General features: G+C 42.3%; 5 protein-coding genes and 2 long non-coding RNA genes across 16 annotated transcripts in view; 1 reads left to right on the forward strand and 6 right to left on the reverse strand.

Annotated features, from left to right (window-relative positions):
• Positions 1–971: 971 nt before the first annotated feature.
• LOC109630774 (protein FAM110A) lies at positions 972–25,043 on the reverse strand. 2 transcript variants are annotated; one of them, XM_020089153.2, is made up of 4 exons: positions 24,733–25,043; positions 23,938–24,084; positions 4,285–4,709; positions 972–3,914 (listed from the first exon to the last, which is right to left on the reverse strand). In XM_020089153.2, the coding sequence occupies exon 4, from the start codon at positions 3,902–3,904 to the stop codon at positions 2,492–2,494; it is 1,413 nt and encodes a 470-aa protein (XP_019944712.1). In that variant the 5' UTR covers positions 3,905–3,914; positions 4,285–4,709; positions 23,938–24,084; positions 24,733–25,043; the 3' UTR covers positions 972–2,491. The 2 variants fall into 2 exon arrangements, with proteins under 2 accessions (XP_019944712.1, XP_069383063.1); XM_069526962.1 differs by lacking the exons at positions 23,938–24,084; positions 24,733–25,043 and adding an exon at positions 13,937–14,076.
• A 15,695-nt stretch (positions 25,044–40,738) lies between these two features.
• On the reverse strand, positions 40,739–47,396 carry LOC138410531 (uncharacterized). The gene is made up of 2 exons (XR_011243240.1): positions 46,738–47,396; positions 40,739–44,281 (listed from the first exon to the last, which is right to left on the reverse strand). It is a non-coding gene; the product is annotated as an uncharacterized lncRNA (long non-coding RNA).
• Positions 47,397–50,361: 2,965 nt separating this feature from the next.
• Positions 50,362–56,171, forward strand: cox4i2 (cytochrome c oxidase subunit 4I2). The gene is made up of 5 exons (XM_020088787.2): positions 50,362–50,872; positions 52,766–52,865; positions 54,158–54,322; positions 55,463–55,594; positions 55,757–56,171. The coding sequence occupies exons 2-5, from the start codon at positions 52,766–52,768 to the stop codon at positions 55,888–55,890; spliced, it is 531 nt and encodes a 176-aa protein (XP_019944346.1). The 5' UTR covers positions 50,362–50,872; the 3' UTR covers positions 55,891–56,171.
• A 5,498-nt stretch (positions 56,172–61,669) lies between these two features.
• Positions 61,670–91,663, reverse strand: bcl2l1 (BCL2 like 1). 6 transcript variants are annotated; one of them, XM_020089326.2, is made up of 3 exons: positions 91,509–91,663; positions 86,326–87,089; positions 61,670–62,980 (listed from the first exon to the last, which is right to left on the reverse strand). In XM_020089326.2, the coding sequence occupies exons 2-3, from the start codon at positions 86,878–86,880 to the stop codon at positions 62,837–62,839; spliced, it is 699 nt and encodes a 232-aa protein (XP_019944885.1). In that variant the 5' UTR covers positions 86,881–87,089; positions 91,509–91,663; the 3' UTR covers positions 61,670–62,836. The 6 variants fall into 6 exon arrangements, with proteins under 6 accessions (XP_019944885.1, XP_019944882.1, XP_019944881.1 ...); XM_020089323.2 differs by having other exon boundaries at positions 91,073–91,647; XM_020089322.2 differs by lacking the exon at positions 91,509–91,663 and adding an exon at positions 89,189–90,939.
• A 939-nt stretch (positions 91,664–92,602) lies between these two features.
• On the reverse strand, positions 92,603–120,378 carry arfgef2 (ADP-ribosylation factor guanine nucleotide-exchange factor 2 (brefeldin A-inhibited)). 4 transcript variants are annotated; one of them, XM_020089169.2, is made up of 39 exons: positions 119,994–120,378; positions 117,299–117,329; positions 116,724–116,847; positions 115,762–115,908; positions 114,565–114,744; positions 113,507–113,819; positions 113,190–113,342; positions 112,966–113,093; positions 111,357–111,490; positions 110,133–110,367; positions 109,902–110,001; positions 109,096–109,235; positions 108,736–108,844; positions 108,469–108,658; positions 108,209–108,320; positions 107,904–108,109; positions 107,658–107,742; positions 106,121–106,292; positions 105,821–105,972; positions 105,589–105,717; positions 105,279–105,437; positions 104,512–104,659; positions 103,689–103,785; positions 103,511–103,551; positions 103,251–103,420; positions 102,502–102,653; positions 102,184–102,356; positions 101,105–101,265; positions 100,842–100,972; positions 99,303–99,432; positions 99,013–99,148; positions 97,661–97,799; positions 97,438–97,495; positions 97,190–97,298; positions 96,911–97,041; positions 96,366–96,537; positions 96,079–96,217; positions 95,022–95,139; positions 92,603–94,322 (listed from the first exon to the last, which is right to left on the reverse strand). In XM_020089169.2, the coding sequence occupies exons 1-39, from the start codon at positions 120,196–120,198 to the stop codon at positions 94,158–94,160; spliced, it is 5,574 nt and encodes a 1,857-aa protein (XP_019944728.2). In that variant the 5' UTR covers positions 120,199–120,378; the 3' UTR covers positions 92,603–94,157. The 4 variants fall into 4 exon arrangements, with proteins under 4 accessions (XP_019944728.2, XP_019944725.2, XP_019944727.2 ...); XM_020089166.2 differs by having other exon boundaries at positions 96,911–97,047; XM_020089168.2 differs by having other exon boundaries at positions 108,469–108,661.
• A 394-nt stretch (positions 120,379–120,772) lies between these two features.
• LOC138410556 (uncharacterized) lies at positions 120,773–121,231 on the reverse strand. Its single transcript, XR_011243266.1, has 4 exons — positions 121,135–121,231; positions 121,049–121,104; positions 120,846–120,922; positions 120,773–120,811 (listed from the first exon to the last, which is right to left on the reverse strand). It is a non-coding gene; the product is annotated as an uncharacterized lncRNA (long non-coding RNA).
• Positions 121,232–122,255: 1,024 nt separating this feature from the next.
• Positions 122,256–144,179, reverse strand: part of pard6b (par-6 partitioning defective 6 homolog beta (C. elegans)) — a 22,293-nt gene continuing 369 nt past the window's right edge. The window contains exons 1-3 of the mRNA XM_020089452.2: positions 144,098–144,179; positions 141,429–141,651; positions 122,256–126,529 (exon numbers count right to left, since the gene is read on the reverse strand). The exon at positions 144,098–144,179 is cut by the window's right edge and continues 369 nt beyond it. Of these exons, the coding sequence (XP_019945011.1) occupies positions 125,604–126,529; positions 141,429–141,651; positions 144,098–144,160 (1,212 nt within the window). The 5' untranslated portion in view covers positions 144,161–144,179 and the 3' untranslated portion in view covers positions 122,256–125,603. The remainder of the gene's footprint in view (positions 126,530–141,428; positions 141,652–144,097) is intronic.

The following is a 144,179-nucleotide window of genomic DNA, read 5'->3' on the forward strand; positions in this document are numbered from 1 at the left end:
CCCACACACCTAACAAATGCATTAGGACAGATATGTATGTATCTGGTGGAGTCTGAAATAACAAACAGCCATATTGGGCTCTGTGTTCATCATCATGATCACATGGGCATCCAGAAATGAGCTCGTAAGGTCATGTGAGGGGGGCAGCTCTTTCCCCTAGCTTTGTCTGAGGGGAGTCCCACAGTCTCAGACCTCTAGATCTAGACTCTTCTATTTCTTTATTTTAACAATAGCTGGCGTATCACGTTAAAGACACTTGGAAAATATAAAATGAAATACCAGATAGATAAAAAAAGAAGGGTCCACTCCTGCGGCACCATCAACTTCATAACCTGTATCTGTGGATCTGTGTAAGCTGCAAAACTCCTTGTGCACAATATTTAGATACTGCGTTGAGTGGAGTATATTCTTCTAGGCACCTATATATTTTCATGATTGTGCTAACACATAGTGCTGTGAATGGATACATTTATAGTGCAGACCCCTTCACACTCACTCATTTTACACTGCGTCCCTCCTACAGAGCATTTTATTGGGCGGCTGCTCTCTTAAAAGAGGGTCCAGAGCTCTGCAACAGGGTGGGGTCATCACAACAGCCCACCAGACTGCAGTCTGTGGCACACAATAACACATTTCCTTGTGAAAGACTTAATGAAAGAGTGCGAGTGCAAGACTGGATCGAGAGATCGTGTGCGTGTCCACGGTTTCCCGTCTGAGATGATGTGGAACGCGGTCAGAGTAAACAATCACCACCCAGGAGAGCATGGGGAAAAGTGCTCTGCTTCAATTATTGATGCTGAAATGAGATCAGATGGGCCGAACACCTGCCAGTGCAGAACTGGACCTGCACCAGATTTCAGATTATCAACCAAGGTCTTGGCAGCAGCACTTCACATGATCCCAGAACACTGAGGAAACCAGAGGAGCAGCATATCGTGTTCACAGTCATCGTCAAAGAAGGAAAACAGTGATCATACTTGAACATTTTTTATTAACTGTTTAGAATACAACCATGGTAAAGCATTTTCTTCACTTGTAGACTCTTTGGGCATCCAGTGCCAGATTCAACAGCACACTTCATCACTGCTGTCGCTGTTCTCCACCGCTCTGATCCGGCTGCCCCTGTACGCTGCAGGTACGGAGAAGGAAAAGCTCAAAGCAGCTGGATGCAGAGGGTGGAGAGCTTGCGCAGGGAGAACAGGCCTCTTCTCTTGCTCCCACCACGACAAACAGGAAGTCAAATAAGCACTACAGTCTCACTTTCTGTAGTGCTCCCCACGGAGCAGCAGGGAACTTGTTACACGTAGCATTCCCCCATTTACAACATTCACACTTGTGACTGGTGCCTGTATTAGCTTGTGTTTCAATGTGACCCTACATATACTGCACTGTAGATTTTATCGGATTGCACTTAAGAGCACAAAAAAGACTGTACACAGTCGTCCAATATTAAAAAATACGTTAAATTACATTTTTCAAATAAATATTGGTCCATTTTCATTAGTATGCCAAGTACATCTTCCTGAGACACTTTCAGAACAACAGACATGTTTATACACCATCGATATCTTTTTCTTTTTAATCCATGAGTATATTCTTCAGCCTTCCTTTTAGCCATCCTTTGATTATTTCTCTGGAGGCAAAATAACTTTTCATGCTACACTTACTTCAACCATCCACTTATGAGTTCATCCCTCATCATATGACTTGCTCTCTCATCCGTGCTAAGACATACAGTACGCAGTAAACAGATTTCTCTCGCTGCACCAGCGCAGCTTCATCCAAAACACAAAACCATGTTTCAGATGCAAACACACATCTAGAGAAATGTTACGGTCAGATATACAGATTCCACGAACTGCAGCTGCTCACGTTTACTGTAAATGACCTGAATGTACATCTGTGCCGTGAGGTGACAACCTGTGTGAGAGCAATACATGTGCTTTGTTTGAGATGATGGACCCTAAAGTAAATTGTGTACAAATGTTTCACTCACATGCGGACAAAAATGTGTATAATAATAACAGTCTAACAGCCAAAAGGGTTTTTAAAAAATACAAATGTGTTTATGGAAGCTTTTCTTGTGACGTTTCACAGTATCAACGTGGTTCTCTTCCTGGCTCCCTGGACAGTCACCACACTGTGTGTGGCTAATTTCCAGTTTGTCTTTGTGCTGCCAAGCTCTCTGTTACACACACACACACACGCACACGCACACATACACACACGCATTAAGTACCTTTACATGAGGAACAATTGCAAACATCACCTGGCTTAATCCTCACCATCGTCTTTTATACCAGTCTATTATTGCTTTCGTATACCAGTATTGCTATACAAGATCAAGTGAAGGAAAAAGGAAATGTACGGTCCATCGAGTCTTGCAGGGAGGCAGTCCTGACTTGCAGCCCAGATAAAAAGACGTGTGTATACATACAAAAAGTTCTGCTTCCCTGTTTGCTTATTTCAGTTCCTTCAAGTCCTCGTTAGTCTATACGTTAGAGACGGCGTTGTTAGTGTCTCGGGCCTGACGGATGCCATATAGCCACTTGATGACTCGAGCGTTCCTCTCAATGACAGAGATGCCGTAGGGGACCCGTTCATTGGCTCTGGCGGGTCCATCCTCATCGCCCTCGCCTCTCTCGTCCTCCCTCGCCCGGTCAGCCTCATCTCCGCACTCCGAGCTGGGCGTGCTGACGCTGCGGAGCTTGGAGATGGAAACAATGTCTGAGTTGGCTCTTGTGAAGCGCTCCACTCCGCCCATCACCTCCACCTCTTCCGGGTCCAGCCCGCAGTAGTTGAAGAATCGCTCTAGGTCGGCTGTTGCGCGAGAATAACGGTCACTCAGGTCTGATTTGGAGCGGTGCAAGGATGGGTGCTTACGGGCTGACCCCTTGGAGCTGCTGTTTGATATACGGGTGAAAGCGGGGGAGGCTGGCGGGATCATGCCCGCTCGAACCAGCATGGGACTGGGTGGCAGATAGGCGGGAGGGGAGGGCAGAGTTTGTAGGGGGGTGCTCTGCTGTGTGTGAGGTTGGGGTTGGTTGTGAGTGGGTGGGGGCGGGGGTGGAACTTGGGGGTGTGCAACTTGACCTTGCGGAGTCTGTCTGGGCCTGATCTGCAGCTGGGCCCTCTGGGGCTTCCTTATCTCTGCCTGAGGCCGAACATCCACCCTGCGTACTGTCACTGAGTTTGGGGAGCTATAGGGCACTGGAACCCCAATGCGTGGCGCTCGTGCCGGAATCGGGGGTGGACGTCGGGTGAGTTCTGCTGGAGGGGCACGGAGGTTGTTACTGAGCGGTGAGGAAGTGCAGGAGGAGTTGGATGAAGAGTTGGTGTTGCCGTGATTCAAAGGTTTCAGGTTGTTGAGGAGCCTGTTGCTCCTCTCCTGTTCTGCTGACAGGCTGCTGCCGATGCTCTTAGCTCCTGATGAAGGAGATGATGATGAGGGGGAGGTAGAGGAAGAAGACTGGGAACTGGGCAATGGTCCATCACACACATCATTGATTAGATTATTCAGAATATCCAAGTTAAGAGCAGGTCCTCTTCTCCCTCCTGGTCCCTCTCTTCCTCCTCTGTTTTCCAAATCCACTGGGCAGCGGGGAAATTTGCGGGCTGGAGGGGTGCTGATCTGGCACTGAAACATCATTCCTGGAGGGACGAGGGGCTTGCGGATAATTGGTGGTTTGATAGGAGCCTGACGGGTGAGGGCCACCTGCTGGCTCTTAACGTACTTTGCCTTGTCGGCCTCCAGGCGCTCCACCGCACTCAGTTTACGGGCCCCGGGCTCAGCCTGGCGACGGAAGTAATCCGGGCCCTTGTTAAGTATCCTGAAGGGCATGGCAGAGGTGAAGGGAACTCCGGTTAAACGGCCGTCTGAAGGCCGCAGCGTTTCAACCGGCATGCTGGAGGATCTGACGGAGAGAAAGGAAAGATTTTCAGTCAAAATGTTTTTGATTCACAAGGAAAAGAAAGGCACAGTGAGCTAAGATTATGAGCTGTGGGAAGGAAAAAGATAAGGATTATTGTGTTAAATGTAAACTAAAGTGTTTTCTAGCTTGAATGTGACAACCAGAATGTAGTAAAAATGAGGTGTGATAAACTGGAGGAGAAGTGGGTGAGAGTGGGGCTTTAATGGTCCACGAACATCCTTTTAGAGCTCCCACATGTCCTCTCTGAGCTTAAGAAAAGAGCTCTTTTGTACTCTCCCTTTTCTTCCCACTCTCCTCCCCCTCCTCCCAGCCTTGCACCCTCACTCCCGGAGACCCCCTTTAACTTCCTTACCGGTCACTGTGCTGCTGCCGCTGCTGCTGCTCTCACTTCTCTCTCTTTCTTCCTCCTTTCTTCTCAGTCGCCCCTGTCTTTTATTCCTTTTTCCAAATCCGGGCTCAGTGAAAGGCTAGTTGTGGGACAGGGTCAGTCGGGGTCAAATTCCACATCAGGTCCGGCCAGACCACCTCTGTTAGCTCAGCGGTGACCCAGAAGGGGGTTAGGCTGTGGATCGGGGTCACCGGTCAGCCACAGTACAGCTGATCTGATGGGAGCTCTTTATCTAATATACAGGTCTGGTAGATCAGCCAGCAACGATCCCGGCAACACGACAGCCTTTATGATCCCCGACACGATGTCTGTTTAGCCTCCGTCTGTCTGTCCAGCTGTGGTCACACACAAAAAGCCAGCCGGTAACTCAGCAGCAGAGCCTCACAGTCCTGGAAAGAGTTCAAAACAGATGGAAGTCCAAGTAAGATAACGGTAGAACTCTCCTGTCGTCCGCCTCTCATGAATAAAAACATCCACTCACACTGAAACACACACACACTCCCTCTCTCACACACACTCACACACACACTGTCCTGTGGCTGACAGACGGACTCTCTTCAACACTGAAGTGGAGCAGACGGGACAGGCTTTAATATCGCGTCTGGCTCCTCCCAGCCGGCCAATCGCACGTCAGGCCAGGAGCCTCAGTGGGGCACGGGGGCGGGGTGGTAGGCGGGAGGTGTGCACGCATTGGTTCACCTCGAAAGGGATTCTGACCAATCGGACCCCTCCCCCCACTGAGCGGAACAAAACACTGAGGCAGGGTTTTCATTCAAATGAAAATTCTTTGAAAGGGAGAAAGGGGGGTGGAGAAAGGGAGGGGAGGGCAACGGGCAAAACAGCTGCAATATTTTACACTGACTTGCATCAAGCTCAGCAGTGAGCTGTGAAAACACAGTGAACAACACTGAAAGCCTGCACAACTGGTCACCCTGTGTAGCTCTTTGTCTCATCACAGTGGAGACAAAGTGTGGACAACCAGATTATTATATTCACAGTCCAACTCAGCTTTCATTTGGAAATTCAGCTTTCAGTTGGTGCTCGACATGAAATCATTGCATATTAAAAACTGGCCAAATACATTTAGCTCTACTTTATAGACTGAGAAACGAACAGGAAAGAGAGTTTTTTCCTCCCCTGTTTCTACAACTTCATGCTATTATGTTTTCAATTAAAACGATCTCTGTACAGAGAAGTGTTTTGGCTCCGTATCAGTTTAAATCCCCGTCCATACTAACACACTTAAAAATGCAATCACATGACCACTAAATAGGAAGCATTTGGTTGTTAGTTGCAGAATTGTCATAGCTCGTCTTGTAAAATCCTGAAATTCACAGCACAACAGCTGTTATGAAAGACAACAGGATCAGCAAAGCCTGTATTTGATTATCCAGTTGACAAATCAGCGAAGGCTACGTTGCGACCGAAAAAGACGCAATCAGCTGTAGCAAGTGTCATAATTTCCAAACATCTCTGTTTCTGTCCACTCAGATGAAAAACGCAGCCCAAGAATTTTAAAACTTCTCAGTTTTAACAGTTCTGAAACTCTGAAGTAGAGTTGATGTGTTTTCAAATGAAAATGTAAGAGTGTCGATGTAGCCTTAGCACCAAATGATTCAGTTTTAGGAGTTGAGAGCGCTGCCGACGCACACAACGTTTGTCTATATTCAAGCTCTGATCTCCAAGAAAAACAATCCTCTCCATTCGCTCCCAGCAGCCATCCACCTCCCTCCCCTCCTTCATCGTTTACAACATTACACTCCAGGGTTACATCACACCCAGCAGTCAGTGTGCCCCTTTTCTCTCCCTCCTCCTCCTCCTCACCTCCACCTCTAACGTATCTATCCACACATTTTTAATTAGTCTTTTTATAGCAATCTTCCTTCCCTGCCTCCCTCAACATGTGATCCTGTTTTCCCTACATCTCCTTCCCTCTCCCATCTCTGAACAGCAGACCAGCAGCAGACAGAGAAAAAGCAACCATGACAGCTTACGGTTGGACACACATACACACGCACGCTTTCAGGTACTTCAAGAGCCTGGAAACAATGCAGACATAGTCACACACTTACTTTCATCTTTAGCATGTGACAGACCAAAGGAGGGTTTAAAATAGTTCAGCTTAAATTAAAACACATTTGCATCACAGAAAATAATGATTCACAAACCTCATGCCACCTAGAGCCTTCAGGCAAAGCCCTGGGGAATACATTTAGGCAGAAGAGCAAAAAAAAGAAAAGAAAATACTATTATGGAAACAGAAGAAAGAGAATGCTCAGAGTGAGAAGAAATGTTCTCATCTTATGGGGAATTAAAGGAGCGTTTGTTTCATGAGTTTCGGTCAGAGGACGACAGAAACTCCAGAGGAGATGATGACGATCAAAGACTGAACTTTTGAGATAAGGCTGATGACACACACACACACACACACATGCACACACACGCACGCACAGTCTTTTTCTTTGTCACAACCTGGTGCCTTAATTACCCACTGACCAACTCGGCTGTCTGCATGGTATCCAGCCCAAAGAATATGTGAGCATAGGTAAAATATATTCATGAGTGGAGCATGCAGACAGCTTACTGGTTACATGCCACATAACCACCACATCATTAAACCTAATGGCACATATATATAGATATAGATATCTATATATATAAGCCATTATGATTAAATTATACTGTCATGAATCCTAGCCTTTCAGAAATATATTTTCATTTGTGTTTACATTTCTCATGCTTTTATTGAAAATCACAAGGCCCTTCTTGGGAATGAGGAAAAACGGGCTCACCAGGAAAAAGAGGCCTTGTGCCCAGCCACTCACATCACCAGCTTCAGTGCAGTAGCTAAAGGTAATTATAGAAATGGTTGTATACACTACGTGTCCATTCATAGAAACACATCCTAGAGAATGACTTTACCAGAAATGGTGAAGACAAACTGTCTGGTCTCAGAAACCTCAGCTACCTCAGGTTTCGTACGCTTTGGCCTTGTCATTACCCGTACAAAGGCCTCTCCTGAAAAAAACACATCTTTTTAGTCCAGATATAGAGTCTCTTCATGTCCACAAAAAGTCTCTAAGAACACCCAATGGCTGGACTTTGTTGTTTGTTTCCAGCTCTAACTTACACACAATCATCTATCTGGCTCAGTGCCTACCCCCACTGCTGCCTTAAAGATAGAATAACAATGCTCCCCTATTCTGTGTTCGTAATTTTTACACAGAGTGGCAAGTAGAATGAAGGTGCTGCTCACCAACTCTGAATGGGCCAAAAAACCAGACAAACATCTGACTTCAGACTGCAATGGGAGTGGATACAATCGTCATCCAGTCCCGGGTCAAATGACTCTGCAGCAGACACAGGTTTCATCGTCTTCGGCTCCTATCGGCAGCGATGGAAACATGATACCTGGGTGAACACACTAATGTGGCAATGAGGTGAGAGAGCTCCTCAGTTGTCGGTGCATTTGTGATATCAAACCGGGGAAAGAAAAACAGAAGGACAAGCTCCTGTACTGGCAATAGGGAAGTGGGTTTATCCACACACCCACTCGAATTTGGTGTAAAAGATGTGGTTTCCACTTAAAAGGGTCAATTCAAAGCTGCTAAATAAACTTGCTGCTTGAACTTTAGATTTGGAAGAATGTCAATGAAAACCCAGTCCTCCTTCAAAGCTCGACAATGAGAGGAGCCATCTACACATTGGTGGCCTAGATAGTCCCTGGTCCAAAAAGACAGCAGCTACTATCATTTATTTCCTCAGCGTACAGGGTCAGGCAGCTACAAGCAATGGCTGCTGTGGGGCTAATGTGTGTAGTACACCTCTGGCTGCCACAGAAAAACATGTAAATTGGTCAAGCATGGGTCCATTCATGTGTATGTTTGTGTTTGAATGAGTTTGCAGTAACTTCCCAGGGGAAAAAAAAACATCCCCTAATCCTGCCCTGTTGCTGTCTTGTTTTTGTAACTTTCCGTCTTTTATTTTCCATTCATGTTCTGTTCTGCTGCTACACAAACAGCTGATGTCTCCAAAAGCCACGAGATTACCGCAGGCACCGACCACAGCGACAGACCACGGAATGACATTTTCTATTGCATGATGGAAACTTGCTCGGTTCGATTATCATAAAACTATGCTAACCGCTGTGCTGTTATGAATCTCACTGCTTTTACATTTGATTTTCCAACCGCCATATTAGTGGGTAATGATGTCTGCAGCATGTGTGTGCGCGCGTGCGTGTGAATGAGAGATTAGGATTATAGTGATTGAGAGGGTGAGTAGTATAAGCAAGAGATAAAAAGAATAGAGTGGACGGTAGAAGTGTGTAAGTTTTCTATGTAAGAACGGACGGCGAGGGAAGCTCCAGATGTAAGGAAGAGATGACTAGCACTTAACCACAACTGAATGAACATGGTCATCTACCAACCAGCCTGCATAACACTAATTATAGGGAGAGCCCGTGACTGGGAGCAATTTGACTCGCCAATATTTTCTACCACTTAGTAACTGAGTGATGGAATAAATGGCAAACATCAGCACGTGAGGAAGTGGACTTTAGGAGAAGAGAGGAAGAAGAACCACAGGGACATGTCATGATCATTTTTATACACTTCTTCCTAGAAAATGCCCTGAAACATGACCCAAAAACAGGAAGACGCAGGAACATGGTGCATTTGTATGTGTTCTGTGACGCCAGCTGGCTTGTCCTATCACAGTGGCCTTGGTCTCAGCGGACGTTGACCCCAGACTGTACAGAAGACAAGAGAGACTCCGCCTGAAAAGATGTCACTGGAAATCTGCTCCTGTCCAACGTGAAACTTAGAAAGAAAAATGTGTAAGACGTGTAGATAAAATGGTTTCACTGCACTCTCTCCTCTGAGGTCTGGTTGAGCATCAAGAATATATAGTGATCATGCGCTTTTTTGTTGTTGTTGTTTTTTAAATAGCTGCTTGCTGCATTAGGAAGAGAAAAGTTTCTGAATGTGGCAATGGATGTTCTCTGGAGAGATGCATGCTTTCTCTTATGATGACACATGCTATCACATGACAGTGTAAACAGGGAGCAGATTGTCAATTGGTTGCTTAGTTGCAGGAAATACTATGAGGAACAGTAATGGTCAAAAGAAAGAGCAAGGATTTTTTTGCTTGGACTGACAATGAGGTTACTGAAAGTCAATGTCAGCAACACTTGTAGTACATAATCAATGTTGTATTCATCACTGGTAATCGGGTCATGACGGAGAATACACAATCATGAAGCCAATTTAGGCTAATACAACCCGGGAATGTTAAAATAAAAAGGGGAAGGATGTGTTTCCAAATATCTCTGTTTTCTGAGAAATAGGAATAGAAAACATCAATACAAAGGAAATTGACAAACAGTTAGAAAATGCATGCAGATATATCCGGCCTTCACAGGGTGAACAACAATCTTTGTAGTCCTGGAGAGGATTTAGTATGTTGCTCAGGAGAAGAACGCAGCTACATGCTAAAAAATAATATTCAAATCAGTCAATCTGTGAGGAAGATCTCTGTTTTATTAACACCTGGAAGAGTCACCTTCACCCCAAGCAGAGGGACAAAGACCAGTGGGGACTTTGTGGGGAGTTAGTCAGCGGTTTGTTGCCCACTGGAGGGATGAGCAGGAAGCAGTGACGCATTACACAACAGGAAACGTGTGAGAGCGACAGAAAAACAAACAAACATGCTCAGCTGGAGTGTTTGCCTCTGACTGTGTGTGTGTGTGTGTGTGTGTGTGTGTGTGTCTGTGTGACTAGCAGGCCGACGCTGTCTTGACGGTGACCTTTGCTCATTTATTTCTGGGCACTTGCTCTTGCCTCTTTGCCAAAGATCATAAGCTGTTTTCAAACATAAGATAATCTAAGCGCGATTGGTCCCAGACTATCTCCTACGTTTGCCTTCCAAATATGAAGAACGCAGCATATAATGTTTCAAATTTCGTGCATAATAGTATTCATGCTAGGAAAGGCATACTCATGGGCAAGTTTCAGACAAATTATGGACAAGGGGGTTGGACAGGGGTGTTAAATCTCTGCCTCCAAAGTCTCAAAATTCAACATGACAAGTGAGCAACTGTTGGGCAGTGTTGATCGGTGCGTCAGCAAGGGTGAATTCACACTAGTCGTAGCCCAGTGCTCATGGAACCACACTTGTGTACACAGAGCAGAAATGCCTTTGCACTCACAGATACTGTTTTGTATCTGAGGGTGTGATTAAAACATTTTTAAGACTACATAAACACCAAAACTGTCAGTCATCAGTAATCAGCCAAGGTGGTGTACCAACTGGCAAACCAGCAGAAACCAGCACTGCCATCCATAGAGCCGTGCTGCTACCTCTTAGCTCTCGTGCACTTTACCTGGACAGAAAAACATCAAGTCAAGAGAAGAAGGGCCCGGAGATTACAGTGCAATCACAACATAAGGAAGGACCTTTTCGTTTGAACGCGTCACGCTTGATTTGACTGAAGCATCTCCATTAAGGCTTCTGGTTGAATAATAGTCCAACCTCATTTACATGTATACCCAGTTTGTGTGAGTCAGATTATGTGTGTGGGACACAAGCCTTGGCCCATCACCCCACTGGAACACCCCGGCTTCAGTTTTTAAGTCAATAAAATAAAACAGAAGGGTTCAAAAGGTTATCAGCCACTCCCCCTCAGGACTGATTTAGGGAGCTCCAAAGACAGCTAATGAAGACAGAGAGACAAGCACCACAGCACCAGACGTCACACGAGTCAACCCTTAATGTTGTGGCTCCACCACACAGTTAAGGCTGAACAATAGATAGATGTATATTGTGTGGCAATTATTTTGTCATATTATGCTTAATCGATTATTTCAAAGTGGTGGAAATCATTCTCTACAGCAATATTTTTGCTTTGCGTTCCTCAATACAGAATGGATGCAGGCAGGAACGCAACATGAAGGCCATACAAACGATGGGATAGTGAACGTGACACAGAACGTTACAACTCTAAACAGGAGCAGCCAAGACAAAAGGACTGTCACATGGATGTGGTTTGGCTACTAAAGCTCTGACACTCACCACAAAACTGTAATTTGAAAATGATGCCACAGACCGGTCCTGACAACTGACTCACAACACTACTCTTTCTCCACCTACACAAGAATCATGTCAAACAATACAGGGACTCTATTGATCAGAGCCACAAAAGCACAGTTGAGTGCTGAAATAAACCTTGCAAGAGGGTTTTGCCCGCGGTACAACATATGGAAAAGAATTCCAGATGAATCTGGAAGGAGGTAACAGCTGCTGCAACAACTTAACATCTGGATATGAAATGACCTATATATGGATATGAGATGTTGGTTGTATTGCAGGGACCCACACAAAGTGCTGTGCACTTATCAGCTCTGGTCACGCTGCTCATTTCGTACAAAAAACAGCTCTTGGCCGGTGGAGAACTCGACTGACATGCATGAGTGAAGTGTCTGGACTAGAGGGGTTATGCAACCGTTATATGCACTAGGGTCTAGTCGACTGCAAAAACAACCATTGAACCATAAGCAGACAGTTATTATAGCATCTAGCTCCATCTTTGTGTGCCATCCCCCACCCTCAATCTTTTGCTGCACTCTTCAACCCCCTCCTCCAACTCGCTGCCCATCACTGTCTGTGTCTATGGCCCCAGGAAACACACACATCCATGCACAATTACACCAAGGGTGGGATGGGAGGGGGGCAAATTAAATCCTGTTTCATGTGCATGTGTATAGTGCATCTATGAATGTCAGTATCCTCTTTTTCTCTGTGTGTGAGGCATGAACAGAGTGATCTGAGGAGGGGATCATTGGAGAACAGGTGGCTGAGTCGTCCCTCTGGAAAACTAAGCCCAGCGGTTAAGGAAAAACATATTATAACATCTGCCATGTGCCCATGTCAGCCAAATAGAAAAAAGGACAAAATCCATTTGCAACATTGACAAGATTGTAAAAGTAGCACATCACCATCAGTGGATAATTTATTGATAGACAACCAGAGAACTTCCTACTCACTCCAGTGATGTGTAGATCCTTGAGCGTATTCGTTTTGCAAGACCCAGTAGAAAAGATTTCAAGTATATTTAAGTTTATTTTTCAAACTAAAGGATAGTTCTTATACAAAATATTTACAACATAGAGTTTTACTTTTGTATGGCTCATATTGATGGACAAAGGTTTTAGTTGAGGAAAACCGATTCTGGGCAAGTCTGTTTTATTTCACATATAATAAATAAAAGATGTTGGCTGGCTATTTTTCTCTCTGTGCCAGATAACTAGCATGACGCCTTACAAGCCTCAAGATTTACAGTGCCCGTAGAGGTTCTGACATTGCTGAGCCTCTCGAGGGAGAAACAACTCTGACCCAGCAAAGAATTTCTGCTGATTATGTGTAGTTATGTGACGATGCTCCCCAAAGTGATCTGCAGGTGTGAAAATCCCGATCTGCAAATCAATGTGTGTTCAAATGTGTTTGGATCAGTGGTTTGAGGCAACTGCTCTCATCTCACTCAACTGAAGCTAAACTGTTAGGTAGACATACACACACGCACGCACGCACCCACAATGCACCTATGCATAACAATTCAATCACATGGCAACTTCATACCAAAAGATCCACCACTGCATGACGCACACATATCCAGTCATATGAACACGTAAGCTGCTCTATGCTGCAACTAAAGCCTGAAGGCAAACAATCGTGTGTAGAGATAAAGGACCCCCCCTCCTTCATCGTGGTGATGAATACATTCCAGAGGCATGCAGGCGTGGATGCAATAACATACTCCTGCCCTCTGCCATGGCTGCTTTCCCCTGCCCACCCCCCCCAACCCACACACACACACACACACACACACACACACACACACACACACACACACACGACTCATTCTTCCACACTGAAAGAGGTGCGTACTTCTGGTGAGTTTCTGTTTGTTTTAGCCAAAAGCCTGAAGTGATATGAACTAACACATACAAGCTTAAAAAAATCACATGTCATCAGACTTTGTTAGATCTTTGACCCCCATCAACATGTGTCAGACAGATAGTGTAAAATGCTCCATATCGCTCCGAACACTTCTTGTGCTGGAAATAAAACATCAACCCTAAACCTATTAGAGGAATGATACATGAACTCTGCTGCTGCACAGCCTCTCAACCCTACGACAATAGTCCAGGAGCAGAGGTGGCAAATGTTAAAATCAAGACTAGTATTTTTATTTGGCATTTCATGTCAAGGGCAAAAAAGCACGGGCAGAGACACAGAAATGGACAATAGCTGCCTCTGTTATAATCTAACTTTTCAGTTGCTCTGTATCGATTCAACAAGTGTCACACAGAGGACCTAATGCTCGTCTTCTTGCCATCATCCTTAACCAACAATCTGGTGTAAAATGGCAACACAAGAAAACAAAAGAGTGAATCCCTATAGAATTACTGACAAAGATAATAAAGTCAAAACAATCCCTAATGTTGCTGTCAGAGCGTGGAGCCCTCCTGCCTTTTTAAGAACACAGACACAACCTGACATCTACACAGTGGAGACACGGTAATCTGTTCAAACAGGACTGAAGGTAACGTTTACTTACGTGTGCAGGCAGTAAGATTCCTAAACTGGGTGAGCTGGGCCCTGAAAGAAGCGGGCAGGAATCTGCGTGGTACAAGCCCCGGTGTGTCTGTATGTGTGTGGTGAGCTCCTGTGTTTGAGCGAGCCAAACAAACACTAACCTGAGCGTCTCCCTGCTCCTTAGTCTAATATGCTCCCCCTCCCTCTCCTCCCACTGCTGAGGAGGGCTCCACCCCCCTCTGCAGGAAGAGAGTTGGGAGAACAGGAAGCAGGAGTCTTTTCTAGATAATCACATGACCTTCTCAACCCTTTTATTATGCCGTCTTTCTTATGAAGTTCAATTTCCACAAGGTATGCCAGTAGGACTAGTAATGCAGGAAATGCCAGCAAGGATTTTTTAAAGCCTGCTGTTGCATGTGAAAAGAGAGGAAAGTATAGTAGAGTGATAATCATGATGAAAACAATCAATGTAGACACATATGAGAGATTATCAACCAAGGGTAGGGTTTAGTAAATTAGTTCTGAAACACTGAAATGTTTTTCACGTCCCGATCAATAAATAAAGTATTCTGGAAAAGAAAAATATGGTGCTTTCTGTGGACTGTAATAAACACAAACCAATCATTTAATTTGTCACTAACTGACTTGCCTGCCTGTGAGCACCCTGGCTGTGTTCTCATTGCACATGATCGGAAAGACATACACCACGGAAGCAGACACAATAGCCAGAAGTTAGCAAGCAAGTCATGGAAAAGTTGGCTCCTGGTAGTTGTCAGTCAGTGCACATGAATGTGTTTTGGGGGACGAAGCTTTGGTGAGAGGGCAGAGAGGGTGGGATGTATCAGTTGCATATTGTCAAAGTGGGGTGTGCCCTTGCTAACTTTTCCAGGATTACCAACCCTAACTTTAAACAGTGTTTATGGTAATCTGAGGATTTTTTCAGTGATTAAGTTCTATCAGTGTCTGTAATGCGCACTGCTGTGACTTTCCTCCCAGGGCTGAGTTTGAAAAACAAATATTACGTCTTAATCCAAATACACTGCGGATACAAATACTGAAAACATAAAAAGAATTCTTCCTCTTCCCATGTGGCCCTTTTCTGAGAAAGAACCATACATTCAAAAATGCTATTCGTCATGTGATCATGAGTTTGACACTACATACAGCATGACTAGACATATAGAGCAGCAATGACTGGAAGATTATGTTGATTGAACTGAAATTCTCAAGCTTCTAAAATGCAGCTTGCAGCAATTTGCAGCATTTCATTTTTTTCCTTGATAGATTGGTTACGTTTTAGACTGTTGATACTGAAAATTATTGTTACTCACACCCAAACAGATTTCCTTATGAGATATTAGAGCTCTGATTGATTGAATACACAATATAAGAAAGAAGAAAGACATAGTTTGACTATTTAGGTGGGTTTACTGATGGTTTTCTACAAACAAAAGATAGGGGTGCCAGTGCAGTAGGCTCCATAAAACAACACAAACAGTTTTTTTTTTAACTGAACTGAACTTTTGCCATAACACAGTGCAACATCATCCAGCAGCAGGAGAAAGCAGATAAACGCTGATAACTGTTCAGGTGGGTTCACCTTCTCCTATAAGACTATATCAGTAAATGCACCTCACTGCATTCCAATCAGTGGTTTACCTAACGTCCTGCACACAGAGGCTGGGCTACCCTTCCTCCTTGCAGTCCAAACACAGCCGTGCTTATTTAAAGCAGTCAGCAAGGGCGGAGTGCACCAAACCAACTTGTAGCGTGTGCACACACAATACACACGTGCGTAGACAGATCAGGAAACCTGCGGCCAAATTCTAAAGACTAACGCAAACACATGCAGTGGTCAGCAGCAGGGAGCGGACTTCCACTTAAGCTCCTCACTGTGGAGGAAAAGCAAGTGGCTGCTCTCAACTCCAAAACACACAGCAGGAGCCAATAGGATAAGACAATAAATAATTCAGCTGGGTCAACAAACTCCAACCCCTTCTCTACCTCCATTTACACCTTCTCCTCCCACCCCTCCCTTCTTCCAAAGACTAGGCCTGGCTCACAATCTGCTTTTTGTTCCTCCTCTCATATCTCTTTTTTCCCCACCTTTTGTGTCATTCCTCTCTTCAGCTACCTCCCGTCTGCTCAATCTTATGAAAGCTACACCATCGCTGTGCCAGGGGGAAATACTTTCAACATAATACCTTGTGAGCATCCCGGCCGCCCCTCTGGCAGCAGTAACGCACCCCCATGAGAACACGCACCTTCTCTCAGAGACACAGAGGAGACAGGTGGATTAAGAGAATAAGTGAATGTGGTGCTTTCTCATTTGGCCAAATACTCTGTGATCCATGATGCACAATCACATGTTTATTCACCCACACAATGATGAGTCTGTGCAGACACCCCCTGTTAAACACACACACACACACACACACACACACACACGCACACGCACACACACACAGACACACACACACACACACACACACACACACACACAGTCTCTTCAGACAGAGTTCTCATTTTTAATTCATCAGCTGGTAATGTCTTTTTATAGTGGCCTCTAAAAGAAGATGACAGGTGTAAAGTTACTGCAGCTCCAGCTCCTTTCTCTCACACCAAAAATCACAAGCTCTGTCACTTGTTGCAGCCCCACACACACAAGTGCACGCACACATTCCATAAATGCAGGGACTAAGATCTCACATTACTGCTCACATTATACCCTGGCATGCCCAAGCACGCCCTGTCTCTGTCACCCTGCATCCCGGTTTGGAGCAGATACTCAACGACAACGCACTGGGATCAGTCCCCTGAGAAATTCAGTGAGATCTGGAGAAGTGAGTATAAGATTAACAACTAATCAGACAGTAATGACACAGGTGACCAGCACAAGCTGTTGAGCTGTGGTCTTAACACTTATTTGCTCAAATTTGCAATTGGTGTCTTGGGATTATCTACCCAGAGATAACAGGTGGCCGTTGAAATTCAAATTTCTAGCGGGACTTGTTATCAGGCCTGGTTGCACTTACACTGACTCAGTGTATGTTGACATTTCAAGACTTAATCATGCTGCAAACAGACAGAGCAAATATTTTCGGCTTGTTTGAACTTTACTGGTTCTTTAGGGCTGCACGTGACACGTTTCAAAGGCTGCTGACCCAATTTAAAAAATAAATACAACATAAATAAACCAGATTGGAGAAAACTCTGGAATCAGGGCAAGCTGTGTTAATATTTTAAGAGAGACGTTATATTCATGTCCCCGCTGGTCCTCTGAATGAACTGGATACTGCCAGTACAGTGAAGGCATCATCTTCCAACATGTGTGCTCACAATGAGAGGTTATATGATGGGGGTCAGGTTATGTGATGAGAAATATAATGACAGAAGTAGAGGGAGCTGTTCTTTTGTGATTTCTGTGTGTCCTTGGCTACAACAGGTAATATTTCAAATTCAAAATCACATGTACATTAACCTTGAAAGAGTCTATTCATACTGCCCACGTTCACTCTGTATTGCAGGCGTACACAATTTAGCCGTGTTCAAAAGTTAACCATCCTGACTTTTAGTCTCTAGTAAAGCCCAAAACAACATTTGGTCCAACAACTCCCAGAAGTGGGGATGCAATTCAGCGTTAATCACTCTGGAAAAGATAAGTTATCAGGTCAGAGACAGAACCGCATGGAAATGTTATGGACCATGGGGCGAGCATCGGGTATTATTATCGATTAATCACTTGTTTTCCTATTGATCATTTGGTCTACATAAAGTCAGAAAAAAGTCAAAATGTCCCGTGACAAGTTGTTTCGCCCCACCAACAAATCTCATTTAGTGTCATATGACAAAGAAAAGCTGTAACTAACAATATTAGAAACACCCATGAAAAATGATAACCCTGATGAGATTATCAAGGTCATTTTTTTTATTTCAGAAAGTTCCCCCTAATGCTATGGATTTAACCATCACATCTGGTTAAAGGAGACATTCAAAAAGCTTGCAAGATCTTTTATTATCCCCCCCCCCCCACCACATGTTGCATTTCTGCTACACAAGAGCAAAGGTCACCAACAGTGACTTCCTGCCATGAGCTCATTCCACCAGTCTGTTTAGATAAGTAGAGTTGATGTATCCTACAAGTTTTTGTCTTTCTGCACTGGTTGCCACCATCAGTAGAAAGTGCCCTGAAACTCATCTGTGTGCTTCCTTCAGTGCAATTACATGATTGGCTTGCTAAGTTTCTTAGTTCAGGACATGTCTCATATAACCATTTGGCATTATGTTCTATTCAGGATTATTTGAGTAGTTTGAACTTAATAAGTAATAATTACAAATGTATTTTTTTAAATGTCTTTCTTAAGTTATTTATATGTTTAATCAAGTTAGAACTGAAGCAGTGACACAAAAACAGGGGTCGACAAGACAAGACATGTTAAAACCTGTTAGGATGAGCTCTTTGGTTAAAAGGTCAGAGGGTCAGATGTAGGGGAGCAGGGTAAATAATGGTTAACCAGAAGCATGTTGCTAAATAGCGACCTCTAAATAGCCAGAGGCGCTGACAACAGCCGAGGGCTAAAGTCTCTCTCACGTGTACTGAGGAGGCATGGGCCTAAGGGCAAAAAGAAAACAAGGAGGGAAAGATGAATAGCAGGTCGTCATCCAAACTAATGTCATTTGTCTTAGAGGGATAGAGCAGATGGTTGACATGGGAGATCCTCCAAAAATACACAAGCAAACACACCCATGTAAATGCTCTTCCCACTCACAGAATGGGTGTGTATAGGGATTTAGGAAAACCGATGAGCACACAGTTTATGACGTATCAAACACTCACATTCACAAACTCATCAAACCGGATACTGTATTTGTGTCAGCGTTGACTCAGTCTTAAGTGTCTGGTACCCAGCGTCTGTCCCGATTCCGATTACTACTGACTCAATCTGCACTTGATCATTGGCACATACAGCAGCAAACAGGCACTACTTCACCAGGCAGACACACAAATCAGATGATGCATTTATAAAAGTGTTTACTTCATGTGGAGGCCAGATCAGCTGTGAGCTGCATTAAAAACAGAAAGATCAAGTGCATCATGGTAGGTCCTCCTCTCTACACTACCTTCGACCGAGCACATCGCTGTCAGTCTGTCTCTGGCTCAGAACTTCACCCAGTCACACAAGACAAGCTATTCGCATGTGAGGAATCTGCATGTGCGTCCTCAGCTGCTGACCTCCAGTGGAGTTCAGTCGAAACAGAGCAAGGAGTCACACTGACCTCAGGGGAAGACATGTGACTGCCACTGTCTAGGTTATTTGGGTCAGAGGGTTTAAGCCACTGTTATAGTGTCTGCATCAGCACATATGCAAGGGTCCACAGGGGACCTCCTGATGAAATTTTGTACTGATACAAAAATGGATGCTGACTTTGATCAGGGACAGTATAAAGAGGTGTGCTGGTACCCTCTCCTGTACTGTTCATCTTTAAAAACAATACAAAGACAAAACCAAACAGAGCAGCTATAGAAAATGTCTGTGGTGTCTGCAGCTCTCCACACACAATAGCTGAGGCCTTAACCAGACAGAAGCTAGAGACGCAAAGGCCACTCTTTAAATGTGAGGAATCACACGATTGGTTCTTAGAAACGGGATGAAACACTGAAGAATGTATTGTATCTGTTCTGCATTTGGGTCAAACCTCATCTGCACAATTACTCTAACAGGCTGCAGTGTTGCAGTTATTTACAGCTGAAGACTCATATTAGCCTCAGATATTATCGCATATACTTTTACACAAAACAAGGCCTGTGAATTTTCATTACTTACACTGTGCAGAAGCAAGACTGTTACACCCCATGATTGAATTGCCCTGAGGGGCATATAGCATGTAAGATCACAGTGACCACCATTGTCATGAATCAGAAAGCTTGTAAAACAGCCAAAACCATGGCTGACACAATACACACAATATTAAAAAGCCAGACTGAGGCCCAGCAAAACCAGCAGTCTCCACACTGACACACACAAGGTCTTAAAAGAACCTCAATTCCCGGGCCACGTGAACCTCATCGATGACTGATCAGTTTAATCAGGGTGGAGCCAGAGGAGAGACGAGAGAAAAACAGGGACACAGAACAGGAGTGATTCTAGAACTTCTCCCCCAGCTGTGTAGGAGTGTACATATTGAAATAAAACTGCATCTTATCCGATAATGCCACACTGTATGTGTGTGTAGCTTATCTGTATTGCCGTGTAAGGTTGAGGTCGTACTGTGATAGCGTTATTTTCAGACAGGCAAAGTAATCAGCTTCACTTGGTCAGAGAATGTCTGCACTGCTGCACAGAAAAACATTCTTCTGCAACAATGATGTTGGCTGTAATATTACAGGCCACAGCTAGTGGAGCACAATCTGGCCCAGGCCACACTATTATTTGCTGGCATTCATCACGATGGATGGTATGTAGGTTTGGTTGGAAAAATATATTTTGCAGCTAATCACAGGCTTGCTGCTTGGATGAGCTGAGAGAAAACAGAACATCAGCAGCATTAGCTGCAGTGGTTAGTTCGACTATTACTGCAGGATGATGTAACAGACAAGATTAAATGTTCCGGTGTGTTTGTCTGTGTGGCAGCTATGTCAAGCACAAACCGTAATATTACCACCGCTGACATCTACCATACGCCTGAATTTGAAAGGATTCCCTCAGTTTTTCCCAAGCCAGCTCGACTCACAAGGCATCACCACCACCAATATCAAAATACTGAAAATTAAACAAAACAGCATGGACAGTCAGAGAGACACTGTGAGAGCAGACCTCATGAACCAAACTTCAAACATGGTTGTTGAGGAATTTTCGTACATCCTCACACTTTATGCTACTATATACCGTATTATGTACATATCGTCTATATTACATTATATCTGTACACCATTAAGAGTGCCTGGCTAATAATTCCACAGATACTTCTCTCTCTAAGCAGTACACAAGGTCAGCTTATAGATAAAGGACCAACCAAAAGTGCATTGTAGTGTCTACATTTAGAGACATTCATATCTAACTCAGATGCCCCAGAGAGGCACCAACTTCAACTCTAACCAACTTCAACTCTTTTGCGTATTACACCAGTATCCAATAGGATGCAAACACCTACATGTAACATGGAGAGTGACAACAATTCTAGCCATTCAAGGATGTGCTGTTAGAATGGGTGACGCAAGTAGAGGAAAACTTGGGGACGACAATTGCTCATGTTACTCTGTTAGCGTTCGTATATTGTTGCACCTTCTGGTCTCCTTGATGCATCAAGTCTACATTAAAATCTTCTGCATTAGACATCAGCTGCTGCCTGAGTTCTCCTTTCACCCGCTTCCAGAAAACTTCCATAACAATGGTGACTTACCAAAGAAAAGCTTCAGAGTTACTGTACAATTATCTGTATACACATCAGTACAAGTATACATCTTATTATGTTATTGTGCTAATGCATTTGTGTGATTTCTAACATTATTGGAATCTAATTGAAAGATCACATTTATTTCAAAGTGTAGCCAGCTCTTGCTAGCCTTTCTGGGATTACTAACCCTACCTTTAATGTGTTGTCCAACAAGAAACAGGAAAAGTGCTGTCATTCCCATCCATATATGTACACAATGGAATCAAATTATGTTTGCCAGGACCAGAGGTGCAAATAAATTAACTATAATCCTAAAATACACAATACAGACAATAAAAAGACCAGTGCTATGATAAAAAGTGCAATGAAAGAACCATTTTAATTATTTTACATGATCAAAAAGAAGGAGTGATGCATGTGCAAAAATGATATAATAAAAACAGCAAGGGTTCAGAGGACTCTGCAAAATGTAGTGGCCCGTGGGAAGAAGCTGTTGCACAACCAGGTTAATCTGATTTTATGGAGCGTTATCTCATGCCAGATGGTTGGTTGAACACAACTCTTTCACAATGCATTTTTTCCATTAAAGGTTCCCTGTGTACTATTTAGTTACATCTAGAGGTGAAGTTGCACATTGCAGCTGAATACCCTTCACCTCATCCTCCCCTTCCAAACATGAGAGAGAACCTGTGTTAACCTTCAGTTGTCATAAACACTCTAGTGTCTAGTTTGGACTCCTGCAAAAAACATGGCAGCATCCTTAGAGAGGAACCCGCTCCTGATGTAAATATTAAGTATTTAAATATAAAGGGCTCATTCTAGGGAAAAGAACAATTTGTGCGATTTAGATGAAACACACCAGTGAAAACATCACTAGGATTATTTTATATTCAGTTTCTGCAATAGATCCTTTTCACCTAAATCTTACACACTGGACCTTTAAGTGCAAATCAGAGGTCATTTTTAACAATTAAAAAAATAAGAGATTACATTTTTAAAAAAAGTTGATTCACTTTTTGTTTCATTTTTCATTTTAAGTATTTAATCATGATTTTCATAATACTTTGCCTGCCAGCTCTGCAAAGATGCGGATTGAGCAAATTTGAGCTCCTGAATAGACTGAAGGCAACATCTTCCAAGTGCATTACATAAGCTGGAGCCATTCTCCTGCTTTGATACCCCTGATGTAAAAGTACACGTCCCCAGGACAGGACACTAGTGGGCTGCGGTGAGCCCTTGTCTTGTGGTGGGTATGAACTTAAAACCCCTGTAAGCGTCTTTCCAGACACCACCAACCTATACACTTCCTCCCATTTTATGCCCCCCCCCCTTGTCTAATTGAAGGAAATAAAGTCTGTGCAGATTTTTCAAAAGACAAACGTCAAGAACAGTAGGCGGTTCTGCGCCACTGCTAAATGCTCCCTGTCATCATGAGCTGTTATTAACGTTTGTAAAGTCATGTGCTTTTTCCATTGAAATATAAGAAAGAGATTGAGAGTTACAGCCAGTGTCAGCCGACTGTTTTTCTTGATTTTCCTGAGAGGAATACTCACTCTCAGAGGGGCCCATAAAAATAAGACTCCTGCTGTGTACACCAACTTTCCTGGGCTGCAGGATGCACATTCCTGGACTGAGAATGATTAAGAAAGAAAATTACAAGCTGGTGTGTTTGTTGCTGTTGCCTAAGGTGAACAGTTGTTGCAAGTTGGTTACAGTCCTTGGGGAGTATGAGCCAATTATTAAACCAACATACTTTGGTTAGTCTCCTTTTCCCACGTTGTTGTTTAGGGCTAAGTATCAAGAAGAGGCCAGTGGTTCAGCAGAATGTTTTCCATGTGTGATCATTAAAAAGAAAATCGGCAATCAACTCAAATTATCAGGATCATTATCATTATAAGTCGAAGAAGCTTACCTTTGACCTCCAGCAAACATGAGAGGGGAACAAACAAGTTTCCTGCAGGATTCAGTCATTTTATCACCCACAAAAAATATCACCTTGTGTCTTCATCTGCTCAAAGGCCCTGTTCAGACCTGCTATTAAAAAATGTCTAAAATGTGTCTCCAGTGACCACTCGTGATCAGTTCTCACTTCCCTGTTCTATATGCAAATAAATGTCATTTGTGCGCACAAAGACCAAATGATGTTGTTTATAGAGAACACTTGTGTGCGCGTGTGTCAGCGTGAGCGAGAGAGATAGCAAGAGAATAAGCAAGCAGGGGTGACTGAATGGATGTGCGCAGCTATGAAGAAAGATTTTACGAATTTAAGGAATGTCAGATCTCAGGACACATTTGGGTTCGTTCACACTTGTACTGAACCACTTGTGATCGGTTCGCTCAGGATAGATGTTATTACCAGATTTGAACATGCTCAAAGTGACCCCAGACTCAACTTGCTAATTTAAAGAAAAGGAAAACTAGGAAAGGAAGTGATTCAACAGCCCTGGCTTCCTGTTCTGACAGAGAAAGAGGAACTGCTCCCCCCCCACTAGTGAAAACCTGGGTGTAAATACAAACACAGCCAGGCGGCGTGGGGCCTAGTGGTGCCTTTAAACCAGTCTTTACTCATATCCTCTAAAACGCAAGTGGACTTCCTCTTTTCATGCAACAAGTGTGATGTTATGTTACCTCACAGCTCTTCTGGGAATCAGAGAGTCCAGGGAAGACCAGCCTGGTTTCCCAATATCTCCTCCACAGCAGGATTTTCCTGCAGATTTCCAAGGAACTGAGGTGGTCTCAGGGGAAATTCAGACCCTCGGCAGGATATTCTCTCTGCTGTTGAATGGAAAAACATATAGCTGGGTTCAAATTATTTTTGTAAGAAACACTCATGTTATTACAGCCAAGTGCAAGATAAAAGATCAAACTTTATCGATCCCACAGCAGGAAAATTCACTAAACACCTTTCACTACAGAGGGAAATACTATTTGTATGGAAACGTACTTGAGTAAAGTGAAGTGGCACAGGAGGATTTTGAGCAATAGTATTAGAAGATTTTGAAATAGACTTTTAGCAGTATATAAGCAGGTATGGTATACAAAATGAGTATGAGTATAAAACAAATATACTGTAGTATACTAAATAGCAGTATATTATAGTAGTAGTATAGCTATATGATGTTTATATTAAAATATATATAAATATACATTATATGGGTATAAATTCACAATAGTATACAATATATTTATATAAAAAAAAGCATGCAAGTATAACTAAAACACGTGAACTCCATAATGAGTCATGCATGTGGACTATTAGACATATGTTGGTATAAAATAATCTGCAGGAAGACATTTTCATTAAACGGGACAGTCCAGTGAATCCGCTGCTGTCACACTTTATTTCTCTTTTGCCTTCGATTGAACCAGGGAGCATTATGCTGAGCTTCCACATGAGCAGCTTCACTGACAGGAGCTACTCACCTGCATCCACAGACCCGATCCTCTCCAGCACAGACGTGTTTATTCCTCTCACCAGGCGTGTTGGCGCAGGGTCTTGGTGTTAGCAGCTAACGTTAGCAACCAACAGACACAAGGGTCCACTTTCACACAACTTTCAACGCTGCCGCGGGTCATACCAAGCCCCGGCCCCCAACCACCACGCCGCAGCGAATGTGACGCTGTCGTGTCCGCCTCTGAAACATTATACAGCCTTTTAACACGACATTGAATACGTTTCGTTAACCGCCAATTCAATGAATGAACACATTGATGTGAAACACTGGGTTATTTTCAGAGACACTCGGCGCACCCCTCAAACGGCCCCTCGTTGGTACGGTCAGGTTTGACCTCATTGGTCGGCCTGGACCATTTAACAGATTTGGAGGACGCCGCGTGCTCGGTACCATGGCAACCAGGCCAGAGTCAGGTGAAGGAAATAGAATCTGAGAAAACAAAAGTATGAACGTTCAACTTCAGTTCAGTCAGAGATGTTCCCTCCTGCTGCTGCTGCTGCTGTTACAGCACGTGTAATGCTCTGATAAGGACTGAGTGCATTCACTCTATAATCTATATATTATAATATCATATAATATAGTAATTTAAAATACTCCAATGTATTACTGAATAATTAGGCTTAGCTGAAATACTGACACCAAGTAACCCATATTACAAATGCTACGCTATATCTAATGGACACAACATTATCATTGATTTGGTATTATTATTATTATTATTATTATTATTATTATTATTATTATCTCCACCAATGAAGTTATTTCCCACCCCTGTCTGTTGTTTTCTTGTTTAGTTTTTTTGAAAAGAAAAGCAACTGAACAGATCTTCTCTAACTTGGTGGAAGGATGTGGTATAGGCCAGGAAAGAACCCATTGAATTTTGGTGCTGATCCAGATCCGGGGATGGATCCAGGAATTTTTTTTTTGAATCACTTTCTTTAATGCTTGACATTTTTAAGGGACTGATATTGTTTTTCAAATTTCATGATGATACAAATAAAAATACGAATGTAGTGAATTTAAATGCATTTTCATGAGGGGACTGTTGAGCCTTAGCAGAGGCGTGAGCTTTACTGAGTGCCATTCTAGTTATTATCCTTTTTGAATTCGACATGTATTGTTAAGATGTGACTGTTTGAATCACTGTTATAAAATGCAAAGGATATACAAGTACTGAGACTTGTGTTTTTTTAACATCATATTGTAACAGTCAAGACATTTATACTGAGTGGAGTGTAATGAGTGAGTGTAAAGTAATGTTGGTCCTTTCAATTCCTTACAGTCATCTTTGTTACTACTATAATCTTACATCATTTCCACCTTAATATTCTAATATTTATAGGGATAACATACCTAATCCAAATAATTTACCAACAAGGAGTCATGCTGATTTATTACAACATTACTACAGTTCCTCTAATGATGGGAAACAGATTAGGGTATGTAGGAAAACATTTTTCAGCCTCATAAAACAAATGAAAACAAGAAAACTAGAGTTGAATGGTGAGCAGGAGAGTTTTGGGTGAAAGTTACACAGCACCCGCCTCATTCATGTTCTCCTTCTCTGAGAGAGAGGCCGTAAGAAGGGGTTGACAAAAACAAGCTGGGGGATGATCTAATGTTTTGGCAACAAACTGCTTTAATTAACTAATTTAAAATGACCTAAGCTCTAAGGAGAGCAGAGTGTTCTCCCCCCTTTCTCCACGTGGGTGCTGGGTGGAACACTTACCATGCTTAGCAGTTCCCATGAGGACAATCATTATTTTCTGCTCCTCGGAAACCCGAGTGTTACTCCTACATGTTGTTCTCCGAGTTAAAGAGGAGAGCCTAAATGTCTGGGAAGGTGAGTTGATGAGTACACATGCCACTCATCAAAGTGCTGCTAAGAGCTGTGTGTGAGGCCATCATAGCACAATTAGATTATAACTGCAGGTGTTTGGTGGGGGATGCTTAGTCTCAACGTGAAAATGAAATGTAAAATGGAAGCTGCAACAACAAGAGCTTATAGATCTAGAAGTCTGTGGCTGTGTCCGAAATCCCTCACTAATCACTAGTCCACTATACATTGAATTTTCTTGTACCTAATATAATGGACTCACTGTATCCACCAGTGCATCGTGAAAGGTAGTGTACAACCAGTGGTCACTAACATTATATACCATCATGCATTGCGCTTGCGGCGTTGACAGGACGAAAAAATGGCAGAGACAAGAGGAGACAGGGAACCACGTCTCAGCCTTTTCTCCTATTCTTATCAAAAATATCTCAATTATCATGAGGTTACAGGTTTATATTTGCCAACATTTTTTAAATTGTCTGTTTTAGTGCATGTCCCTGATTATTCTGATTCCGTAGTTTGTTTTTTTAAGACCAATGCACTGTTCTTGTGAACAGTGCATCACAGCACAAACTGCTGCAAACAAGTTTATCTCTACATTTAAACATGGTCATTCAATGTGCTTTCAATTAAAAAATAGTAATAAAGTAATAATACATTTATTGTGGGATTCTTCAAAGGCTGACGTTGTTGTATGTCATAATCCTATGACAATGACAGAATTACTAATGCGATAAATTGAGCTAAGTAGTGTCCGAAATCGTTTTTTACTTTGCTGATGAGCTCAGCATATTGTCTTCCACATAGAGGTCCCTATATAGTAAGTAGGGATTAGTAAATGAGAGGGTTGTTACACAGCCTATCAAATATTAGTAGTAGTACAGTTACACTTTTCCAGTCTTGTATTGCAGTATGGAAAGACCATAACACCAAGCTTGTTTTTAAAATCCAGAACACAGAATGTGTTCATGATAAGCACCTTGTAAATGGTCCTTCCCTGGGCCTTGTTATTACAATCAAACTGCAGGTTTTAGACTTGGTTTGCATTGCTTGCTACAACATGGGGACAGTATGATGTGGCAGGGAAAAAAGGCATGATTTTTTGATCCACAGCGTACGTTCTCCCACCATCTTCATTCCCCTAAATACTCAAACACACCAGCCTTTTCTCAAACTGCTAGTTCCCCTCCGTCCCTTCAGTGTCAGGCCGTTTTCAGACGGACAACGGAGATGCGTGGAAAACTCTCTGACCCCAGCTTCCTCTCAAGAGGCCAGTGGGGGTGCCAGCACAGCAGGCTGTAATGTTGTCTGCCAAACAAACACAGCTTGAACCTGGCTCAATGTAATTCAGCACAGACCCTGACACATGCTGGTTTTTAAGGTTGTGACACACAGACATTATTTATTACTTAGTTTATATGTATGGATAATGTAAAAACAATACTGCTTTTGCTTTTATGCATTAAGCTGGCAATATGACCCCTCACAATGAAGTCTTGTGTTATTATCAGATATTTGGAAACACAAAAGCTGTATTTAATCCCAGTAACATCCATGAATTCAGTGAAATCACACAAAGTTGGTGAAGGAGACTATTGTTCTACAAACTGAGGTTTCTGAAACGAAATCTTTCTGAAGCAACAACAGGGGAAGGACAGTTGAGAGAAACCTTGAAGTCAGACAAAACAAAAGCTGTGGTGTCTGAATGGGATCGCTACTTTATTTAGTTTAGCCGTTTTAAGACATGAACTCCATAGAATTGGGTCCGGACTTTACCCGCAGTTTGCACAATGCAGCGGGAGGTTTTCAGCACAGACACGTTTACACCAGCAGCAAATCCTCCACATTATTCAGATGATGAGAGATGGAGCAGCTGGGTGCAGGAAGTCAGGTATTAATTCCGCTGCGGGGATCACATGACTTATGTAGAACTCACGTTAGAAGCGTCATCAACACCCCCACTCGCTCACGATGTATCCAGCAGGGGTTTCCCCCGCTGTGCTCTCACATTGGAGTCTCATGAAATTCTGCAGACTTTATACCAGAGGGCCAGGCAAGAGAAAGTCTGCTGATAATGTGGAGGCTTTCACTTGGACACTTCTCCTCCGGAGAAAGTGCGGATAATCTCAGGAGTTCAGTACATGACTGAAAGCAGCTTAAGTCTGGAGCGGGATGCGCACTTCCTTCTAACTTGGGCATTGTGAGGGGTTTGATGGGTCCTCATTTTTCCTGGTTGCATAACAGTCTTATCTTTCTCTGCTACCCGGCTCACTCAAAACACCTCACACCCCCACACCTAAAGTACACAAACACTCAAAGTATTCGTAAAATGAACCAGCTCCGAGCACTTTGCTTATCAGTTAATTCCAAAGTAGTCTGTACTTACCCTTATAAACATGGTTGTTTCCCCTGTTATGCAACCACAACAACTCCCAACCGAAAAACACATATTTTCCACAGCTTCACATTCACTAAATGAAGCCTGACTCAGAGCTCCACCTGTGCTGACTGTTTGTCCTTTCATTGACTTCCAGTTAACAAAGAGGAAACTCATAATGTCTCAGACTCTGACCCTCGTTTGAACAGCTGGACTTAGGAGAGGAGGAAATCATTCAGGGGCGCCCGAGACACACATCGTAATCACACAGTGTAATACATACAGTAAAATATGTGAGGCAAATGGGAAGGTGTGGCTAACGGTAGCCTATTCACACATTCAACAGATGTAGAGCAACGTGATCATTTATTTTTGACCACCTATGACTTATAGGTGGTCTAAGGTCAATATTCACAATCCTTTGGTCTCCACCTACTCCTGAGAAACAAATTAGATTCTTTAGTTGCGATGCTGAATTATAAATCACAAGCCCGTCCAGCTACATCCATACATTCCCATTTAAAAATGCACCAACCGATTCACATTACACATACATTTAAGAAAACTGAGAACATTCAAAACTCTGCTAGTCCCGTTTTAAAAACTCTGTGTTTGAGTCAGGACGGCCAGAAATATAGCCTTCACTGATTCCCCAGGCTCCTGTCCCATGACCCCCTTCCCAGAAGACAACAGCCTCAGCTACCAGTGCAGAACACAACACAGATAACCAATTACAAGCATTCCGAACCATGTTGTCTTTGATAACAAAAATATTCTATGAAGACAATTGGGGCATATTCACAGAGATTCCTAACTTCTCACAATTCCTCACATCTTCATTCTTTTTGCAATAAAAACCAACAAGTTTCAACAGTCAATACAAATTTTGACCAAAAATGAAACTAACAGAATAATGATGACTTTCACTGAGTGGGTCTTCCATATTTAACTTCGCCTGGATCATTTTATGGAACAGGCAAAGCTGAAGGTGCAGGTAGGTGAAAGACAATATTTTACTCAATTACAATTATTTTTCTTACTTAACAATTAATATGAGCCAGGCAGAATGCTTTTGGAAAGCAATCAAACAATCCCGCCACCTTTTGGCAACATCAAACAGTGCGAGCAAATCAAAAGACTCAAGAAACATGTCCATTCACATTTCCAAGTATTATCAGTCATATGACAAACACCAACCACACACACACACACACACACACACACACACACACACACACACACACACACTGACAATGACACAGTTTAGTCCTTATACTAAATTGTGAATTGTGTATTTCAACACCTCAATGATATGCTGTTTTTGTTTAAATATCTTCAACCTCTCTTTTACTATTATATCATTACCATAATATGTTGCTGTTACCTGTCAATATTTGTAAAAAGAAGTGTGTCTCTGTTTCTGACCCTGGTTTTTTATTAGCTTTATAGAAATAAGAGGAAAGGAAAACATAATCTAATATCCAATAGGAAATCTTATCATTTTCTCATCATAATGAGAAATACACAGTCCATGAGGATTACATTTTTATTTTCCAAGTTACTCACAAATGAGAGAGAAATGAAAAAGAAAAACTTGTAAGTGTCATATATTCATGTTGTTTTTTATGTTTTTATTCATTTGTATTGTATTATCCACATATTTACATTCCTGACATTTCTTAGAAAAAAGAACACAACCTCTATTATGAGTTGCTTTCTTTAAAGTTTGTAATCTATGTAGAAAATATGTGAAATAAAATAAATATTGAATACAAATTACAGTTAGCTTCTCGGCTACATATCATTTTCCTCTTGCCTTCACCTTATAGTGTAGATGTTAAGTGGTTTGTGTTGTTTTTAGCATCTCTCTCCATCAGGCATAAGAATATAGAGCTATTTAAACCACTGGTTTCCTGCTATTCAGCGGCTTGTGTTGCAGAAAGGTCTGGCCTGGATACAGGTAGTCTATCACAGCTGACAGCTCCACTCTCTCAAGTCTTCCGCTGAGTCCATCCAACCAGCCCTCATCTACTTTTCACAGTTTCCCCTCACAAAGCTATTGAAGGAACTTCTTAGGAAGCAGGAGTTCAAAAATAAAACAGCATTGTGTGTTATAAGAATTCATGTATCATTCTTTCTACTTCAGTGTGAGGGATTTTTACTGGAGGCTGTTCTGTTGTTGTTCCCCCTGACACATCATAAATCACATATTAGAGTGCTTTTCAAGATTGATTTCTGCTGTTACAAGAAGGCTGCTTAACTTCGAGCTAAATATATACCTACTAATTCCACAAACTTCTGTCTGTCTGTATGTGGAACGCATATACGCGAACCGTTCATCTTTTCAACATTACACTTGGCATGTGTATTATTAGTGGTCATGGGAAGTGCAGTGCCAAGTTTAACTTGCAATATGTTCAATATTAATAAGAATATAATAAACAGACAACCTGTGCTGTGTAGCAGGGGGGGCAGGGCAGTGTGCCTTTAGTCTGTGGACCAAGTTAAACATTTTTTCTCCTTGGATAAATTACTGCAGTGGTCGGCAACTGGATCAATTTGCAGTTCAAAATCACCACCAGGTTATTTTCATATAAAAGAATGTTTTACTTCACCATATCAGACTGACAGTCATTCGCAGAGGCCAATGATGCTGGCCTCCATCATGGCAACAACATTCATAGAATAATTTCCTTTTTAGCAATTTGTCTTCAAAGTAAAATCACATTTTTAAGCTGCAATGCTTTATATCTAGCTGAATTACAGTATTTTATTTTGAAAGGTTGTGAACTTGCGCCTGAAGATTGTGTCAATAGCTTAACAGACCTGAAGTAGCAACATGTAAGAAAAAAGGAAAATCATTCAATCCTATATTATCATATATATATATATATATATATATCACATTTAAACCACACGTGAACACTAATAAAGCAAATTTGGTTTCATTTTATGACAAATATTGACTTTAAAATCTTCATTGCAGATAAACTAGGTAGGATGAACACAAAGTTTTCTAACTTCACTCCGCACCATAGACTGTTTATAAAAAAAGCTCAGCACACAAACAATAAAAAGTGACAGTATATTGTAGAACTGTTTGAGGAGGACTCAGTAATGACAAGGAATAATTCTGAAGTAGCTCCGGAGCTTCAACACAGGACAAGAGAACAAAACATTACAAACAGACAGGTTTAGAACAGGCACTGCTCTAGCAGATAGAAAGCTTGATATAACAGTAAGACACAAATATGAACTAAATATTTACACTTACAGTTGAGTAGTCAAGCAGGACTAAATAGAAAATGCAAACACAGTAAAGGCAAAACTACACCAAACCAGTGAACCCAGCAAATGGAGAAAATGATGAAACCATGTTGAACAACTGACAACCCAAAGGGACAAACACTGAGGGAAACAGGATCGGATGAAGTCTCGGGCAGCATGTCTGGTTTGCCTTGGCACTCTGGTTAAAACGTGAGTTGCGGACAGAGCAATAGCCCGGGCAGCAGACAAGACTTCCAGTGGAAGCGACCACAGCGTTTTTTTGGGTTTTATAATGGTAGTGTTCAGCTGTGTTACCTCCGATCACTGGAATGTGAGAAACACGGAAAAACTGACACAAGCATATAAAAAGGCAGTCGCTAAATAACTGCATCCAGCTCCTCCATGAGCTCATAATGCAGGCTACTAATTTCTACTCACATGTGGCAACCTCTAACACTTAGACATGCTCACGTGGTTCCTGTTATTTACTGGAGCTAAAACGTATTTTATTTGCACCGACTTTACAACTCAATATACTGTTTACTTAAGAAAAACCATGGACAGAACACCCACACATTTCTATCTGCTTTGACTCCGTGCAACCTTAGTTAACCCCAGAGAAGAGATTTTCTCGTACTTCTTGTGCTTTGTATCCATGCGGCTATAGTTTCATTAGTCCTGAGTGTCAGATAAGCCCAACATGTGGAGAGTGTCATTTCCACAGGGGGTGAGCACTAAAATCTCTTTTAACAGTCTGAATGACCACCTGCCAAACTATATGAGATGAGATTAAAATGTTGACATGATCATCCAAGCTGCCTTCATTCAGTAATGTGCATTCACAACTAAAATCTTAAGCAGACTCTCAGGCAACTTGATCTGCTTTATCTTCTCAGCAGAGATGTCAGGACCATGAGCAACTTGAGAGGAAATCTGCAGTTAATACTCAAGGCTAAAATAACATCCACTTCCTCTGCAAGTTTTCTGTGTTACTTGTTTCGTTTTCACCCCAAAAGACGATGTCGATGAAACACAACATTATGAATTGTCAGATCTCAGTGAAGGAAACTAAACATGATTATATGATTATAGTGTGTTTTTCCATAGCGTTTCTCATTCTTTTCTCACACCATTATTGTGTATTATGGTTATTTTTGCTTTTTATCTGCTACATTGTTATAAATGAAGAAAGATAATAATAAATATAATAATATATTAACATATATTTTTTTACTTTTGTGCATGTGCCCATATGTATCAACAGCACAGTGTCAGACATTTCAAAACATCTGTACTTTTATAAAATTGGAAGGTTGCGCAGTTACAGATGAGCAAGCACATGTGGGGGTGGAGGGGTAAAGGTCAACGTGGATGATTCCAGGTCAGGTGATCACAGGGTTGAGACAGATGGCGATTTACCAGTGTAAGGCAGCAGGTGCCATGACATAGCAGACACCCATGGGGTACCAATTCTTAGTCAATAGACATAAAGACAAAAGGGAAAAAGAGGGAATAATAGTGATGATGAAGAAAAAGATACAAGAGCACAAATAAACAATTTGACAGTAATATTGGGGGAGCCATCTTAACCATTGGCAGTTTGTAATAACCCTGTACAGCTGTAGCAATAGCATTTTATTGTGTCACATTCAGGAAAGTATTTAAAAGTAGTTTTACATAAGGTGGTTCACTTTCTCACTTTCTTTAGGGAATAAAAATATCGGTACTGAATCATAACTGTCGGTTATTAAGGAGAAATAGAGACGTTTGGAAACAATGGTGCAGTCACCTGAATTTGCTTGGTCTCATCAGTCAGAACTCGACTACCTGCAGTGAATGTAAAGCATTTCTGTCAATAACAGTTTCATCTCGTCATTGGTCCAAGAAAATACATTTTTCACCAGTGCTATTCCTCATTCTTAGTATTCTCTGTAACTAAGCATTCGACTGCAGGTAGACATTCTGTATCCTGGAATGTGTGTATACCCAGTAAACATGAATGCTCTTGGGATCACATTTTGTGTTAGTATTGATGGAGATCACTTCTGATATAGAGCTAAATGTACATAGAGAGTTTTTAAAAAAAGATTTAAAACAAAACGTTTAAGTTTGAATGCAGCCTAAGTTTCAAAGTTGTTTGTGATCAGGCAGAAACTATTTACTCTTTACGCACGGGTCACACTGGCTGTGGTTGCGGCGGGGAACGACTGTGCCGCGGTTCTGCTGCGTGTCATAATTCCCTGTTGTTCACACAGCATGTCTGCTGCCAGACAATATTTGTCCGACAGGTGTATTTCCTTGTATGAAAATAGTCTTACGTACTCAAATAAATACCAGTACCATACAGTGTGAAGCTGTGCATCTTCCGCTACTGCAAATATATCACAATAAAAAATGTTTAAAAAAAGACAAATTAATGGATTCAATCAACAGTGGAGTGATTTTATTATATAACAGACACAGGAAGTGTTGCAAACATTTATGTTTGTGACATATTTGACAGATAAGCATTTAAACTGTGGCGAAAGATCTTTTCCACTGTCTATTCTGCTGAGAACAGCACACGGAAAGCAGAAAAATCAGGGACACATGTTATCTCTAGAAGAGCAGCGCAGCTTCTGCTTCTGAGGAGCTCTTGAGCCGCAGTAAGTTGCTCCAGTCTGTTAACATGGGCTCTGAAATGAAGAGCAGGCCTTTCCGTGGCGCAACTGCCGCAACAGGTGTTAAGGTTGAGCAGTTACACTGATAAACACAGTAAGGAGAACACAGTCTTACTTTCTGGGGGTGGATCCAGGAATATATTTTCAATTTCTATAACATTGCAAGATAGGGCACGAGCCTTGATCGAGGGATGTGCTAGTGCCCTTTAAATACACTTTTGTCAGGATTATACAACCGTGACACAATGTGCTGATGAGTAACATGTACAGGTGCTGGTACACATCTTTTTTTCCTATTGTATTCAATCTTGCACTAATTCATCACTGTCAGAATCCATTCAACAAACAGATGTGAAAGTGGTATCCATTATCTCATCAAACTCTGAGCAAGAAAGTGGAAGAAGAAAAAAGTAAAATAAAATAAAAAATATGATATTTCTTCTTTCTCTGATATCAAAACACACACGAGCACTTTAAGTGTTAATGTTAATAAATCTAATTTGCCAAGTCGACTGCTCAAGTCAAGAACATCTGACAATAATGCAAATCTGTGCCAAAGGTTGAAGAGAAATTAAACAAGATCAATTTTCCATTTTGTATGCTTCCCTCCCTCTTCTACCATTCCACCCCGCTAACTCCTTCACTTCCTTTCTTTACAGACAACCAGCTGCTGCTCCACAAACTCCATCTGAGCAAGGGATGATCCCCAGAGAGAAAAAAGAGGGGATGGAGATAGAAGAGAGGAGGAGGAATAAGGGCTGGCAGGACGGAGGGAGGGAGTGGATGGGTGCGACTAGACGCTCAGGGTCGCAGGTCAGGGCTGCATGTGCCGGGCTCTTTTGTGTTGAAACCCCCTCCGTCACCACTTCCACTGTTGTTATAACAGGCACTCATCGCTTGGTGCCACACAAACACACACACACACACACACACACACACACACCTTTAACTGCCTGTGGGGGTCCGATAGACCCCCACCCACACATTCATTATGGGGTTTAACCACAGACCTGTGATATAGCATTTAGGTTTAACGGCAGAGTCAGGGTCAGAGCCCAGGGGAGAGAACCTACCTCCCTCCTCAACACATGCACGCACGCACGTGACTATTCTGTCATCCTTTCTCCTTCTAACTGCCTTCCTCCTTTTATCCTGCTGCCTTTTTTGCCAACAAATTAGCCAGCCAGCTGCCATTAGCAAAGAGAGATAATGCGAGAAGCTTGAATTTCTACAATGATGAACTTGGAGTATGTGAAGTTTGGAGTAAAAGAGGATTTTTGTAGTTGTACTGTGAACAAATTATTCATGAAGTTCATGATAATGCTGTGAGGAGGGCAGGCAGGTTTTTAGTGTCTATGACAGCAGGACAAATATCAGTTGTTGGGCAGAACAACAACAGCCTGTCCTCAACTAATCCCATCATTGCCAACATTTTGGAATATTGGTTAATTTCCTCTCCTGTGGATCATGGGATAAGGACAATAGCTGTTTCTCATTTCAGGGGCCTCATCCTTGGGAGCTTCTGAAGAACGATTGTGTCACAGGTGCGACTAGACTGTCCCAATTCGAACAAATGCGGCCAACAATTGCACCCTTCCAACGAAGACTTTATCAGGTGGATTCTTCCCAGCAAAACATATCCCATGATTCATTGTGCTTCAGTGACAAACAGTTTTTCAAAGCGGTAACGGCAAGTGAGGCAAAAAGACAATCAGACAGCTAACGATACACATTTTTTAAAAAAACTTATTTTCAAAGTTTTCAATCAAGCAAAGAAGTTTTTCATCTGTAGCTCTGTTGCTAGGCAATGGCTGTAAGGGCAGGTCAAGCTGGTGATGCAATAAGATGACCAGACCGTTTCATTTCGGTTCAGCAGATGTGGCCTACGTGGCTGATGAAGGATGCAGCCAACGTCAGCTGCGTAGACCAAGTCCTCTGAAGGATGCAGCCCCTGAATTGAGACACAGCTATTGAAACTATGTCTACATGCTAGGGCCGGAGGCAAATCCAGTTAATTAACATTAAGCATATAAGCAGTGGAAACAGCGAGTCTGGCCAAAAGTAACAAAATCTGACTACCAGCACCTCTAAAGCTCACTAATGAACTTTTTAAGTGAAAAAAACTACATATATTGATATTTATAAGGTTGTCACTGTTACCTCACAGCAAGAAGGAAAGAAGGTTCCCACTTTCGAGTTTGCATGTCCACTCTGTGCATTGGTTCATCTCTAGGTACCCCAGCTTGTGTCCAAACCATAGACTGTATATAAAGGTCCAAACACATGCAGGTTGGGGTAAGGTTATTGGAGACACTAGAGTTTTTCCGTAGGTGTAACTGTGAGTGTGAATGGTTGTTTGTCTCTGTTTATTGGCTCTGTGATGTGCCTCTCACTCAATGTCAGCTGGGATTGGCTCCAGCTCCCCCGAGAGCCTCAAAGGATAAGCAGTAGAGATAATGGATGGATGGGTGGATTTGATTTATTCAAATCTCATAACTTCCTGTAGTCTTTAAAATGAGCAGCTGTGTGAGACAGACGTCAGCCTGCGACTTGTAATTCCAAGTTGGAAATTCAGGAATTTCTGATAACAGACATCTGCCACTTGGCAAAAACAACTCCACACACATAGGGGTGGAATCGTGGCTGCAAAGCCTCAATCACTGGCAACTATACCATAATACAAATCCAATATTACCACAAATGGACAATAATCCTTTCAGCGTATGTTAAAGGAGCTGCGCACATTTTTTTATATTTTGTTTCGTATGATCACAAACAACTACAAATACGTAAAACAACAAAAGAAGCAAATTTAGCAAATGTTTCTGTTGTGACTACAATCTTAGAAAGGATGGAATCACAGAGTGAAACTGTCAAGACTTTCTCCTTCACCTGCAGTTGAAGTTGCACTGTGTAGTTTTTTCTGAAGATGGACATGACATGTGGAGACTGACCACAGAGGCATGTCTACATATTGCGTAAAAATTGGACTATTTCTTGGCCTGTCACAGTTTTGTAAAGATTAAATAAACCAAAGAAATGTGTTAATTAATGAGCTGTATTTGTGTTTTTGCAGCTTTATGCCAAACTCACGTCTCCTCTTACTGAGCTTGTTTCTTGTAAAGATGTGTTAAAAGCATTCTCCCGAAATGTTTCAGAATTCCTTTTAATTATTTTTTCCATATTTTCCCGGACATCCTGCCTCTTTGTGAGTCACAGCTGACCCTCTCCAACCACTAAGTCAGCACGCTCATCACTCACTGCACACTCCCCAACCCCATCACTTTCCTGTTTCCTCCATGTTGCTTCCCACCACCACCACCCCCAGCTCCACATCCTTGATAATCTGGGACACAATATGCAGTGCATGTGGCACCAGCCAGACTGTAGCAGCATCGAACCCCCTGCAGACTCTCAGCTGTACGCATACAGAGGCACTTCACCGAAACATAAATTATGAATGCAATAAAATGAATAATGAAAAGGAGATAATATACAATGACAGATGCTGGGAGCTGTGCAAGATGAGAAGCAAGAGTTGAATCATCCCAAAACTGGATGTGATATTTGATGTAAACGTCTTAAACTGAAATAATGTTTATTTCTGTTGCATGCTCATCTTTATAATGTTTGAGAATCTGTCTACTGAGTCAGAGACTGGTCATGAATCACATGCTGTTTTGGTGATTGTACTACTATTCTCAAATCAAAATGATCTCTTTAATCCTCACTATCAATTCAATAAGTCACGCAAGCTGGTGCTCTGCACAGAGCCAAAACTGAAAGTGTTGCTTTGGTGGAGGGAGATTAGAACATAGAACATACAGTGTAAACAGAGCAAACTAATCCACCACTAGAAACACTGGAGTCAGAAAAACAGATGAGGGAGAGAGAGAGAGCAGCAGTGAGTAAAAAGTGAAAGTGAAATACTTTTCATAATTTCATTTTTCATAATAGTAGTTTTCATATTTTTTTGTTACATTATGACAATTTATAATTTAATATGCCAATTTTCAGATGTCTGTTTTTATCCTAAAATGCATTTTCCACAGTGATATTTCATGACACATTTTATTTTACTCCTGCACAAAACATTTTAAAGTCCATTTATTTTAAATCATGTGTTTCGCTTTTTTTGCTCTTTGCAGGAACACAATACTGCTCCCACTGTTGATTAGTGCAATACTGTTAAACTGGCTACAAGACTTTATGTAATAAAATGCACATAAGAAGAGTGCAATCATACTGCACAATTTCACAAAAATGTGATTCCCACTTGTGAAACGATGGTCCACAGCACAATTAGTGGCAAACACACACACAAGTCAACAGTTTCACTGATTATGGGATCAAACTACTTATGTTACATTGAACAATATAAATAGGGCTCCATTCACTGAACAGACAAGTGAAATATTTTCCAATTGAACCATGTCATTGTATTTGGTTTAAATTAACCTTTTGTTTGCTGACCAGATTGAGAAATGATTATCAATAAATTAAAAGAGTAATACACTCAGATCTGTAGGTAGGACAGAGTATTAAGGCTACAAGAAAAAAAAAATCTATTAAAAATGATGAGAATTAAGTCAAAAATATTACTAGAAAGAAGTTGAAATTGAGAAGAAAGTCAAAATTTAACAAAAAAGTCCTAATGTTGCAAATATAAAGTTGAAATTTAACAAGAAAATAGTCAAAGTACTACAAGAATTTAGTTGTTGTTTTGAATTCCGCTTCTTCTGGATCCTAAATCTTGAATGTTTCTTGAGAAACTACGAAATGCATTTAAGTAGCACGCCGATTGCGGTCAACAATTCCCTCCTCAAAAAAAGAGGTAACGACCTCCAAGTCTGTGTGGTTCTTTCTCTAGAACAGACTCTGTTTCTTGCACAACCTTTTCTAGTCCTATACACATCACTATAACTTTAGAGATACTCCAAATTGCTAATTTTTAACACAAGCGAGAGTGATCTTCTGATATTCCTCAAATAGTCTAAGATGACACGTAGACTAAAACAAGACTTTAATCTCATAAATGTAAAACTTATTTCCTTGCAATATTAAGACTTTAGCCTCAAAATCTCAGATACTGTGGTAGCTGCGACCCATAATGTGTCTAGACTACATGTGTCAGTGATGGCACCCATGCTCTGGTTTTTTCATATGAAGTGTTTCATCATGGAGGGTTTGATGTGAAGCAAAAAGACTGCAACGTGTTGGAGATGGTGAACTGCAGGAGGTGAACTCCAGCTGCTCTCACAGGGCTCAAACAACCTCAGGCAGCTCCACCATGCTACACTTTTGGCTCCACACAGGTCATTTGTTTGGAAACCAGGATATGAAGGCATTCCTCTGGAGAATTTCTGGATTTTTTCCCAGGGTGGGTTTAGAGAGTCTCTGTATTTTACTGTGTGTGTGGGTGTGTGTGTGTGTGCTGGGTACCAAGACGTGCCTGGCCATGTTGACAAAGGTGGATTAGGAGTTTTATTTAACTCAGTGTTGCTTCATGTTCTTGTGTGATGTACTGTATTTCTGAGCTGTTTACTTGACATATACTAATTTATGGAATATTTAAACCTACGTCAACAAAAAACCAGTTGACTGGGATTTCATTCAAGAACACACACTTTCATGCCCTGGGCTCGTGCCCCACAGCAGCATTTACTTTCAACTGAAAACAACTTTACAGTGCCCGTACATGTCCCACAGGGTTTACCTTTAACTTCAGCTCAAGCATCTTTATTTTCAGCTAAATATGCCTCCTCACCTATTGTGTCCTGTTCTCTTGTCCGGAATTTAAGCTCTGGAGCTTCTTCAGAATTCTTCCTTGTCATTAGTGAGTCCTCCTCAAACAGTTCTACAATATACTGTCACTTTTTATTGTTTGTGTGCAGAGGATTTTATAAACAGTCTATGGTGCAGAGTGAAGTTAGAATACTTTGTGTTCATCCTACCTGCAATGAAGATTTTATAGTCAGTGTTTTTCATAAAATTAAACTGAATTTGCCTCATTACTGTTTGTGTGTTGTATAAATACAGTAGTTTAAAGTGGTTAAGTACAGATTTTAAATTATTTACTGTACTGATCTAATTTTCTACATTGCAACTAGGATATTTCAGAGTTCTGTGAGGCAATCAACACAATTTTCAGACCTCAGCTTTGCAATTTTGACCCACGGTTTGACCCAGTAACCGACCACTGCTGTGGTTTATCTGAGGACACAGAAGAAGACACATTCAATGTGGTCTACAGACTGACAGTTAAGACACACTGCACAAACCCACACATTGACTGCTACAGAGCACCCGTCGCCTGTTTATTCAGTTTTTATTAATATTGATGAATAAACATTGAGTGATGCTTGTCCAAATCAGACGACACTCTGCACTGCACTTTCTCATGCAACAACCAAGACACACACAGACAGACACACAGACAGACAGACAGACAGAGGATTGTGGGATTAGCAGGTAGATTCAAACACTCACAAAGAGAAGAAGTATTAAGATGTGTTCAACACCACTGACAGAAAAGGTAAAACCTCAAAGAGTATTGGTAATCCACCTGTGAAGACTGTGGAGCTGTTTCACTGGTGAAAATACAACTTGACAGGAGCCTGCATCATGAAACAAAATCAACTTAATCTGGCTCTCCTTGGATTATAAAGTTCTGTTAAGACAAAGATCAGTGATCCAGGACAGCCTGTATTAAAAAGGTATTCATTAACCTACTCAGTTCTGTGGGGACAATTTTGCCCCTAAAAAACGACCATGTTTCCTAAAAGAGTTTAAAAGGTAAATGTAAATAAATGTGAGTTTCACTGTGACTGTGTTGACATTTTTTCTGTTTTTGTTTGCATGTCAGAGCAATTAGAGGTGTCCTTGGGCCAGATACTTAACTTCAAATAGCCCCTGACGGCTGTGCTGACAGTGTGTGATAGAGGAAAACACAGCATGTGTATAGAAACACAATATGAACACGGATCAGGAACCTGACTTGTACTGTGACGTGCTTTGAGATGAAAAGTGTTACATAAATACAGGTCATTTGTCAGCTCACTAAGTACATCTTGGAAAAAAGTACATTATTTTAATTACAGTATCATTAATACCAAAATATAATTTGAGGATAAATTAAAATGTTACTGATTATAGTATTTTGTTGCAGCTCATATATAATGTCCATAAATTCAGTATTTGGTTGATTGCATTGTGTTGCCATGACGCACCTCCTCTTCCTCCTCAACTCTGGATAGGTTAAAGAAACATCCGTAGCTCTGGTCCAGTCATGAGCATGTTCAGAAACAGCTAATGCCAAACCAACATTCCTCCGTTTGTTGGCCATAGAAGAAATGGCCATTAGCACCAATTACGTAGACTAGCAGCTGATTCATGCCTGGCACGTTTGTCCGAGGCCCTGGGCGATTCAGGACGCATCACAAAAGAGACCAAGGTGGCAGAGCAGAGCAGTCTTGTAGATTAATTGGTATTAAGTTAATTAGGATAGAGCTGGGAACCCCGTTGGGTCGGGACCCTGGTATTGTGTCCATAGGTGATCCATCATGAGAACTGAACCCCTGCTGACACACAGAGGAAGGCTCACAGCTTTAAGGGCATTGACAAAATGGACCCTGCGCTGCCATGGAAACCCACCAACAGAGCTGGGGAAAAAAACAACAAACAAAAGCTCAAGAATACCAACAGAGCAAAGAGGAAGAGAAACTAGTTTGGATGCGACAGCTATTTCATGGTTATTACTTTTTTCACCCATGTTGTTTTTTAATATTGCTTTAAATTTGCTTTTTTAGTTTTTGACAAATTGAAGTTCTCTGTACAAAAAAATTGTGATGCAATGAAACCTTGCACACTTGATGTGTTTTATTATTCTATTTGTTTTGGAAATTCGCAGCCGAGTCGAGCAGTGAGGATGATTTTGTGGTCCTCTTGCTTTTTGAAAGAAGAAAAAGAAAACATTGGATCCATCCAATCCTGAGAAGCCGCCAGGAACAAGGAAAATGTCATCAAAGAGCTGAAAAATTATCCTGAATGCTTCCAAGTCTATTTCAGGATGTGAGAGGTCTAGTTTGATACGCTACCAGCAACACTGGGATCGCACATTAAAAAGAAGAAAACAAATTTCTGTGATCCAATTGATCAGGAACAGCTCAAACAACTCTCCGCCTTTGACAGATGTGAAATACACAGCAAATTGAACTTGTTTCTAAAACTAATGATGGAAAAAAATATGGAATGCAAAGACCTTAATGATGGTACTTACATGAGATTAAAAAATATGGTATACTTGGAACCAGGTTGCCTTAAGTGTGGTTATACTAAAAGCATCATAATTAGTGTGCTGAGTTAAACTGAGGATCATCTGATAGCAATAAGATTTTTCTTATTTCCCTTATTGTAAGAAACCTGGTTTCCTTAACTCAAGTAAGAGTTTTTCATCAAGTAAGTGATGAAATAAAAGAAAAAAACAGAATGAGAGGGAAAACGAATTGATAAAGACGTTTCCATACAGGCTCTGAGGAATTAACTGACTGGTATGATGTCTCAGAAAACGATGTGACACCCGTCACCATCATCCAAACACCAAAAGAGGGAACATCTTTTTTTCGTTGAAGTCTTAATGACAAGGACTTCTAAAACCAAGAATATTGTCACAGCTCTATCAAAGCTCAATTATAACTTTGGAGGCAGATTATGATGAAACAATCTCACTTCAGTGTCCTGGAGCTCTCATCCAGGTGCATTTAAATGGTAGTCTGGATCCAGACCTTAGATTCACCACACACAGCTTCTTTTGTTCAACAATATTACAGCACGTCTGACGTCGTGTTGATTGACGTGAACAGTGACGAAACAGTGCACCAGTCAGTGATGATCAAGATTGCTGACGTCCTCTGTCTGTATAGCTAGCTGGATACCTAGCCATATCTGTGAAAAATACCAATAGAAGAAAAAAATTGAACAAACTGTCATGCTCACCACAGGAGAGGAGCCAGAGGCAGATGCAGGATCAGGCTCAAAGTGTTGGTTTTTGATTTGAAAAGTTAAAAATACAAAAAGTAATTCCTGGAGATTCTAAATGATCATCAGAAAAATTTGGAAATCACAAAAAAGGATCAGAACTCATTCAAATGGGAATATATTACCATGATAACAATAGCTGGATCGCTGAACACAAAGGCAACAAGAAAAACAAAAACCAACCAAGAGGAAACACAAGCTGTGTGTTCATTCAGGGGCTGCATCCTTCTGAGGACACGCTCTACACAGACTCCTTTGTGGACCAGGTGGGCTGAACATAAATGAGACGGTCTGGTCTACAGAGGATTTCCATGATTCCAGCGCGTCTTGTTGCTGTTGCCTGAAGTTGGACACGAAAAGACAGTTTTAGATGACTCGTTTTCTTTTAACATTTGTACCGTTAGTTGCCTTGTTGAGCTGAAGCATAATGCTCAAGCAATGAAAGTCTTACAGGTGTAAGGAATTCTATGAAAAACAGTTTGTCACTTAAGCACAATGAATCATGGGATAGGTGGGACCTGGAAGGATCTGTCGTGACATAAACATGGATGACATTGAGGGAATTGTTACGAGTAAAGTTCTTAAGCTCTATAGAACTTTGATGGAAAACATAAAGTTACTGGAACTAATGAGCAGGAGAGCAGCTTCTAGGTTGACTAAATTTGATGTTGGGGGAGAGGACACCTCACACATTACTGACTGGTTGAGGAATAAAACATAGTAGAATCTAATTCTAGCTTTTTAACACATTTTATAGTAGCCTGGCTATTCAGGGTATGTCTGCGCCGTCACACCTTTCTACCTTAAGCTGATATCTCAATAATCTGTATTTGTTTGTCGCAATAAACAGAGATCAATGATCGGTGCTGTTTTTCCGGCTTTCCAGATGAGAGGAAAATCTAAAACCTGCCATCTGAGGGTGAGACGTCTTGCCCAGTGGAAACAGTGCCACCCTGACAAAAACGGACAATGCTATCACACCTCACCAGACCTACACTTTAAAAACTCGCTATCAGAAGAGGAACTGAGGGATAGAGGAGGAGGAGAGAGAGAAAAAGAGAAAGTATGGAGGACGGCAGGAGCCTGAGTGCTGATTAGGCTCTTTTCCAGGTCTGCATCAGCAGAAACAAACAGTGGAAGTCTTTCATCGGTTGAGTGAACATATGGAAGAGGATGTGTGCCACAGTTAATCAACAGGCGAGTGATAAACTTGATTTCTAATCCGACCAGTCTGGAAAAGCACAGTTCACCAAAGTAAAAACATTTGAATTAAAACTGAGGCGCTTTTCAATCCAAAAACTCAAAACTGTTGGATGAATGCATGACAACACCAAAACAATACATGTTGTGCTGCATCACTTTCACTTGAAGAAGCTTCCGACAGATGTTAGGAAGAACGAACTTTAGATTCAGGAGCGATGTGGATTCTGTCCTGGTCATGGGACAGTGGGCCGCTCAGTCTACATGTCTTTTATTGACCTGGACAAGGATTGTGGGTCCTGTGGGGTATTTTATAAAGGGTCCTGCCAGGAATGTTTCTACGAGCCGCTTGGTCTTCATATAACTGGAGTGAGAGCTGTGTCTTCACTCTCCACAGGACGTTTCTCAGGCTCTGTAAGGGTTGAACCTGATTCTGATCTCCCAGGACAGATGACGTGTGGAGAGTATCTGCTCTGGTGGTCTCAGGGTTACATCCCTGCTGGATGCTTCTGCTGGCTTCATGAAATATGACGTCCAGTGAGTTTTACGGCTGACCACCAGGTCTGAGGCTGGTGGACTGCTGTAAAATAAATCTCAGTCCCGAGTGAAACAGTTTATGTGTTCTGTTGTATTTGACATGGAGAATATGAGATGGGACAAAAACGTCTGACACACTGATCATAATCCTCTCCTATGCATCTTTTCACACATGCAAGTAGTTGAATTAAGACTAATGCCTAAGCAAATTTTTACTCTTAATGGTGAAACACAAATCCACCCAGAGTGGCACACATTGATGAAGATAGAAAGAGTAGGGGAAAATAAAATGAATAACTAGAGTTCTGCATGGATTCCCAGAGAAAAAGCAAAAGGTGTCCATCTGTAGCTTAAAGTTAACGTCCACAGGACACAAAGGATTTTGTTTCTGTCTGAACACATGGATACATGGAGATGGAGATGTCCCAAGGCCTCTCGGAGAAGAACTGCTGCTCCCTTGTGCAGAAAGGAGTCACATAGGCTGATCTGGACATGTCTGGATGTCTTCCTGCGGAGGTATTTTGGGTATATCTATGCTAGATGAATTACAAATCTGGCCTGGAAACATGTGGCTAGGGAGAAGAACACATGGGCTACTTAGCTTAGCCTATTACCACGGCAACCCCACCATAATCACACATGAAAGGATGGTTGATATGTAGAAAGGAGCATGCTGGCTGGATGAATATTCTACATGCACTGCAGTGTATGATCAAATAATGTAATGTGGGCTGTATGTTTGGCTGCTGTCGTGGATTATTTATGCAGAGCGAGCACTTGATCACGGGCCACTTCCCAGTCCCTTTCATCCTTAGTCATGCATCGGTGTTCTCTTTGAGGGGATGCCAATAAGGGGGCGAGGGCAGAGTGCCCACCAACTCAACAAAGGGCAGCGGAGTGGAATATGGCAGAAGTGATTGGGAAAAGAAATAATGAGGAAGAGAGGAGAAGAGGAGGAGGAGCAACACCATTAGCATGGGAGTGGTGGCGGTATGACCCAGTTACGCACAATGCCTCAAGGGTGGAAGTGGAGGGGACAGACAAATGTTGCACACTCACGTGCCGACACACACCCCGACATGGTCAGATTCTGCCAAGGTCCAGACAAGTTCTACAGGAAGGACAAGGCCAAGTACAGCAAGCCTGGACACGCTGGGGTTAGACAGGAACTGATAGAGCCAGGCACGAGTCTGAGTCTTTCACACAGAAAGAGCATGAGGCTGAGCAGCGACAGAAAGATGCGAGGCCACACACCATCACGCTGGCTTTTTGCTGTGACCTACATTCACCGTGTTAAAGGAATTAAGAGATTTTTCTTGCAGACGCATTCTCGTGACTGACAAGCAGACAGTCGGTCCGCGCTCCTGCCGTGTCTCTGCCTCGCAGCTGATTGAGCCGGAGCGCTGTTATACGAATATGAAGAGATGAAAGAGATGAAAAAAAAATAAAAAATGCAAAGCACAGTGGAATCTGAAGAGGCAAATCAGCCTCAGAATCACTTTCCTGCAGGGAAAACAGAATTAAATTCATTAAACCGATGTTACAAAGTGTACAGCTTCCTCAGCGACACCTCGGCTGACATCAGTACTGAGAAGCATCAGTGTCACTGTGAGCGAGCGGGAGGCTGAGTCCGTCTTTTGTCAGGATGTCAGACAGGAAACACATTTGAGAAGGCCACTGCGAGATCTGCTGTTAGGACCATTTGAAGGGGGCGTAACTCAAACTGACACTCTGTGCTGATAACCCCCCCCCCTTCGGGCCCCATTTCTGCAGCTTTATTGTTATGAAAACAGACGATGGGCGAGTGGCCAAACAAAGAGAAGAGGAGAGATGACGAATGATAAACGTGACCTCGTGAGAGATGGCGAAACATCTCCAATTCTAATGGGACAGGAGAGGGTGGCTGCGGGTCAAGATGGGGTGTAACCCCGCGGGGGATAAAGGACAAAGTGATTGTGGGGGAGAAGGGGGTCGATCTGGGGTTATTTGCACCGTCACGGCCCTAACCTCATTTCCATAAATGAATCAAGGACGCGTGCCATACTGTGTTTGTATTGTACTGGCAGCTGCTGCTGCTTTTGACAGACGGCTTCGCTAAATGTCAGCGAGGGAGTAGCTTCATCACAAATAATTTCTTGCTGGAGAAATAGAAGCACTTCATGAAGCTTGACTTTTCAATAACTTAATCATCTATGAGGTTGCTTTGGATGCATGTCTGGAAAATCTGCTGCGCAACCACCGTGTTTGTGTTTCTTTGCTTCAGATGCTTTCCCAGAACTGAAAAGGGAAACCTGGCTGCCCGGGCGGCGTGCGGCTAAGCTGATGATATTGACAGACAATGGCTCTCACAAGAAGTTGGAGCGAACCACTGACGCATCTGACTTAACCATTAGATCCATGTTGAACAGGAGAGGCAGTGTGCTCTCAGGAACTATTTTACAGGGTTTGAGTGTCAGTTCCATTCAGTCTCATCTATCCAATAAAAGGTCATAGACTTTAATGACATCTGAAAGCAGCTCTGCTTTTGATCATTGTGCAAGCATACAATACCACAGGTCTGCTGCAGGACCACCAGACCAGACTGTGTTTACACAATCTACAATTATTCTTTAAAATGAAGTCACTGTCCTGTTTCTAATTCTCCTGTAGTTGACACAAACAACCTACATGCTAGTGATTACTCTGCAGGTTTGGGGCGAGTGTTAAGAGTCTCAAAGAGGGTGCAGATGTTCCTCCACAGTGAAATACAACCTGGACCGGTTCAGCGAGATCAACATCTGGATTTCATCAGTTTTAACTGACAAACTGTCTTGTTTTCATTTTCATTATGAGTTCATTATCATAATGTTACATCTACTGTGATTTTCAGGCTGCTGCTGCCTCAAAAGGTTGTGAAGTGCTGCTATCTTGTGGACTTTTGTGGTATTTCCAGTTACAGCAACTTAGTCATCTTAAAAGGGGCAGTCCACCCAGAGTTTGTCTTCATTTACAAGAAAAGTTCTGCTCAGCTCTGGTCAAATTAATATCTTTATTTTACCAATGCATCAAATAACTGGTATAACTTTTCAGTACAGAAACATGTAAAGAGAATTATCACCAGATTCTGCAGCTCCCCCCAGCTTTACGCGGTGTTTTAGCATCTCTCGCCCTAGCTGCTGGGATTTGGTACGGATTGCAATAGTTTCAGGGTTGACTGAGTAATACCAGAGAAAAGGCTGCTGCAGTAATCAAGGTGTGAGGTGATAAGAGCTAGTGTGATCCTTTCTGCATCTCTACAATTTAGAATGGATCTAATATTGGCAATATTCCTGAGATGGGAAAAAACAAGATTGGACAACTTTTGTGATATGATGCTCAAAGGATGATTCAAGACAAACAATATACAACAATCTCTGGCAACAGTCATGTGGTCAACAGATGGTTATATTGAGTTTACTGAGCTCTGCTGTGGCCTAACTACAAGGATTTCTGTTTTATTGGAGTTGAGCTGATAAACCTGCCCAGCATCAAACAGCAGACAGTTTGCAACTAGCTGAGGAAAACTCCAACTGAAGGATATTTTTTCATATTTGCTGGATGTGTATGCAACTAGTTAATCACAGTATCAACTTTATATAAGTGATTAAATATCAATCTGGACAAAAATGGGCCTTGGCGAAGGTATGCGCTCTACAGATTTATAAAGAGTCAGGTAATGTCGATGGGTTCATTTCTAAGATGGACATAGAGTCTGTTGCCAGATTGTTAGGTTCTATTAACCTCAACAAAATAACGGTATACAGATCTGCTAATGAGCTGTTGTATTGGATTAGTTTTATCTTTTATTTCAGATTTGGAATGTGCAGAGCATTGAATAAATAGCTCTTAGATTAATGTAGTGGAGTAGAAATAGAAAAAATAATGTGATATAGTGGAGTTGTAAAGTGTACAGTAGCATTAAATGGAAATTTAAAACTCTTCAACACTACTTAAACTGAAAAGTGGTTCATTTCCACCACTTCAGTCAAAAACACTGCAGCACAATCGTGTGCCAGCACCATTTGGATTAAATAAAACAGATTATAAAACAGGGTAATAAAAAGATAATCCACTTCCAGACAAGTGACACCGGCACGTACTTTGGCCTGTGTATGTGGAAGGAGGTGAAGACAGACTGTGAACCCAGAGTTAATGAGCCGCAGCATGTATTCTCATATAACACAGTATTATTGAACAATAATACAAAGCGCGACATAAACTAAATACTGGAGAGAACCAAACACAGACAACAAAGAACATTTGTTAAAGGTTTGTTTGAAAATGAGTCATGCTCTAAAGTTACAGAGTTGAGCAATAAATAAGTTCAATGAACAGTTTTGTCTCTCTGTGAGAATGGTGGAACAGGATTGAACGCACATTTTCATTCTGTGTTTTAAGTCAGTGCTTCAGGTGGCGCACACAGCAGAGCAGCGTGGGGTTAGTCTGTCCTTATCTGACCTCTGGGACTCTCCTCCCTCTGTCTCGGCTGCTTTTACTCCACCCTCAGTCCGCCAGCCGCTGGGCTCCCGGCCAAACAGCTAAAGGTGGCCAGGTGCCAACTTGTGGAGGGGTTTGGGTAAAATGTGGCAACTTCTCTCTTGTTCTATCCATTTCTATTTACTCCTCTAAATCCACAAGGCACTCTTTCACTTTCTCGTGCACATGCGCACACTGTGCCGTTTCCTGCCTACTATAAATATAGAGCACTGTTTGTGTCCCAATGTAACCTCCTCACCTAAATCAACCCTGCATGTCGTCTTGTCTGAATGGAAGCTGCGAGGAGAGTGGAGATCAGAGTGAGGAGCAGAGTGTGGAGCAGACTGAGGAGCGTTTGAATACGGAAATAAGAGAAAGTATCTCTGTGTCGTCTTAATGGTCTGTGAGCCAAACTCAACCCACTCTCTCTGTCTCCCTCGGCCAGTCCTATCACATGCTTAGTTGGATTGTTTACTAGCACTGGTTTGGTCTCTCTCCTTTCTGAGCTCCCTCCCTCTCCCTCCTCTCTCTCTCTTTATTCCTCCCATCCCACCCACCAGTTGGTTCCTGCTCTGTGTTATCTGGCGATAAAGTGCAGACGAAAACAGGAAAGAAGGCCTGTGCAGCCCTTTTCACTCAAGATTGTGCTTCTTGTGCCGTTTGCACCTCCCGATCCTGCTGTTTCCCTCTACCAACCACCGTGAGTACCTCACTTTGCTGAATAAAATAAACACGCTATACTCTAAAGAGTGTTTGGCAAGGAGCAGTTGAGGGGACGACAGAGGACACCCCCTTTTCTCCTTAGCCCACTTAACCCCACACAAGAGAAAAGTGGCGGACGTGCAGAAAAGATAATGAAGCATGACACAGATCGAGTAAGGAGATTTGAGGAGGTTCACAAACGTGCAGCAGTGTTGTTTGTTTGTGAAGCTGAAGAAATGCTGCACAGTGTGTCCGACCAGAGGGTTTTCTTTTCTTCATACCAGAACATGAGCATTAACCAATGATTAAAAAGACTTCTCTGCATTATTCTGTGCAATGTCCGTCTCTGCATGAATAAAACACTAAACATGAATCATATCTGATTTTGCTGATAAAATATGCTCCCTCCAGCACATTTCTTTACGCTGAATATCGTGTTGAACAGAATTAGACACTTGTTTCATTTAATAGCAAACAGTTTCAATCGTTCTCCTTCGTCCCTCTCAGAAGGTCAGCATGCACTCTTAACTTGAATAACTGCCAATATCCGCCATTTCCACTCTACATGCTTGAGCGTATGTCTGTTTGTGCGTGTGATAAGCCGCAGAAGAGCAGGTGAAAGGACAGATCAGCAATGTGAGAGAAGCTGAAACTTTAAACATCATTTAAACCTGATTCCATATTACTTATTAAGTGAACATAAACAACCATCACATTTCATTGTAAGGTCAGCGTGCTGTTGTATACTTTGATATGATCTGTTGACTGGCAGTGTGAATGTTAATGTGTGAAGTGTGGTAACTAACACGGCCACTTGTTCATTCTTTGTTACGTTATCACATCATGTATTCGACTGTGAAACATGATGATGCTGCCAGACTGGAACAGAATGGATTTGACACTCGTACGCCACATTTAAAAAGTGCAAACATAATGGGTGAGGGTTATTTCAGCTAATTTCAGACTCCAGAGAGTCAGCACAGTTGGATCTGGACTGAGGGTCAGAGTTTAACACGTGAACAACGCAGCAGGAGATTCTCCGCTCAGATGCGTTCACAACAACACAGAAAACTCCGGAGCGTTCAGGTGAGGGGTGACCAGCAGGCAGAGGCAGGACGCAACCTATTCATTCAGCTGTGGAGATCACGAGCTTTGTGGTTTAAAAAATAGCCCAATAGTCACTGATCTTGCTTTAACTGTTGGTTCTTATTAAAAGCTTTTCTGTGACTCATATATAAAACTTGCTGTGTGTTCAGGTGCTTTCATCCTGCTTAACAACACAATTTACTGTTTAACAGAAATTATACTACATGTGGGCTCGTGTAAAACTTCTATATGAAAAAACATAATAAACTATGTCACAGAGACAATGGAAAAAATATAGTGAATCAAGTATAGAACAATCCAGCGCCTTCAAATACACTTAAAAATAACAATAAATAAATAATAACGTTTCCTACAATACTGAACAATTTTGAGTGCCTTTCCACTGTTCATGTTGGCCTTTACGTTTTCATTTTGTGTTATGCCACAGTAGACCTATTAGTAATAATACTTTCTAAAATGATTTGCACCTTCATCTGAAGGAAGCATTAGTCAGCAACTAAATTTGATAGCTTACTTAAAAAAAAAAAAAATGTAGGTTTATTTGTTTCTTTATTCTTATTGAAAACTTAAAACAATTTCATCATTGACATTTAAAAGTAGATCATCCAATTGAATCAATAAATGTCTTCTTTAAGAATGTATGCAGCTGAGTTATTGTCACTCAGATAATTGATTGATTAATTAAACTAAGATGATAACTGCTGATCATTGGTTATTCAGCAGGAGGTCTGTGCTGATGAAGTCTGAAATAAACGTGTCCCTGTCACTGTTCACCTGTTTCCAGATGCTCCACCTGACGGCAGGGCGGGTGGGAAGCCTCCTGGCCAGGCGCGCCACTGCGGCCTTGAGCACCAGCAGCGTGAGGATGGCGAGCCACAGCCACGGTACCACCACATCTGTGGTTTTCCACATCTGCCTCTGAAGTAGAAGCGATCAGGCTCCTCGTGTAGAAAGTTGTTCCCTGGATGATGGTGGGAATGTTCTCCATGAAGAACCTGGTCAGAGTTGACTGTAGGCTCGCTTCAGGTGTTCAGATTCTGTAGGGAGGGGACCACACCATGAGGAGGTTATTAGACCAACTACATTATTATGTGATTATCCAGTGGTCATTCAATTATTGACCAGGGCTGCGGCTGGTGTGATGCTCTCTCAAGATGGTCTATAGATTTCACTAATGAGTAGGTGGTAATGACTGAAACTGGGATCCAGTGGTTGGGTACTAAACGAATATGGGCCAGGGACTCATGGCCCCTTCTTCCTTACATCCAACCTCCATACCTCCTCCAAATCTGTCCACAAAGAGACAAACAGTGCCTGTGTACTGTTCCAGGACCACATATTCACACATACTAATACTTCATCTAATCTTAACCATAACTACTATTTGGCTAACCCAGCCCTACCCCATCAACTTAAAATTCAATGATTTACTTTGGGGGGACATGCTTTTCTCTCACACACACACACACACACACACACACACAGTGGTAATAGATATCATTTTTGATTAGAGGAACTGTCGGTCTCATCTCTTAGCAGCAGCGGAGGAGGAAGTACTCCTACCTCTAACAATACCACTGTGTAAATGTAAAAAGTATTGGTGTGGATACAGTCTATGATCTGGACAGGTCACCACTCTATCATAGGGCTGACAAATACAGACAAAAAAATGCATTCACTCTCACATTCACACCCGTGGGCACACATTTGTTGGTTTAAGACTAAAACTGGTGCCCCTAGTTTTAGATATAAAAATAGAGTTAGACCGGAGATGAAGTATCATTGCTGTGTGTGTATTAAAGTGTGTATAACAACTGTAAGTAGGTCCTAGAATCTGATGGGTCAAAGATTTTGTTGTAACACCTGCACAAAGATGTAACCATGAGATTATCAGTGTTTGCTGAAATTTAAATCCTACGAAAAAAACTGCCAGTATTTTAGTAAAAATATTTCTTTATGAAGACTGCTAGAACTAGACACTGTATATAGAGACTGTATATAAAGGCGAGAACAGGAAGCCTCTGTCTGACAAACCAGCAGATGGCGCTGCAGTACCATCATGGCCTCACACTCTTTGAAGCTTTTATCATGTGAAACAGATTTCTCTCAACTGTTGCATTGTTGCAGCATTTGATTACAAAGAGTGACTCGTCCGTCTGTACCTCTGTCCCTGCAGACGTGGCAGAGAGCGTAGACATGTCTCAGCCCACATACGCTGACTGTGTGGACAACCCTCTGCCTGATAGACCCTACAAGGACACACTGACGACTGCTGACCAGAGCCTGAAGCAGAAGGAGAAAGGACCCTGGAGCCAACTGTCCAAAGAGGAGAAGGTCGCCTGTAGGTCCTTAACTCACAGAGGCTGAGCAGCACACAGTACAGAACACACACACACACGTTTAAATACACCTGACATCAACATTGTCAGTATACACACAAGATCAACAGTCATTTAAACTCACAGGGAAACTAGTACAAATATTTAACTTCTGTACTCAAGTACAATTCAGTGGTACTTGCACTGTACAGCTATGTATATTCATTTCATAATATGTCACCTCTAATTTCGGAGTAATAGAGTACTGTACCTTTTACTCCACTACATGAATTCACCCATCAGTATATGATCTAATTGGAATACTAGTTAGAAGATACATGTTAATGCATCAGTCAAAATAATCAATTGTATACAATAATACAAGTCTCATCAAGTTCATTTTTTCTTTATAGTGGGTCATTTTACTTTGGATACTAAAAGTACATATTGCTGTATTTTTTTTTTCAGATGCTATATTTATTTAAGTCAGGATTATTCTGCGTAGACACACTTAACTTAAAGCTTATAACTGATCAATCTTATTAAGTAACCAAGTGCAATTACTCAAGTATTGTGCTTACTTAAGTACAATTCTTAGGTACTTGTACTGTACTTGAGTATTTCCAGTGTTTCTTTCAGGAGGAAATGCTGTACTTTTTACTCTCCACTACTTTTATCTGACCGCTGTAGTTTTCAGCATAAAGTTTGACATGATACATTTTAAAAATAGTGTTAAAAAATACTAGTTTCAATTATCTCTCCTTTGACTGACCTGATTTAATTTGACAGAATTTAATTTCTATTGATGCATCAGTGCAATCGTATCATTTAACTGTTGTAGCTGGTGGAGGTGGCAGTAGCTAGAACTACTCAATTATAGTCACAAGATGAATTCAGGGTCATGAGAAAATAAATTAATACTGGAATAAAGAATCAAAAGAAATAAAGTTGGGTGACACAAATATTATTATACTCATACTCTTGTATTTAATATTTGCTTCATTTTTTATTTATCAATTATTTAATTAAAACATTTGAAAACTTGTTTGACATTAAATATGTGACTAAAGGCTTCAAACGGGCAATCTTTGGATGATGACCAGGAACCAATGATTCAACTTCATCACAACCTGTCATGTCGTCACCTCTCTCACCTGCTGCAGTGTATCGGCTGATGTTCTGCCAGACCTTCCCCGAGATGAAGCAGCCATCAGCAGAGTGGAAGTCCGTCTTGGGGGGCATCTTCATCTTTCTGGGTTTCACTGGACTGATAGTCTGGTGGCAGAAAGTCTACGGTAAAAGAAACATCTTAATAAGTCTGACAGGATGGACACACACACACACACACACACACACACACACACACACACAGGCTTTATTAGTGTTAGCAGAGTAGCATCTCTAAAAGTAGCATCACAGCACTCGTCTGTTATGTATCTCTCCATCTATCCCTCCAGTCTACCCTCCGACTCCCAGGACCTTCGATGACGAATGGCAGGCCAAACAGATAAAGAGGATGTTGGACATGAGGGTCAACCCAATCCAGGGCTTCGCCGCCAAGTGGGACTATGAGAAGGGCCAGTGGAAGTAGAGAGACGGTGGGACTGGCTGAGGTGGTGCAGCGTTCGGACCCGTCACTCCAGAACATGGCTTATTTCCACTCTGAAGTAAAACTATGAATTCTGCATTGCAGATGTTAAAACCACTTGTAAGACGGAGCATGTCCTCCACCAATATCTCTGGGGTGATTTTACTCTGTGCTACCTCTGGCTGTCAGTCAGCTGCATCCTCTCCGTCCTCCGCAGCTTTCTTTCATGGTGTCAACTGTGTCCGTCCAGGTGTAGCCATACATAATAAAGTTTTCTTATAGTGTCTCTGTCCCAGTCTTTTATTACATGGTATAAGCTCAGCTGGAGGGTCCTGACGCATTTCACTAACGGTGAAAAGTAACTAAGTACATTTACTCAAGCAATTTAGAGGTGTAGAATTATGATAGACTTGTATGAGAGTAACTAGATTTAAGCTTTAGTTTCTCTTAACTCTGAAGGTTATTTTTCATACAACAATAAGCTTCAGAAATGTGATGTTCAGTTCAGTGAAAATGTTCCTTTTAAGTCAATTGTGTTTTTCAACCTGTGCTCAATGCAGCACATCTGTTTAAGTATTTCAGTTTTCTGCAGAGAGCTATTGTTCCCGTCAGAAGCAGACACAAGGACAGGCACATAAAGCAGACAGTTTACATATAGAGCTGAGTAATATTGATATAAAACAAAAGGGACAAGGTTAGGTGAGGAAGATAAGAGTAAAAAGATAAAAGTGTGAAGGAGAACAAACAAGTTCAGAGAGTGTTGGCGAAATCCAAAATAAGGATATACTAGAATTACAGTAAAACACAAGGAACCAGAAGACAAAACATAGGATCAGGTGCTGCTCCTTTTTTGAAAAAGGATTCATTTCCATCCGAATGTGCAACTGAAACACTGCCATGATATGAGGCATTTAACACTGCTGATTTTGCTGTAGATGCTGTGATTTCAGCTTCAATTTCCTTCTTTGTTGCTCCACTAGATCCTCCAAAACATGTTTTCCCTGTAGCGCTGCAGCACGAACCATGAGTGCAGCCTTTTCTGCCTCCTCTTCAAGCCGTGCAGATGATGTGGTAGACGTGCTGCTTACTGAGACATTACTTTTTCGACCTGAGCCTTTGTATTTGACCCAACATTAGAAATGCTGTCCTGAGGCTCCACATTAACCACATCATTATGCATAGCAACACTTGCAACATGAAGGCAACATTGATTGCAAGTCAACCATTTTTTTTTTACATCAACAATAAACACTGTCATAAACACTGAGCATTTTTACCTTAAACCACATGTCATACTTTTCCACCTCCTCTTTAAGTAACAACCCCATTCAAGCTGCATGGTTTTCTTTTGCCTCACCACAGAGAACAAACATTTTTTTATTACCCATCAAATCAACAATTAATCCTTGGAGAACGTGTGCTCTGTGAAACTTCACCTTTCTTTCTTTCTGCAGGTTGATCATTTTGAGTGCTTCTCTTTCGATTTAACGGTCTGCTTTTTTACAGAGTAGTTCACATCACCTGAACCAACCTGAGGCTCTGTCTCAGTTAAGAGTTCAGAATCGGAAATGTGTTCTTTATCCAGTCAATCATGCAAATTCAGCTTCGTCAATACACTCTCAGTTCGTTTACCACCAATACATTGGATTTTTACGAGCAAAGTTATTTGTGTACACGTTTACAACAATGGCCAGTGTTTTGTTGGACATATCACTACACAAACCTTGGCGTTGGGCGGCATACAGCTGTTCTGAAGTTCTGTTTTCCTCCGCAGCTCTGCAACAGGAGAGGCTGAGAGGCCACAGCAGCTGGTCCCAGAACACAGTCAAAGAGCAAAACCACTCTCTCTGTCATGAATCTATCGCCCCGAAACATTCATGTGACAGACATCAACTGTGGTCAAAACCTTCACTTTGGTTCTTGTTCCAGCAACATCTGTGTCAGGTAACTCACCTGATTATATTGACCTCTGGCCTCAGTGTCAGCGGCACTACTCCCCCAAGTGGTGGGAGGTTTAACCAAACAAAAACAAAATGGCTCTTACACCTAACATTTATCCCACCTTTACCTAACCTTAACCTTAAACATAAACTTAGACTTAAACTTAACCTTAACCTTAACCTTAACCTAACCTTAACCTAATTTTAACCTTTACCCTAACCTCACCTAACCTAACCTAACCTTAACCTTAACCCAACCTTAACCTTAAACATAAACTTAAACATAAACTTAAACTTAAACTTAAACTTAACCTTAACCCAACCTTAACCTTAAACATAAACTTAAACTTAAACTTAAACTTAAACTTAACCTTAACCTAACCTTAACCTGACCTTAACCTTAAACATAAACTTAAACTTAAACCTAACCTTAACCCAACCTTAACCTAACCTCATACTCAACCTTAACCTAACCCTAACCCTAACCCTAACCTAACCTAAATTGTAATGCTTTATGTTATGATTTACTTTTTTTCCTCATAAAGAAGACAAGTCCCCATAATATATGTATATAAACCACACACACACTCTAACCTTAACTTTAACAATTCTTCACTTTAAAATTATGAGAGCTTATTTTTGTCCACATAATCATCAGGGACATCTGGACCACAGACTCTTGTAGCCATGAACTAGTTTAACTTGCAGCTAATGGCTAAAACAATACCACTAAACACTTGAAAGATACACAGACTCACAATAAATATGATTTAAGTTTGATGAGTTCAGCTGTGAAGCATCAAATATCACAGTAACCAGGAGTAACTGAGTGATGAATGGATCAGTGTCCGGACAGATACATCTGTGAGTGGGTGGCTCTATACTCAACATTTGAGACTTAACAAAGAGAATTAAAAATCATTAAACATTAAATATCCATGTGTATGTGGAGAAGAACTTCTTGAAATCTAATCAGCACTAATATTGAATATTTATACCATTCATATTGGAGCCTGGCACAGCCCTGGTCCAGATTAAAGAAACCAGATCCATGCCTGAATTGACCCTTTGTTCCAAAGGACACCAGCCCGTGTCCGCTTTGTGTATCTGACCCAGGATGAAGACCTTGAACCAGATCTGGGCCAAAGATGATTTTGCTTTATGGCTGATTCAAATAAACAGGATCTTTACAATAAGCTTGTGAAAAATGTGCCAGTGAAAGTGTTCACTTGAAACCTAGTACACATCAACAAGATGGGCAAATAAATAATATATATGGTAAAACTATAAACATTTAAAGGTAAAATGTTGGATTTTGTAATATATATATAATGCATAATATCTGCATCATACAAAATGTGTTTCTTCCTGACACTGACATGAATGCTAATGAGTTGTTGTTTGTCTTTTTAATTATGCTTATCAGTCCTCCACTTCAGACTGAACTGTCTTAACCACCATTTGATGGGTTGCCATTAAATGTGTGTGGGCGTGTGATGGTCAGAATCCTAATGACTCCACCATAAAGGTTTATGTTTGTGTGTTTCCTCTGGATCTGTAATAACCTTTCTGACTCCAATATCCAAGAATGTGGGAAGGACGAGACAGGCACATCTTTCAACATGGGCTTTATTGAGTTCAATGCAGTTTACATTTTTACAGTGCCATTCTAATACATAAAGACACACCACTGGACATGGTTGCGATCTTTGATTCTGTACTCTTGTGACCCACAAAGATGCACCAGAGACCGGACGTTTTGAAAATATCCTCTTGCTTTGTCTGCATTTTTCTGTCTAGTAGCAGCCCAATAATCCTAGAGAACAAAAACACAATGAAGGACGATGCACATCAATGCAAAGATGGAGTTTAAGGCCATTTGAAGAGGCGTAACTATGTTTTTTTACACCAAATATAAATAATGTTTAAAAGCCATCGGTTCAGTTTTGTCTTAAATATGTCGCTAAGCTAATGAACTATTCTAATCAGTTTAAATAGCTAGCATATATATATATATGTATATATACATATATATGTGTAGGGACGTGCCAATGCCGTCCCACTTCATTTGTGCCTCCTTCAGGTACATTTTGCTAGACAGAAAGTTACACACACACACACACACACAATGAGTAGGAAGGGAACTGGTTTAAGAGCCTGTTCAGCAGAGGAAAAGCCTACGAGCAGCTTCTTGGCGGGGCACACATTAGAAAAATATAGAATATTCATGTATATATGCTGGACTGGAACGTATGAGAGCAGACATGGCTCATAAGATGCTCAGCACACAAGCATTTACAAAGTGAGAATCATCAACAGTCGATGCAGGGTCATATTTGTGTTTTTTACTCTATTTTGGTGAAACATGTTCATGAAGGTTACATGGTTCTGTGAGCTGTGAAGATGGAGAGAGCAGAGGTCCACACTGATGAAGCGAGAGGATGGAGGCACGGCTGCACTCACAGTGAAACGATGGGTGTTCCACCTGGAAATCCAGATTTCTTCCTTTATATTCTTTGAGTGTTGATGAAAAACCTGTATCGTGTTTCACTACATCAGGACATAGTGTTGTTAGCTGGAGGCTGTGTTTGGAATAGGATCTCTCACACACACACCCTTTTCCCTCCCTTCCCATTCAATTAGCCGTGCTGCCAGTTGTCAGTGTGTGAAACGCCAGATGACACACAGTCCTCCAGCTTCAATTAAAGATGGGAGGATGTTTAGAAACAAAGACGAGGCCGTCTTCCCCCATCTCTCATGGACTACGTGTGACTGGCAGGTGTGTATGTTAAACCTGTGTGAGTGTGTGTGTGTGTATGTTACACACAGGTGGGCCGGCTGTGACTGACACACGTGACTAGGTGCAGTGACAGCTGGGGGACCGCAGAGAAAGAGGTGGGGCTGCATGGAGCGGGAAAAGAGGAGGAGAGACGGACGGAGATTAGACAGATTTGCGGAGTCTGGGGAGGAGAAGGTGGAGAAGTGGAGGGGTTGGGCCGAGTGAGTGTGTGAGATGAGATATGAAAGTTTGGGTGTGTAACGTCACACTCCTACAGCCACCGACAGCTGCCGATTTGCTTAAAATGGGGAACAGACACATTATGACACATTTCTTATCACATTTAACTCAAATCAAGTCAGATGCAGAAATGCATTGTCTCCTTGAAGCAGCTGCTGCATCACTTTGCTAAATAAATCTTAACAAGTTGAATGTTGACTCTGCTGAGATGATGGCATGGATGAAGAATAAGGAATGATTAATGGATAAGCAGAAAAAACAGCCAAAGGGGTTTCTGTTTTAACATTGCAGCATATGAGCATTGCAATATGATCAATAAAAATGATTTGAACCCTTCCTCCCCATGGACCAGCGAATAGAAACAACTGTGGCTGCAACTAATGGTAATGTTCTCACTTACTAATTACCGGTTTGGTTTGCCTAACATGTCCAATAACAGTGAAAAATGACTGTCACAGTCTCAAAACAAAATTTAATTCAGTTGTTATATTGAGAGAAAGAGACAAAGAGAGAAGTCATGTGAAAAGCTTTAACTAGTAGATATTTGTTATTAGAGCCTCACATTTAACAGTCATTCTACTTTATAATGTAGCTGTAACCAGACAAAGACAGTTTAATTAAACCTCTTTTTCCAACAGTTTCAGGTCCTGTGAAGTTTCTGTAATTGGAGTATGAGCAGATAATGAATGTCTGACAATACAATGATTGCTAGTACAACTAGACTGATAAATTAACAGCCCATTATATCTGCTTACTGCAGATGCATCATTAAGATGTTAATTTTAAATAAAATGTTAAAATAACCCAATCGGTAACAAGAAAAGAGATTGGTGACAAAAACATCACATTTTTTAATTGCTCTTATATCTGCTTGCAATTACATTACAGTGTGTTGTAAACCTTTAATGAATAGTTTTGTATTGTCTATGAAAGCTAAATAGAGGGGTGGGGTATTGAAGTAATTTATAACTTAAATCAAGCAGTACATCCAAATATCAAACCATCACGACTGATGCTGTGGAAGGACCTGTTGCTGTGACTACGGCCGCCACCACTCTGTCTCTTGTGTGATGCTACAGTTCTTGCTGCTTTCCTTAGCTACTGCTAAATAAACATGCACACGCACACGCACACATACACATACAGCTCTGGCAGGCAAATAATTTATGATTATAAAGCTCAGATCAACAGGTTCAGAAATCCAAAAAAGAAAATGCACAAATAAACACAAACAAGCAGAGGATTTAGTTTCCCATTGGGCTTTGAAGTGTAAAACTCCCATGAGCTATGAGCATGAAAGTATGTGGAGTCATGGGTTATTGACGATACGCTATGAGTGTGTGTGGGTGATCTGAATGGCAGGGTGGCAGAAAATGGGAACTATAGAAGCTTGTTCAGGGGCAGGTGCTACATCCTCCCCCTGCGCTCACTCTCCATATGGCACATACAAAGCTATTGTTGAGCTGCAAGTTTTCAAGACAACACGCATAGAGGCCACACAACACGCCGGATCTGTATCAGACAGGTGAACTGTGAATTCTGGGATCAGGTTTTACCTTTTTTTAAGGATGAAAATGGGAAAAAATTTATTAAAACTAATACATACATACATACATACAAAATGAAAAATGAAACAAGTGTAGAAAAGGGACGGAGGGACAATTGGTTGAGTGAATGAAAGAATAATACGCCTGTCTCCGTATATCCACGCATGTTTCATCAGGGTGGAATAGGATGAAAACATGAATACTAGATCTCCTTCCCCCTCCAGTCTTTTTTCCAAAAAGTCCAACAACATGTGAGGATTCTCAGTCCACCGTGGGATGTGTAAGGAGGGGGGATGAAACAAAGGTAAACATCATCAGCAGTTCTGACGAGAAAAACAAGATCTTCATTTTAACTTCCATGATGACCGATCAAGGTAGTGAAAGAAACAGGTGGGGAGGATCATGGGAGGAGAGTGTTAAAAGGGGTGGTTGTCCATCTTCTCTCACAGGCGTTTTTGGGCTATGAGTGAACCCACCACGACCCCGGTCACCAGGGTCATCCCTGCAAGCAGCCACTTCTTGAAGCTCTCCTGAGACCTCCTGCTCTCCGCCGCGGAGTCGTTCCCGAAGATTTCAGCAAAGTGCTCCTGGAAGACACAAAAACGAAGAGAGAATAAGGAGGAGTGAAGTTGGAAAGATTTTTGTTCCTCCGACCAATTCATCTATAATAAAGATTTTAAAGTCAAAGTTTATAATAAAATTGAAACTGAATTCGCTTTATTACTGTTCACATGTCTAGCTCGTATACAAGTTTAAATGATTTACTTAACTGCTGTAAAAATATATTATACATTACATGTCGGTTATTGACACAATCTTCAGACCCAAGTTCACAACCAAACAAACATTGTGCTTTTCAGCACCCATGCTCTATATCTGTGTCTCAGTCTGATATGTTGAAAGATAAATAATCAGTAATTTGACCAAGATGGTGAGCACACTGTTTATTAAAGGACATAGAAAAAGTCTAAATGTTCACAGACTGACTGTCAGCATACTGCTCCCCCCGACTGACTGCAACAGAGAGCTGGTCACCTAATACATTTTTCTTATTACTGAATGTATCACATGTACAAATCCAATTTTTCTTTTGCTATTAACAATAGCCATGCCAGGTGTGAGGCCGAGTTGATGAACGTTTCGCGAGATATGCTTTCCACATACGGAAAGTCAAACTTCAGTGGAATAAGTAGGTGAAGTATTCAAATGAGAGAAAAAACCCACACGTATATAACACTTCCCAAAACTCCCCAGTCAAAAATAAGAAAACAAAAGCCACAGGCAGGTTTGGAGAGTCAGGTACATTCCCTTCTGTAAAGGTCTCCAGGCCTCGAACAAGAAGACAGCTGCTGAGACGCCCACAGCTCTGTATCCATTTGACCGTCAAAGCCCCCGCGTCGTGTGTGGAAATTTCCATCCACCACACAAATCAGGTAATGCTGTCATCCCCACCAACAAAACCCCCAGAAACCACCTGCATTGATGCTGTGCACACTCATTCCTCTCATTGATTTTAAGGAGGAATCCACATCATTAAATACATTTAATGATGCGCTTTAAAAATATTTTCCACTGAACCTCCCCCTCATTTCCCAGGCATCCCATCAGTCGTGCGACAGATTGCAGAAGCGGTGCTGTATGCCGACATTCTTTCCCGTAGCTGTCTAGCACTGCCAAGCCAGCGTAACCACCCACTGAAATCATTTCCTGGAAATGAGCAGCAGAGCATGCAGCTTTCATTTTTGGGCACAGGGGGGCGCCAGTCAGGCTAAAACAATCTCCTATGCAAACACAACAGCAGATCAGCTGAGATGGACGTGGCCTCCTGAGTCCCTTCTGATGTTGATGTTGTCAGTGCTTTGAAAGTGTCTGTGTGCGAGGATAATGCTTCTTCTTAAGAGCAGGACAGAAGGTGTTTATGGGACATCAGCAGGCGGCTGTTACTGGAAACGGCTGAGAGAGAGAGAGGGAGTGAAAGTGAGAGTGAGATTGAAAGAGAGGACAGGAATGATAAAGTGAAAGGACAAAGAAGGAATTACTGGCACACCAAAAGAAGGGGTGGGAGTGGGTGTTAGTGGGGGTGGGGGGGTTATATTATTGTAGTGGATGAAGTGAGTTAGAGGATCATGGGGTCTGTTCCTGAAAGTGGATTTAACAACTTATTTAACTCTGAAACTGAGAAACCCTGAGATGACCATGTGCATGAAAAATGCATTTATCGGTTGAGCTCGAGGAGCACAAATCACCATGACATCGGGCTTATCATGCAGAACCTCCAACCCCCCTCCGAGATATTAATTTGTGTGCAAGGGCGTTCACGACTACTGCATTTTAGTTGTTGTAAACTATTCATTTCATTTACTGCTATTTTACTGCAAAGTTTCTGCATTGTCCCTGTGTACTTCCTGTATGTTGGTAACTTCTGCCTTCTCCTCACAATGCGATGTCGTGTGGAGAGTGTTGTGCCAGTGCTTTGTTGTTTTCTGTGGAAAATGTATCACTCAAGCTGTAATACATGTTGTTTGCTGATGTTGCTGCTGCATTGCTCACGTTGTTTTGATGTTAATTTAAGTTTTAGAGATGTTTTCGTGAGGCTGTTTTGGCGCGATTTGCGTCATGGCAGTGAACTGTGGGACATACATTTCTTTGTGTAATGTTTGGCATTTTTATGTTTCGGAGTTGATGTGCAGACAAAAAAGAACTGGAAGGACATTTATGTTTTTGCATTGTCCGTTGCAGGTATGTTTTTCTTTGTTAAAATGTTTTAGTTGTCTATGTTTCTGTGTGGTTCCCCTACTCCATGCACTTTCTTTATTCTGACCAGTAGGTGTCACTTTTCATCCTTTTGCACATTTCTTTTGAAAAATCTTATTATAAATAAGTAGAAAATGTTTCCTGGTCAATTTTAATATATCTTGGCTACAATAAGCAATGTTCCTTGAGCTAAGTATAGACTGTGAGGTTGTGATGATCAATGTATTTGATTTGATATTTGTATGTGTTGTAATACACACAATGCGCAGGGGAACAAATAAATGCTAGGAAACAATTTGTGAGTAGCATTAGCAGCAAGCAAGTAAAGCTTTGGATGGTTTTGCATAACCATTACGACTTGTCAAATGCTTGTTTTGAAAACAACAGCGCCCCCTGCTGCACTGCTGCACTGCTGCTGTAGATGCAACTGCTTCATCAGTGCACCTTGCTAAACCCACAGATGTAGGACTAGGCCACAGCGATGCACAGTGTCAACGAATGGTTTTGATAGTCGATGATGTCTGTGAAAGCTCTTGTGTGTGTATGCCTGATATATTTAATAGAAAAACACAGCAGCAGCCAAAGGAGCTTTATCTTATGAAAAAAATAGTTTTATTTAGTGCTTTATTCAAACGTTTATTTTTCAAATATGGTGAGACATATTTTAGTCATAGGACTATGCTTGTAACAATATGCAATATAATCTATGTAAAAGTATTGAAGTTAATCATGTCTACAGCTTGTCATTTCTGATGACTGAGAATATAGGACAAGATATATCCCTTGTACATTTGAAGGTCTTCTGTGTAATGTAATTCACCAACTAACAGTAGATGTTTGCAGCTGTTAGTGGCCACTAGTGAATGTTACGGATATAACTGGGCACATTAGTGCCATCAAGTGTTTTGGGCTTGTAATCAATGATACTGTCCGAACTTAAAGGTACGCTGAGGCTAAAGATAAAACTGACTGGCTACTGGCTTGTACTGTAGTACTATGAAAGCCATGTGGCCCGCTCAGTAGATCAGACATCATTATCTCTATGCTCTTTATACTAAACACCTTTTTGAACATAGGCCAAGATGGAGAATATGTGATCTTATTCTGCCACACTAATAAATGCCTACTGCCAGTTGATGTTATGGGATAACAACATAATAACAACATCTCAGAATTATTAAGAAAATAACTTGAAATAGTTATTGATATACTGTTTAAAAACCGAAATGAAAATGTACTGGATGATATTAGCTTAGTGTAGATGTGGCAGGCCATGAATTTCAAATTATTTCTTTCAGTTTTATCTTCCGCACCACATTCTGGCTGGATATTAATGTTCCATCAGTGAAACCAATCACACCATCATTATGACATGACTTCTCATGATCGGTGTGGCTTAATTTACGGAGCTTCACACTGAATTAGTTCTTGTACCAAAGTATTGTGAAATAAATGCGTCAATGCAGTACAACTGTTCTAATCTGACCTCAGCCAAGAGCAGAGTTACAGTGTTTTTCCTTTTCCTTTAAGTGTATAGTTTGGGCCTCTATTTACATAGAAATACAGAGAGAGAAGAAACAGAAAAATGAGAGGACAGAGAAGTCAGAATAACATGCAGAAAATAGTCTGCGAGTTCAGCCAGGAGTCAAACCAGAGACCTGCTGATCAGGGCATGAAGAAGGCCCATGTGATAAGCCAACCCCACCCCCCACCCACCCATTCAGCTATCAGGTTGGCCCAGATGAGACGTCACTGTTCTAATTCATGTAAATTCATGAGCTTCGATATCGATGGATCGCAAAGGAAATGAAACGCTGATTTCGATAGCTCCTTGAGGCACTAATACACAGCTGAGGGGGAGGGGGCCGCTGTCCTTCAACAATCCCTGATTTCCTGTTAGTCACCAGACTCAGGGTTTAGCCCCCCATTGACATAATGACGAGGTACAGGAGGAAAGACAATCACAAGTCAGAGGTGATTAACAGAGAGAATTTCAGGGAGGCGGAGGAGTGAGAAGACGCTGGAGTTTCATTCCAGGAGTTTTAATTCATTATGATTTAGTTTGATGATTACACAAGTGTGGAGTATAGTTCATTTCACGCCCCGCGGTCGCTTGCTGCCTGATGCATGACATCATCATCATCGTCACCATCACCTTTGTCATCAAAAGTAAACCACTTCAAACTGTTCTGGTCTCTGGGTGCTCAGGAATGTGAACAGTGACACTACTATTACCATAATACATGTATGAGAGGGGGTGACTTGTGTATACATAGAAATATGATGCTGAGTAGAGGTTCTGAGGAAGCCAATCTTTAGCTCTGTGGTTGATGTTTCAAAGAACATGCAGGGTGTGGATGTGCTAGTGTAAGATAAGAGGTGCTGACCTCACTCCTGACCTCACACAAACTGACTGTGACTCACAGCTCATTATAGCCGTTTATAACCAAGTCCTGCCCTTAAAATCCAGTTAATTGGCTACAGAGTTTACCTGCAGTCTGCCTTTCGCACATGCACAATGCAGCAGGAAGTTCTCTCCACAATCACGTTCAAAGCAGCAACAAATCTTCGATTATTCAGGCTAGAGCTGCAGCAGCCGGGTGCAGCAGACAGAGGCAAGAAGTGTATGTATTATGTATTACCTCTGCTGCAGAGATCATGTGATTTTCTTTGCTAAACATAGACACTGTCATCAGTTCTTATCCCCACAAACTCTCTAGACATCTTAGTTGCTGTCTTCTACGTGTGTGACAAAGCATTTTCACCATTTTTGTCGTTATTTATTTATTTTTAATTTTTTTGCATCTGTCACGCGGTCAATCTTTACTTGAGTGATTTGTTGAATTTGTTTGTCAATTTAAATGCAAAAAGATTAATGTCACTGCTTTGGGGCAAATTATAAGCATAAACATTAATAATTTTAATAATCCACCAGATTATATGCTTCCTTCTGCGTAGTTTTCTGAGAACCTCTTTCATATCCAAACTAAATTGTAATAGGGCTGATCAATTGCAATAATAACAAGAGGTCAAATGAATCATAAACTACTATAACCACTATGAACGAGAATAGAACTCAGTAGACCACATATCAAGGGGACTGTTGTGCCTTGGCAGAGGGCATGCGCTCTACTGGGTGTCATTCTAGTGTCAAAATCTTTTTTTTGCTCATCATTCAGCCCTCGTTAGAACTGACTGCCACGCTCTCACTTGCTGACACCTTATGATGAAATGTCGACTTGGGCGTGCCTCCTAAGTCACATGCACATCTCTAGGCTCCACCACTTCATTCACCCTTTTCGTCCAATCACAACCTTTACACGCTCCCCTTGAGCCAATCACCTATAGGCTGTTAGAGTTTTCTCTCTCCTGTCATTCAGCTGTCAGTTCAGCACTGTGACCCACCTCCGCCCCTGCACCACCTATAGGTTTGAGGTGATCTGCTTCAAAGCATCATCCAGAAGCTCCTCATAATCGACCCAACTCTGTGCTTCATTATTCATCATCACCACCAGTGGCTACAGTTTGAGAGGAATTCTCCTTCAGATCAGAAGCTCCTAATACATACAGTAGGACTGCTTCTAAGGTGTTCAACTTCCTGCTGCAGGTCTCAGTGACAAAAAGACACATTTTCAGTTTACAAAACTTTTTTTTCTTTCTAATTTACTCCTTCTCATGTGTTTCTCCTGATTTAACTATCTGTATATCGTATTGGTTCGTAACAAAATTCAAAACAATGATAACTAGGTTTCAAATTTGACAGTAACTATAAATTACATCCATAAATGCAACCATAACTGAAGGTGGGCTCAAACACAGTGGCAAACCTGTCACAGTAGCTCCTTTTATTCATGGCTTGACTCTAAATAAATACATGAGCACACATCTGCTGTAAACTAAGCACCTGCCAAATTCCTGTGAAGCGTTTACATGTGTGTGTTGACTCAGTGTTTCCAGTCAAAGAGCAACATCTGAGATATTTGTAATTATATGACTTGGTGCAACAAGGGAGCTGGTTTGAAGCTTTGCTGGATGCCTAGCTGGCTCTCTCAAGGCAAGGATTGCTGCTGGAGCAGTTTGGCCTCACATAGCGATCCTCTCTATGAAGGCCTTGTTAATGACAGGGAGGATTCCGACTCTCTCTACTGTCTGTACGAGAGGAAGCTGCAGGAGAAGATCCAATATTTGTCTTTAGCTTCAAGTTTGACTCCCAACTGGCCTTGATGCAGCTTGTGCCCAGTTTGAGAAAAGATTATTCATGTAACTTGTGACACCCATGACAGCACGGACAGATAAACAGGAGACAGTGTGCGTAACATGAGGCTGAAAAGTGCACTGAAGGAAAGTTGATGTCAAGCATTATGAACACAAAGTAAAGCAGGTGGAATCACACACAAGGGATTGATAAATGGTTCTGAAGTAAATCATGACGTCGTGTGATTACACTTAATGAAGTAATATGAGTCGGTGCGGCCCGTTAAGTGTTTCTTCTGCCTATCCCTGGATGTGAAATCTTTGAACAATGTGAGGAATGTGTGTGCAGAGAACAGAGCTGCAGCCTTGTGATGATGACTGATACCTATTAAACAGACATGTCAAGACATGTAACTGTGGAGTGGGTATCATGAAGCAGTGTGTATTGATGTGGTCAAGGGATGTGAAGGCACACTCCTTCACATGCTGCCAAAAGTAGGTCTTAGGTTTCACAGTCAGAACTGACTGTTAGTAGACTCATCCTCCGAAGTCCAGTGCTCTTATTTTGGCTAAAAACCTGCCTATCCGAGCCCGTTGGTTCCTTCTCTTTAAAAACAGATCAAAAATGACATGCATTCATATTTATGAAAGGTTAAAAGAAGATTATTAGAAAATAGTCTAAAATCCAGGATTTTTCAAAATCAGGAGCCATAAAAGGTCCAAAATGTTCATAGAGGGGCCAATTATATGTTCAACATCTATACACAATACCTGACTCATCAAGGTGCACATTTAAGTCATTCTGAATGGTACAGGAGTTTCCTGTGTCGGCCTTGTTTATCATACAGGTGACATGCTTCAGCCTTGGAAACATTTACATTCAAGTGACGATCTCTATCTTTCATCTGTGTTTCCAGGGTCACGTCTGTACCAATTCTTCAAAATGTTAGTGAGAGCAGGATTTGTTGTAGATAGATTGGACTATCCTGGTCCATCCACTGCAAACAGCAGCTTAGGATCTGATAAAAACCAATCTGAAAGTTTATCGTTCATTAGAGAAATATTAATCAGCAAGTCATGCAACTCTGTGAGCTCACCTTTCCTTTGGCAAAACTGCTGTGACCAGTGGTCCCAGGATACTGTGGTTACATGTCATGCCATTATTTAAATTTAAACTTAAATGATCTGTGACTTTGACTGCATCTATGTTAGACACTGTATTATCTCATGAAGTTTGTTTTGGTAGTTTTTCCTCACTCTAGTCCAGGGTTAAGGGAGGAGATGCTTTACCTTAGCCCTATAGAAACAATATTTGATTTGAATTGTATGCTGCTGTTCCTGCTGAATACATAATTCAAAGTAGGATCTTAAAAAAATACTATTCTCATTTGCTGCCTTTAAACTCTTTTTCTTAACCTATTGGGAATCAGACAATATAAAAGTCCTTCATTTTACTTAACATGCTATGAACAGAAAGAGTGAAGGGCCTTGCTTTATTACCAGTCAGCTCAGTATGCACATGGCAAGGCAAGACTGTTGGTTTGATATGCTCCATCTCCCCCTGTCCCACCTGGCAGGTAAACCCACGTCTTGATCTGCTCTCTTCCTTTCTCTTTCACACGGTCACGCCTTTATTTCTTTATCTCTGCTAAGTTCCCAGAGGAAATCAGGTGCTAGGCAGCGGCCTACCGAGTGCTTTCAGGCCTCGTCTCGGTTTCTCCCCTTTGCCTTTCTACATCTTTAACTTTTTCTTTGCTTGTTAGCCAGGGGGAAAAGGGGATGAAAGAGGGATTAGCTCATGAAAGCTAGGTTTGTTATGAGAGAGAGAGGCAGAGAAAACGTGAGGGGAAAAAGGAAGAAGATTGTGCAGTTGGTTGCCAGGGCTACCAGAAAGCAGCTGATTAGCGTATGTGATGTGAGTTTGGGCCTGTAGGTCCGTCTCTGTGGTTGACAAATGGCCCAGTACTACATGTGGAGAAAAAAGCATTTTAACGATCATTAGCAGTAGCTTCCCATTCATCAGCTCTGACTTGTCGGTTGCTCCAGTGTTGCACCATAACAAGCTGCAACACTCAAATCCCCTGATGTTGAAACCCCTGAACATGGCACACACACACACACACACACACATCGATTAACGACTCACATCCTTTTCCTTTCAGGCAAAATGGAGCTGGAGACAGATTGAAATTCAATACCTTGGGGACACAGTGAAAAAATATATAGAGTTAATATTAGCAATCATATGTGCAATCATTATGTCAAGCCAGAGATGTTATTAAGGAGCTTACAACCCACTTAAATGTCCTCCCCTAGAACAGCCAATCATCTGTTGAACTGTGAAACATAGCAAGTGATTGGTTGGGGCTAACCAACTTTTTAAGCAGTGGAGACTTGACTGTTGATTCTACACATGTCATTTTATGTTCAAGTGACCATTTAAAGTGTAGTTGAGACTCCCCGTTCATTTGGATCAGGTCTGGTCTAAATAGTATGCCATCATAGCGTTGCCAAGGTGGCTGCCAAGTGATGAGACTGGCCTATGAGGGCTAAGGTCAGGCTTAGAGCTCAAATCAACAATATTTTTGACTGATAGTATAAATGCTCAGACTACAGGAGTTTTAAAATCTGAAACAATCAGGTTGTATCACTCACATAAGGGGAAACTTTACAAGTTCTGCCTTCTCAAACACACGCATACTCTGGGTTCCTGTTGTTTCTATGTAATGTACATGAGTCATGAATTTCCTGTGTATGAAGGGTATGCTTACTAAGATCTTCAGTGTGTAAAAGATTATCAAACCCTACACAACTTTTTTTTTTTCTTATAGCTCAAGCTTGATGGGATTAATATTGTTTTACCTGTGTTAAGCCATCACTAAAGATTTCTCAGTGAAATTATATGCACCAAAAGATACATTGTTCCATCAATAAATGATATGAGAATTATTGATTTGTTCATTTGTGTGAAGACGTTAGCTAATGTTGAGTCCCTCTGTCCCTCTGTGTGTGTGTGAAACATCTGATTGAGACAGTTCGCTTTTCAGCTTCAATGCTTTCTAGCAACCTGCAGGGCGTGCGACGTTCAGCCACAAGAAAGACACAGAGTTGGAGGCTGTGATGAAACAGAACTGACACCGAAGAGGACACTGAAGCTACCATCAGAAAAGAATCCAAAGAATTCAGTAGAAGTATACAAAAAGTTCTGTGTATTGACAAACAGCTGACAAAGGGCTGGACGGACACACACACACACACGCACACGCACACACACACACACACACACAAAGGCCTCTTATGAGTGTGTGTGTGTCTGTATGTGTGTGCGCAACTCTCCCTCTGTGCAGCAATGACTTGACAAAAACAATCTAGATCAACCAGCTTTGAACCAGTTTCTTCTAGAGAAAAGAGACAAATGAGTTACAGGGTGAAGTGGAAAGTACCGGACTATAGGAGGTCATGCTCTGTGAGGAAACAGGCATTGTGGCAATAAATGAATCTAAAATAGCTTTTTTAAAGATGTTTTTTTTAGCCTATGAAAATTAAAATTTTGTTTTTGACTCTGGCCCTAAGACTTGTAATTATACAGAGTCAGAAATATGTCAAGAATCCTTTTTTAAATGGGTTTGAATTCAGAAACTGTTGTTGATGCCAAACTTAACCATGTGACACTGTTTCTATGGTGTCAAGTAAAAACAACACTTTATGAGCATGTTTTGAATTTCCTATGCATGTGTTAAGAAAGTTACTGGGTATATGATAAAGGCCTCACCTACAATGAACAGACTAGAGAGAACATCAGGAGAGGGAGAGTTTATTTTTTGGATCGTTTGGCTAAAAGACTAAATCTAAGGCAGACATTCTAACTAGCAGCAGCTAGGGGACACATTTCCCCTATTTCAGCCTCTATTTCAGCATTTTGAGAGGGTTGTCTTTAAGAGGAGTGGTCCAACAGATTTCTTCATCAACCCCCTGTAACAGATGTCTTGATTTGACTGATTCACATAATTTGAATATGGGGAAAACCAAAAAGGAAACAGATGAGAAAGCCAAAAGGCTAAACAATCTAAACACATGGGGCAAGATAAGAAATGGGAAAGGGAATAGTAGCTGGTGACCCAAAGCCTCCTGGTCCCTGTGAGTCACAAGGAGAAAGAGCACGGTCATTCAAAAATGTCATCAGTCCTGGCTGTAGCTCAGCAACACTTCCTGAAAGTTGCAACACTTAGGATGTACACAGAAAGAAACACACACACACACACACACACACACACACACACACACACACACACACACACACACACACACACACACACACACGCACACACACACGCACACACACACGCACACACACACGCACACACATGGATTAACAAGCACACACACACACACACACAGTGTCCCTGAGCCCAGAGCGGAACACAAGACATAATGTATTTTTGTGAATTGAGTAATTTCAGTGTTGAATGTGTTTACAGAGCAACACACGGAGATGACACGATGTCCTGGCGGGTGAAACAACATGTTATCATGCAAGGCTGTGTGCTATGACCTCCACCTTACACTGTCAGATGCAGATCATAAGATCGCAGTCAGTGACTCCGCAAGAGCAAAAACAACAGATTAACTGTGAAAATATCACGCTGAATGAAACTCTAAATTTGAGTTGACAAATCTAATCCAACAGTAACAATCACATTGTATATTACAAAAAATCTTATTTACATTTACAAACATTATTCAGGCTCCTTGTGCTGATTTCAACCTGAGCACAATTGCATCCTGTCTACTTTGTTTATTCCTGAGATATTTCTGGTACCTGATGGAAGAGCATCTGTGGCAAAAGCCAGCAGACTAGACATGATTCAGGAAAACACACCTGTGTATACAAGTTCCCACAATTCAAAGCTCTCATCAAAATGAAAGCCTCAGCAAAATTGTGTCTAGTCAAATTATCTGGCCAGTGGTGGAAAAACTTCCCTACAGCTTTGAAAGTTTGACAGAGCAGTGATAGGAGAGCCTGCAGGAAACAAACACTTTATGGTAGGGTGGCTATGGAGGCCACTTACGAGCAAGAGACGTGATTTGAGAGTGCACAAGGGATTTAAAAGCCCATGAGATCATTCTCTGATCCAATGAGACCAATGAGAAAACTGCTCGTCTTCCTTATTGAAGAAAACTTCAGATTCAGAGTGAACACAACCTCGTGCTGCCTTCAGATGGGGCCATGTTTATTGGGTTCATGAGGAGTGTAGATTTTTTACTGCCCTTTCTTGTGGTTTTCAGTACCTTGGACCTCTGAATTTCCTTAAAGCACTGGGTTCAGAAGTTGAGGTGTGTTTGTTTGTGTGTTTCTTTGTCATTTTATGTTTAAATATTGATATTCCCAACATAATGACATTATTATTCTCTATGTCATTATGCCTTTGTTGCATTGCATAACACGACTGCTAGCTTATTCAATGTTAGCATCTATGGACTCTAGACACTGACAGTAACTTTATAATAAGCATCAATGTTGCCATCGCCTGGCAGCGGTTTTCCCACTTCACCACCTGAACACCAAGCACAGCCTTTAGGGGATTTCCGCATCACAACAATGATCTCCACGAGTTCTATTTGGAAGCAGCATAATGATCTTTGATGAACAAAATCATGCAGTCAAGACAACGCTGGAGTGACCTCTGCATGAGTCTCTGAATGTCCCAATATCGTCTCTGTGCAAATGTGAAGCTTGCATAAGAACACTGTCTGAGCTTCAGAGGATCTACCAGGAACGTTGAAATGCTAGTTACTATATTCATTATAACCACTTGCAGTTTTATTATTCTAGTGGTTTTGATTTTGATCAGTTTTGATGCTTATAGCAACAAATCTGTGTCTAGTCAGAAAAACAAACAACAATGTGAGTGTCTGTTCCTCCTTCCTTGTCAATGTCCTCATTATCTTCACAAGTACCATCTCCGCCTGCTCCTCCTCAAGGCCTACAGCTTCTTTTTAATGCTTTGCACAATTGTCAAGGCATTTTAAGGAGCAAGGACATCAGTCCAACTAACAAAGCTCCAGTGTGAACAAGACTGGAAGGAGTTACTGTACAGCTGAGCTCTGAGCTGAGAAGCTCAGATCTTACAACTCAGGCATTTAGCTCATGCCCTTTGAGTAGCAAGAAGGAAAAACTCACAGTTTGCAAGTGACGAGAGCAGGTTCAATAATAACAAGGGCAAAGTCCAAAGTAAAATGGGGAATGCTCAATCCAAAAAGACAGACTGCGAAGCACCGTCACACAGAAGAAACACACACTGTGAGAGGAAAATATGAAAAACACACACATCATACTTGCTCAACCCTGGTGAAGAGAGCATCCACTTGAATCGTGATGCTTAAAATGTGCATGTTTCAATAAAAGGATCAAGTCTCCCACTGCGCAACGTAGTTGTTAAAAATTTAAGTCAATGCAGTTCCTCTCTACTTACTTTTCTCAAGCACTGCTTGGAAAACTTGACATATTAAGTGACAAGCTGATAGGCAGCTCTGCACACAAGCACCAAACTGTCACAGCTTTAAAACAAGCTTAAGGTCATGTAGGAAAGCTTGACAGAAAGTGTTGTGATAATAACTTGTTAAGTTTTTCTGCATGACCCTCATGGAAACCTGGATTTCTGCCAGAAAGTGGGACTTTGCAGCTTCACAGCACAACTGTAACCTACACAGTAGGCTGTAGCTCATCAGTCATATCACTGGCTCGATCACTGCCACACAAATCATGAGAACCATGTTGGCATTAAAGGGGCGCTGCAACGACAGACCTGGTCTGAGGTGTGATGGATCATTCCCAAGCAGGAAGCCAAAACATGAGGAAATTAAATCATTAAATCTGACACTTGACAGTGTTTGTGCCAGAATCAGTGGGGGCCTCAGAGCTCTATGAAAGTGTGTATCCATCTATATGTGTGTGTGTGTGTGTGTGTGTGCGTCTGAGCGCCGGCGGAGAGGCCATGAATTAAAGAGGAGATTAATGAGTCAGGACATGGAGGCTCAGACTCCAATCTGTTCCCTGCCCCACTCTGGGGGCGGTTTCTCTCCACAAAACCCAATTCTGTCAGCAAGCAAGCAAGCAAGCACGTAACACGCACGTACGCACGCACGCAGATACTTATGTATACACCAATGAGACACAGCAGGAAGGCCAAGGACTCAGGACTGTGTGTGTGTGTGTGTGTGTACGTCTGACAGAGGATGTTCAGGAAAGTGTGTAGACAAGAGAAAGAGAGCAGGGGCAAGGTAAAAAGGAACAGGGTTTCTCTTTGACTGGATGTCTTCAGCAGTATAACCCCCAACTAGGCCTGGAACGATAACAAATTTTGCTGGACGATATATTGTCACACAAATTATTGCCGATAAACGATATTATTGTCAACATGATAATATATCATAATGATGCACACCCTTTCAAAGACAATAAACTTTTATTTCTCAGTGTTTTTTACCTTTTGCTATGTAGCGAACTTCACTTTCAATGAGCGCACACCATTCTGCACTGTTCCGTTTATATTGACTTTGTCGACCAAACGCATCAGTGAGTGTTGACTGTCGGGACGAAGGCTCTGCATCTCGAGGTGCACTTTGGGTGGTGATGCTTTAGGTGGGCATGCAAGTTTGTTGTGCTGCCTTTTTTTGTTGCCACCACTTTTGAACTGGCTCGTCCGTGTTGATGAGCTCACCTTGCTCATTCGGTTTGAAGCCGAAACATTCCCACACCCGGGCTGTGGCATTTGACTTTGCAATCATCTTTTCTCCTCGCGTTGCTCTGCACGACGCTCACTGCTGCACTCTGTGTGTGTAGCATGTGTAGCTAATGCTAGCGCCCCCCCCCCCCACAGAGACAAAGAGGCTGGATGACTGACAAGAGGGTTCACTCCGTTCATTCCGCAACCAACGCCCCCAGGTGCTGAGACCGAGCACAGAGTGAACCCTCTTGTCATCCAGCCTGCTTGGAGGCGAGAGACGAGGAAAACAAACACGCATGCACATGGCGATATATCGAGGCCGGAAAAATGATCGAGTTCATTTTAATTTATCATGCGATTAATTGATTTATTGATTATCGGCCCAGGCCTACCCCCAACCCTGTAGGCCATCTCCCCACCCAGACACCTCACCATGACCCTAAGACCTGCCATCTGTCTGGAGGAGGGAGCAACAGACAGACAGGGACAGAATGAAACAGGCCAGGAGTAGGACAGAATATGAAACCAGAACAAAAGAACAAAGGGTGTAACAGGCTTAAAAAAAGAGTTAAAAAAAAAAAAAAAAAGCTGAAGAAAATGGCTAGAAACTGGAAAGAGGGATACTGATGAGGAATAAAGTATGTGGAAAGAGGAGCAAGTGGCAGAACAGAGGCTCATACACAAACTGAAACTCGAAACTACAGTTGAAACTACAACTTCACAAAGTCTGAAGACATGAAAGAAACTCACTTCAGCAGAAGATATCTATGGGCCGTGCACCAGTCCGTATTTGTTCTCTCTTTCTATTATCCCATCTCTCTTATTGCAGACGCCGAAGATATCCTTTGTCTTTATTACTTTACCCCCATGGCCATTCAAACAAGCACATATGAATTTAACGATGATGGCCTTGATGCTCTTTATCATCATTTAGCCCTTGTGCTATATGAGATTGGGTGCCGCATTACCATGAAATACTCATCAAGCCTCTCTATCCATCCCTCAGCTCTCCCACTTTAATACATGCCATGAGACTCACTAATCCCATGATATGCCTCATAATCTGATCACAGATATGAGCATAGAGAGAGAGAAACAGAAAGGAGAGAGCAAGGAAGCGTTACAGAGAGAAGCAGGAAGAGGAATGAAACGCAATCAGCGAGGAGCTGGATGCACTCGGCTGCATGTGGGAGAAAAAAAGAATCTGACACAGGAGGAAGCACGGGGATGTGAGCTAGAGCAGTGGGGTAAAAAATGAGGGGGCAAGTAGACAGAGGAAGATGGTAGAATGAAGAGGAAGATGGAAGGAGGAGGGGGGGGCCTCGCTTGTGACCTGATTTCAACAGTAAGCCTAAGAGAAGTGGAGCAGCATGCAGGCAACCAAACGCAGCGTTTTGACTCTGCTCTACAAACCTGCAGCTGTTCTTCTCATGCAACATGGAAGCTGCACTTAAAGAAATATGCACCACACTGTACATGCAGTGTAACCCCCTGACCCGCATACTGCATCTTCAACTAGCTGAGTCACGGGCCCCCATCGTCCTCTCAGTCTGCCTTCATGCCATCTGCATCTGCCCCTCTCACCCTTGTCTTCTCCATCCTCCGCTTCGATGCACTGCCAGACACTTCCAGGGAGGCGACACGTAATGTGCACTACAGTGGAAGCCTGATGCCTCCCAGTCTGGCAAAGTCGCTCCAATAGCTCCACACTCTGCAGTAGGCTGGTAATATAGTCTCACAAACACACACATCTATTACACAGCTGGATATCTGTGCTGTATACATAAACAGCTCCTGGATGTGGAACATACAGACGTTGCGCTGCATCACCCGCGTGTGTCTCTAAATGAGGGAGAGAAGACACAGATAAACAGATTCAGAAGCAGTGTAAATGCTGCAGATGTAATCATTAGAGTCTGTTTGGCTGTCACACTGCTTTTTGTGTGTGTGTTTGCTCCAGGTTACCATCTTTGACAACTGACAAAAGCTGTAAATACCCACACACATTCACACCCACACACCAACACACCCACAGAGATGCCTGCTCCACCAGCTATTAGATACAGAACTGATCAGGTGAGTAGTTATCAATTTACAGAGAGTCAGACTGGTCTCAAGCACCTTCTCTCCCCCAAATTACATGATGGGGTGTTAGATAATGCCCTGAGTAGATTCATCTTTACCTAAATACATTAACATTTGTACACACATGCAATTTGTGCCGTTTGATTGTGTTCTCATGCTTTTGCATCAGGCACATAGCACAAGGTATTCGTCTGTCTCCATAAAGGCAGACGACAGTCTCTGCACAAGTAGGACACCTGCACTCATGCTCATGTACGCAAAACCAGTCACACAACATGGATGATGTTCTTGTCATCGGGCTGGAGGCAACTGAATCATACAATCTGTTTGCTGCCATTTTCAAGCTGTGGCTCTGACACACACCAATGAGTATAAACACATGCACACACACACAGGCACACACACACACAGATGCACACATCTGATGTCACAGATCTTGAAAAAAGTAGTGCGTGAGCTTAAACACATGCATACAACAACAATAAAGACACATCCACGGTTGAGCAGCTACATTCATATGAGAACACTCAGAGATCAATCTGCATAGAGCTGACCACCACACCCAGGCATTTATTGACAGCACCCGAACAAAAGTGCCCGCCATTGATCCAATGCAAAAAAGGCTATGCAGGAGCATTGTCTGTGTGTGTGTGGATTTGATGTGTGTTGCAAGTTAAAGAATGAGACAATGACAAAGTCACGTCCTTTCCACAGATGACTTTGCCTGCAAAGCGACGGCACACCTGTGGGCACAACTAAAAAGCCAGTGAAGCAAAATTTGTGTTTGTGTGTATGTGTGTGTGTGGGGCCACAAATCCTTTGTTTGAGGTGGTCACATGACCAGTCCGACTTGCTGTTGTCCCCTCCCCTCTGCAGCAAGCCACTATACAATAAAACGCTAAAACGTACTAGACAACACCACCCCGTTCCATATTTGTGACAACAAATAAACATTCAATCAGCTCATCAAAGTTTGCTTGATGAAATTAGCAACACCACCGTCCTTAAATCAGAGCCAGAGAGCTACCGTGGAAAAAAACCCATCTCACCTAAATAGTCACACGTGTGCATTTAGAGATAAAGGGAAGAGGAGGAGGGTGGGATGGTGAGAGATGAGTAAAAGGGAGATGAAGGCAATGATGAGAGATGGTGGCAGCATGGGTAAGGGGATCAAGTGTGAGGGAATCAATACAGCTGACGACCTTGTTCTGGGCGATGTGTGCATGTTTTTTGATAAACAACCTGACAAACATGGGAAGAAGAACTAGAACACAGGTACACAGGGTTAACGGCCACATTGAGAAGGAACTTGGAGTGTTTGACCTGTCAAATATTTTGGCCACTGTAATCCTTGTAGTAGTGTAGACTGGAGATGGATGGATGTCAGAATGGTAAAGGATGAAAAAGGAGAAAGGGAAAGCAGAGGAAGGACAGGCAAGGTGGGAAAATAAAGGAGCTCCAAAATGATAAATAGAGCGGGGAGGAGGGAGGAGGGAGGAGGGAGGAGGGAGGCAGATAGAAAAATAAGGGACAAAAATCGACTGGTGGCAGGGGGGGAGGAATGCACGTAGAGGAGATGGAGGGAGAGACGTATGGAAGATAAAGTGGGGGTTGTGACGAGAGAGAGTGGGTGGGGAGTGGGGGGGGGGGCCGGACTGGATAGGTCCCAAGGGTGAGATTTGCTGCTTTTCTTCGATAGGGCAGTCTGACAGACGACTCTGTGGATCTAACTGCCTATCCTATGTGCATGTTAATTACACAGAGAGAGAGAGAGAGAGAGAGAGAGGAGGGAGAGAGAGAGAGTAAATAAAGTCTGCTAAGGAAAATGGCACAAAGGAAGCTCAGGTGTTTCCCTCGTCAAAACAAGTCAATGGGTGTACCCTCCATAGGCCTTTAATTGCAGCCTTTGCGTTTAACCCACTTTACACTACAGCCAGCCTGTGTGTATTTATAACCACATGTACATAAATACATGCGTGTGATATCATTTTTAACTGCTCGCATTAAAGAAGCCAAAACAAACAATATGTCAGCCCATCTTTCAATATATTCTGACTTTACAACACCGCGGCTCAGAGGTTGCACCACACGCTGTAGTTTGTATCTTCATGTTTAAGAAGGAACACGTCAGCAGTGCGTCAGTGGCGCTCACCAATGTGTATTCAAATCATTTTTGGGCAACAATGGAGCTCTGTGGCACGGACGAATACCCGACTTTCGCTCACACAGTGAGATCGGTTCATTAATATTGCTGGTTTTTTTAAATGGGATTTCTTGACAAAGAGAGAAATATATGGTATCAGAAGACTTATCATTCAAAGCCCTAGTGCTGAACAAGGCATAACAATGTACAGCCACAAGCAGCAGAGGTGATGGGGAAGAAAGAGGAGAGAAGCCAAGGAAACCAGGCAGACTTCCACCGCTCAAAGACATTTTTCATGTAGTAAACTTTTCTTTGACCTTACAGAGACCATCGACGCCACAAAGCAAAACAACTGGGCTAATGGTCCCCCACCCCCCCCACACTACACACACACACACCCTACACGCACGCACACACACACACACACCTAGCTGCAGCCAAGCCACCCGAGACTGTGGCAGCATGGTTCTTTTAAATGAGTTAAACCTTTATTAGTCTGTCAGAGGGGAAAAAACATTGTTTTCCTCAGTAGCAGGTTGAGATATTATTCATCTATAATTGGTAATAACCCTGCACCCCCACCCCGAGGCGGCTCAATCTCCACTGAGTAATCACTACCATCGCCTGCTCTGCTGGAAACAGCATTATTAGGTCGATGGCACTGTCTGTACCTCTGCTGTCTGCCAAGGAGGTTTATTATCTGACAATATATGGCTTTGCTCGGGCGCTTCCTCTAAAACGATGGGCTGCGAAGGGGAGAATCTGCCTGAGCATATTTATCTCACCTCACAAGCTACTATCAAATACTACATCTCAGCAGCCCGGACAGTGGGGGCTCAAAAATCACCTCCGGCAGGATCGTTTAGGCAGGGGCTTTATCAGTTTTTATGACAGCAAGATTTGTTCTGCTGTGCAAAAAACACCTTTCACTTCCCAATACTCAACTGTCATTGCAACAATGTCACCTGCTCAGACTATTTCCACTGTGTTTGTGCGTTAATGTGGAAAATTAACTCTCTGTTACTTGTAACGGACAACAGCTACTCTGTAGCATGACCTCCACTTGATACTTGATGTATTTTAATGGTCATGTTTTTGATTTACACAGATAAAGTTGAGATCCAGCCAAGGGCCTTTTCTGACACAAGATTAAAAAACTGAGTTAACTGGCTGTGTTAGGGTATGTGGTTTAAGTTTTTATTTTTCCTTCTCTTTGTGTTGGAAGAATCAATTCAGAGTATTAGGGCCGCTTAAAGGGAATTATTTTTGACATTTCGAGAATAGAGTCGTATTATTATATTATCATGAATAACAGGACTTTGAACAGATTGTGTAAGAATTCTAAAGAAAGAGCCGCACAGAGTGAGTAAGTGGAGACAGTAATATTTGGGAGTGGTTGACTGTAAGGCTATAATTTACATCTGTGTTTCTCAAGGAACCATGAGATTGGTTTAAGATTTAGGATTCGGAAGTAGCGAAATTTCCGAAAGCAAGTTTCCATTCCTAAAAATATTGTGATATTATTAGTGTTATGCTCATAGATGTATTACTTCATTCTTTAAAATTAGGCTAGGACTTCTGTTCTTCATAATAGAACTTCACTTTCACCAAATTGTAACTTTATTTTCGTAATATTACACCTTTATTCTCATAACATTAAGAATGTATAAATGACATATTTTCCCCTTTTTTTCCCCTTTTAAGTGACCCTAACACTTTGTTGTATATTTTAGTGCCATATGTCATATGTGACATTTTCAACCAACAGCCCAAGTCATATACGTATATGGATAAATAAACTAGTCGATATCTTGTCAAGCTAGAATCAATCAAATCAAATAATTTCTATAGCTCTATATTCAATGGTGTGTTTAGTTATATTGGAAAAATGACTGCTTCTCTGCTAACATGTCAACTTGTGAAGTTAATGCTGTAACGTTGGAGTGTCTTCTTGAGTGCCATATTATGGAGCTTTAACAAATACTGCAAATTCACACCTTTGGGTAAACACCCTGAGCTCAACTAATTATGCAAACACCGACCTTTTTTTTACTTTAAGGTGACTTTGAAAACATTGGTTTACATCATATTTTATTAGATGTTGAATCAACTTGAAACTAACTGTCCTTTCTGTCACAACCCTTTCAGAGAGTAAATATTTAAGAGTGTGGGAAGAAACCATAAGTAGGTGAGAGGGAGTGATCGCTGGGAGAAAGACGGAGAAAATGACCTTGCTGCTGCTAAGAGCAGACTAGTATTTCATCAGCTAACACTAAGGGCACACCTGCCTCACAGCTACACTCAGGTTCCAACATCTGCCAACGGCTCTGTGCTTCATCCCTGTGAGGAGGCATCAGGGGAGGGAAGGAAGCGAGAAAGAGAGAGAGAAAGAAAAGACAGAAAGAAAGAAAGAGAAACAACAAAGTCTCTTGTGGGTTTTCTGAGAGACTCTTGTACGTTTCAGGGAAACGACAGGGGAAAGCAAGTAGAGTGACAAGACTGATCAAAATGTGGCTCTAACATATCTGTATATTCTGCGGTGTACGCTCTCGAGCACAGCTCACTGGGACAACCCCTGTGGCGAGTTATGAACAACTGACACGGGACACATGCTTTCTCCCCAGCACCAGGTGACTGAATCATCAAGGGAATGAAAGTGAATTACATGAAGATTAGTGGAGGAAGGAAGTGGAATCATGTGCTCAGGAAAATTTTCTTCACTGGAGGGAGAAGTGAAACCATACAACAGGATACTGGTACATGCTGATCCATTCAACAATTCCTAATTCAGTCATTCACTTCTCCAAGTCTGGGTTACACTGACATGCAAGCCACTAAACACAAGCAACTACACCATGTAAACTGATGTTAGCCCAACAGCTGTATTGCAGCAGTATTTCAATGTTTTTGAGTGCGTGAGTGAGATCGGCCGCACATGACAAATATTTTGTTTACAACAGTAAAAATGATTTTGTGGTCAGTATGAGACACAAGGTTAACCTTTTAGATGAACCTCTTCACGGCTGACCTACTTTCACCTTGAACAATTTTTAGATTTGTACTTATTGTGTCTATAAAAACAGCTGCTGAAGGAGTAAATAATAAATAAACATTGTAATAATAAGTACATTTATACGTGAACTCTCTGTATCTTTAGCCATCGAGAAGTATTTAGGCATGGAAGCTCATAAAACTTGGCCAGAAACTATTTCCTCTATGTTTGGACCTCTCATTCACAGTCACAAATAACTATACCCATGCAAAATGGAGCGTTTCGGAAACAGTGACACCACAGCCACCCAGCCCACTGTTGCTTTGTGAGCATGCGCCACAAACAACAAACAAATCTAGGTTTCTCTACCGATGGTCAGCACTGCTTTGTCTAAAAACAATTTAGCAGCTAAATGTAGCATCACTGCAGGTAGCTGCCTCGCGAAATATAAATACTTGGATCATAGTGTTCTTCTCTTTATCGCCATCTACTGGCTGGGTATGCTTGTTTGAGGGTTTTTAGTCGTTTTTGTGTTCTCTTCTGGACGGAGACATTTTGTAAAATGAAGGTTGTGTGGATTTTTTTGAATACAGGGGAAAATATCTTTAAAAGGTCCACTGTCAGATCGACAATGCTTCAAGGATAGGAGTCAAGCTAATAACAACATGTTTAGCAGATACAATGTTGCCAGCATTTGATTGGTAAACAATCGTCATGGCACTTTGTCATTGAGGGATTTGAGTGCGGATTAGAGCGGTGGGCCGACAGCACAGCAGCTAGAATCAGCACCAAGGTGTATTTATGAGAGCAGTTCACCCAGAGCTGTTAGGGAAGATGCCACAACGTCCCTTCAACAAAGGAACATCCACCATCAGCGTGTTATCCTGTCACCTGTTTCCATATCGTCATTCTGCCTACACCCCCTCCTCTGTATTATCTCTGGCTTTCAAAATAAAAATATTTTTTCTAGGTCTGCTGTTCTGCCAATGGTATGTCAGTTTCCATAGGATCAACCTTCGACCTGGCATTATACAGGACCGGGGTGACTATAAACAGCCCCTCCCCTCGCTCCAGCTCTCCAGCCATCAAATGGTCAACACAAAGGAATACAGCTGACCTTAACTGTCCTGGAAGAGTTCACACACAAACACGCACACACACGTTTGTGGATTGTCAGGTACCAGGACAGTCCACTTTCAAGCTGACCCCAGAAAAGAAACAGAGCTTTCATACATACAGCTGTGTTCGGACAAAGGGGAAAAAAAGACAGATAGCTGAAGGGAAAAAAAGCAAAACACAGAGCCAATCAACTGAGTTGAGTAAAACAAAGGGCTATCTGTAAAAGCCCTGGACTTCATCCCACCCTGTGATGAGGGAACTTCGATCCCCAGGCAGACCGCAGACAGCTACAAAGCCCCGATGTAGCCTGTTAAGCTCCCACTTCGATTCAGCTCATTGAGCTCCGTGCTGCTGATCAATTAGAGAACAGCTGAAACCAGCTGCTGAGCACACAGACAAACATTATGTTTTTACTCTTTTTACTCACTGTTGTTTTTGATACCATGTGCTCAGATTTTTTACTGCGCTGTCACATTTAATCCTGAAGGGTTTTTTTTCCACTTCTCTACTGGTCGCAAAGTCAACCCCCATGCCATGTTACAATCTCACTGAGGCCGATACAGTTTAAATGTGGGTGCACTGGCTGTCTGTGCCCGTCTGCACAAGCCAAGTGACTGTTGAGTGTATGTAAGATCAAAGCTACGCTCTGGATTTTGTTTCCCAGCCAAAGATACAGCGTCATTGGAGTTTAGTCCATGCAAGATCACTGTTGACACAGAAACATGGCAAATGATGCATACAGGACATCAACAAACAGTGAGAAAGAACCATATCTGGTCATGTTGCATACGACCCAACATGCAATCTTATCAACAAAAGCCATTCGCATCCATACAAAGAATAATGATTATTCTTTATTTTCCACATGACCTCAGCTTACACCATGTAATGAAAGGTTTTTCTGTGTGTGAGACTCACCCATCCTCCTTGACTCTGGATCCAGGGCTGGATGTTGTTGTCTAGGTAGACTGTCATCCACTCTATGATCCTGTCCACCAGCGAACTCATCTCCTTCTCCACACACTCTACACTCAGCGCCCCGCCGAATGCAAAAAGCCCTATGATGCGGCCCCAGTTGACGCCGTCCCGGAACACCTCGTCCATCACGTTCTCAAAGCTTTGGTAAGCTGTGGCCGGCGTGATGTGCAGCTGGTTGTGCAGATCGCTGAAGGCGCGGGCGTATCGCAGCTCAAACTCGTTGGCTGAGTCTCGCAGGGCCTCTTTCACCGCATCCAGACTCGTCGTTGATGGCAACCTTTGCTGCCGCAGCGGGGAATCTGGAGGGGTCTCTGTATTCATGCCGTGAGACGTTCCGTTGGCTTGCGTCGCTGTCTGCTGTTCCTCACCCGAGCCTGTCTCCCCCCTATCAGTCCTGTTTGTGGGCTCATTGAGTCCAATGTGGTTGAGTGGATAGTTCGTCTGGGTGAGTTTATACTGTATGTAGTAAACCACCAGTTCTCTGTTTTGAGACATTTTGAGTTCAAATTAGCTTTTTCTCTTCACTCTGGTAGGTCCTTCCTCCTCTCTTGGTGGAGCCTTGCTGTGTTGTACTGAACGCACACTGTGCCAGGCTTTCTTCCTGCTTTTTCCTCTGTTCAGACAACCATGGTCAGCTGATATCCAAAGGACACTTGAGGGGTGAAATCCAAACCTACGCAAGGCTGACAAAATCAGCTCAGGCCCTGGAGAGAGACAACAATAAAAGGTCAAACTCTGGACAGCCTATAAGCATGCAGTGATTTTATGTGTGTGATGAAGAGGAAGTGTGCAGGGATGGTTGGAGACTTTCAAATTAAATTTGGACAGGTAGGGTCATAGTTCTTCTCTCTAATTGGGCTGTTACATATGGAGCAGATGGCAATGATATTAATGAGAGAATAGTACAGAGAGTATATAAGAGAGAGAGAGAGAGAGCGTGCGTCCGTGCGTGTGTTTGTGTGCACGGACATGTGCGTGCGTGTTAGAGAGAGAGGATGGGAGACAAAGGAAGGGGTGGTGTGAGGGAGGTGAGGCTCAGGTGATAAGAGATCAGAGGGACAGTCTGGCTTGAGGGTCCATGCAGACCACCACCACCATCATAATCATAATCAGTGACCTCTGACTTCCAATGTGAGCTTTTAGGCATCCTGTTTATCTCAGCTGCAGCCTCTTTGTTACTGTCACTCACTCACTCACACACTGATCTGCATGTCACAGTTAAGCATGCAAAAACGTTTTTATCATGAACCTCCGATTAACACAGATAATGCTAAATTTGCTTTAATAGCATTAAGAAGACTTCTCATGATGCTGCTTGTTTACACTCAGCGAAACAAAGTGGCATATTGCAGTCCCGGTGTGTGGTTTAAGATAGCACGCTGGCATTCCGGAATCTGAGGTGTGATCGGCGCCACCATCCCGTCCCACCATGCGGGCTTCCTCTTTGAAATAGATGTAAATCCGGCTCTGTGACTACATTCTCTCAGCTTAAAGATAGAACAAGACTGTCCCACCCTAAACAAGCTGTGTGAAAGGACAATCACCTGTGCTGGAGGTTGGTATGAATCATACACACATTTTCCTTCTGGCTTCACATCATTGCTTCCATCTCAGGTCTAGTTCTGGTCTGACACTACTCTGCTTTATGACACAGCATTAGTACGATAAATCATTATAGGATTACTCTAACCTTAACAGATACTGGCTGCCACTGTCCTTTCAACTACAAGATTTCATGTCTTCATTTACCTGAGTGCAGAATGACTTGTTTCGATGAAGAAATCAAATAAAGATATGATTCTTTGCTCATAATGAAGTTTAAATGTTTTAGACACCAGCTTGACATGATAACTAAAACATATAGCACATTTTACTTCAACCCAGATTTACGTTCATATCCTGCAGCCTGTAAATTTGAGTGCGTCCCTGAAACAAAAGACAACAGGAGAGCAGCAGTGTGACAAAGACCTTCCCTCATCCTCTGTCACTATCCCTAACAGACCTGAGGTGTACAGTCAGTCCCACTAAACGATGTGAGAGGAACCTTACCTGCCGTTGATCACGAAATGCCTGTTGGTTATCACGTGGGAACCTGATCTTTCCTGTACCACTACCAACACTGACATTTAAACTGATAAGTGGTGGTTAGCTCGTGAGCGAGGCAGATTAAACAGTGCTGCTGTTATTACATACAGCAGTATATCACCACTCTTCATACACACGCACAAAGAAAGCCTGATTCGGTCACTGCTGATCTCATGTACTTCAATCCAGCTCCTAAAACTTCAACCTCTTATAAAATATACCCTCAGCAGGCGATCGTGTTTGAAAATGTTAAGAGGAAGTAACATCAACGGGCTCTCATGGCAGATAAAGACTCACAAGGCAGCAGTGTTTACAACGGCCACATGGTCCCCAGCTCCCAACACGTGGCTCTGCTTTTTTATTAGCCCTGCACTGATGTAAACACCACGCAGCTCCCTACAGGAGCACCAGCGAGTCGCCACCACACGCAGTACCTGAACGCAACATTTGTAACCACGATCACAATTGTAACCACTGAAACATTGCAACGAAATGTCAAAGCGATGCTGAGCTGAGCTCGAGTTTGTTGCTGTGGAATCTGGTCTCGCACTGAGTGGGAAAACGATGCGACGCTGATCTGCGTGTGTGTGTTTGCGCTAGTTGCGTTAGTTGTGTCGCAGCCCCGTGTTGTCGACGTAGATCCCCCGCACCAAACCTCAGCTCACATTTTCCACTGAAGTGAATCAGATAGGATCAACACACAACATGAGAGTCTTACCCAGCTGTGAGGAGGTAAGTCTCCTCGGTCCGATCCCTGTCCTCCTGTGTCAAAACGTCCCAAATGTCCCTGTCTGTCCGTCTCTCTCTCTCTCTCTCTCTGTGTCTGTCTCTGTGTCTCTCTGTCTGTCCTTCTGTAAGAAAGCTGTCAAGCACCAGGAATGTGAGACAGCCACTTTGTGTGAAAGAGTGTGTGTCTGCACGTCTCTCCCTCCCACGCCCCCCCCCCCCCCCCACCCGCCTGCTGCATGCCCAGCCCTCCTCTGTTACGTAACAAGACGCCTTCAGGGACATCTGAATATCTAACCACCGTGTCCGCCACAGTACTCGTTTGCCCTGGCTTTACTACACACACGAGAAAATCCTACCCGCAAATAGAATCTGAGGAGGTATATTACATCCTTGTTAGCTATCTAACTCTTTTAACTTTGCAATATTCATGTATGTCTGTGCAATTCAGTGGCTAGTGTACAAACGGTTTCACTGTAAATAATCTGCAGACACTGAGTATAGTATTTCTATCCCATTTATATGTTTCATGTTTACCTATTTTGACTTCACTGATGTCTATTTTGACTGTCGTCTTTTCTGGGACCAATAAAGGATCATCTTGTCTTATCTTATCACTTTTTACCGTTTCATTATCCTTTACAAAGTATGGGTACATTGGTTTCTGAGCTCATAAATCATTAACTCATCAAACATTCTGTCAATCGCACTTTGTCCTGCAACGGATTTGTTTGAAAGGAGCTATATAAAATAAAATAAAGGTCCATGTCAGTATGACACTAAAATAAATTACAAAACACAATCACCACACTGTATAAATCCACTGGGATTAAATCGCATACAGTTCCAGTGCTTCCAAAAACCTACTGAGTACCTTGTGTCACCTCAGTGTTGTCTCGGTAAAGGACCTTATGAGTCAGTTTATCTAATCTCAAAAGGAATGCACTAAATTCCTCAGCAGAGAATGATAGCAGGATATTGCTCAGGCCACAAACACGTAGCTCGCACTTGCTTGGAATCAAACCCCTGAAGGCGTCATTATTAAATGCCACCCACAGCTTTTTTCAGTGTTGCATGTCTTTAAGTAATAGTTGTGTAGAGATCTGTGCACGCTGTACGTCCTTGAACACTGCCACTCTTGTTTCCTGTCACAGAGCTTATTTTGTTTGTTGTATTCACTGACGCACGTCTCCTATCCAGCATGTGTCACCTCTGCCCAACTGTGAGCTATTATCGTGTCATCGGTTAGCTGGTCAAACCACTTAGCATTGCTATTTCCAATCAAAAGCACATGCTACTCAAACTGAACGTAGTCACGAAGGAACGGGCTTCAGCAGGAGAGGGCAGCACAAGCCGTCCCCATCCTGCTGTCACAAACACTGGGCTGAGACCTTTAAACGTGTCGTATTCAGCGAACAAACGCGTTGCGACACCAGCCTCTCATCGGGCTTTACGGGGAACTGTAGCCCAGCACGAATCAGATTCACACCACTGATGTGACAGCGAGGCTTCACACACAGATCCATCTGCTGTTACCGTAGCTGGCTGCTGAAGATGGCTGTCACTGTCATTTAACCCAACACAGAGTCGCGGTGCGGTCGTGCATTCGCAGGCTGTAAACACATGGAGGTGTGATCTCTGCGGCGAAACCATTAAAGGCTTTTAACGGATGCACGTAGCATCCAACAAACTATCAACCGTAGGAGGCTAGCAGGAAGCTACATTGTGGTTACTCATTCTTCCTAATCTGACGACCTCCTTCCTCTCGCTGAATTCAAAGAGGAAACTCTCCCTCCGCAACGGTGCTACTCACACCATTTCCCCGATGATCATAGATATCGGGAAATACATTCGCACAATGACCAGAAGCTCTTACTTGTACGGTCCTCTTCATGAAATCATGCCCGGCGGATGAGAATCCAGATCCCGGCAGGAATAATCCCATCCGTCATTGCTAGCCTTTCCCGACTGGCTAGCTGCTACTGGCTAGCGCAGATCCGCCCACAGCTACGCTCCCTACGTAACTTCACCGTGTCAGAGCGACTCTCCCGGCTCAGGTTCAGTCAGGAGGACATGGCTCTGCGACAAACACAGCCAAGGAGAAAGAGGAAACTCCGACCTCTCGCAGGAAAGTGGTGTTTACACGTCAACCGCAGGCTGGACCCGAGAACTAGCCGGCTAGTAGAGTTAGCGTCAGCGCTAACTAGCTAAAAGTGAGCTAGATTGCGCTGTCGGAGCCTCTCGCCTCACTCTCACATGAAATATTAAAGAGCTGAGTTCCACTCTTACTCGGTGTGATCCTATCTACTCACTTCTGATGGAATGAGAACATGACAGTGTGTGTCCCGGCAGCTGTCAGCCATCATCCCACTTCAGCTCCCCAAACAAAGGATGCGAGAGGTCTCCATGGTAACCTTTGTTACCCCAAAACCCTGCGCGCCAAGCGGCTGTGAGCACAGCGCCCCCCTCTGGGCACCTTCTTTATTTTTAATTCTTAATTATTGGTTTTGACTTCTGAAGTTTAACCGTTAAAAGCACTTAAAACTAAAAGTTTGACAAAGTGCCTGATGGATATGAAAACCGAAAATCCATGCAGTGCAGTAACAGGTTTAAATAAGTTAATGGATAAAATAAAGTAAAGAGATTTAAAATTAGATACGGAAGAGAATTTAGAAACATTTCCAGTTCTAAAAATAACACAACTCACCAGTGAGCTGCGTTTAAAATTTGATATGCATTTCTAATTAAATTTAATTATTTATTTTTTATACTGTCAAATTTCTATTCCCATATTGAAGTTGACTATTGACTATGATTTGTTAACAGGTTTGGTCAGTGGCTCGTGAAAATGGGACATTTTTCTTATGGAATATTTTAGAAGTGATCATCTGAAAATGTAAACAATTGCTGCGATTAATAGAAATAAAGTGTTGAATATTGATATTATCTGTTTCCCACCTTGTTAAGTCATTGTTGATAATTATTGTGAGAAATCATTAACGTGATCAGTGTCTTCACATAGATGAGTATCATTTATCATTAATAATAATATATAACTTAATGCAAACTGAGCAAATTTGTTATTTCAGAAGAGTGCATCAAACTGGTAGCCCCTCGTATGACTCAGTACCCATGAAGTAGCTCAAAAAGGTTGGTGACCCCTGATATAGACTGTACAAAGTTGACTGTTCATTAAACAACATGCAGATTGGCCTTACTACCCTTGAGCAACTCTCAATTTGATTTGAGGAGAGAGTTCAAGTACAAGTAATGACCCCTCCTTCCAGTCACAGAAAGCTATACCAGCCAGCATGCACATCACCTCAGTCCTTGAAGTGGAAAACATTGATTTCATCGATTATTGATGTTACTACACCATTTTATAACTGAATATGTAGTCACTGGACTGGATCAGAATTCAGGTTTATTGATTACTTCACCAAATGCTTGAAAGATTACATCACAATATTATGTATAGAACTGTATAGCACTTTCTTTTCTCTGTATCTTACACTGAAAACTTTACAGTCGGCATTTTTTCCCATTTACTGTATATATATATTTATATATCCCCTAGCTTAAGGGAAGAAAAGTAGACATCCATAGTTGCGCGGACAGGAATGCTTCTCAAAAAATATTTAAATGCACTTAAAATAATTACATACATCCTTCTTTAAAAAAAGGCATGGAATAAACTACCAAGGATCCAGGGCGCAGAGATTCCAGTGTCTCTGTAGATGCGAGCTTTGGTTTTGCTCCGTTCAGTAATCCTTCTGTTGAATCTTACAAAACACTGACGAGCATTCCAACCAGCCAGAGCAGGCTGGGTCCACTGGGTGGTGTTCATACATGAGCAGACTGTCTGCAACAGGTGCGAGGCGTGTGGGGAAACAGACAACCAACGTGTCACCTCATTGGGCCGACTGATGGATTAGAGGGAGGGTTTACAAACCAGGAGGATTTGACTCCGTGTGAAGTCTTCAGTGTTAAGGCTTAGTGGGTCAACACATGAAGGAATGTATGATAGACAGGAAGTAAGCCAGTCCTTCTACCATCATTTCATTGTAAACCAGCAATTATCCTGGGAACAGTATCATAAAACAAATGAAAGAAAATGAGCGAAAATAAATAGGTAAAATCTCATTGACAGGCAAGAATGATAAAGACGACAGGACGGTTGTGTCACAGAGAGCAAAGACTTCCCAAACAAAGCTGCATTCCACCTCTGACAATGTTCTAAGAGATGCAGATTGTTGTCAAATGCAGAAGAGATTCAGTCTCTACACGGCAAGAGCCCGCAACCAAATAACACACAAATAACAAGGAACATAAACATTAAAGTGACAAACAATGCTTTGGGTTCTGGTACACGATGGTTCAGATATTACATTTTTTTGATTCGATCACCAAACTCACAAGCTCACTGATGGTGTCATCATTTTCTAACAGGCACAGGCGGCCGAGAGAGATTTTCGCCAAGAGCAAATAAAAGATTCCTCAAATTCATTGGTGTACACTTGCTCTTAGCATGTAGATATACTTTCTTGTGTTAAGTATCAAATAAAAAATAAATCAGGTACAGGGTTTTACAACAATAACAATAAATTATCCGATTACACTTCTTTTCTAGAGTTTGAGATGAGTCAGGGGGATGATGAATGACAACAGTCAGCAGAGAGTGCTGGTCACAGTGCTGCTCATCCCCGAGAGTAAGAAGGGAGGAAGTACAGGGTGAAGACTTTTCTACAAGCTGAGTGTGGTAGAAAAGCTGAACACTTTAATGCCGAGTCCTGATCTGAGACGGAGAGCTACAGTCTTTGTCATCTTCCTGCTGAAATTGTCGCCCCTCTGTAATCTGTCTCCAGTCTTAGGGAGGAGAGGGGAAAATCTCTTATCTCTTATGTCCACCTCCTTCATTTCCTTCACCCGCCCCCTCCGAATCCTTCCTGCAGCCACCCAACCTAGGATGTGGGTGACCGAGCAGACGCCCCCTCCGGAGCGGCGATGTGGAAGACGGAGCCGATACGCAGGAAGAAACGTCTGAGGACGGCCCGCAGTTCAGGGATCAGGTCAAACTGCATCATTTCACATAGCTGGGGATAATAGCAGGAAGCATGGGGCTTGAACTGGAAATAAAGAGAAGATTAAAAAATGTAAATTTTCAGCACGTTGAACCCCTGCTAACTATTTTACAAAAAAATGCAACCACCAAAAACAAGGGAAGTTGAGCTGGGATGTGTGCGCCCTGCTGGGACGACAGCGTTCACAGTAGTGAGTTCAAAGTTATGTGCTTTCTGCTAATAAAGGCAAATTCACTCAACAACACTTCCCCAAAACTCCCAGCAGTCCTTGCATGAATGGTGCAGACTGGTTTACTTAAACAATATTAAAATTTTTGAAGATGCAGTGGTTTGTGTGGCGTGTTCTTTCTGTAGCTGGCTGCACTGCGCCAATATTTCCTGCTGCTTCGAGCTACATGCTGGGGTCTTGTCCGACTGAAAACGGTGCCAGTTTAGGGCCTAAAATGCACTGGAAAAAAAAACAAACTGAGTCATGGGCTGCCGTGACTCATCCATGAATCATGCACTCACACAGAGAGTGACACATACAGGTGTCAGCTCACTTGTGTGTTTATAATCACAAAATATGATATAAAAAGATATATAATTACCTCATACAGTTTAAATCCCATTAGTTTATCCATAGATCCCTGAGCCTCTCTTTAATTTCTGATCCTAGATCAGATTTAATCACAGCTGGGTATGTGTAGTTGAAAGTATACTGTGTGTGTCTTTATTTGAATGTGCGTGTGTGCATGTTCCTGCCTTGTCATCGGGCAGCCGTAGCGTCCTGGTGAGCAGCAGCATGAGCAGGCTGTTCCAAGCCTCTCTGTGGCTCTCTGAGGTCAGACTGATGAAGTAGGCCAGAGCTTCGCTACACACCCTGACAGAGACAACACAAGGCACATATTCTTTCCAAAATCATCATGACACATTTCAAACACTGAACAGATCCAGGGATTCTGTCTCTATCGCCACCGCTTCTGAAAAGCAGATCAAGGCTACACGCCCTGAAATAAGGCACCGACACCTTAATGATTAACATCACACAAATGCATTCCTGATGTAATACATGAGTCAACCAGCGCAGCCGCTCAGCGACAAACACAACCCAGTGATTTGTGCCATGCTCTCACATGTCAATAAATTCTACTAAGTACACACAGTGTTCAGTTCATAAATCTATAATGAGGTATGAGCTGTGTGTCAAAACACAGCTAACAGGACAAGGAACAACACCAGAGCTGCACTTTCTGCAACTCACACAGATGCTGTTTATTTATCAAGGGTTTCATTTTTCACAAAGCAATAATATTTTGATGTAGTGGAGCAACAGTGACAACTCATCATACAATCAGCTGTGATTGTAATTACGCATTTTCTGTTGATCCAATCTGCATGCACACAGGTTAAAGTACGACATGTTATATTTTTGACTATTCTATATACAAAGCCCGATCCATCTTATACTTCTGTTGTCCAGAGACTTAATTATAGTGAGCATGGGCAATCTAATTTATTACAACTCACATTCACTGTGCTGCTGCCATTGTTCAGCTAGTGAACCAAATGTGTATGAATCTGTGCCGTTACTCTTGTTGGAGTAACGTTTGGTAGAAACAACAGCAACCAACTGGACATTTGGAGCTTTATGTAAAATTTGACTTATTCATTTGTAGCCAATTTGTGGTGGTCAGAGAAAAGTACTGGAAGATATCGTTGTTTTGGTATCTCGTCTTGAAAAAATAAGCCAATACAGTAGAATGTGAAATGTTGGTCCTTTTGACAAAGACTTGATGATGGTGTTGTAGGTTGTACTCACAGCAGCAGGCGTGTCTGGATGTCAGGCCACGAGTCCTTCAGCTGAGGGTCAGAGTACATCTTGAACAAGATCCTCAGGCTGCATGCGAGACTGCTGGTTTCCTGCTTCAACAAGTTGGGTTTGGATTTCCCTTTAAACCCTGATGGCAACGAGAAAGGTGATGATTGTTAAAAAAAAAACAAGAAACAAAGACAGTCACGTAACCTCACGCAGAAGAAGTGCACAATATAAAGACGTGATTATATGAAGTGATGTAACTTAAGAGCGGACTTTCACTTTCTATTTACCTGCCCTCCAGAGTGCCGTCCTCTGCTCGTTGTTGGAGTTGAAGTCCTTGGCGAAGGTGTGTGACTCCAGCAGACAGTCTAGCAGCTTGAAGAGGTGTGCAGAGGTCATGTGTCTGTACATACCCTGATCTGGACCCAGCTCTCCACCGTCCGGCTCCGCCAGAGCATCTCTCTGATTGGAGGGAAGAGTTGGAACAAATTAGGCTATAGGATTAACTGATGATTAATCTACAGGCCTGTCCTTTTAGAATTTTATGAGCTTGATGAAATACATCATCATTTGCTTAAATACTGAAAATAAATGAAGGGAAATGTAGGTTGATAGTTAGTGCTCTTGGCGAGTTTGCCGGCTTATGCTCTGTTTTTTTAAAATGTGCACAGAGTTTAGGTAAAAGGCAATTATTTACAAATGTTTAAGCTATCCAATTTTTTTATTTCATCTCTGTCATTTCTCAGAGGCTGAGAAAAAAGGTTTTGGTAAACATTAGCAGCTCTGTCAGCTCTCGGAAAAACTCTGAGGTTTCACAGTAGCTGTTGTGACTTACCTGTGCAGCAGCCATGTTCTCAGCATCTTCCTTCTTGCTGGTTGCTGGGTAGAAGACTATGTTGTCTATGGTCTGGATTAGTTCGAGCTGTACCACACATTTGATCAGCAGCCCAGCGAACAGCTTCTGGTCTGAAACTCGTGTAGCACAAAAACAGCAACATCAACATCAACACGTATGATTTGAGTTAAAAAAACTCAGATTTCAGATTTGCAGGTTCAATTTGAATAAGGGCTGGACACAAAAATAAATCAGTGTGCGCTTGTGCCTTGCACTCACGAGCATTGGACTTTCCCTTCCAGGTGTCATCGCTGGACATCTGACTGTGTCCTCTCTCAGACAGAGCTCTGTCGTAGCTGCTCTGGGACTGACTGTCGAAATCAGCATCCTGAAAGATGTAGATTAACAAAAACATTCAGTGCCATCCTTCAGATACGTCATGGAAATGAAACATTCCTTTCAACAGTAGTTCAGCATGTTCCAGAGCTCATGTTAAGTGTAATCGTTGTATAGTGTAGTTTTCTTACAAAATGCTTCCCATCAGCAGTTTCCTCATCCTGTCCAGCCGGTCTCCAAGTCAACAAACTGATGTGAACAGCAAACACAATGATTGAGAATCAGCTGTTGGAACTTAGATCCTGTCACAGCAACAGTTACGTAAATACAACAGCCATAAGTCCTAAATTCCCAATAACTCTGCAGTGACTTTTTTCTGAACTGAACTGACTAGAACAGTGGTTGAGGACTTACGCGTGAGGGCTGGTGTTTTGGAAGATCTCCAACATACAGGAACAGGTGATTTTCCAGACCTCTGGGCTGAACTTCTCCCCGTTCAGAATCACCAGGTTCTCCAGACAGTTAGTTCCTGATCGAGCCAGTTGCTCGTTGTCTGGAAAAGAAAGACAATGACTTCACAGCTACTTCCTATGAACACAGAGGAGTGTGTCAGGGACAGAGATCTTTCTAAATCAAAAGATTCCTGACACAGTGTATGGAAGCGTACTGCATTCACTTTAGAAAAAAACTTTTTTTCTAAATGTTGAGGGAAATATGTCCCACCTGTGAAGTTTGATCCAGTTTTATTTTGGTTTGGTGTTGAGACAATGGAAGATACTTGTGTCTTTAACTAAGATAGAACTTGGAATTACACGGCACTGTTGAAGCTCAGGCTGATTAACAGCAGCGACTATTATTTTTTCATCAATAATTTATGGCACAATTCTTTTTTTGGTAATTACATGGATTAGGCTCTCTTTGACTTGCATCAGTTACGCTGTCCCGCCTGGTGGCCTGGGGGTCAGAGCATTTCACTCTCCCTCTTTCTTTCCCCTTTTTCCTGGCAGCTCTCTACTGTCTAGTAAAAGGCAAAAAATACCTTTACAAAATGAATAGCAGGACTCAGGGTGGCCCGTGTACCAAGACAAAGCCTTTTACTATAATGCAGAAACTCTGAAGAGTTACTTGAACCTCTGTTACTGTTCCATTAACAGAGAACTACAACACCTTTAATTATTAATGCACCTTAAGCCACTAATGACGAGACTACAACAGAGCATAAGGGCGGCTTAGTGGGGGAAAAAACGTCTGACTATTCGAGAAGTCTAAATATTATATGAACATTACAGAAAAAAAGGGTTGTAATATATCAAGAAATAAATTATGGAAGAAAAGTCAAAATTTTAGACTGCATGTCATGTTAGAGGGAGAATATCAGTCTAGCACCTTTGTTAAAATAAGGGATTTGGAGTGTGTTGTTAATTTATACTTAAGGAGAGGTTTCACAAATAATGAAATGCTTAATCTTTTGGCATGAGCATCATATCATCATAAGTATCAGGACTTGATTGAGAAAGACACTTTCTATGCAGAAGAGAGTCCAATGAAAATATGAACAATGCTGAGGAAATCTGAAGCACATGTTTCTACCCCTCTGCACTCGCCTCAGTCATTTTGAGTCATGTCTGCACATCCACTGATCAGCACAGTAGCAAAGTACCTATTTTATAAACGCTGATATGATATCTAGTTACGTGTTCCTTCACTGCCTTGGGAAGAGAATTCTGAGTGTTTGTGATCTACTCTACATGAATTTGCACACCCACCTTGTCTGACACACCACTGTAGCTGTGTGAAAATGTCAACCAGCAGGATTTCACTGAGAGGCTCATAAAACTGGGTGAACACGTCACAGATGGCGTACAGCGCGTGGTTGCACGTTGTGGTCATCCACTCAGTTTTCTAGAAGCAAACAACAAACAAACATGAGCAGGTGTTTTAGTGCATACAGATGTTGACAGTAACTGAAGTCTCCTGCACATCCAAATCACAGAGGAGGACATCCTTCACATATTTCAGCTGCGAGTCAAAACATGAACAACCAGTGAGCTCTGACCTCTGTTTGCTGCTCAGGGAGCTTCATGTTGTCAAAGATTCGGAAGACGATTCTGAAGAGGTCATGCCACCAGTGGTTCTCGAAGGTGTGGCCGTAACTCTTCATGATCTCAAACATGACTGTGAGACCTCTGTCAGAAGCAAAGAAACAGTTGAGGCCTCATCAGACTGATGACCCGCAAGGAGAAGCATGACTAGCGCCACAATGAAAGAGATGCTTGAATCCTGCTTCGTTAGCTTCTAAAGTCATCGTTTGTGATATCATGCTACATTCTCCATGCTGGTAGATATTTAGTAAGAATTTACCATTTGGGTTAAAGGTCCAGTGTGTACGATTCAGGTGAAAGGGAACTATTGGCAGAAATGTAATGCAGAATAATCCTCATGATGTTTTCACTAGTTCCTTTCATCTAAATTGTATGAATTGTAGTTTTCTTTACCCCAGAAAAGGTCCTTTATATTTAAATACTTTATATTTACATGGAGGGGTCCTCTCTACGGAGGCCGTCATGTTTCTTTACATTAGTCCAGACTGGACAATCTAAACCTTTTGAGTTTTTATGACAACTGAAGCTACCACAGGTTCTTTTTCATGTTTGGAAGGGGAGGGTGAGGTGAGGGGTGTTCAGCTGCAACATGCAACTTCACCACCAGATATCACTAAATTCTACACACTGTACCTTTAAGGAAACAACAGTAACAGTTCTTTTATGTGCTTGATATTTGTGTGCATAACACTGTACCTTTGCATCTGTTTTTCATCATTCATAAATTACATATATTATATTAATTTTGTTTGTACCGTGTGTGCATTACAGAGTTGCACTAAATTCTGATGCTTTGCTGTGCAATGACAAATCTATTCTACTCAACAGCTGATACTGGGTTAGAATCAGTCAGTTGTTAGTTGCTTAATTCTTAACTAAAGACAAATATTATTGATTAATCTGTCATTTATTTTTTTGAATAATTGATTCATTGTGAAAATGTCAACATTGAAGATAATAACTTCAAAGGTCTTTTTCCCCTTTGGGTGGCTAAGTCCAAAACCACAAGATAGTTCAAAAATACAGAAAAGCAGCAAATCCACACATTTAAGGACCAACTAGAACAAACCGGTATTTTGTGTATGATTAAGCAAATGAAACAATTATTCAAAAAGTTGCAGAATAATGCTCTGTCAATGATGCTAATTAATCAAGTATCACTTCAGATATTCATTTGTAAAATGTGTAATATCTTAAGAAAGAAAATCTACATGTTAACTTCCAAAAAGGCTGACAAAGTCTTCACATTCTCACTCCTATAATGTGTTTGCTGAAATGGATACAATTAGTAATGGGAAATAAGCTGTGTTTTTATCCAGTCATGCTCCCAGTCTATATGCATAACATCTTAATTGTACTACATAATATTAAGATAGCTCTCTTTATGTATTTCTATTTACATTTCAAAGAAACTGCAGCTGTAGCTACAGTGAGTGTGCTAAGAATTGAAAAAACAGTGTGAGAGGCACTCCACTGGTGAACTGTTTATCTACCTGGTCCGAACATCCAGCTTGCAGCGGTTGATGATACAAGAAAGCTCAAACAGAATGGGAAACCAGCCACGAACCCACACCCGATCGCCAGGGGCAACATTCATGTCATCACTAGTGTATTCCCTCAAAGCCTGGGCAGGACACAAAATCATCAAGTGAAATATAACACCACAAGTTTCGGAGGAACCACATAGTGAGTGAGATTATTTTGTCACAGTTTTCATTTTATTGATCCAGTATTGTCACAAGTGAGCTGCCCCTACCTGTGGTCTTTCGGAGACGTATTTAGCACAGTGCCGTATGAGTCTGATGGCCTCCATGCTGGTGTCAGGAAAAGCTGCGTTGCACACAAACTCTGACAAGCACTTCACTGCATCTTGGAACGAATCTATAGCAGCTGCAAAGTGCTCCTGGAAAGTGTTCGCTGAGGGAGGAGTGATGGAGAGAAGGAAAGTAAGAAATCAAAACAGAGTAGTCTTATAAAAGCTAAAGCAAAACTGACGATCTGTCTCACTGTCAGCTGAGCGCTTTGACACATTACAACCTCTTTTACTTGGCTTTTAGGCATCTGAGCCAAAATGGCAGCCACTGGGAGACACCTGCTGTCATACGGTGCATTCCCATCACCCAGTAGTGCTCTGCGAAGTGGACGGCATAGGGTCTTAAGTGGCATTAAGCCATTTTATGTGAGATTTCAAACGGTAGGGAGAAATCATGCTCAGTCCAAAGGGAACTGGGGACTGTGCAGGGAAAAACAGTTCGCAGGAAGGTGACAAGAAAAAATACCGATCAGTCAATGCATGTCGCTGGAGCGCTAAAAAAAAAAACTAACATTAACTAATTATTTACGTGTCTATTTAATTGATTTAAGATCTTAGCAAGCTAAAATTCTGTTGTTTTTCTAGCACAGCCAAGTAATTTGTGTTCATATACAAACTGTAACATTAGCTACTTGTGACGTGGTTCAGCACAGCCCTCAACCAAGCCACTATAAAATTAAAAAATTTTTTTCATCATGTCAACAACATCATGAAAAAAATTAATTGAATCACGTTTTTTCACAAGTTAAATACACTTCACACAATAGGTTTAGTAATGGTATCATGATTTTTTTGTTTTAATTGGCCATTTAATCTATATTCTATCTTAATAAGTGTAGCGGTATACTTCCACAGTAGCAGTGTTTACGTTACCAGGGTAACACACGGAGGAAGTGATGTCCCTATGTGTGACGTTGAAGGGTGTTTTGGAATGGAGAAATTTGTGAAGGGAAGTTCCCTGAACCAACATTCCCTGAACAGGAAGTGGTGTTCATCGTGGATCTGAGCGCAGCTTTACTCACTGACAATGTGCCCAGTGGTCTGGAAGGCCAGCTCCACTATGGTCTCGTCATGGTCGGCGGCTGCCTGGTGAAACACTGAGAAGATGTTCTTCCAGCCTGAACGGATGTTGGCTGCTTGGGAGTTGACCATCTGAGCCACACATCTAATCACCATGTCTCTGATAGTGGGGGACCTGTTCACACGGTGCATAACATCAAATTAACAATTCACTTGAATCTACACATTGATATTTTACTAACAAACCTCTACTTTGTTCCACATATGTAGTATAATTAACACACACGTGTCAGACCCACCAATAAAATACTACTATCTACCTGTTCTTCTTCATGATGTGCTCAAACGGCCTGAGGAAGTCTTTCTGGAAGCGGAAATTGGCCAGCTCTCCTTTCTCTAAGAACTTCATGGAGAGCTGCCTCAGTGAGTCCACGGCAAAGATGGCTACATCCTCATTGGGGTTGCAACCCACCTGTAAGAGACACATGAGTCAGCATTAAATGGACTTACATACACACATAAAATAAAGCTGATATGGCTGGTGATTTAAAGCAGTTATCTGGAGTTGTGTTTCTGGGCTCCTGGTGAAGTTACATCCAATACTCACTCACTGTTGAGTAGCTTTTGTCTGCACCAGCCACTGAGGAAAATGATCAGGCTCTTTAGCAACTAACCCCTCTGTTGTGTTCACTGGCTATTATCTGACTCTTTGTGCTGATTGGTGCTCGGCAGGAAGCTTACAGTGATAACAACACTGATGAAAGCATTGAGACAAAACACAGACCAACATGTATATACATCTTCTGAACCAAAACATGTCCTACCTAAGTACATTTCAAAATAAATGTGTCCCACCTGGATACTGAGAACACCCTGAGTAGACAGAATTAAACAGCTCTTACACCACTGTTATAAATCTGATTCCTCAGGGGGGCACTACAGGACAACATTAAGTGCACAGAGCGGCAGGGAGCGCCAACAAAAGAAAACCTCATCACCCTGCTACTGTCTCACTAAAAGCAGCTCATACTTGTGTCTAATTAACAACTTTCAAACTTTCTTCACTGACCTTGTTAAAGTGGTCTCCTATGACCTGCCAAATTCGAGACCACTGTAGCCTGATGCGGTTCATGTTGTAGTAGGAAATCTCCACGATCTTTTGCAAGCTGAACATTCTCGGCTGGTGTGTCGACGCCAGCTCATCCATAGACACCGCACACAACCACCGCACAAAGTCCACTGGAAACAATCACATAGCAACACTGTGAACTACTTCTCTTACTTTTAAAAGATGCACAGAGATGTGAGATCTAAGAATGATGCACTGACCGATTGCATTTCCATCTAGTCTGGTAGAACCAGTGAAGATCCTGCAAATATAAAAAGCACCATCAGTATTTGTAGGGAATAGAAACGCTCATTCGTTATAAAGAACAGTGTATATAGATCATGCATTTATGGTGTTGATATGCTGTGTGTGGGCTCCCCTGTGAGTATTATGTCTCACCTGTCCACAGCCACCACCACACTCTGAGAGCTGGTCTCTCCCACCGACTCCTGGATATGAGCCATCTGTCTCTTGTCCTGACTTCCCACCAGGTTTCCTGCAACACCAACCACATTGAACTCAGGTTAATGTGCAATCAGGCATCAGACACAGAAAAAAAGCACTGAACGAGGCTTTAGTGCAGAATGACTGTGTTTGCTGTTTTAATTCATTAGACTGGATGCGAAATATATGGAATATACATTTGAGACCCTGTGTGACATTTGCGCTTGTCCCTTTAGAACCGGATGACACGTGCTGAAAGGTTAAATACATTATGGGAAATGTAGTGTTATTTGCTCTTAGCCTGCAAAAAGCTATTAGTGTTTTAGACAATGGCTGACGATCTAAGTGAAGTGAGCAAAGTTGAAGCGATGTACAGTAGAGTTTCATTGAGGAAAACAATGAAATAACAATGAAGAAGATTCAGACCCAGACGATGTTTCTGCTGACCGAGACTCAGTTGGTAAGAGACATGTTTGGGGAGAAGGAAGAAGGGGGAATCAGAGAGTTTGCCGGTTCTATTGCTTTTTAAAGAAATGTTCACGAACTTTAGGAAAACGGCGATGATTTACAATGAAAGCCAAATGTTTAAGATATCAAATATTATTTCATGTCTCTATCTGCTTCAGAAAACCCTCAGATTTTAGGTGGATGTTCAAACAATGCTTAAGTTTTAGATTGCGTTATTTTCAGAAACAGTGTCATTAATTTTGCATTAAACGGTGAACACTGGAGATATTATGTTAAGGGTTAAAGAGTAGAAGTTGTGTGTGTGTCTTACCCAGGCCCAGGGGCATGAACTCCTCTGTGCCGGAGGGTAAGCCCTTAATGCCGCCATCTTTGTCCCGCACCACCCCTGAGATGTAGCGCGTCTTCACCCCTGTGCCGATCAACTGGGCCAGCTCCAGCTGACTGATACACCTCAGAATCTACAACACAGATAGAAATCACAAATAACTTCATGTTATCATAACTGCTGGGATGAACAAAGAACATTTTGGATGCAGCTTATATGAGAAATGTGCTTGTACATTAGAGGAATCTGTTGCAGTTTGCAATAGGCTATAATAAAAACACTTGTAAAAACAGTAATGTTTCATTATCAAATCATTACTGTTGGAAAATCACATTTTCATTCTTGCTAGGACCTTTGATTTTATAGAGAATATGCACAACAGAATATTTTAATAAGCTAAACGACATGAATACACATGAATAGCTCTACCTGGACACCATCTACTGGCAAATCCTTACAGGTTTGAGTTCTCTTTATTATCAGCACAAATATCAGACATTTCCTAACTTAAGAGAGCTGAAAAAAGCAATTAAAAATGAAATTAAAAAAAAGTTGTTTCCTACTATGATTTAATTCGATAAATAAGGGTCCTGCAGTGCACCACTGCTTGAAATATCTTTTTCAGACAACTTCAGAATAAAACACAGACAATCATTTACTTTTCTTCATCGTGGGTGGGAAGCTTTACTATATTCGATCAATTATTTACAAAGGCGGTTATCTTTGAGCGATTCAATAAAGCTTAATCTCACCTCATGCCAGGAGTTGCCCAGGTAGTTTCCATCTGTGTGAGCCACAGTGATCAGGGTCTTGATGGTGTCAATGTTCTTCTGCTTCATCTCCGTGATGCTGGAACTAGCCGTCAGCAGGGTGAATCTGGCCAAAGCCTGGACGTACGCATCTCGCTCCAACTACAGACACACGGGCCAGTTACTACATAGTCTGTTGTTATCACTGGGAACACTGAGTCGATTTAAAAATGATATACAAGTGAATTATCATGTGACTCATGGAAAACAAACAAATGCATCATTTCCTCTACATCACCAAACGTCACCAGACCTGCATGTTGAAGATGCAGGCGATCCTGATGGCACATCGAATGCCCTCCAGACACAGTGAGGCCACCTCTGGGTCGTCACAGTCCTGCAGTCCCACGCTAAATGCTGCCAGCAAGGGGGTCCACGCCAGCTACAACACAGGCATTGAAACCTTAATTCTGCTTCTGTCCCCCCCACTCAAATCCTCCTCTTAATGTACGAAGTTAGGACAAACAGTTTCTCTGACACTATACCTTGAACATAGGCCTGACATGCTCCAGGTGTGTGGCGCTGAAGAAGGGAGCCTGAGCATGGCTGACAGCCTCCATTAGCGCTTTAGCAGTCTTTGCCATCTGCTCCATCTCCACGTTGTACAGCAGACGACGCTGCTTCTCGCTGGCCACACCTGGAGGGAGGACGTAACTTTGTTTCTATGCATCACTGTGCTGGTGCTCTCTATTTACCAGCCAATGTGTGACATACTGTTCAAAAAGAACCTTTTGGTTGAGAGTTATCCTGATGAAACGTGCATGAGCTGACACAAAAGTACTCACTCTGCTTGGTGGACTTTGGGGTGATTGAAAACTCTTTGCTCTCCTTCATGGAAATCTTCTTGCCTGCGATCTCATCATATATAGAAGATAGATACTCTTCTGGAAGGTCTTTACTGTCGTTAATCCCACGGTTCATCTTGATGTACTGCTCCTTTGTCATTTTGTTCTTTACCTGCACACATGAACAAAATTGAGGAAGAGAGTTGGAGGGAATGTTGAAAAAGAGGAGGGAGGTCTAACAACGGAGTTCTGTAAGTATCAATGAACATACACACCAAGCATTACTGTCATTATGTGCTGGACAAGATTGGGATGAAAACATTTAAAGGTAAAATTCCTGATGGTTTGTTAAACAGTTTCAAATTTAAATGATTAAAAACATGGTTGATTAAAAAATTGGATAAATACTGTGCAGCAACCAAAGTCAGCAACAGTCTCCCTGATGCAGCTGCCAATACAGCGTGAGCTTATTGTGCATCAATGGCCCAGTTAAGACCTGGTTTTCTCTTTCAGATGATCTGATCACAAGTGGACAGCTTCAAGTAATCGACCCCCCGCTCTAAATGCAAATAAACTCATACATAATGTGTTTGCAAAGACAAAATGATGTATTTTTTACTCTGATTATGACAGACGGGTCTGTTGTCAGTGTAAACTTGTACAGATATCTTTGTGAGGAGATTTGGGGGAAATGAAGGCATGTTGGCCGGTCTTCACTCTCTGACCCACTCCTGTAGGTTTGTTTGAGGGTTAAGACTTGATTCAGCTAAAATCAATATGTGCAGGTTACTGTTGATATTGTGATGGTTGACACAAATAAGCAATGTATGGAAACAGTGTGTCAAAGCGTTAGAATACTTTGCTGAGTAGTCTGTCTTAATGTGGCCCAGTACACATATGTGGATGCTAATACGAAGTCTGAACAGGGTCTTTGTTGCTCTTTCTCGCTGTTCCTCCCTGGCTACACTTTGTGTGTCACAGTGTGAAATATTTCACACCTTCTTTTCCCAGACTTTAAATTTCAGATGCAATTTCCTTTGTACAGTTCAGGACGTTGCAGGCCTGCACGTCCCTGTCATCCGTTAGAATGAAGACACTGTGTGGATACAGTGGGCCTGACAACACAGAGGGGCCTGACATAGAGCCTGGTAGATTACTTTGTTAGGTGGGCAGTATTTTTATTCATGTCAGGTTATTATATTTATCGTTAAATAAGTGACACGAAACACTGTCAGTGTTAAAAAACTGTTTTGTAAGGTTTTGGCATCTGACAGCACTAAAAGCTTAAAGATTTGTTTTTGGTCTGAATAATTTTAAATTCATACAGCATGAACAAAAACTAAATTTTTTGAGATGCCACTTTTCTTCCGTGTTGAAGTGTGTCATTTTGTTTCGTAAATAACCATTATGACTCTTGACTAGCTAAAGAAGGTCTGTCGATCCTTAATAAACACTCCACACAGCCAGTTGACACCTGGAACCACATATGATGACATGGCGATGCCAGTGACAAGACATAAAACTGAACAGTTCTCACCTGAGGACTGTGCAGGTCTGTGGTGAGCATAATGATTGAGTACGCCAGGACGTAGGCAGTGTCTGCACTGGCAAACAGAGTCTGTCTGCAAAAAAGAAGTCACATGTAAGGGCAACAGTTAGCAGCAGCACTGGTCTTAATGTTTTAATTTTACAATAACATAAGTCTTCGGAAACATGGAAAAATCACTTCAAGCCTGAATATTTTAGGAGGAAATATATGTTACCAGGAAATATCAAGCCTTACCCCTGGTTGCATTCCAGGTATCGAGCAGCAAACTTCTCCATCAGCCTGTCAATCTTCTGGGCCTCGCCGGGCAGCCTGAAGCCTTCCAGGAACGCTCTGAGAGCCGAAACAAAGTCCCGTCCGCAGAAGTCCAGCTGGTCAACGTAGCAGTACATCACTTCTTTATTGAACTTGATGTTCTCGCCCAGGAACTCTCCCACCTGGGTCTGTGGATGCAGAGGAAAAGAGGTTGGAGGATAACTGACCTGAATTAACTGCGTAGTAATTAATCCCACTTTGCAATTAAACCCTGTGTAATTGCTCACCGTGTCCAGTCTGTCCTCCTGGTGTAGGAACTGGGCGATGTCCTCAGCTGTGGATCCCAGCATGCCCTGGTCCTGCAGGTACTGTACACCTCGCTTTGGCTTCTTGTTGAACCTAGGGAAAGAAGCGAGGAACAAATCTATACTTCTCTTTTCCAAACAAGAACAAAATGGAAATCTTCCACGCTCAGGGAGTGTTCCATTGATAAAGGCTGAACTAAGCCATGATACAAATCTTAACCAGGCTGAGAAAAAAGGCTCACAGTTCGATTCCGTGCTCGATGATGTCCTTCTGCTGCTTGATGACCTCATATTGTTCTGGATGGTCGGCCTGAGAAGCATTGACGCTGGAAGAGACGGTGGAGTCCAGCGAGCTGATGCTATCGCGACGTCCAGCCAGCTGATCTGGGAGCTTCAACTCTCCTCCGTCACTATCAGACGGATGCTCCTGGCCTGCTGAGTGATTATACGTTAAGACCTGAACATGTCCTGTGCATTGTTCACATTTTTACCATCGACCACACACTTACCCAGGTTAGCTTGAAGGTTTGGATTGATGTACATGTCTTTGCTCCACTCGACCATACATTTGAGGATGGAAACCAGACATTCCAAACCCTTTTTACGTAGACTCAGCTCCTGTGGATGTTAAAAAGACATTTAAGTTTCTTTAAATCACATGCACACTAACACGTCTAAGTGATTTCACACGCAAAGAACAACTAAGAAAAAATGGTCACAAGAATCCTGCTTCTCCATTCAAAACATTACAAGTAGGCACATGAGCCGATTAAGTATTTAAACACCCAATAAATTAGAGAACATTGAATCAAAGAATGGGCTGCTATGATGGTAATGATGCATCAACGTGAGACTCAGTCACTGTGTACCTGCAGAGGAGTCATCCCTAGCTCCTGTCCACTCCTGCCCTGAGCAATCTTAGAGAGGTCGTTGACGAGGCGCTCAAAAATGTTTGCGGCGTTCAAGTCACAGTCGTAGTTTACATAGATGTCGACCACGCACTGGGCATCTGAGGGAAAGGAATGTGTTACAAAACTGGAAATCCTTCCAAAAGCAAGACAGATTTAATGACACTGAGCAAATATATTTCTTTAGATAAAACATGGTGATGACACAGTGTTGGCTGTAGTGATCAGTTTTTTTTTTTAATTATGACTTTATGGTTTTCCTGTGTAAGGATTTGAAGACAACTGCTTAAATTCCGACTTTCAAAAACGTCACCATGTAACATACAACTTAAGGGTTAAATGCATCACTGTCAGGGTGGCACTAGGTGAAAAGATGACTTACGAGCTAATAGATGGTAGCAACAACAAAAAGCCTTTTTGAATCCACTGAGGAATATAATTATTGAAAAAATGTACGCTTAATGAATAGGGTGAAAGGGTTAAATATTAAATATAACCTCTGTACAAAGACAATGATAATCAGACTGCGTCATCATATGTCTCAAGTGGATGGATTCAAACATTATTAATTAGCAAAAAGCTTTAAATACAGGACAGCTAGAGTCCAAATTAATCTGTATTCTATGCTGGTGATCTGTCAGACAGTATGAATTTTGGAAGCAAAAAAGTAATCAATACCACACAGATGTAAGTGTGGATATGTCTGAAAAGTGTGTATGATTCTTTTTTTTCTAGTTTGAGGAAAACTTGTATGAGTGGATGTATACCTGCACAGATGCGTGTCAGTGTCTGGATAACCATCCACTTGTGTTCAAAGGAGCTGGTCGACGTCTCCAGGATGGTCAGAAAAATCTCCCGAAAAAACACCTGAGCCATGGTGGACAAAAAAAGGTAAGCGTGACAACCTAAAGCATTTTAAAAATCTCACAACTATGGTTGCATCCTTCCTTAATAAGATTTGTCAAACTAACACAGATGACACTGTTTGCACTCTGTACCTCAATCTGCATCTTCAGGTGGACCTTAAAGTGGGAGAGCAGGGTGAGGAAGATAGCCAGGGACAGCTCGAACACCTCAGGCACTGACGAAACACCATTTTTGGAAAGTGCCACACATAAATACTGTTTGATGGCGTTGACGAACATCTCATGAGTACGAAACACTGGCCCGGCACCCTGCAGCACAGAGAGCAGCAGCTGTAGGGAGACAATCTTGGACCGCAACTCATGTGACCTGTAGAGGAGAGGAATCGTATGAGAATCAATTATACTACCTTAAGTGCAATATAAAGCAATCCACAAAGACACTTGAGACACTTATAGTGGTGTGCTCACTGGAAATTCATGTGTTTCAATGTTTTAACTATGAATAGTGTTGTACAGGTTACTCTGAGTTGAAGAGAACAAACAACACAGGGGTATGATGGTGTTTGGTGGTATCTAATGTAGGCCAGGCTGACGTCACAGAGGTTCCTACTTGGCTCAGTTTACTCTGGCCTATTCAGACTGGCTGGCCCAGAGTCTAATGTTACAGTAACTAGAGATGACAGGACCACACCGGGATGGAAAAGGGCAAATTAACCTGCCGAGACTGAGATGAAGCTGTGTGTGTGCGCTGAAGGCAGCTATATCTATTTTGGCAAACTGCAGCATGACAAAAAGAGGGGACCATATAAAAGAACAAAGGTTCATCAAAGCAGGACTGTTCATGATTCATGACTCATCACCACTGATTATTTAAGTGGTACAAAAAATTTTTTTCACGGAATTATGTCAGAGGACAAGTGATTAAACTTGCTTTCAGACATGCACTGAACCCCAGATAATCTCCTGACATGTGACAGACGCAAAAAATGAAAAAAGCAAAAAGAATACAAATATCTCAGTATGAAAAAGCGATGCCATACACATAGAGCACACCCACAAGGATGTTGACGACAAGGGCCGATGCCAGTATCGATGTGCGGTAACAAAAATGTGATCTCCACACCAGAATTAAAACATTACATGATACTCTGCACCACCCCTCAGCTAAACGCTCCAAAGATTTCCATATTGTTGAGAACACATCTGAGCGGAGAATCTCCTGCTTTGATGTTAATGTGTGAAAAATGAACCCGAACCCAACTGTGCAGATATCGTCTGGGGTTCATGACTGAAAACACCTTCACTAACACAATGTAGAAATGAACTGGTTATGCTATAAAAAAAAAAAACACTCACTTTGGGTCTGGGGGTCCATCGGCAAGTGGCTTCATGGAGAGTTTGCACAGCGAGCGGAACACCAGAAAAGCGTCCTTCTGGAGGATGTGAGAGAAACGTGCAGCGTTGTGGGCTCCCTGCAGGGTCTCTGCATCCTGGGACAGATGAACAAAGTCAATCCCACTTTGTATAGCACATCTGCAGCTCACATTTCACACCTGAAAGTCCAGACCATCGTCCAAACCAAGCTTGAAGTCTTACACTGTATTCATTTGATCTGGTTTTGGTTTCACATTGCAATTTAAAGAGTAAAGTATCAGAGTATGACATACATACGTCCTGTGATCTCAACCTAAGTGGGCTGCGTCTGCTTATACTTGCCATTGATTGGTTTGAAGATATGTTTGTGTCTGTTGTCAGTGTGTTGTCAGTTCGCACAGTAGTAGTTTTCCATTTGAATAGAAAAAATTAAAGACCCAACATCAGGCAACAATTGAACATCCTCATCATTCAAAAATGATATTGTCGGAGGCAAAGCCTGGAAGCAATCCTGCAAGCCTGAGCAACTTCATTTCTAGAGAAACCAGTAAGGCACACTTCTATTTTCTTCTTATATTGTGTAATGTTGTCTCAACTTCCTGCAGTTGTTCCAAAAGTCAAAGCTATCCCAAAAAGTATTTTCACACTGAAGCATGGCTAAATTTAATCTAGAACAAACCCAGCTCTTTTGGTGTGAATAATTTTGGTCCGTTGGTCTGGATCGTGAACCGCGGCACCTTTCACACCTGTTATTTTGGTTTGATTTAACTAAAGTGTGAAGGTCTGCTGAATTTCCCCTGAATTGTCGGCCTGACCCCATTTCTGTGTCAGAACACTTCAATGTTGATGGTTTGTGGAAAAGCTCCAGATGTGTCCTTCGCACCAGAGGCTGAAGTCTTAGGTTACTCCCTTTGTCTGTTTAGCTCAACAATCTTACCAACAGGGTGAACATGCTCCTTCCAAATGTCTCTCATTTTGCTTTCCTCATCACATTTGTTTCAATAGTAACTATACTTTAACATCATATGCTGATGTCCTCTGGCCGTTTTACAATTTACCTTTATACTTCTCAGGGAGTTTAATTACTTGTGGCCACCACCACACTATTAACAATGACCACCACATAGAGGTTTTCTTTTCTTTTTTTCCAAATGGGTAAAAACTTAATTCATAGTAAAGCTGCATGTGTGATCTGATGTACTTAACAGGCCACTTGTGATGGGATCACTCAGGACAGATGTTAATACCCGGTCTGAACTGGGCTTTAGAATCTGCATTTGTCATCTGATTTGTTTTATCTCCTCCTCTACTCGCATGTAAATACTGAGTTTCTGCAGTGTGGTCACAAGAAGACATTTATTAAAAACAAATTAAAAAAGCTAAATCAGGACTTGTCTGTGTAAAGGTGGCACATGACAGAGATCTGTGCAAATGTTGCATAGATGCTGGAGCAGAGGCAAATTATATTTTGCTATAGAAATGTGCTATTCTTCACTAAATTATTACTTTGCTCCAATTAAGTAGCGCTCAACACTTAGCTGAGTGACGGGATAAGTATATGTAAATATGTCACGTTGTTAACACTGCTCACCAGCATATCTGTGGACGACACGGAGGAGCGGTCCTCAATGATGCCATTCATCTGCTGGCCCTCTGCTCTGACTGTGGTGGGGGCCGCCTCTGTCTGCTCCGTGACAGTGTGGGCTGGGTGCTCGCCTCCTGGGGGAAATGCCGGAGAGGAGATTTACAGCTCACAACCAAGAAAGAAAAACACAAGTGTACTGATGTGGTAAGTAGAACAGGTTAAGTTCTGACCTGTTCCACACTCTCTCTGTGTTGGCTGCTGCTCTGCCTCCTCTCCTCCAGTCGTTGCTGACTCTGCTGGATCTGAATTGCTCTCTGGTTTGTCCCCCTCCACCGCTGGCTGTGAGGCTGTAGGAGGTGTCTCTGCACCTTCATCTTCAAAAACTGAGTATGAAGAGTGATTAAGATGAAAGCATCAATAACATGAAAGCTGCTCCACCCTGCGTTACACCTTAAGACTCTTTTAACGTTAGAGGAAAAACTAAAAGAAAGAATGTCAATGTTCTCCTGAATTGATACTTATACTGAAAGCCAGAGTTGACACACACCTCTTGATGGTGTTGCCTGTTCTTCTCCTCCATTCATCAGATTGTTGCCACTCTCAGGTTCTCCATTAATTGATGGTGAGTCTGGTGGGTGATCCTGGTCCAGGTCAGGGGCTGATGGTGGGGGTGTTGAACTAGTGGTATTGGTGGTAGTGAGGTCTGGAGTACTGGCTGCTGGAGAAGGGGAGCTTTGGGGCTCAGGGGTGGGCGTCCGGTCAGACCAGGGGGAGCCAGACCTCCGATTACCAGGGACTGGAGATGGGTTCTGCTGGGGTGGTCGCAGCCTCTCCTTCTCCTGCTCCTGAGCCTCCAGAGCCTGTGGAGTCAGGAGGAGGAGAAGAGTTTTAAAAAGGGAAAATGCAACTCTTTGAGTTGCCTCATGCAATACAGGCAGATGTTACTGGAAACTGAAAGAAAAGAAAGTGTTCATTATACTACAGTCTCTTCATATTATAAATTCTGACAAGCTGATTCACATCAAAGCCCAGTGATGAGCTTATCATCCACTACAGTTCAAATACTTAAAGAACTGAAGCACCACCAATGTTCAGCAGGGCTCGTGATAGGGCTACACCAGCTACATGAAGACACTGTGCGAGTGCAGTGAACTAACATGGCTCTATTAGTTGAGAACAAAGCTAAGAATAATAACTTGTGTAGACAGCTTTTCATAATGATCTCTGTCCACACAAGTGTTCAGGATCTGTATAATTTCCAATCCCTGTCCACACTAACAAAATATAAAACACATATCTCATGACCAATCACCAACACTGGGCAATAGCAGAGTTGATGTGTTTTCCAGTGAAAACACAGTGATGATGATGTAACCTAAGTGGTCAGCCTGTGGCAATGCACATTTCATTGGCCTTCTTCTTCGTGTTGTTGAGGTCAGAGAGTATCTTAACAGATATTTGTTCATCACTTGCATTTCTTTTGACTTCAATCTCAAGACAGCATGCAGAGGGGAAACCATTACTTTTCCCATGTTTGCCAAAAAGTGCCAACAACTGCATAGATAGGTGAAAGGTGTGTAGCAAAGAATAAGAAGCTAAACTAACGGCCTGGTTCTCCATGCGTGTGAAGATAACATTGAGCATCTGTGTGAGCGTGGCTTTGGCGGTGGTCTGGTTGATGAGGTTGCGGCTGGCCAGGTAGATGTTGTAGCAAGTCCTGACGGTGAGGAGCACCGTGCCCTCGTGGATCTCTATGTGCGGGGAGGTCACTGCAGTCAGCAGGGCCTGGGCAGAGAGAAAAGGAAGTAAAGAGTTATCACACAGGATGTCTTGTTGAGAAGATGCAGTGGCTGCACCTGCTGAATCACCACTTCACTTCCCTACTTCTGCAAGCCGCAGATATTTAGTTCTCATTCTCTGCTGCCATTGTGTCAGAAAACAACATTTCAAATGAAAGAAATCAAACTTGTTGCAACAATAACTTCAAGGCAGATTCATTTAGATAGAATTTTTAATATTAGTATTAGTCAGAGTTAATTGACTGCACTAACATTAGCATGTCAGCGCAGTCAGTGAATGAAGGACAAACTGATGTTGATAATCTGTCCTAATCTTTGGTCAACAATGATTATACTACATGCTTCTTACAAGCCAGACTTTGACCTTTCCAACCAACCAGGATGTGTTCTTTATTCAAATATAACTCTGAAGAAACTTACGCACCGGCTGTGAATCAAATCTAATCCATACACAAAGACTCTTCTTAAATATGCTCAAGCTCTTCTGAAATCTGAGTTATGTAGCGTATAACGTAATCATTGAAGCTTTTCTAAATTCATAAAATTGCACTCAGTGAAGGACGAAAAACAACCTTCAAGTCAATTTTTAGATTTTTAGAGTGTTGGATGAGTCAGACCACAATCACCTAACTGCTGGGTAGGAAGTAAAGGTGACTTTTAAAAGAAAATACTTTTATTTAAATTATTTTTGAGTGATTGCAGAAATCAAACATCAAATAACAGATTTAAGTTGCTGATGTGATAAAGATGCATATAAAAACACGGCATATTTAAAGATTCAATATTATACAACTTTCCTAAATTCATTACTCACTAACAGATATGAAACTAAAGATGTAGAAACTTGTCTATTGTGAACCGTGACTGAATCCTCTCAAATTCAGTGGACTTCTTCTTCAGTACTGAATCTTTGACCCAAGGATAAACATAATAAATAAAGAATGCCACTGCCAGACGGAGGATCTGAAGGCTGCCAGATGTACAGAGAGGAACTGGGAGGTACCTTGATGATCTGTAGCTGGACTCCCTCATCAGTCTGTGGGCCTTGGAAGCAGTTACAGATTGTTTCCACCAGGCGGTCAATCAACCTTTTGCCTGGGCTTCTGCTGTCCGGGGCGTTGCCTGTGATGTGGCCGTACGCGATCAGCTTCTACCATAGAGCGACAGTGCACAGGTTAAAGTAGCAGAAGCGTTTGACTCTGTTTGTTTTGAGGTGTGTGTGTATGTGAATTTAGGGTTTATATGAGCAGCAGTATCATTTAATTGCGAAAAATGTGTGAAACAGAGAAATCCCACTTTCAGTTGTAGTGAGTAAAGCCCCTGAAACACTGGATCCTAAGTTTCCCATGATGCAATTTCTGCAAGAGTCCTTGATTTGACCCTCCCTGTCTGCCACTGTAAATATTTATAGCTGTGTCTCAAGTCAGGGGCTGCATCCATCTGAGGATGCGGTCTACCCAGCTCCCAAAAATCACCTCCTTCGTGGGCCAAATGGGGAGTGGTCTAGTTGTGCCGCAAAGGGTCTTAAAATGAAGCGTCCGAGGGATGAAGCCGCAGAATTCAGACACAGCTAACATCTCTCAAAGCCTGATGACTTCATCAGAGTTATTGTGCCAAACTCGAAATTTAATTTAAAAAATATATATTTCTTATTTTCCTTTAATAGCACAGCGTGTGTACTTTCAGTGTTACATTGACAACTGAAAAATAATGTTTACTATGAAAAGCTATGAAAAGCTATGAAAAGCTATAAATAGATTAAAGGATAGAGTGTGCGGTGTGTTCTAGATACATGTCTGACATTTGAATCAGGTGTAGCCACATTCCCACACCTCCAGGTTGTTGATACAAAAAAACTGCTGTGACCAAGTTAAATAATAAGTTTGACATTAAAAGGGGTTGAGTGCAACCGAGTGCAACTGAATGCTTGCGTGTGTGTGCATGTGTGTGTGTGTGAATATTTACCTGCAGACAGTCCAAAGAGGTGCTAACTATCCGGGGGGACTTTGACTGACAGGCCAACTCAAAGGGCAGCACATATTTGTCTGCCTCAATGTAGTTGGCTCTGGGTGGGACCACGGAACCATCCCTGCAGGAAGGAGAGGAGAGCAATGACAGCAGCTCTTTCTATAAACACTGCTTGTTCACATACTTGTAAAAATACTCAAGGTCCTACTAAAAATGAATGGTATGTCAATGAATCAAGTACTGTGGAAAACATTTTTATTTTCATAGTGCAGAATTTTACAGACCTCTGACTTTTACTTTTAAAACCTTGGAAAAGCATAATGGCATATAATTAAGCAAACAGCTTGCCTATAGAAGCAGACCTGGAGTCTGTGTGAAGTGCTGCTGATACACTACTAAGTAGCAGTTATAAAAGCAGCAAATTGCCTAAGTCACAAATCACAGTGCTCACCTGGTGTTTACTACAGACTGCTACAGGGTAAACCTTAACTCAGCTTCTTTCTCTCAAGAAAAGCTTGAATCCACTGCTCATTTATTCAGCTGGGAAAAGGTATGTGCAGAAGAATACTTACTTTTGTTTATCAAGCTCTGCCTTGATTTCATCTGTAAAGGGAGACACAGGAGATTGAATGTTACTGAAGCCTTTACTTTGACCCTTGCAGCTCACAGCAATGTGACATGATAGGACGGAAATCTGGGGGTTACACGGCTGATCGCAAATCTGACGACAGCAAGATGTGTTGTTTGTTTCCATACATTTTTGTTGTTGTTCAACAAATGTTTTTTCGAACAATATAACTTATTATATAGCATTTGACTAAACTTATACTTGATCTCACATCCGCTTCAACTGAACAAGCTCCTTAAGATCTTAAGTCTCTCTTCTTCCCTGCACCACCCTCCCATCTGTTATGCTTTCTTAAGAATTCTCCAGAACCAATTTCCTATGCTCATAATTTTCATCCCTCACTTATTAATTGAAAGTTGTATGCGCACTTCCTACCTACTGAGTGTCATATTATTGGCTACAATGTGAGTAATGGTGTGCATTCAGGCAGATGTGGCCGACCAAATTGATTTGATTCAAACACAATGTGGCAGAGAACGCTACTAGACTCATCTTTCATAACTTCAGGAGGACACAGAGGAAATGAGGTTGTGGTATATGCACAGAAACATCACAGTAAATGTTAAAGAGATCATATATTTTAATGCCCTGATGTTTTATGTGCACAAGTGCAGTGCCTGATCTAAACCTGCCTGTTTGGAATAAGTCATTTGCTTGTCCTGTGTTTAAGGGATAGTTCACCAAAAAATGGAAATTCAGTCATTATCCACTCACCACTATGCCAATGGAGGGGTGGGTGAAATGTTTGATTCCACTAAACACTTCTGGAGTCTCAGGGGTAAACAGTGTTGCAGCCAAATCCAAAACAATTGAAGAATGTAAATAGTATCCATACTTTTTTTCGGTGAACCTTCCTTTAATGCTCCAGGGCTACCTCAGAATTATTTCATGAGTGATTCCTCCTCAAACAGTTTGACAGTATACTGTCACTTTTTATTGTTTGTGTGCTGAGCCTTTTATAAACACACCTTGGTGCACAATGCAGTTGTTCATCCTACCTGGATTATCAGCAGTGAAGATCTCTGGCTCTGTATGGCTAATACAGTTTGAATGATTAACTTAAGTGCTGTTAAAATAAATAAAGCATTAAATCAATTATGCTTTTGCAACTGTGCTTTTACTTTGAGGACAACTTTCTAAAGAGGATGTGATTCTGTGAATTTTGCTGCTACCACCAGTGAATGTGTCAATCCGACACGTGAACTAAAAATGATCCGATTAGCAAAATCATCTGGCGGGACACATTTTATTGGTTGCAGGCTTCCAGTTACTGACTGCTGCTGTAGTTTACACAGGATGCAGAAGAAGTTTCAATTAAGTCCAGAGGCTTAAGGCACACTGCCCCACCCCTACTGACTGCTACACAGCACCGATCGCTTGTTTATTTTAATTGTATTGATATTGAACATATCGTATGTCTAAATCGCACCAAACTCGGCACTGCACTTTTTTGGGCAATTTAAAATACGCATGCCAAATGTGAGGCTGATGAGATAAACAATTCTGGAGATATGCAGTCCATATACAGAGAGAGGTTTATGGAATAAGTAGGTAGCAAATGCAAACCCAGTTCTTTTCGCTATGGTGGAAAAACGTGTGTTTGGATGAAAGTATTTGAAGTTAATAATACTTGCTCTCTTTATTTTGTCAACTAGCTAAGCTCTGGTGTTTCAATTACTAAACTAATCTCTCTTTCCACCGCGTGTCTTATTAATCACAGAGGCAACGGGTGAAAAGGCCAGCAGTCCACAGCACAACTTGGGTATTTACACTGAGAACCAAAGTTGTGGTATTGGGGACAATCAGGTGTGGAACTTAGAAAAATTCAAGACACACAGCCACTAACACAGTGTGATGATAACCACAACTTGGCCCAAGATGGTGGCACGGGGAGTCGAAAAGCAGTGTTGTGTTCCGCTGGCTTCATGAATAATGAGAGAGTGTCACTGGCAGACAGGAGCAGCTCACACACACCAACCTGTTGGCCCTGCTCTCATGTGTGACATGCATTTCAGTGCAGTCACTCCTGTGGTTCGACAGCCTCGCTGTGCCTCAACACGGAAACACTTCCTGTTGTTAGCCAGCTCCACAATCACCTGGACAACAGCTCATTGTACCTGAGCAGATGTCAGACCACCGTCTGTCAACGTGGTCACATTCACACCAACAGCAGCCTGACAAGGACGATCGCAATGAATGAGCGTGTGCGTGTAACACTCTCAGAATGGAATGGAGGAGCACGCACGTCAGAGTATCCTGGAGTGAGGTAGCCTGTTTGTCTGGGTGCAGAACCGGGCAGTCTGGCTGGGTGACAGTGCTACGTACCACACAGGGATTGGTCTGTTTAGTTAGCTAACCTAGCTAAACCCGGGCGAGCTAACGGCCGCTACCAGCTAGCTGGTCGGCCTGTTGACAGCTGTGCAGGCTGTTAGCATGTCAGACACAACATTAAGACGCGAGAGTCACAACAAGCACGCGCTGGGCGGCTGCTGCCCGCGGACGTCAGCCGTTACCTGAGCGGACCACGGCAGGCCACTCCGGAGCTAATGCTAACGCTAGCTAACTCCGCTGTCTCCCAGGCGAAAGGTTTCCGATAAGAGGCGTAAAAGCAAAAAGCAGCGCACAACACAGACACGTACCGAGAGCCACCTGGCAGGCTTTGCGCAGCTGGCTGTGCTGGCTCCTCTTCACCTCCTTGTCGGAGAGGATCTTCTCCAGCGCCCGGGACAGAAACATGCTCTTGGTTTTGCTGTTCTCTGCCTTCGACTGCGAGTAGTGCTGCTGCTGCTGCTGCTGCGGTGGTGCTGGAGCTGCTGGCCGGTGCTGTGGAAGTTGCTGCTGCATCTCTCGGGTCTGGTTGCGGCTCCTATCTCAGGCCGTCATGTTCGGCCCGGCCCCGCGAACGAGCAGGTGACAGGGAAGCTAACGAGAAGCAGACTATCGGTGTCAGTCCTGTGGAGTCGCTGCCTCAGCTCAGCGCCGCCATGATGCCGACACGTCAGGTCACATGACTCTCAGCTGTCTGCGCCTGGTCTGCGCTGACGAGCAGGTCACCTCCGACACCTCACCGGGTCACACCTCACCGGGTCTCATCTCACTGGGTCACACCTCACCGGGTCTCATCTCACCGGGTCACACCTCACCGGGTCTCATCTCACCGGGTCACATCTCACCGGGTCACATCTCACCGGGTCACATCTCAGACACCTCCGACACCGGGTCACACCTCACCGGGTCACATCTCAGACACCTCCGACACCGGGTCACATCTCACCGGGTCTCACCAGGTCACATCTCAGACACCTCCGACACCGGGTCACACCTCACCGGGTCTCACCTCCGACACCTCCGACACCGGGTCACACCTCACCGGGTCACATCTCAGACACCTCCGACACCGAGTCACATCTCACCGGGTCTCACCGGGTCACACCTCACCGGGTCACATCTCAGACACCTCCGACACCGAGTCACATCTCACCGGGTCTCACCGGGTCACATCTCACCGGGTCACATCTCAGACACCTCCGACACCGGGTCACACCTCACCGGGTCACATCTCAGACACCTCCGACACCGAGTCACATCTCACCGGGTCTCACCGGGTCACATCTCACCGGGTCACATCTCAGACACCTCCGACACCGAGTCACATCTCACCGGGTCACATCTCACCGAGTCACATCTCAGACACCAGGTCACATCTCACCTCACACCCCAGATAACGGATCACATTTCACCGGGTCACACCTCACCGGGTCACACCTCACCGGGTCACACCTGTGATTCAGACCATAGCCTGGTGAAGTCATCAGGAACCTGTTCACTGCCCAGGGCCCAAAGATTAACACTTAAAACTCACCAGAATAATATTATTATTATTTACTGTTATTATCAATGACATCAGTGGCAACAAGACTAAGCATGGATCCACATTTATTTACATGTATTCATTAAAATATGTCAGCTTAATGTATTTATTTATTTGTTCTCTAAAAATGATCAATATTGTTATTATTGCTAGATTTTGTTGAAGGGCCTTCATTTCCTCAAGATTGTCACAATGAATATTATTATTTATATTATGGTTATTGTGAGTATTGTTATTGAGTAGTAGTAGTAGTTGTTAGTTAGTCAATAGTTTTTGTGTATTTTTGTTGTTATAGTGACATTATTGTTGTAATAAGATTATTATCATAGTGGTCTGATTATTATTATTATTATTATTATTTTAAATCTTCAATTCTATTAAAATATTTGCTATGTTAATTGATGTCTTGTGAAAGAGGGGCAGATTATATAATTGTATTCTTCTTTCTGCAATATTTTGTATTTGCATTTAAATTGGTTTGTTTGGTCGATGAATGAAATAAACTTTTGAATAAAAAACATATATATTATCATTATTATTATTAAGATCCTACGTTTTGTTGAACGTCCCTCCTTATGTTCTCCGCCAAATCATTATTATTGTTATTTTTAATTAAGTTTTATATAGAAAACAATTTGGGTTTGGTTTTATCAAGCCCTCCCCAGAACCATAGAGGTGGTTCCTGAAATGTCCTGCAGGTGGCGCTGAAGAAGCATGGGTGAATCACTAAGAATGTGGAAATATGCACAAGAGAAAAAAACATTTATTTTTAACAAGGACCGGATAAACTGATTTAAAATAACAGGACGAAGAGGGAAAACCAAGAAGGTGGAAGTGATTCAACACTGTGGCTGCCTTAAAAACTCCAGAGAAGACGAAAGAGGAGAAGGACAAGAAGATGAAGGAGGAGGTGAAGGGAGAGGAAAAGAAAGAGGAGGCAAACAAAAAGGAGGAGGAGGAGGAGGAGGAGGACAAGACGAAGAAGGAGAGCAGGCACAGTAACATCACAACAATCACACCAAACACTGAGGGCTGCTACACATGACTTTATTTTATCCAGCTCCTTAAATCAGAAATTACAGGTGTACATCTATTTATTCATTAGTCTCCAGTTGAATCTTAAAACAGTTTTCATTAAACGTGATAAAAATGTACATCATCATATATAGCATCAATATGAAAATACTGACAATCTTCATTATAAATCTATACCATAGGATTTATCTGGCAAGCAAAAAAAATCATTGCTCAATCACTTAAAAAAAAAGTAAAGACTCAAACGCAAAGAACAAGTCGCATCTTTTGAAGTCGTGCCGACACAGCGGTTTCTTTTCTTTCCCACAAAATAATAATGATAATTCACAGTTTGGAAAAACAAAAAAAACAGTGTCATGTCTTGCACGGATTCTCCTCTTGCTTCAGGAGGAACAGTGAAATCAGCGATTCAAATCGTCTCCTAATGGGCAATAACATCTACTGTACCATGAGATGTACAACCAAAACAATCAATATATAAAATAAAGTTGTACAATGTGAACAGAGAATATGCAAAATACATGATTAGAGAATAAATAACAAATGCCGCCATGGTTACAATCCCAGTGTCCTGTGGTAAAGAGATAAAGAAAATAAATTAACATTGATTTCTAAAAAAAAAAAAAAAAAAACCTTCCTTTCAAGAGTACCATTCATCACTGTGCTTGATGTCGGGAGTGAAAGAAGCCAGAATCTAACCATCACCAGCGCGACTATAAAAAAGGCCAAAAAGACAGTACCTTGTACATATAGAATGAAATATAATGGCGTATGCACATACACATCCTTTTTGTTGGATTCCAGTCATATATATATTTACTGTGAGAGGCTCAGAGATTTGAATAATAAACAGAACTAAAGAGTATAAAGAGTGTGGTATTGATTACATAGTTACTACAAGTGAGTATCGGCTCAGATGAAGCCAATAGACATTATTGACAGCGACTCTGCTGCTTTTCAGATGTTTACTGAGCTCTGGATAATTTCCTGACATTCCCTGGAGGGGCTCTAGGTGAGAATGCAAACGTATGAGAGACTAGTTAACACCCATGTGAGAAAACAGCAGGATAATGTCCACAGGATTCACTGCAATTGTGTGTGTTTGACGAGGATTCTGCGACCTAACATTCTGCAAACGGAGTCAAGTCAATAGAATTTCTACAGCCCCCAAAATCTGAAATTTGCCTCGGAGGTCACAGGGATTTTTAAACATGGTGTTTAAGAAAAGTTGATGAAAAACTTTGGTCGAATCTGTCTTTATGTTTTACAGCCTCGCTCTAACTGAAATGCTAAATACTGATGCAGACTAAGACATGCAGTACATTTAGCAGACCAGCCTCACCTTCAACAAACACAGAAAGTGAATGAGTTTGTGCCCAGTGCACCTGCATGAGTGTTTGTTTCAATGTGACTCAACCAGGCTTTACTTTGAGATACAGGAAGTTTCATTTCAACTCATTTCTGTTGTTGTGTTTGTTAATAGTGTCACAGCCCAACTATCGATGGGTGCAACTTAGGCCCAGAGTCAACATGAAGCATTTGCTCATAGAGTGTCGTTAATTGAGTTCAATAAGGACGATGATACACAAAGGAAACGGTGCAGAAACACTGGAGCGATCACTTTTCATATGTGAATGACTCAGGACACATCCAAGTGAACTCAGGGCCTGTGGATAGACAGAGATGAATATACTGTACAGCACTGAGATACGATATATTGTGTTGTGGTCCAGACAGAAAGGAGGGGGAGAACAAACAAACAGAAACAAAATTTAAATCACATTCACATTTTCTCATTTGTACACATGCAGCAGGGGAAATAGCCCTTGTCATGGAAAGGAGAGGGAGTGCAAGATTAAGGATATTTCTTCTAACATGTCCCATTCCTGGGGAGAAGCAATTTTGCGTGAGTGATAGCAACAGATGGAACATGGCCACTGTCATAACCTGTGAGATAAAATAATAATATGTTAGGGCTGTCACTTTATATTCAAAATTTAAACTTGAATTTGAACAGGAGATAAGATAATAGTTGACCTATAATGACATGTTCGCTTTAGACATCTGAAGTAGTTTGCCTCATGATCCAATAGGCGATCACTTTCAGTTTGATCTATTTCGTGCCCCTCTTGATCTATCAGTAAAGTAAATCAGTCATGATGCCTTTGTTTTGCTACAAAAAGGGAGGATGCTAGCAAGTAAAGCCGTCTTGAGCAGACAATCACGACACCAAAGCACCTGAGAAGCTGCTTGTGAAAGTATTTTAGATTTTGCATTACGGCAAAGAAACGAACAGAGGTGAGGCTGTTTGTCAACTTTGTACTACGCAAACTGTCGGCTCATCTGTTTGCTTTCCACCGAAGTAAGGAAGCAGAGGCGGCACCACAGACAAACAGAGCAATGTCAAGTGTTCATCGTCATCTGACTGGTGCGGGGGGGGTTTGTTTGAATATATTAGAATATATTCAAACAAACTGCATGTCATATCGTATATATAGATTTTTAGAAAAAGGAACAGCCCTATCATATATTCAAGAAAAATAAACAGAAACAAAATATGCAAATCATATAAAGATACAGGCCAGATGATTAAGGGAAGAATAATTATTATTAAAAATCATCAACCTTTCAGTCATTAACAGCAGATAAAGAGGAAAAACAGCTAAAAACAGAGCTTAAAAAAAGCATCTGAGCCAACACAAGAGCCCAGACTTCTAACAGAAACGAAACATTTTTATTGCAGGTCTCAGCAACTGGTCAATTGTTGGAGTAGAATAGAAGTCTGTGGAAATTACCACAACTGTTGACCAATCCAGACGCTGTGGTCACCTGGGAGACGTAGTGCGGTGCAGGGGTGGGGGTGTGGGGAGACAAGGCAAAAAACAAAACAGTACCAGATTGTCAACAAATGTCTCATTTCTGCCCTCTAGTGGAAATTCAGCAGAAATACAGTTTTGGGTTAAAAACAAGTGCTTCTAGTGGTTAAAAAAATAAAGTGGAGGGTAGTGGAGAACCAATCTACACTTATCCTTCACTTCTGTCTGGGACAATTTTGTGCCTGAAGAACCTGGGATGGGGGTAGGTCACCACTATGGCACACATGCATGATAATTGGCATGTAGAGGTGTAGGTGTAGGGGTACGGTGATAGGGTGCAGCGTTTGTTGTGTACATGTTGGGATGTACAAACATTTAGCTGTCAGATGTAATACCTACACACATCATTGTGCTTCTCAGATACAGTCACTGTACGATGGAACCTGTGTCTGAACTGCTGGTCCATGACTTCCCCAAAAGTGTGTGGAAGTATTTGTGTTTGTTTCCAGTGTTTAGAGCGTGAATGTCTACAGAGTTATAACAGTGCCATCTTCCTCCAGGCTCCGCCTCTCCATTGCTCTGTCTGGGGATGGCGTGGTCGAAGTGGCGTTGGCGTAGCTTAGTGATCCACTGCTGCCGCTGGCTGGCAGGGTCCCATTGGCATTGATGGAATGAGTAGAAGCGGAGTTGGTGGTAGTGCGGAGGTTGAGGTGCGGCTCATACCGAGGCAGCGAAGGCATGCTGTAGTTGGAAGAGGCGTGTCTGATTGACTCGGCCTCGCCTCCCACCTCGATCACCAGGTCCTCGTCATCCTCGTCGCTCTCCAGCTCCCCGACAGGGAAGTTCTGGATGATGTGCGACGGCATGGAGGCCGCAGCACCACCCTGTGATGAGTAGCCATAGTAACTGGCCCCGCTGTCCGATGAGCGTCCTGAGCTACCAGACGCGGCGCCTCCTCCTCCACCACGAACAACATTGTTCCGCTGGTTAGCAGGCTTCACGGTGATGATGAGGTTGTGGCTGTTGGCAATCATCATGTCTGTCACCTGGTCCAGAGACTTCCCCGCCACCTCGATGCCGTTCACTTCCAGCACCTCATCGTTGACTGCTAGCAGGCCGGTGCTCTCCGCCAGCCCACCAGGCACCATGCGAGAGATGAATATCCCCGGCACCTTCTCCAGGCCCTGTGGAGTGACCCGTACGCTGGAACCATCACGGATGTAGAAGCCCAATGGTTTTTCCTGGCCATGCTTGTAAAGGCGTACACGTCGGTGCGTCTCAGGGAGAATGTCCACATCGATGATCGACGAAACGGGGCGAAAGTCCTTAGGGAGGCTGATGATGACGGGTGGTTTTTTCCTGTTGGTGTCTGGCCGTAGAAGAACCGCAGAAAGCACGGTGTTTCTCTTCCTGGTCAGCGAGTCGGTACCAAAGGCTGTGTAATCAGCTTCCTCTGCAAAATAACAAGATAGAGGAAGTAGAGATAGAGAAGAGGAAGACAAAAGGGGGAAGGATGGCAGAAAGAAGAAGACAAAGAAGATTTTAACAGTTCTGGTTAATTTTCTTTTAATATCAAGCTGGGCTCATTAAACATGAATTCATTATTCAGGCTGACATTCTGTTGCATCATGTCATTTCAGGAGAATGAATAATGCTTTGCGATAGAACAGCTCTGAGCCTGAGGTGTCACTGCAGGGTGCCTGTGTTAAACACACACAAAAACGCTGATCCCCACAACTCCCCTCAGGTCGTACTGATGCAAAATGCCACAGCAGCCAAACAGGCGCTCAGCTCAACTCCTTCATCAGCACTCAGTTGTGCTGTGGCCCACAAATTAGTCTCCATATGCTGCTCACAGCCTCGCAGGTGCACATGGTGCGCAGGGATGCTGTTTTATTGATTTAATGAGCATATGTCTGGTGTGAATCCTTTTAATCTCAGGATGCATTTTTTCATATGATGAAATTTCTACTAAATAAAGGACAACATGGTGAATCCAGTCCCTAACCTACAGCTTTAAAGGAGTAGTGTGACAGTTGGAGATGGAACTTGTCATTAGTTTTGTGTGTGTGAGCTAGATAATGATCATAGCTGTCCATTGAATGTGGAGATATAACCAGGAGCCAGTTAGCTACAGCTAGCATTGACTGGAGGCAGAGGGAAACAGCTGGCCTGGCTCTGTCCTATATAGAAGCACCTCTTAAGATTACTAATTAAATCTAAGGTTGGTAATCCTTGTAAGGCTAGTAAGGCTAGTTAGACTTTGAAAAAAATGCAACCGAAAGGTCCTACTCCTCCCATCAGCCCCTTTTCAAAGCTTCACCCCCAAACACATGAACAAGCACTGACTGACAACGGCTAGAAGCCGACTTTTCTGTGATTCGATCGCCTGTCATGCGCAGTAAGAGCACAGACATGACGCACACAAACAGAAAGATACATTGACCATTTCATCTTTATTTAAGTTTTGGACCAAATGTCGGCTGAATTGGCCACATCTGTAGTTACTGTTTCTAGTTTAATGCCACACTTCAATTTATTGTTGGTTTAATAGAGAAGTCAGGTAATAATTAACCATCATCCAGAGCAACAGTGACCAGATTATATGCTGCACACAACACGAGTCTGGGGAGAGGAGGCTACAGCGGCAGAAACTGGAAGTTGAAGGTGTGTGTTGTCCATCATCTGCAACGCTTCATCTCACAGCGGCTGCTCCTGATGTTTCGTCCCTGACATATTTCAGATCCTGCTGTCAAAATAATGCTAAAAATTACCCACGTTTAGTTTTGTGAGCTAACCTTGCCAACAATTGACATAATGACAGTTAAATGCTTTTAATGTGAAGCTGCAGCAGTGGAAAGGTTTGGTTTGCTCACCCCGCAGCAGTAACTTCATGCAACATTTCTTATGTAAATATCACTTCACACACTCAATTTGTAAAACTGTAAATATTGTTATACTTGTAATCAGTGGTTAAAAGCTATCAATATCGTGTTACCTCATTTGTCAATAGGGATTTAGCAGACATTTATTCAAATAAAATTCCTCAACACAGAAGTGAGTGGTATCAATCTTCTCATCCACCTCTCAGCAAGAAACGTACGAGCAAATGATCAAATGTTTAACTACTCCTGATCCCAGCCTGATCCCTGTTCACGGTTTTTAGGTTGCTGCAGATACAATCTGCCAGGATACAGGAGCAACACTCACTCACTTGTCCCAGCTGTTATTGGCTTGTTAAATAACTCAGTGTGAGTTTTATGGTGTATTTATTGTCCTTTACTGTTTGTCAGATGATTGTCTGGTTGAATGTTGACCCCCATAGCAGTAAAGATCCTTGATCCTTGAATATGATGGTCATATCTTAGCTGCATGAGTCACTGAGGTGCCACTGAACTATGCATGTTATGTACATTTTGCATTGGGAGTGTCAACGGTGTCATGCTACTAGACTTTAACCCAGTGTGGCTCATATCAACACTAGGCTAAGGGCTGGATGAGTAAGGGAGGGAAAAACTGTACCTTGGTTCTCTAATAGTTAACAAGCATAATATCGGCAGCTGAACATTAACATGACTTTCAATTTCATTTTATGCTGGTCTCAGCCTGATCAACTCAGGTTTTTGTCTGTTTCTGATGTTATTTTTAACTTCCTCGCATTTTGCTGTCTTAACAGCACTTTGAAATCTTCATTATTAGATCAAGTGCTCTATAAATAGAGCTCTGGCAGTCTTACACTGAAAACGTTCCTATTACTTTCTCCCTCGTCTGTGTGTGTGTGTGTAATCTGGGAAAATGGCCACTCAGGTGGCTGATAAAGAGTCCAGTTCTCAGGTTCCGACGGGTACGCACCCCACCACTCCCCCTCCATTCCTAAAAACAAAACAAAGGATTGATTGTCCCGAGAAAGAGTGGCAGTATCGCATTTCAGTTCCCATGAGGCACGAGTCTAGTGTATACACATTTGCTAGATCTTTGCCAGTCCTGACCTTGATATGGGCGAGAACTACACATGAGAAAAATATAGCAACAGAACCTTGAGGTTCCATGACAAAAGGCTGAAACACGTGTTTCATCACTCAATCGCTGTCACTGTTCTTTCTACATGCAAACAAACACGGCCATAAAGAGGAGCATAAAGGGCGTACAGGTGGATGGCTCACAACACGTGCACACACACATGCCTTCTTCCAGCGCTGACACAGAGGGTGCTCTTGCGGTGCAGTCATGCACAGGAGGAGGCAACCCTACACATCTCATTTCACTCGCTCTAGTCTTCTTTTCATCAGAACCATCCCTCCATCTCGAGCGTATGAAAGGCCACATCTGACAATAGGGTTATAGTTGTATGTGATGGTCCCTTAGGGGCACTCACAGGCGCAAACACACACATGGCAAGGAGATGCTGCTCTAGCGTCAAATGGTATAAGCTTGCAGCTTCTTGACTACAGTGTGTGTACCCATACACAGAAACAACATCTACAAGCCCACACAAGCCAGCATTCAGTGGAGAACACACACACACGGATATCTATAAGGTTTATTTGTGGTTAGTGATGATGATGAGAGAAACCCAACACCACAGCTACATTACAGCTCATTAGTGCACACAAGCTCTTAGTCTAATTGGCTGCAAAGACCTATCGGCAAATCACAATACAAACACAAACACGCGCACACACACACACACAAAGTTCCTCATTTGTTAAAGGACAAATTACCAGAGCATAACACACTACCCCACTGTCCCAGTGATGCAGATATAAAAATGTTTGAACAATACTCTTGTGTGCTTTCAGTGCATATTGTATGTAAAATAGGAAACTTGATGACCTGTAAATGGTTGTTCTCTATTTACAAACACCACAGAGTTCATTCTCAGACCAGTCATCTAAAAAGGTAATTTCCTATTTTCTAAAGGTTGGGACAAAATGTTTTCGGATGACTGATCTCACAGAGGTCAACGTGGAGGCCTGTCGCCCAAGTAGCAAACAGAAAGATAAGCTGCCTGTCTAGTGTGAAGTTCTACATCATGAAATCAAACACCAAATGTTTAAAAACCTGGACAGAGTTCATGTTATATCACCAAAAACAACCAGCAGTTGGTTTAAGATACATGTATTTGTCCATTCACGTTAAGCTGTATTCAAACAACCTCTGGAGGATGTCCGGAGAATTGGTTCGGACTTTCTCCAGCGTTTGTCTTTCACACATGAACGTGTATGTCTGAAAGTAGCTTTAGTTTGTTATCAATATCAACATTTTAGGTCAAAACAGAACTTTTCACCTGACAATCTGACCTCAGTTACAAGACAGAGACATCTCAACATGAGTCACTGACGAAGCTGCTGGACCAATGGTTAACATGCTGCAGCTAATGAGTGTACAGGAATGCGTCTGCTTTGGCTAATGATTAACTAAAACAATCAGAGGTCAACTATTGCAGAAGGTGATAGAAGACTGTAAATGTCCAGATTTAAGAGGGTATTTATCACACAGCTTTTGTCAGTGAACATTTCGCTTCCTCTACGTGAATACGTGACGTAAATATATGTCAGTTACCATGACAAAAGTGTATCACAATCTTCATTGTTCACAAACCTAGAAGACAAAGGGTCATTTTCAACCCTACACTTGCCATGGCTCTGCACAGGTTAGGTATCCCAGCTATGTAATGAGTGCTTTGCTATTTTCTACACTGAATGGAGTGAATGGAGTCAGTGAGGAGCAGAGGAGGCGAAGTAACAGAGGAGAAAATGACAACCCTGCAGCACGTCACAAGTGGGGACACACAAGGAATCGCCTTGTCATTCTTTTCTGTAGTATGTAACTTTATACATACACACACAGGGTGAACAACTAATGCATCTCCTTCCTGACACTGAAGGGACTCTGCCTAAGGAGAGGAAACTACTTGTGTGTGTGAACTGGCATGGATTGGTTGAACACATCATCTCCCTCAGTGGTCGGTTCTTCACACACTCTGGACTCATCATGCTCAAACTGTGGACTTTGGTTTTTAAAGAGCCAGTGTCAATAGCTCAGAATAAGTGGACTGTGCAGGCATTCAGAACGTGCCACAGCTATGTACACCATTATCTCTGTCCAGAACTGCTTATCTTTACCAAAACCAATTATGGAAAATATGTTTTTATAGTTAGGTCTCACCTTTTTCAGATGAGAGAAATGTGCACCAATTTCTTGTAGCGCTTTATCAATACACCCACTTGTCCTTACAATTATGATGATACAGGATGACGAAGCACTGGGTTTCATTGTAATGTAATGACTGCTGACGACAACACCAAATATCCATGACTTCCTGGTACTTGTTCCAGGGCTGTGTTAGGGAAACCTGATACGGTGTCCAGGTAAAACAACACCAACCAGACTGAGCACTGTGACTGTCAAAAGAGAACTATGACTAATATGAAAATTATTAGTATAAGATCTTCTACTGACAGGACAAATGCAGTACAATATTTTTATTATATGACACAACAAGTGACCACTACTGTAGCTACTACTGTGCCTGGGTAATTACAAGTGAGAACAGTGGCAGATGAAACATTATGAACAAGGTGACAGAACCAATCTATGGAGAAAAATTAATAAAACACTATACAATGCATTAAAGGTTCCCCAGCTAATCTAACCACTTTTAAATTCTTTAAAATAAAAAAATAATGCTGTCAATAAAACCAGTCTGCGGTATAAAAAAACCAAACCAGTCTCGACAATCAAAGGAACAAAAACACAGACGAAGGACGAGCAGTTTAAGTTTGTAGAGTTCTGGAAACAGTCAGGTTTGTTGATGACAAGCTAAGATGTGCACCACATGGCCGGTGCCAGGGTGTTCCTGACACAGAACGATACAAGAGGGGGAGGAGAGGGGGAGTGTACAGGGTGTGTGTGTGTGTGTCTGTCAGTGTGAACTTGTGCAGAGAGAAAAACCAGCGGTGGAAGAAAACTAAAGATGTGAAACAAGCAGGAGAGAGAGAAACACAGCGAATACACACAGCGGACAGAGAGAGAGAGGGAGAGAGAAGAAAGTAAAAGAGAGAGGGAGGAGGAGATGATTAAAAAGAAACTTTCAAAGGGGTACATTCCCGGAGGGTTACTATTCCTGGTGTGGTGAGCATACCTCCCTGGCACAGCCCAGATAAAAGTGCCTTGTTGCTGCTGATATGAACAGGAGAAAGAAATGGAAGAAGTGAGGTCAAAGGGAGAGTGCTGAGAGGAAAGGACGGAATAGGGACACCAAGAAAAAAAAAAGACAGTCTATACAGTGTACCAATATAAGTCCATTGTCTGGGAAAGGGAGATGCTGTAGAGGCAGAGGTGGAGACAGAGACAAAGTCTTGATATGTAATTGAGCTGACAATTTGAAGAATTACTTATTAAATCCATAATTAAAAAGACCCTGGTCATAGACATTAGCCTCTTTCAGGCGTCCTCATATAATCTCACTCATGAATTCTCCATTACACTCATCAGTCCTGCTTTATTACTCTGTCTTGGCACGAGTCATTTATCAGAAAATAAAGACACTAAAACCTACACTGCAGGGGAGCCCAGCTATAATGTAGCAGTAAGTGATGTAGAATTAGCACATCGATGCAGAATTAACACATTTCATTTGCTTGTCTACACTTGTATAGAGCACTTTCCCTGTGTGCTTGTTTGTATCTCGTCACTGCGGTGTGATGCATCTCCATCAATTTCTTTTGTGCTGACATAGACACCTCTCTCCTTCCTCTGCAATTCCTCGTCACCTTCCACTCTTTCCCTCCTCCGTGGCTTTTACTCATATCTGTTCTGCAGTCACTCTGGTACATCCCTCAGCATGAGTTTTCTGCATCTCCACCTCTGTCTTTCCCTCTTGGTCTTGCAGATTTCAGCCACTGTTATCCCTCTCTTCCCTTGAACTGTTCTCTCTGTCCGAATTTTAAAGATGCTACCACAGCTAAATCAAGCACAGGACTCAATGGTCCTCTGAGGCCAGCATATGGGAACAAGAGTTTGTCTGAGACAATAAGTTGACGACAACAACTGGGACTGGTAGGACAAGTATGGATTTGATGAGGGGCTGAATCATGTTGCTAATACTCAGCATGGTGCATGTAGACTGAGCTGGTAGTGGCAGGACTACAGCGGTGTGTGGACTCAGGGTACAGAGGAGCAGGGATGTGCCTGGGGCTGAGGCTGGATTTGAGCTTGGGACAGGGGCAGGTCCTGTGGGGAGGATGTAGATTTTAGTGCAGTGTTAAATGAGGGAGGTGGAGTCAGGGGTGTAGTGGCGAGATCTGGGTCTGATAAACCAAGCCTTCTACGTAGCCGTGTTATGGGTAGCTTCCAGGAGGAGAGGGGACGTGAAGGAGGAGATGTTGGGGAGGATGGAGGAGAAGACGGGAGGGAGGAGCAGCCGCGTGGGGTGGGGGAACCCAAGTCTAGCCTCACAAGCCTGTCACTCATTCGTCTGTATAAGGACTTTACTCTGGGCGGATGAGCATGGGCATTCCTGCCTTCAGCCTCTGGAAAACAACACAGCCACCTGAAGTTAGATCTGGCCAATAAAGATATTTCACATAAAGTCAAAGTAAACACAGCCGAATGCACAGTAGGTGACACAATGAAAGACTCAGTAACTACAATAAATCACAAACTGATAACCACATGTATTTAGTTATTAATCGATGAGGTCGGATCATGACTCCTGATCGTTCTGGTCACTTTAACTTTAACCCTGATTGGATAAGTCCTGACTGTGTGCGTCACTTTACATCTCGTGTTGTGTATCAGGTTTAAACATGTGTCTCATAAACTCTAGAGCGAATCAAACAGACAATAACTTGTGATCAGTGATGGTGTTTATTGTTTAAGTGTAAAGTGAATGCAGGTCAGAGGGGGAGTGAGGAGGAAGCAGATTCAACCGAAACAATCACCATAGCAGAAAACATGATTGTGTTCAGTCACTGGATCGATGCAGATTCGTCCACCTCTATGAAGGAGTCTAAACATTAACATGCGTGCTCCAGCTCCTCCTACACTTTGTGCAGTGTGCGTCAACCTAACTTGACATGGATAAAACTCTATTCCAGCCACATGATTGGTTCGGCACGGTACTATTCTCATTAACATTGGCTGTTCGTGTTGTCTGTCAAAACATGGATGGAATGAGTTCTTAAATTTCTATCGAGGAAAAGTTATATCGCAATAATTATCACTACAGCTTTATCGCCCAGCCCTAGATTGTATCATTATCTTATTTTAAATTAGCCTGATTCATAACTCAGAATTTGACATTGGTAATTACTGAGATGGCAAACACTTCCATTGAAATCATTAGGAAGAGATCCTATTACAGCAAGCATGGATAGGTAACAATTACAACAACCACTAACCTTCTCACTGTACATACAGGTATGTGAACATCATTTCAATTCTGGGTGTAGAAAGGATTAGGAGAAAATTAAGTAAAAACAGTGGCAGCAGTTAAGCAACAGTGTTTGGGAGCAGCATGTCAGAGCCTGCTGGTCAGCTCATATGTAGCCATCCAGAGTAAATAAGCCAGAATAGTGTGCTGGAAGAAATTCCCAGATAAGCATATCAGTTATCATGCTTCATATCAGTATCGCTGTAGCACACAGCCCAAGGGACAAAAACAACAGAAAGAATGTTTCTTTTTAATTAAAACTCAAGAAATACTGCCTACAAGCCAAAATAAAGAAGTGACACACATTATTACTGAGGTCTAAAGTGTGATTTTCTCCATTATTGCCATCAATTCTTAGAATGGGAATAAACCGCTGATCTTCATTTCAGTTCACATCCATGATTTTCATTTTCAAACACAAATTATGGCTCCTCATTCATCTCTTTGCTCAGAAAAGCCACCATCTCCATGCTCTTTGTCTCTGTTTCAACTCTTGACACAGTCTGTGGCGTTCTCCAGCAGCGGCATCATATCAGCTCACATTAACAACGTGTACGTATTTGACTTCCAAGCTGGTAAAGTTCATTTCCAAAGTCCTTTCCTCCCTCTTCTATCCATTCATCTTCCCAGACCAACTGAACTAAAACATTCTGACAGAGCGAGTGGATAACCACCGTTTCCCCACTTCCATCTAAGCCGCTCTCCTTCCATCTTGTTACAGCCTGTATTAAGTCTTATCAGGCCAGGTTTCAAAGGGCAGAGAGAGCAAGGCTGTACTCTCTCTCTCGTTTCACCCTTTCTCCTTCACTTTCTCTATCCATCTATACCCCTTGTTGACTGAGCCCGGCTCTGTAGTCCAGCCTGGCCTGTTGTCCTGTCTAATCTAGCCAGCAGACGTGATCAGAGACTGGCCACATTCCACCAAAAAAAGGCCCCCTCCCTCCATCTCTCTTCATTTCTCTCTCTCTCTCTCTCCCCCACCCTCCCCAGCATGGGCCTCATTCTGCATTCCTCCCTCACTAATACTATTCCCACTATCCTCTTCTCTCTCTCTTGTTGCATTCCAATAACACTTACACTAGTCCCTCTCCTTTCCCCACATCTCTAATTACATGCCTTGCCTAAACAATGACTTATACATTACTCCCTCTTTAATACCGCTTACCCTCCCTCTCTCTTTCATCCTTCCATCTCTCTTATTAGGCCGAAGATATGTTCCTCCTCCACACATTCCTCCTCCAGTGCTATGAATCCATCCTTCCCTCTCTCATTACAAACTTCATCCCAGGGAATAATTTGTGCACTGTGGACAACTTAAGATCCACTGGAGGGGTGGTCGATTATTATTTTCACAGATCATGCTCCTAAACCTAACCAGCTCGTAAACCAGCACTTTGTCTCTTTTGCTTTGATCCCTTCATCATCTCTATAAATGCCCCCCTTAAAAACTCATTCTGACTTCATGCTTTGTTTTTTTCACTTGAAACACTTTGTCCACCATCTCTCTGTTTCATGTGGCTCTCTGTGACCCCATCCTTGTCACTATGCACCTACAGCATCTCTCCCCTCCATGACATAACAGACTTTGTTCAGTACATTGTTTAGCACACGTTATCCTGCTCTACTGCTTGCTTTGCAGGGTGGGGAGACTTTTGTGTGCATTTCCTTTTTTGTGGACAAATGACTCATGTGCTGGTGACTAATTACCAAGACAGTGCTGGGATATGCAAATAAAAGCATTCCTGTCCCCCTCCATACCTTTCCCCTCTAGTGAAGGGTGAAGGCACCGAAACCATGCAAGCAATGAGCAATGTCACCAAACAAACTCACACCCTGAGAGAGACGGAATGAAAAACTGCGACATGGACGGAGACCTGGAAACTCTGTGTATGTTGTGTTTGTGCAAACTCAAAGAATGTTCTGGACGACTGATACAGGTAAACATGGGAGTCTCCTGAACCGAAGAAAATCTCCTGTGACAACCATAGAAACTCAGGCGTGACAGTTTCCCTGATGTCAGTTTTGCTTGTATCAGAAAACTCAACAGAAATGTTTCAAAAACATTCAACATTTCTCCACAGGCCTATGTGGCAAACAAAAATATCAGAAAAACAATAATACATTTCTACTGAAATTTCCTTGCAATCCAATCCAATGTTTTACTGTCTACTGTGTGTACAAATACACAAAGATATGTGAAACACATGGACCACACACTGCAAACAATTATCACATCAATCTTGGAATATTTGTGGCAGTTATAACATGTCAGCCAGAGCTGGAGAGGTAAATCAGACAGGCCAACTATTGCAGTTTGTCTGGAACAGAGGTGCTAGACTATCTCTACACTGTCACTGTATATATATCATAACAGTGGTGACACAATGCCCTCTGCATTACCCTGGCTGCTTGTCAAAACCACACTTCATCCAAGTATCCCGTTGTTCAGCAAGAAAACCATTTTCTGTGGTTAACCTGAATTCCTTTGGGCTGTGCTTAAGTATATGAACAAAAAAACATTGTACTAAGAATGTTGAGAAGGGTCTTTTCTATCTCCTGAGACCCAAAACTAATTAAATCTAGTTTTGGTAATCCGGACTACACTTTGAAAAAATGCTCCTGATACATCCCAACAACTGCTAGAAGCCAACTTTTCTGTGACTCACTCGCTTACATCTGGCTATCATCTCTCTGCTTCTGCAACCAACCGTTTCATTTGGACTGAATTAAATGATTAGCTGTGTTTAATACAGTCCTGCGAGGGCCACAGACATCTTATGTTAATATTGTTGGCTATCAAGATGTGAAGAGGATTTGGAAAAATAAGATAAAAACTGTTTCAGAAACAACCTACCAACCCTAACTTTAATTGAATTATATATATATATATATATATATATATATGACTAAATTTGTATTAGTTTAAGACTTTAATTAACATAAGCAACAGGGATTATATCAACAATAAATTATAAAAAATAAATAACTGAGTGTCAGTACAAATCAGCCAACTAGTAAGAAGAAAATGCAGTAGAGGAATATCAAACTGTGTCTGAGGTTATCTGGATCAGATTCACCATTGTATACTGTAGTATTTTTTAAAAGTAATGGCTTCAAAAAGCCAATATGAACTGGGCTTTAATATCAATATAACTCAAATAAGTTACTGGATTACTTTTTTAAGTTTTAAACCACTGTGATGGTGTTGTGAAGATCAGTTTCTGGTTTTCATTTATAATATACTTAAAATAAAAGTATGTTATTGTCACAATACTGCAAAACAAAAGGAACGTGGGAGACAGGATGTTAGGACGGCCGACTAGATGATTAGCAAAAGGCCAGATGTGAAACAGCTGCATTTGTCAGGATTTAAAACAGCAGTCATTGACAAAACACTACAGTTTTGTCTTTGGCAGCTGACTAATGAACACCATGTTCTCCATTTACACTGAGCGTAGCAAAAACAGTGTGAACCAGGAAATGGCTCCGAACAGCGATCAGTGAATGATAATGTGCTGCCTGGAGTGGGTATGAATTAAGATCTTATTGATTCTCATTGTGTTCATGCACAAAGAGTTTGTGAAGAGAGTCTGACACACATACTTCTCTACTACGCTCAATCAGCTGCAGCTCTGTGAGAATCTCGAACACACTGAAATGACAAATGAAGCTGTAGCGAGACAGCTCAAACAGACCACTTGTGTTTTCAAGTCTGAATGCTAGCGGCCCTGCTCCCAGCATGCTTTGCAGCTCTCATCAGCCTTAAAGAGACTCCAACCCTGTTAATCCACCTATGAACAGGCCTCTTCAGAGCTGCCATGACAACCAGTAAACAGTGGACACCTCACTGCCAGCTCAATAGCCATCGACACATTGTTCATGTACGGAGGGCAGGGTGTATAGTTGCTGAGTTGTAGCGGTGTGTGTGCTGGGGCAAGTTTAGAAATGATTGGCAGTGACAGAGTCCACACAAGCACAAACACTTAGGCCCTTTTTCAGCAGTGAACAATGGAAGACTAATGGCTGATCAGAAATGTAGCGATGATGCAGAAACAACAACAATGTGGGCATTATTCAAGACTCAGACCACAACAATACACCAACAGACACTCGCAGCCACATATCCATCCCTCTGCATCCACCAAACCAGCTGCTCACCAATGAATGCACAAAACCCACAGAGCACCTTTCTTAAGATACACACAGCCTGGGTTTAGACAAATAACATAACATGACACGCATGGACTGAACTGTCATCATTGCTGTTTTCAGACATTAACTGTTCACACAGTGGGGTATGGACTTTGTCCAGAGTTTGCATTTTATTATGTAAAGGAGGCAGCAGGAGATTCTCGGGTCAGACGCATTTACAGAAAAATCTCTAGAGTGTTAATGTGAGGGGTGGTGCACCAGGATGTAACACATAAATTCCACTTTGGAGATCAGACATTTTGTAAGCACAGAGACACAGGCATCAGCCCTTATTACCAAAAAGCCCTCGGAGCATGTTGTCTTTCCAAGTTGGCATCTTAGTTGTCCTCTACATGTATGGCATCTCTTTTTCATCCTGAGATATGTGATTATTTCTTGTTTTGTGTCCTTTGCATGTTAGAAATGTTATTAACAAACCCATGCTAGTAGTGAATCCTCCGGATAATCTCCTGTGGATAATCTCCTAGATATTGTCTGCAGCAACTGACTCAGACATATACATTCTCACTTACAGCCCCTCCTGATAATTTCAGGAGATTATCCAGAATTCAGTGCAGGTCTGAAAGTAGCTCATGTCAACACAAGCTGTCTGGAAGAAACATGTTTATTATCATTGACACTGGAGACGCAGCCTTGTTTTTATTACCTTCAAACATATTTCCCAGATATCTGTGCAATAAGACTTCACTGCACTTTTCTATGAAGGTCAAGTAGGAACAAACTTTAGCCAACACTGCTGCCTTGTCTCAAATCCTGCTCTACTGCAACAATGACCAATCTCATCGCCTCTGACTACCAGCCATCTACGAAATGTAAACACAGAACTAAACACAAATTGTTTTGGTGGAATCACTCATCAGTCAGTAGCTAAATGCTGAGGTATGGTTGCACAGGTTAGTGTGGCTGTCCCAGAGTGACCATCCATCATCACCTTCCTCTTATGTTGCTGGTAACAAACACGTTTGCTGTTGTCTTGCCTGATTAAACACCATCTCTTCTTGGTGTGGAGTCATCTGTGCAGATAGCACTATATCAACAAACATGGTCATGACAAAACCGATCATCACAAAAACAATTTCTCCTCCGCAAAATCATTTGTTTTTCTGTCAGTCTCCCATCGTATTCCAGAGAAAGCAGAATTTAAAGATGTGAAATAGATAAACAGCTCTTAGTGCTCAGTGTTAAAAATGTTCTGAGTGGGCCCTTGGCCTGACACAGCTCACTTGGCCCCGACATAGAGAAGCCATTAACTCAATACACAACAGAGCCATCACTTGAGATAATAACTGCAGATATATAATAAATGATCTATAAGCTGCCAATTTGCTGCATCTGCACACTGCAGGGCCTTTTAAGCTCGGACCAAATGGTGCTTGAAGGGGGGTTGGCCAAATCAGGAGGGAAACCATGGTCTGATATATGTCTGTGGGGGGTTGTGGCTGCATTAGTGTTTGTGTGCGACTCCTGGATTTGTTCTATATTTTCTAGAAGGAGGTGCACGTGTGAGTGCATGACTGATGTGGGATGCCTGCTAGCTTGCATGACATGTGTTTTCCTGTTATTTGTGTGTGTGTGAGCAGCAGTGAGCCCAGCATGGGGGCTAGTGTCTGGGGCATGTAATTGAAACACAGTCGCATGCAGTGCAACACAGTGACCCCACTAATCTCCTCATGACAACATGGCTTAGCTTCTATAGGGTCATATGGCACAGCGAGGCGGCTTAAACACATCACAGTGCAGCCCGCCCTGACCCGGCCAGCAGACCATAGGGTCCTTCCTGCTTTCAACAGGTCACACTTAGAAACTCAAGAATTAGGATGCACTTCAGAAATCAAAAAGAGCAGTTACAAAATTATATTTGCCCTCTGACAAAAACAGGTTCACGCAATCCATAAGCTTGTGCAAACAATGACAAGTTAGGTGCAGTTATGAGAATTAATAGCAGCAACAAAAGTGTTCTTTTTCCACCCACGGAACAAATAAATGTCACCATGTGCTACCACAGCAGGGCCAGCAGTAATAATTGGAAATAAGTCAGCGAGTAAGTGAGAGACAATGAAAGTATTGTAAATAGGAAGTGTATGTAATGAACTTCAAACCCTAATTCTTCTAAAACTATCAGTCAGCAGGCAAAAACACACCTACCGATTGATTGCCATGCTAAACTACAGGACATCTTATCTAGTTGAGTTCCCCCAGGGAAGTTTTATGAAGGGTGCTCAGAGAGAATTAAAACCATTTCCAAGAAACAGCAAAGCATTCATTAATCTTTCTTGCCTATTTATATTGTTTTTCTTTTTTTTTTTTGTCCTGCCATTGCAGTACAATTTTCTTTGCAAGTAAACAAAGCTTCTCTGCAAGGTGGCTGACCTCAAACTTTGTGGAACTGAAGGGGAACACCAAAGGGATTTAGTCATTTGTTTGCAATGACACCTCTATGTGGACAAAGTACTCAGGGAATATGTTTACAAATGAAAAGGTAATATAATCCTAAAGTGGTATGTAATACTTTTATCTAATATATTAATCTAGAACAAAAAGCACAATAATATATTTTCTTATTTAAGGACCTATCCCATCTTTCTAAACTTTATTTTCAAAGCCAACACAGGACTTGTGTTTGTATTTTCATAGAAAAGCAGATTCCACCTGCCAAACAAGTGCAAACTAGGCCTCTTTGTTCAAGCACCTCCTCTGTGCTTACCTTTCCTCTGCAGGAACAGCCTGAGCAGAGGGCTGGCAGTGGAGATGGCCTTGTGGTAGTTGTCATCGTTGTTGATGGGCAGCAGGTCGCCGTGCACGTCGGCGTAGCCCACCAACAAGTCCACATTGGGGATGCGGTGTACGTGCTGCAGGAGGCCATAGAACTCATCGAATCGGCCCGGCTTGGACCGATCCAGAGAGAACCGACGAAACTCGGCACCAAACTGTGATGGAAGAAAAGAATATACAGATGAGGACAAGTGTGCAAACAAAAACACACGTGAGTATGAAGGAGATGGAGAACTAGACTAAATTAAGAACAAGAAAAAATGGTGAGCTCTAGTTAAAAGCAATATCAAGGCGCATCTCTTTAAAGACTCCGAGATTTGAGGCTGTGACTGAGGAGCAGACACTGCACTGAACTGGCAGCATTGTAAGAATCTGTCTTCCATGTGGACAAGCTCTGACATGCCACATGTGGTGAATTATTCATGAAGACTTTGTGACAGTCGTGTCTCTGTCTCTCTATGCTTGTGGATGTAGCGTGTTCAAGACTGTACAATGCTGCCTGTCAGAATGTTTGGTTTGCACGTTGTTGACAGACAGACTTGTGTTATGACAAAACACATCGCTGGCTTTTGAGTAACATCTTAATCAGTGGTGATCTGACCATCTGATCAATGGCTGCTCAGGATGCCTGATCTCTGGCACACTGTCCCATTGGTGGTGTTGGTAAGCACCAAGTGTTGTGGTTACTGTTGCCCAGCGCTGACAAAAGATGATACATATTCACTGCCAACTGTGGACACTGGTCATTGTATCCATTAAGGCAGAGCAGGAATTGTATTAGTTATAGGTTAGGAAGCCGACCAGGTCACAGGCCTGTGTCTGGGGCATGAGAAGACAAAAACATTAAATATGACCTTGGACTGGAGCTGAGCAAAGTTAAGAGATATTTGGTGTAGAATGTTGTTGGGGGTGCAACAAATAGGCCACAGTTTGTGTGAACACATACAACTAGCTCTAAATACTAGTTTGGAGCAGCAAACAGCGCCTTGAGGGGCCTCGTTCCTCAGCATGAGTGTCATCACGCTGCAGGCAGGAGGCAGGCTGCCTGTGGCGGAGGGAGCCATACGACACCTGCACAGAAGGTAGCTTAAAAAAGGGCTTATTTGACAAGAACCCCTAATGATTGGGGAAAACTTCCCACAGTATTCTGCTAAAACAAAGACTTAATTCAAACTTTGACTCAATATTATCTAATTCATCAATTTCCTGTCTGTATGACTGAATGTGGAAATCGTATCCTGCGTCATCTCATTAATGTAACATTTAGCAGGAGTATTAGTAATGGCCCAGTGTCAAATTTGGTACAATTTGAATATGTTCAATAATAAAAAATGTGACAGGTGCTCTGTAGCTGTCGGGGGGGGGGCAGTGTACATTTAGACTGTGGGCCGAGTTAAACGTGTCTTCTTCCTCTATGTCCTCAGATAAACTACAACAGTGGTCTGCAAATGGGTCAAACCTCAGGTCAACATTGCCAATGGATGACATTCACAGGAGTCACAGGTGCCGATATTCTTCATGGCAACAACGTTCATAGAATCAGGTCCTCTTCGCAATTTGTCTTCCAAGTAAATGCACAATGTTCGTTACGCTGCTGCCCTTTTTTAAATTGAGCTGAATCACAGAGCCTGTATTTTGAAAAGTTCTGAACTTTGGTCTGAAGATTGTGTCAATTGCTCAGCAGAGCTCTGAAATAGCCAACATGTTACGTATGAAAAAAACCTCCAGTTTAGTAAATCACTCAAAGTTAACAGATATATATCGACCACACATGTGAACAGAGGCAACTCAAACAGGCAGGTTTAGAACAGGCGGGTTTAAAACAGGCAGGTTTTAGAACTAACGGGTTTGGATCAGGCGGGTTTAGAATAGATGGGTTTAGAATAGATGGGTTTAGAACTAATGGGTTTGGAACAGGGAGGTTCAGAACAGATGGGTTTAGTTAGAACAGACAGGGTTTAGAACAGATGGGTTTTAGAACTAATGGGTTTAGAACAGGCGGGTTTGGAATAGATGGGTTCAGAACAGATTGGTTTGGAACAGGCGGGTTTAGAACAGATGGGTTTTAGAACTAACGGGTTTAGAACAGATGGGTTTGGAACAGGGAGGTTTAGAACAGGCGGGTTTGGAATAGATGGGTTCAGAACAGATTGGTTTGGAACAGGCGGGTTTAGAACAGACGGGTTTTAGAACTAATGGTTCAGAACAGATTGGTTTAGAACTAATGGTTTAGAACAGGCGGGTGTAGCTGGGGTAAACAGCAGGGGGGGGGGGCTGTGACAGGTGACACGGGCTCACTGTGGCGTCAGCTGACTATAACCTCCACCTACAAACTTCCTCGCTAGCTTAACTTATCACTTCTACCTGAAATCACAACTACGACACTGTCGGCGTCAAAGTTTTAAATATGGCGAACTACCACGAGCTAGTCCGGAGCGACAGGAGCCGCGCGGGCTCGTTCAGCTCCAGCTCGTACCTCGGTCATTTGTGCGACATCATAACTCGCCATCAAGCCACTTAGCAGCTAATTTAGCCCGAAGAGTCAGAGCCAGCGGAGAGCGAAGATGTGAACTAAAGTGATGAAGAGGAGTCCGCACGCACCTTGCTCTTCACCTCCACGGTACTCAGTGAACGGCTGCTCGGCACTCGGTGGTTCTTGTTCATGTTTCGCTAGCAGCGGGTC

The sequence above is a fragment of the Paralichthys olivaceus genome, chromosome 6 (assembly GCF_024713975.1).
Source record: "Paralichthys olivaceus isolate ysfri-2021 chromosome 6, ASM2471397v2, whole genome shotgun sequence".
Taxonomy (NCBI): domain Eukaryota; kingdom Metazoa; phylum Chordata; class Actinopteri; order Pleuronectiformes; family Paralichthyidae; genus Paralichthys; species Paralichthys olivaceus.

What these genes read in the sequence shown, in the direction of transcription:
- LOC109630774 (XM_020089153.2), bottom strand. Translation starts at nt 3,904, where the DNA reads ATGCCGGTTGAAACGCTGCGGCCTTCAGACGGCCGTTTAACCGGAGTT.
- cox4i2 (XM_020088787.2), top strand. Translation starts at nt 52,766, where the DNA reads ATGCTCCACCTGACGGCAGGGCGGGTGGGAAGCCTCCTGGCCAGGCGC. An exon ending in GATGGCGAGCCACAGCCACG is followed by an intron (nt 52,866 to 54,157) that starts GTACCACCACAT and finishes CTGTCCCTGCAG; the next exon opens with ACGTGGCAGAGAGCGTAGAC. An exon ending in CAAAGAGGAGAAGGTCGCCT is followed by an intron (nt 54,323 to 55,462) that starts GTAGGTCCTTAA and finishes CACCTGCTGCAG; the next exon opens with TGTATCGGCTGATGTTCTGC.
- bcl2l1 (XM_020089326.2), bottom strand. Translation starts at nt 86,880, where the DNA reads ATGTCTCAAAACAGAGAACTGGTGGTTTACTACATACAGTATAAACTC. An exon ending in TCCAGAGTCAAGGAGGATGG is followed by an intron (nt 62,981 to 86,325) that starts GTGAGTCTCACA and finishes TGTGTCTTCCAG; the next exon opens with GAGCACTTTGCTGAAATCTT.
- arfgef2 (XM_020089165.2), bottom strand. Translation starts at nt 120,198, where the DNA reads ATGCAGCAGCAACTTCCACAGCACCGGCCAGCAGCTCCAGCACCACCG. An exon ending in ACAGAGAGAGTGTGGAACAG is followed by an intron (nt 113,094 to 113,189) that starts GTCAGAACTTAA and finishes CATTTCCCCCAG; the next exon opens with GAGGCGAGCACCCAGCCCAC. An exon ending in GACGGCACTCTGGAGGGCAG is followed by an intron (nt 96,218 to 96,365) that starts GTAAATAGAAAG and finishes CGTTGCCATCAG; the next exon opens with GGTTTAAAGGGAAATCCAAA.